Here is a 144,179-nt window from a genome sequence, read left to right as displayed (position 1 = left end):
TAATTTACATCCTGACTACAGGCTAAAGTTTTAGATAATCAACATTTAATTGGACATATTAGTAGCAGTAATATGTGCATATATGTGTTGTGCTAGGGCTTGGATTTCCTGCACTGTTACTGTTAAAAGATGATACAGTGATATAGGTGAATGTCAATGCTATACTTTATAGAATAAAATAAAGGGCTATTAGTAGCATTTATTTTGCTATTAATCCCATTTATCATGGAGAGAGGAAGCAGGGAAAGAAAGAAAATTTCCCAGTGTCGAACAATGAGTCAGATGTCAGTTTAAGTTTGTTCACTGGAGTCTCTGTGCTCTCCAATGAATTGCAATACCTTACTGAGCTCATGCTGTGTAACAGTGTAAGCACTATGTAGTGGGACTTGACTGTATATGCCTGAAGCAGGTACAGTATATGCTAACTACTAGAAGGGATCTGACACATCCAGTATGCATCATGGAATATTTAATACATATGCAGCATTTTAGATTGGTATGCTTATTAAATCTCAAAAAACCACTTGCTTGAAGTTCAGTTAATTTACAATATACATCTTCCCAGGCTGCAAGCACAATTCAGTGTATTACTGAAGATACTATTTGAACAAAGAAGGCTAAATGGATTCCTGTATGTATTTTCATTTGTTTGTTTTCACAGGTACTAGGGAGGAACTCATGCTGTGTTTGTGTTACTCTAACAGCTCCCCTTGTTCACCTTCTGTTAATTAGACAATTTCATTTTAGTACAGTTTTAGCATTTAAAATGTACTTACTAATTTGTACTTGATTCACTCATTTAAAGTGCTCACTAAGATTTTTGTAAAGTTGAAGTGATTAATATATTTGTTTACTCAGAGAAAGGCAAGGTCTATAGAAAGAGGTAATATCTATTATTACACAAAAGGATGCAGCTGGAAGAAGAGCCCTTCTTCCAATCTGAAACAAAAGCATACAAGGCAGTATGAGTTCAAAAGCGGAAACGTGCTTTCAGAGTGTCTGAGACTATGATAAATCAATTATTCATACTTCCAGGTAGCAGACTAGTTGGACTATCTGGGAATCTTACAAATTTTAAGAAACAGTTCAATACTTAAATAGACTGAAGAAATTATCTAACATATTTCATACCACCTCTAGTACAGACAGTGGAATAGGCTGCCCAGGGAGGTGGTGGAGTCACCATCCCTGGATGTGTTTAAGGGTCACTTATATGATATGTTGGGGGATATGGTGTAGGGGAGAACTTTGTAGAGTAGGGCTGATGGTTGGACTCGATGATCCCAAGGGTCTTTTCCAACCTGAATGATTCTGTGATTCTGTGATTTTATCAAAAAAAGGAGTAGATGCAGGTAAGGGGCCTAGGACAGGAAGAAAAAAAAAAAAAAAAAAAAAGAACAAAAAAATGAACAACTCCAACTGGGAGATAGAGACTGTAATATTAGTCTTTTGCAGGACACAGAGTAGGTCACAGGAGCAGCTGCCTCAGGTACCACTAAAGAGCAAACTGCTAGCATTGTGGTGCACTCTGATTATACTTTCTATGATGATGAAAATTAAGTAGATAGATGTAGCTTCTTTGTATGAAGCACTACAGTTTTCCGATAAAAATAGGTCCCAAACATTGAGTAAAGCATGTGAATCTTCATGGTTTTTAAAGTTTGGAAGAGACTAATGGATCATGTAGTCTGACCTACCCTGGGCTTTCCAGTTCTCAACTCCTTGCCTTAAACTTAAAAGCTGTAGCACCTGTGAAATTAAACTATAAGTTAAAATCTTTAGGCCTTTTTAATGTCAGAAGTAATAATGGAGTGAAATATATCTAGACAACTCTGGTAGTGACTTTGATGAAGATGGTTTCCCTACCTTCTTCTCTAACCCTGGTGGGATACACATTGTCTGGGGGCAAAAGCTCTTCCATAAACAGAACTTTGAAAACTTTACAACCCTGTAACCAGTGAGTTAGAACCATGTGAACAAGGCAAACTGGACAGAATTCTTGAGAAAACCTGTGACTTCCTTCTCAGTAACACATCAGAGTGACCATTTGTTAGTATGTTAGTGTGTCATTCCAGTTTGGACAGCTTCCTTTTGGAAGAAACTAGACATGAGAAGAACAAACATTCTTAGACTGCACCTACTTTATCTGTGCAAGGGCAACCATGAAGGGATTTGCCCTAATTCCTATAAGTGACCTGAAGCATGACATTTACTCATAACTGTGGTCCTAATGCTGTGCTGGATATACTAGGATCCTGTTGAGGACAATGTAGGTAGGTAGTGTGGTCCTTTCCTAGTAATTTTCTGCAGTTGGAGACTACAGATTTCAAAGGGTTGGAGGCTACAGTGGCCACTGTGACTTCTCTGCCTAGAGAGCTGTGTACGTGCGTTAAAGAATCCCTTCCTAATGCAGGATTAAAAATCTTTTGAGAAGAGACTTTCACTGTAAATGTTCAAAGTGATGCATGCGCATGACTCCTCTGTTGAGTGTCTTAATCTTATTCACTGTTGTGATTTAACCTGACCTGCCAATTAAGCACACTTGCTCACTTCCCCATGCTGGCATAGTGGAGGGAATTGGAAGGGTAGAGATGAGAAAAGTCATGGGTCAAGATAAAGACAGTTTAATAAGTAAAGCAAAAGCCACATGCGCAAGCAAAGCAAAACAAGGAATTCATTCACTACTTCCCATCCGCAGGCAGGTGTTCAGCCATCACCAGAAAAGCAGGGCTCCATCACATGTAGCGGTTACTGGAAGACAAATGCCATCACTCTGAATAAGCCCCCATTCCTCCTTCTTTCCATTGCTTTTATTGATGAGCATGCTGTCATATGGTATGGAATATCCCTTTGGTCGGTTGGCGTCAGCTGTCCTGTGTGTGTACCCTCCCAACTTGTGCATCCTCAGCCTGCTAGCTGAATTTCTGTCTATGGTGTGCCTTGTGGAAATACTTGTTTAAACATTTTGCTAAGCTCAACAAGATTCTCCTGAATCAGGTTGGAGTAGAGACTTTGGAGTGACACCAAATTTTTATCTGGCATAGAGTTTTATGAATGAAAGCAGTCTAGCTAGTCAGCAGTATATAGCCTGTTATTTGTGCCTCTCCAGGTATTTTCAGAACATGTTAGGTATTGTCAAATGTAACAAAATAATGACTGATACTTCTTTTTCTGTGTGTTTCTTGATATTTCCTGAGGGGAAAATAGAGTGCTCTGGTAGCAGTTACTAACCTAAAACCCAAAAATTATACAAATACAATTTCAAGCATCAGCACCGACAAATCATGTGGGTTCCATTCTGCTGATGAGCTTACTTTTTGTGTATCACTTCCACATTGAAAGAGAAACTAAAGTTTCATAAAATATGAACTTGGTGCTGCTTTGGTTTTTTTTGTTGTTGTTAAATGAAGGTTTGCGGCTTGTCAGTTGACCAACATTCTTATTTTACATCGGCTTTTCTGTTTTCATAGCTATTCTAAATCTCCATTAGTGTTTTCTGCAGGATTTTTCAGACAGCCTAAATGAAGTCAAGCATGACCAATACACCTTGCAACTGACCTTTTCTTTTTTTGCCATGGAAACAGGATTGAGTTGCTAGATGACAAAGTGGTACCAAACTTGAAAGAGCACAGGAAGATTCTTAGCATCCGGACAGTCATGAATGATTGCAACAATTCACATCCTTAATATCTTCCTATTGGAACAAAGAAATTATTTCAATCAAATGTAAAGATTAATTTCATGTGCTTGGTATGTAAACTCTGTTTATTCTTTCAAACACTGGAGTATAGGAAACATCATGGCAAAAAGGGTCTAATGGACAGAATCCTACCAGAATTTTTCTTGAAGACTGTAATACCCCTACTCATATAGAATATATATTAGAATCTTTATGAGAATGTCAGTGAAAAGTACAATCCTTTTGATGACTGTACTGCTGGCAGTGGCATCTTTCCATATGCCAGTAGTGTCAGTAATGCTACCTTCTTCTTTATATGATGTTGTTTCTTCAAGAATCTTGGTGACCTTAAGGAACCTTAAACATAACATCTTTGAAAGAAGAGGCAAGATGTTTCATCTCCAATTTATGGGTCTTAGGAGCTCAATTTAGGGCTAGTCATGACAAAACTATAAAAGTGTGTTGTTTTTGTTCAGGAATATGGGTTTAGGATTCTTCAGGTTTTGGATGGTACATCAATGAAAAGCAGTTCTCTTTTGGGTGCATCAAATTGTGCTTTCAAAGTCTTAAGTCTGTTTAGATCCAGTATGTCTGTCTACATAATAGGCTGTGCCCTGCAGGGCTTAAGGTAGCTATAAAGAGTTGTATAACCATGTTTAAGTTAGGTGAAAGTTCATGCTATGTGTACGTCCATAAAAAAATAAACATGCATATATATAAATACACCTCCTCACATTTTCCTGCTTTGAATCACAACCTCAGCTATGAAATGTTTTCTGCTCCAGCACTATTTTAATCTCATTCAAGACTCTCTAGACTCAGAGCTGTCAATTCCTGTCTTTTGAAGCTGTTAAATTTCCTTTTTCCCTGTCTTGTCCCATATCCTGGCTAGGTTCTGTTACCATCTCCTCTTTCAAGGCAGTAATCAAAACTGTATTACTGTCCCAGCTGAAATGCAAAGAAACAAAGCTTTAGAAATTTTAAAAAAAATTCTCCTTTCTTTCTCTTAGATATTGTTGTTGCATAGTAATTGTGAAACATTTGTCAGGTTACTGTAGATAAACCTAGTAGTGACTTTTTATAAATATAATAGAATGACAAATAATCTTAGTGCTATCCCTTATTTATTCTCTTCCAGATCTTCCAATAGGAAAATGCCACATTTTTATTGTTACAATTTCAAAAGAGAGATGGAGGGCTCTCATCTCCTTGTTATCCTGTTGATAGCTCCAAACCATAACATTGTCCCCTTCAAGCTGTCAGTCCTAAATCCTGAGTATGCAGAGGGTTCAGTTAGTTCATCATTATCTTTACTTAGTGGTTTAAATTATAATAATTTATTAGATTACTCCTATGTCATTCATTATGAATTCAGTATGACTTATTACAGTACTATATGTTCATTTTAATTAAGTTTTTAAATATATGTTGACAGAAGAAGTAGGCTTGAGAACACTTCATTAATATCTTATCTCTGGAGAAGTTATTTCAGAACCCAGTGTGACAGTGCAAATAATTATTAGTGTTTTTTCAACATATCAAAACTCTAGCTATTTGGTCAAAAAAGTCCTAGAACACAAGCTTTGGCTGCATGTGTTGAGGAAGAGGAACATTTTCCTTTTAAATGTGACGCATTTGGTGATTGTCGGTGCATATGGTTTGATAACCTTTCTCCATAGCTTCAGTGCTAATGTTCTTCAAACTTTGGAATGAACCCTAAACAGAAGCAATAAGTATTTATAGGTAATGGTATCATCTTCCATTGTATTTTGTGAAAACAATGTACAGATTCACACTGGCTAACGTTATTGCCCTCATGTAAGAAGGCAACATATTTATAGTCTGTGCCATCTGGACAGGTGAACTTGGGCAGGGTAGATTTACCAGAAATACAAATAAACAGCTGTAGGTTAAGTGAGCAGGTGCTGTGGTGTGTGTTTGAGCAGCAGTACTGGGTCACAGCAGTCCCCATGGACAAGCCCATGCTTTGGTACTCCTGCCCTTAGCCACTGCCAGGCTTTCCAGGCCGCACATGCAGCAGCAGCCAGCTCTGGACTCTCACAGGGGACTGGATTTTCATCAGTGTAAGATCTTGTAGTACCAGCTGTTACCCTGCCCATAATAAATTAACTATCTGTATATATAAGTACCCATACTTTCTAAAGCTTAACTGCATTTGCAGAGAGACACAGTTCAGTCCTTTGTGTGGTACTATTCTAAAACAAATCTGTGGTGCAGTTCCTTAGAGTCATACTTCTGCAACTGGCACTGTGGAGTAAGTCACAGGTACTGGCCATCTTTGGCAGTGTTTTTTTCTGTATCTTTTTAGAAACTTCTGAGAAGTAGAGGTCATTGCAGGAACAATCTGTACTGTTTACTTAGAAAACTATGCAGCCCCCTAAATGACTAAAATCCCAGGCTGCTCTGGCTAATTTACCCTGCTTCAACAGCTAAAGAGATGTCTCAGTTTGTATTGATACAGAGGTTATCCGACTTAGATTTAAATGAGCTAATTCAGCTGTAGGAAGAAGTGTAATTTAATGGATGGTGAACTGTGAACTCCATACTTCTGTAATTAGACTGCTACCAGTAACTGAGTTAGCTCAAGAAATTGTACGAAACATGGAACTCTACATTATAACATACATAATGAGTGTCTCAAAGATCATAGAGCTCTGGGTTTTCAGTAAATCCTATTTTTCTCTAGTATACTATGCTGACCAACTAGGTAGAAGTTTTGAATTGTTTCATTCTTTGCTGCTTTTTTAGTTTGTTTTTTTTTTTTTTTCCAGGGATATGTGACTTTAAGTGATCAAACTGTGTATGTGAATATGGATAGGCAAATCTGTTTCTCTTGAGTTACAAGTTTAACATTTTCAAAAGTTATTGAACCCACTGAATAATTTCAGCAGAAGTTGACAGAAGTAGGTGTCTCAAAAAAAATTTATGTGTGCATACAAGGCTTGCTTGTGAAAATAGCCAGTGGAGAAGTAGGTATTATGAGATGCCAAAAAATTTACCCATGCAGATCCCTTGTATGTCCTTTGTTGAGAACATCTTCGGTTGAAAATTCTGTTTCTTTAAACATCAAAATCTATCAACCACAAGACTTCAGGAAAACATACATTTTGTTCTTTACACAAAAATGCGAGGGGGGTGGGGTGGGTGGTGGTGTTTGTAACTCCTTTGAAGTCTGTGGGATTTTACATCTTCTTACTGGTATATTTAGATTTCTACAGTATTTGTTATTTCAGGATTTAGGGGCAAAATTTCACCAAACACTAAATGTATTAGTTCAAAGTCTTAAAATTATACAACTATATTTATATAAAAAAGGTTAGAACATCTTCCTCCTCATCAAAAGCTGGATAATGACCTGCTCAAAATGAGAAACTGGTGGTAGAAGAGGCTATGTTTAAGTTTATTGCTGTATAATCAGATCTTCAGGAATATCTAAGAGAATTGTCTAAGGATCTAGATATTTCAGATTTGCCTACAAGTCTTCTTTTTAAGGATGACTGATGGAGTAATGGTGCTTTTGGGAAGTAGTGTTATGTCATTAGTTTTTACATCCAAATATTGGAAGCATTTGAATTTTTTTTTTTTTTTTTAATTTTAACTCACTGCATACAATTTGCATACTTGAATGAGGTCAAACACAAGTGACTATAAGTATTTGAAAAGACACAACTGTCAATGAAGGAGAAATATAAGTCTAAAAATATAAATTTGTGGCTGAAATTTCACAAGGGAAAATGCAGATGTGTTATTAGTAGTAAGCAAAGGAAGTATAATAAGTCTTGTTACCAGCTCCTTTTCTATCTGTGTTGCCTGAAGTGCTGATTAGCAAAATGCAGGCAACAAACTGGAACTATTCTGTCTTAAGAGTAAATATAATTCTCTCTGGGAATAGCTTCAAATAAATAAAGTCTATGATAAGATTTTAAATTAATATTTACCTAATTATACATATGTTAATATAGATCTTGAGACATGCTAAGGAAAAAAAAAAAACAACCCAACCCCAAAACCCACAGAAAACTAGGCAAGCTCTTGTCTGTCTCTTTGTGATAGGCAGTTTTGAAGTGGGAAAGGATTAGTACTCTCCATTTCTGAAATAAATGATTCCTTGAGGTGTTCTACTAAAGAAAGAAAAGAATGTTCTCTTCCTTTTAGAGACAAACAAATATAAAATATAACTCTAGCCAGAACTGAAGGTAATTTCATAAGGTATGGCTTTCTGTAGCTAAGCTTAGATATAAACTGTCATTTTGCTTCACTTAATGTTCCATAGGAAGATGAAATATCTTAGTTGCTTCTGTCCTTCCCCTGTGCTACACTCTCCAGATACTCTCCTGAGAGAGTGGCATGGAAATTGGTGCAGCTTCTGGAATGATATCTGAAAGGATGTCTTTAAATAGTAAAGCCTTGTTTTAGGTTTGAAGTTGTCTGATGTTTTGCTAGGTCTGCAGTTAAAAGGTTAGTAAAATACACTTAAGGTCTTCCAATCATATCCCTCACCTTGCTATAATCAGTAATATTTTTAGTCATCTACTCCTTCTTAATATTGATCAAAATCACCCATAATTTAAGAGTAATTGATATCTGCACTCTTGCTTGAATAATAGTTTTTGAGTTTTCCTGGCACTTTAAATATTTTAAAACTTTTTGAAACCTTTGAGTGTTTTTTAAAAAGGAAAACCAAAATATTTTAATCCTCTGACTGATGACAGTATTGCAGATAGGCAGGAAGTTTGATTGTTAGGAAGCATCAGCTGAAGTTCTTGATTGGTGTGATTCAGTGCAGAAGTGTGTTTAAATCAGGCAGTGAGGTCTTTTACATGTTAAACTCATTCTGGACAACATCCCTACTGAAATAAAAACAGTCAAACCAAATCAACCTAGCAACTTTACTGTCAAAATGACAAATATAAATAAATTTACTAAAAAAGAGTATTAGCAGAACTTATCAGGAGGTGTGCCTGTGAGTGTGTGTGCACATACATACATATAGTTTGAAATAATAGGAAGTAATATTCTTCCTCTGACATCACTATTCTGTGCATCTGGGGAGTTTCATACCGTTTCCATAGGATTATATCTTTATGGTGTAATCAGTATTTTAAAACAAACCCTTTACTTATAATCTCCCTTTGGTGTTGTAAGTTTTATTGTGTTTCAGGTCTAATATTACAGTAGAACATCTTCCATCACGGCCTATGCCACATTTAATGAGAGATTCCCCAATGAAGTAAAACATGGTATTTTTTCTTGCCAACTTTTTGGTGTATCAAGATGAAGAGAAGGTTTATTATGTTTGACTGCAAACCCAACTTTCATAGTGTCTTTTGATGAAATAAATTCATCATTCTAGAAGAGGTTTTGCTCATTGGGCTTCTCTCTTCTGCCCTGTATTATACATATATACGTCCCACTGCTGCCAGGTTCAAAAAATCAACATGGAAAAAATCCCAATGCTCCTATTTGTACTTTTCTGATCTCAGGAAGTTTATTTTATTCAGATTGTTGCATTTTGAGATTTTTAGATGGTCAGAATTTTCCTTTATTTTCTGAACATGACACAAATACCCTGTGATATAGGTAGGTGAAAGAAGTGATGACTGTGGTAAAAGCTGGATTTAGGGTAGCAGTGGAGAGAAGCAAATATCCTGGGGGAAGTGTATGAAAGGAGACTATTAAATAAGGAAAAAGATGTGGCTAAGTTATATCTACAGTGTCTGTCAGAGGTAGTTGTGTCTCAGGACTTGGTCATAACTGGGATCTATTAGACCAATAATCCTGCAAGACTCAGCAAGGCAATGTTATTAAAACACTGGTCCAGAGGACAGCGGTGTAGTGTTCCTATGAGAAGCTACAGGAGGCAACTCAGTAAAGCTACCCCCCTGTGGGTACATAAAACTTTGGTTTCTGTAAATGGCCATGTCTAATTGGATTTAAAATTAAAATGCTGCTGCTTCACTGGACTTGAAACTATGCCGAGGGATCAGGAAAAATGAGGACAGAAAGAAAATCATGGTTGCTTGCTTATTTTCTGTAGTTTGCTTTTCTCTTCGGTATGTCCCAAGGTACTGTGTGATGTCTCACCTGAATTATGGTGATTGACTTCCACCTGAATCAATTCAGATGGACCATCCTGCCAACCCTGAAATATTTGAATTTATGAAATTTCAGATTATGACTTTCCCAAATCAGTGTTGCATCTTGACAACAAAATAAAGCTAGCTGTTTCTTAGCTCAAAGCATTGTGCAAAGTTTGAGGCTTTCCTTTTGATGTATCATAGAATTGATCAGTCTTAAAACTGTTCAGTAACTTTGGTGCAAACGAACCTAATTTAATTTTAGTTGGATACAAAAGGACTGGATACCAAATGCCTGTGTCTTTGTGCCCTGAAAGGGTCAGCTGCCACTAAACAGGAAACTATTATGACTGAAAATGAGGATGGCAATTGGTAAATGTTTACTTCACTATATGCCCCAAAAGCCACAGCAGAGTGTGACTCACACTGATTAGAAAGTGACTCTGAAGGGACGCAAATGCTATTATGAATAATAAATACATATAACAAAAGGATGAAAGAGAAATTTAATAACATAAATCAAAAACTGGAAATTTCAGAGAACTGATAAAGGAAGGACAGAAGGTGAAACGTAGTCAGTAGAATTAATAAAAATAAGAGGATTAAATATAAGAAGAACAAGATAAATCCTGACAATTTTATCAGTATGTTGCTGGATGGCAATAGTGGAATTGATCACACAAATGCAGAAAAGACAGACATGTTCAATAAATATTTGTATTTGGGGAAGAGGGGGAAAAGAACTAGATGATGTAATGTGCTTTTTCTTTCCAACAGCAATTAAAGACATTAAATAACAGCTACTAAACCAGACATTCTTAAATCAGCAGGTCCCAATAACTTCCTTATTACAACCTGGCAGAACTGCATTCTGGCATTTTGACAATCAAGCCCTTTTTTCCAGTCACTTGATACTTTTTCATCTTTTTATGCGCTATTGCAGATATTGAGTAACCACTCAGCAGTTCTCTAGACATTGTACACAACCCATTTAAATGTCCCATTAGTAATACAACATCATTCCTTTATATGTTGTTTAGCACATCTCATACTGAACTGTAAAATTCACCTTTCTCCTCATACATCACACTTTCTCTGAGCTATAAAATTGTATGATAGTAGTCTTTGCATCTGAGGCAGAAAACTGTGCAACTATAATTTTTCATTCACTGTGTTTAATTGTAGTACTTTTTTTTTTTTGCTGAGAACTCTACTAAGACTAATGTCTGAGAATCAAATGAAGGTAAAGTAGTTATCTTGTTGTCCACCTGGATTTTATTTTCTGCTGATGTTTCTGGTCTATATTTATCATAGCAGTAAGTTGCGAGTTTATAGAAATTTTGCTCAACCTATTCATGTTCCAAGATAAAAGGCAAGATTTATTGCTAAGAGAATAGAGTTTTGACTATCAGTATCAGCTGCTATGATTGTTATCCATACTCCCTACAACTTTGAGCACTGTTATTTCTTTCTCCCTAGCAAGTTACTGGTAGTATCATTGTTATGATATTAAGACGTAAAGTATACAATATTTTTACCTGTGACCTCAGTGTAGTCAGGGCTCAGGTGTATTTCACACTACCATAACACCTGTTTAGGACACTTCCTGGCAAGTATCAGTCATTGGAAACCACTCTTAAGATAAGATTTCTTCATTTCTTCAAAATAGCCTGTTAAGCCAAACATAACATATTATATTAGCCTTATAAAATCAGAAGGAAGAACACTTGATTGCTAGACCCTGGAAAATATAGAAATACCTTAAAGAAAAGGTGTTTGCCATTTACCAACACCCTGAAAGTGTTCCTAACATATCTGTAGGTCTGGCTTTGGATATTGTAAATAACTGGCAACAAAATTTTTACAAAGTTTACAGAAACAGGTTAGTAGAATTGAAAAGAAATTTAAAATAATTCCTCATACTCCTTATGGTCAACATGAGAAGCTATTAGGTGACTGTAGCATGATGGTTTGCGTAGTTCTTGTTCAACTGTATTTCTTCGTGCTGGGTTCACTCAGCATGAGTTAGTAGCTTATGTTTCCTTCTCTTATCTCAAATATGAATATATTTTTAGAAATATTTCAGATGGACATTATTTTTCTTCCTATTTTTTTTCCTTTTTTTTCTGACACTCCCTCCCTTGTCCTCTCCTGCCTTATTTTCTTAATTGTTAATTCCTCTAGAAAGCAGTTTTGAGCTTATTTCCACCAGACCTCTGGCTGTTCTCTACTCCTTAAATATCCATGTACCTTGTATATGATCTCTGTCCTGCTGGAGTGATAAAACAGAATCAGATGATGACTTCTGTAACACACGTCTAAACTCTAGACTAGCTTGTGGTCACTGAGAGGCATAGCACTTTTCTGAACCAGGCTGGGAAATATGAAAACATGGTCACAATTTTGAGATTAATTTCTGCTGCACATTACTGACTGCTGCTGAGTTTAGATATTATGGTAGTCAGTTTAGAAGAGTAGAAAAGGTAAATTATCCACAACCCCTATCTTACAGCTCTTATTTACTGTGCTTTTCTAGTTATCCATGTGGTGGAAGGTATGTAATTATTTAATAGGGTTTAGTGACTTGCTGTTCTCTGATCTGATAATTTACTCTAGTTTAGGGCTGTCATCAAGAGTAAGATGATACTGTGACAGTATTAATTAAGTTACATAACAAAGAGAAAATCAATAACAAAGTATAAGAGTGTAAGGCAGAAGTATTAGAGCTAGAACTTGGAAAAATTAAGTTTGAAAACAATGTAAACTGTGGGTAAGTTAGCTACCTACTGAAGAAATATATTTCCATAATTGTTAAAAATTCTTTTTTAAAAATCATATTTTAGTTCAAAGAAGAATTAACTCTGGCCTGTGTTTAAGTGGAGGTGATATTCATGTTCAGCCTTATCTGTGAAGATACTTCAAGATGTCTATTTCCTTTAGAGTATGAATGATGCTGCTTCCTAGGTTGTTTTCATGAACAGATTCCTCCTGCTTCCTAGAAAGACAAGTGCCTTTCACGTTCTCTGTATCTTTTACATTTTTAAATTACTTTAATCTGCTTCAGCTAAATATTGGTATGTATGAAGTATTGCCTCTAAACAATGTATATATTTTCATTTATGCTGGCTACTTGTGGATAAGAGGACTTCAGTCAGATATACTCAAATAAAAGCAGCATCTTGTTCTGTGTCTAATGAAGTATCTGTTGCCTTCATCTCTGTCTGGATGCTTTTTTCCCTCTTCCTATCCTGTTTTTTCCTTCTGTCACATGAGAAAGTTTCTCAGAAACCTGTCTTTCTGGAAGCTAGACTTGCATCCTTGGTGGGGTGCAGATGAACAGATTCACACTGGTCCTTTTTAAATAGTATCACCACAATGAGACCGTGAATTCTGAAAGTGTTCAGCAGTAGAATGAGAAAACACAGGGATAAATATATCCACTTTTTGTTAATGTAAATACCTCTCCAGTATTTATTCACCCAGTGAATCCTTCCTCCTGTATAGAATGAATAGAGAAGAACTCTGCTTTTGTTTGCACTGCAGATCTGTTGTGCAAATGAGATCTGTCATGCACTCTGTATTAGTTCTGTGTACATGATACCCACTGTTGCAGAAAGCTTATTAGCAGGAAGGGCAAATCAAACATGTTCAGTAGAATACCAATCATGATTTCAATCATAAGTGTGGAGTGAGGAGCACCAGAAATAATAGTTTCCATCCATGATGTAAACTTTATTTTAAATATCCAGTGTCTTCTAAGGCTAGTACAGGATGTGCCACAGAAACGATTTTTGTCACATTAGATTCTAGAGATGATGTTAAAGAGATATAATACATCATAATCCACTTGGTATTACATCTGCTTGAAAGATTAATTCAGTACCATAATTTAGATTTGGACAACTCTAGGTGAGAATATTTTATATCTCTGCATTGGTGGTATCTTGAATGGAATTTATTTTGTTATATTAATATCAGTCATATTATCTGGTAATATTTAAAATGTTAAGTGTGTTTCAACAGTGTGTTAAAAAGTGTGTTAAAAAGTGTACCTGACATTTACTGCATGTTTGTTCTTTTATTTTGCTGTTTTAGAGTGAATCAGTGGGACTGAGTGGTACTGAGGAGATGGGTTTCAGATTTCTGTCGTGGTTGGGATTTCCACATACCCCATTTTGTAGACATAGATATTTCAACATGATCTCTAATATGATGTGATAATCTACCAGAAGGTGATGAAGTTACAAATAACCATTGACCTGTCTTTTTCTACCAGTATGGGATTGAAACGGTGAAAGGTATTGCTAAGAGACACAGGAGCAGGAGAGCTTACTGCCAGCAAGGATTCATAGTGACTAATTATAGACATATGGTTTTAACCAAAGGAGACTGTACTGTGAGTGCCCTTCCAAATGCTTTCCTCTGCTCACGAAGGTTGTCTATGTCTTGCTTGATTTCGGCTATTCATTTATGAATTAATTCCCTCAAGGTGCTGGTAGCTGTGTGGGTTGTTGAACCTGTGGTGATGAATACATGGAGCTGTGCATCATCACTTGCACTTAAACCTTCAATGTGTAACAGATTCACTCAGTTTAACTTAAATTGCCTGGTCAGAGAGTGGGATCAAGGTTAGTGTGCTCTCTCATCCATCTTTTCATGTCCATATTGCTCTTAACAGTTTGCCTACAATTTAGCTGCAGGCATCCAGAGCAACCTTGTAACACCCACACATCCTTCCTGTTCTTGCGGTGGACTATGTTAAGACATATCTAGTAAAGGGCCATGCATAAGGGATGATGCTATAAGGCAGACAAACTACAGAAAAACAACCATGCACTTGGGCACATACCGAAATTTCTTCTAAGGTCACCTCAAGAATGTGCTTAAATGCAGGATTGTACCTGTACACTTTACATACAAGACAAGTTTAACCTTTGATTGTAAAGGCTAAAGCTGATATTATTCCTTTGTGAGAGGCACTGTAATGAAAAAAAAAAATCTGTCAGAGGGCCGTTAAAGAGGCGGTCAGGGCATGAAGACATTCTCTTGGGACACAGTGGGACTGACTGAAAGATTAGATGTGCTTCATGGACTTTTTGTCAGGCTGTGTCACTGTGTCATCAGACCCACGTGTATATGCAGGACTGTAGTGCAATCTGGCCAATTCTATGAGCTGGATCTAGGCTTTGGAGGATAGAAACAAGGATGTTGCATCCATCCCCCCTCCCCCCTTTATCTTTGCTTTACTCTCACTCCTGTGTTTCTTGCAGTATATCTTGCTTCTCAACAAAAAATCTGACTGTGACACCGCTTGATTCAAGTTATTAGCGGGTTACAATATTGAAGAAGACTAGTGCCTGGAACAGCATTTCAAAGTGCTGTCTGAATGTACATTTTAAATTTTTCACCATTTTTATAGCTTTGCCCACTTGTGCACACAACAAAATTAAAAGATTAATACTACTGGAGTAACCTGGTATTCTTAGTTATTCCTTAAAGAATAGTTTTAATTTTAGAAATAATTGTATGAGAAGAAAAAAAATGTATGGAAAATTGCATAAAAAAGAAAATATAAATAAGTCCTCCTTTTGAATAATCTGGAGAAGAGACGTTACACTATTATTGTAGTTCAGCATTTGTATTCTCCATGACACAAAAGAAAAAAACATCTCTTATGGACAAAGAACTCTCTGCACTCAGTATACTTAGCAAGTATTTTTCTAAAGTGGATAATCTGAGTTTTGTGCAAGTAAGGCTAGTAGAAACCCTATGTAACTACAGCCTAATACGTATATTTTAATTTTTGTCACTAGAGAATTTAAATGAGGTGGACACCATTTTATAATATTAACACTTCAAGTTCTGATTTTTTAAAAAGCTTTTCTTCCTGACAAGTTTTAAATTTTGTTAAACTTTAACTGGAATGAAAGTTGGTGTGCTGAATTTTTGCCTCAGCCTTTTTTATTTAAAAAAACCCCAAACTAAAACCAAACGCATATGAAGTGCTAAGGTTTGGACAACAAGCCCAAGCCAGAGTTGACCTATAGGTGAATCCTGTATATTTTATAACTAATAATTGTTGTGCTAATAGGTATTGTACTAAGTTATAACAAACTACCTATTCTGATGTAAAAGGTGGAGGTATTGAAGCCTGAGCAACAGGCCCCGAGCCGTAGCTGCTGACTCAGTAACGCAGTCACTAAGGAAATATGTATGCTCATTAATAAAAGATGTAGCTTAGAGATCATATACTCATTACTGGTAATGGATGTAATGAAAACATATCTATCCTGAATGTATCTTTCTTCTTCTCTGTGTAGGGGTAAGTTAACAAAACCATGAAGCCAGCTGTCCGGCCTTGGGACAGACATATGGCCTTGTTTTAAAAAGAACATAAAGAAATGAGATAAGGAAGGAAACTCCCTTAGCTTCTCCCTCGAGTCCTGGCCAGGCTCTGGGGGAATCTAATGAGAGAGTGAAACCAGATGTTCCACTCAAAACAAAGGTGCCAGTTATTCTGGCTTGTCAATCTCTGGTATATAAGGCTGGACCCGCTCACAGTGACTTTGGAAGCCTCACCTACGGGTGGACACCACGGAGGATTTCCCCCTTGACGGGGGGAATCCTGGTAACGTATGCAAGTGGTGATGTATCTTTCTTAATCGCTATTCTCTCTCTCAAGTAGTAATGTTTTGATGAATTACCCTGTATTTCCCTACTTGTTTGCTTTATTTTGTCTTTTCCTTGCTGCATGTTTTCTGTATTACTCTGTTACATTATTTAGTTATTACCAGTAAAATATGCCTACTTTTTCACTCTGGTGTCCCAGTTTAATTGGTATCCTTAATCACACCACAAGAAACCAAAACCCAAAAAACTTTAATCAAACTAATTGTGATGTTTCAGATAATGAAATTAAAGGATATTTGCCTATATTAGAGGATTTCTCACCTATAGAAAGCTCCTGTACCTCCTCACTTGAGCTCAGTATTACCACAGTTATACTATAGTGGGAGTTTGTGCCCCCCCCCTCCTCATGGCACTCGTGTATATTTCCCATGGTTGTGCTAAGTAGACAGATTTGTCCTGGAGGCTCTTTACATTAGTTCACTCTGCTATGTAGATGGTCTTGCTGGTCAGGGCATGCAAGTTGGGTTACACTGTCTCCCATGATCATTAACTATCTTTGTATGTCATTTTTCAGTAGCTGAAGCCACTCAAGCTGACTTGGTATTTACAGTGCAAGGACAGGTTTTTTTCACTGGAACGTGCTTGTCCATGGAAATAGAAATGACACGTGAGAATGGGGTTTCAGCAGAATCCTGACAGAACCCAAGAATTTTTTTTTGACAGAATAGCATTTATCTGGTCTCCTGAATGATGCACTTGTGGAAAAGCCAAGAGCCTAGGAAGGTCAGTGTGCAGGCTTGGTGAGCTCACTTGTGGCAGCCTACCAGGTGAACCACTGAGGAGGTCCTGGGACAATACTGGTTCCAAGCCTCAGTCCTCTGGCAGTTTGCTTGTTTCCTAAGTCACTTTGTGAGCCAGTTTCTGTGTTAGGCTATGTCCACTTGTTAATGTGGAATGATAGAGGGGATCTGGAGACCCAAGGACCTGCTATTTCCTTTATGTGTTTCAGTGATTTTGTGTTGGGTTATTCCTGTCTGGGTGCTTTGTACTGGAAGCCCTTTAGCAGTTAGAGTGCTTAGGTATGCTGTTGGAAATTTTCGGGGGTGGGTGTATTTTAATCTCAAACAAGTGCAGTGTGAATGTTGGGACCTCTTCATGGTGCAAATAAAAGTACTAACTATAGGGAATTAATTTCAAAAGGATAACTGTGGATCTGAACCAAAAAGCTAATGTTTGTGTACCATAGGACTGCCTAATCTACATTGCAGAAGGAAATCTCCAATGCAATACTCTAACAACATTCTCTAGCAGCTGAACCATGTTGGATTAAATTATCAAATTAAAGACAAATAGACTAAGGTAAAGAGAAAACATGGGAAATACTAAGTCCAAACAATTTTGAAAAGTTATAAGCACATGCAAAGAAGGTCTTAAAATAGAGACAATTAGACAGACCTCTCTGTTTTGCTAACACTATGTATCATGATGTCTGGTTTAATGTTAAAAATACTTGTAGGTGTCTGGTACAGTAGTTGGGTTGTTTTATCTTTTAAGCTCCTATTAAATGTGAGGAATTGTCTAAAGTCCTGTTTTAGATCATATAGCCAATCATTGCCTCTTTCTCCTAATCTGCCACGATGTTCACTGCCATTCAAGAGTAGGCTTTCTGGCAGATATTTTTTTGCTGTGCTACTATATGTGGAACCCTTCTTTGTTTTGAACACTTTCAGCTCTGCTCACAAAGTGACACACTAAGAATGGCTAATTCCTGATAATTACAATTCCAGTGCCTTTTCTACTGCCACAAAGAAATCTTTCAGAAAACCATTGTTCGGATGCCCAGTTCTCTATCTGAAGCACTGCAATTGTGTTTCCTCTTCCTTGATTTTGTAAGGAAAAGAGATTTCATTTTTGTATTGTCTTTGAACTAGGCCAACTACAGTGTTCAGAAACTAGGCAACAAGAGAGCCATTTGTAGTGGTATTTTTAAAAAAGAGGTCATCCACAGCCTGGCATCACTCTGTGCCTCTTACATATGGACGTGATAGTTCTAGTTTGCTTTAAGGACGATGATGAATCCCCCTGCCCAAATGCAGCAGCACTAGTGCCTTGCTGGAGGTCTTGGATTCTGCCTCTAGCCCTAGAAAATATATGCAATCTTCTTTTGTTTGATTTATTTTATGATTTATGTTCCAAAGCAGTCTGTGATGCCAAAGCCACAGATATCCAGAACTACTGGGCTGTATTTGTATGATCATATTTCTGTGCTACTTCTAATAATATCTATAGGTCTTAAGAAAATATCTCATCATATTACAGAAAGTATAGTCCAGACCCCAGTCTGGGCAGTTTCCCATTTGGGACATATGAAACAAGACATGTTTCAGAAACAGAAAATATCTTATAGGGACTAGGTGGACTAGAACATGAGCTGGATCATCTTTTTTTATTCATTTTCAAGATTGAGTTATTAGTTCTTGTTATAGTGGTTTTTGACTGCTTCCCTTGTGGGGTGTCATTTTCTTTTCCCCTTTAGGATTAAAACTACAGATATTGACACTTATGAAGTGAAAGCAGGTACATATGAGTCATCTTAAAATATAACCTGAATCTAGTAAATTATGTTTTGGAAAAGATTTCTGGTTTGTGGTGCAAGAAAAGAATGTTACAGTTACTCTAAGGCTTGACTGAGAAATTGGCTATTTACATTCATGTTAAGTTTTAAAACTGCCCTTTAGAAACACCTACTCAGTTGATGTTGGGGACAGCCAAATATTCCCGCGTCAACATAAAATTTTCCTAGGTGCTTAATGCTGTGCTGCTGGGCACACTCAAGAGTTGTCAGTTCCTATATCCTACTAACGCCTGACTGGGATTCAGAGATCAGATATTCTGATTATATTTTCTGGAGTATTTGATGTGGTAGAGTGCTCCATGTACTCTATGGCCAGATTCAGGTCTTCATAGATATCTGCTGAAATTATAGGGAGGGGAGATAGAATAGGCTCTGTAGAAAGAAGAGGTCTAAATACAGCTAGGTATGAATCGGGGCAGTTGCAGATTTTCCTTGTCATTTGTACCAGCTGCATTACTGTGAAACACAGAAGTATGCCAAGTCTATCTTATGACTTTGACACATTTTCTAATTTAACCTGTTACAGGGATGATAGTTTTGCTGTATGTGAGCCCAAAACTTCTGTAATGAAGAAATTATCAACTGTCTGACCGAAGCAGTTTTAAATATTCATGCTGCTGCTGTCTGGTGTATCTTATGATTAAGGTTCCTGTTCCTTCCCGTCTTATACAACTACAATGCATCAAGCCAATTGACTAATATTCTCCCTTCTTGATAGGAATCAATTCATATGCAACTACATTTTGCTTATTGTCATTTTAGCCTAACTACAAATGTTGCTATTAGTCTTAAAATTCTCACTTCTTTATGCTAGTACATCGATACTTAAATATTTTTATTTCCTTGCTCATTTATTATAGGACAGAACATACTAAAATGCTCCATCAAAAAAGGAATGACTATTAGCCTGCATTTATGCTTTTAAATTCTCAAGAGAAAAAATCCCAAACAAAATAATTATTTGTTAATAAGTTATTAAAAAGCTGACTTAATTAGTCTGCTTTTCAGAATTTCCTGCTGTGTGTTGTCTTGTATGTTTCAACAGCTTTTCATAAGTTAAAACTGTCTCTCACTACATGCAAGTATTAAAGAAGTTTTAATGGTCTGGATAATTTTTAGAAGAAAATTAATTAAAAAACCATTTTCCTGGTGGCTATCAATCTCATGGCTCTCTAAGCCCAAGCTATACTTTCCTTCTCCTTTCCAGCATACTAATGTGCTATCAATTTACAGGAGAGTAATTGCATTTTCATGCCCATGGCTTTTCATGCATTCCATTTTAGAAAGCTGAATGGCTATTTTTATTGATAAGGTAAGAAGTTAGAAGCAACTCAAAAAATTCTCCTGTTGACCTTTTATTTTCCCTCCTTCTCCTAAACTGTCTAACTAAGGAGCTGCTAGAAGTGTGTTTTCTAACAAATTAAGTACTGTGACATCATTAAGCCTTTGAGTTTAGTGGCCCTGTGTTTTAATTAAATGTCAAACAAATACCATTCAATTCTGCCAACAAAAACAGAGTGTTATTTGCAGAAAACCTTGGCATGTCACCACATTACCTTGCTTGCTTTCTCTCTGCCTAGCAATACACAGTGACATGCCACAGAATAATTCCACTGAGTATATTAAAAACAATACGGTTACTGTGTTGTGCACTTTAATACCTCCTGGGTATCATAAGGTGACTTAGAAACTTTTAATCCTGGTATTATTTAGATAGAACTGTTTGGTGTTTTTTTGGTTTTGTTTTTTGTTTCAGTTTTGGGGTTTTGTGGTTTTTTTGTTGGGGTTGGTTTTTTTTTGGTTTTTTTTTTTTTTGGTATCTACCATCATAACTCTTTGCTGCTGTATAATCTATTTCCTTTCAGGCAGATTTTTAAGAGACTTTCCAAGCCACGTGACATACAGAGTCTCCCAAATAGATGGATGGAAATTATTCCTGTCTTACCATGCTTTGAACACTGTGTTAGATAGCTGTAAAACTTGTTCTGTCCTGATGTAGCTGCTTTTGCCCATTGCTGGAGATTACTTCTTGGACTGGAAGAACTTCTGATATGAGAGGCTGACAACTCCTGTGTTTATTATGTGCATAGCAGTCAGTGCAGTCACTCTCTAGGAGGAGATCTGAAACAGGTTTGTCCTGGCAATTGGAGGAGAGAAAATTGTGTTCAGGAAAACTTGATTTCCTGTCAAGTAATGAGCTCTCATGGAATCCATGCCATTCATTAACATGCAGTACAGAATCAGGCACTGACCCAACCTGACTGTTTAGGTCTCCACTTTTCTTTCTTCCCTTTGTGTTAACTTTGGCGCTTTTTTTTTTTTTTTTTTTTTCTCTCCTCATATGGAATAATACTGTTTTGCTTTTAGACGTGGCCTGAGGACACTGTCTTTTATCTGTTTTGCTCAACAGTGTTGCATTAGAATCATGACCTAATGGAAACCATATTAAGCTTAGCAGAGCTTAAAAATTACTTAGGGTCAGTTATGTCTCACTTGATCAATTGTGCTAATTTCTGAAGGCCAGTGAATGGATATATTTGATTTCTGTATTTCATTGCTTGGCTAATCTGTACAAAATGAGATGCAGAGAAGACATTTTTTTCCCATAATTACTGAAAATATGCTTCAGCTCTTAGTTGCTCTGGTATACTCACATTAATTTTAGTGCATTTACTCCCAAATCATTCCAGCCTAATTAGGATTTATATAATATTCTAATAGTACCTATATTTCAAGTACCCCTTCTCCTCTGTACATCTCTAACCACATTAAAACACATGAGCTTCTTTATTCCCTAAATTTTGATTTAAAATTTCAGTTTACCAGGGCCTTTGCTTTCAAAGAGATAGCTGGGATCAGGATCCTCCTCTCATGGATATAAAGTACCATATCCATGTATGTCAGCTCTAAGAATCTTCCCTGTACATAGTCCTCTGAGAAGACAATGACAATGTTGAAGTCTGCATCACGTAAATAAGTACACTAAGTCCCAAATAAGAAATAGTTGAAAGGGGGAAAATGGAAATTTATGGGCAGTGGGGGAAAGGACAGAGCTGCACCTACTGTGACTGGCAAAGACACTAAACACTTTGGCCTTTTGGGCTGAATTTCTGCTTCCTTAGGAACCTGTTACATTACTGTGAGAAGGCTCTATGGACTTCTTGCGTACATTGGTCTAGTTCAACTACATTTCTCAGAGGGCAGGGATCTTACCACCATGAATTTTCAAGACTTGTTGTAGCAGCAGGTGGCTTGGCAGAGGAGGAAGACCATACTCATATATTCATATTACAGGCTCTCCTATTTTCTCACTTTTACTTGGTGGTGGTGTTCCTTTCACCGTTGTCATTAAGAAGCTGTGAAAGCTGGCTGGCTGGTCCACTTATCTGCTCACTCAAAGTACTTCATGCAGTAGTTGCCTTGTTTTTTGGGTTTGTTTGTTTGTTTTGGGGTTGTGGGTTTTTTTTTTTCCATATCCATTTCTTTGACTGAAAACATTCGAGAAGAGGGTTGGAGGTTTTGTTTTTGTTTTTGTGATTGTCTGTAGAGACTGTAGTTTGGGGAATCTGCAAACAAAGATCATCACCTTGTTTCTACAGAGGGGGAAGACGAGTCCCAGTGAAAGGAAACCAAAGATACAGATGTATTCTGCAGAGACATTTCCCCAAGGCCACTTCTCCTAAAGCAGTGCTATACAGGACTAGAAGGTTGTAGGTCTAGGCTTCATGTCCTGGCATGTATGTGCAACCAGGTGGCCCTGCAGTGCAAGATATGTGCTACAGGATAAGAAGGGAAGTATCTTCCCCTCTTGTTTTAATTTCTGTGAACATAATGGATTTCATGACTGAAGAGCTGTATCTGAGCTAGCTTTAAACAAGCACAACCTAATTAACTCTGCAAAGAGCTAATAAACTAAATAAATGTGAGCATTGCATGCTTTGCTCTGGGGCACAAAACAAGCACCCTTAGTATTAAATTATTAAAAAATCCAACACCCTACCAAAACATTATTCTGTCAGGTCTGAAGTACTGTTTCATTATTTTAGGTACTTTGAAGTGGGTAACAACCAAAAAAGTAATTGTCTTGGAGGTCAAGAGGAGAATTGGCTCAAACATTGTGTGGTTGTTCTGTTTCAGAGCGCATGAGTCCTGGGTAGCCGGACACTAATCAGCTTACAATACACTAGCTGGCCTACAGCCAGCCTACTCCTTCTGCCTTTTAAACAGTGCAAATAGACATGGACTGCCGCTCCCCTACACGGATTAATCCCAAAGGGACACAGAGTACTGATTAGGTACAAATTTAGGTACAAATTTACTAACTTTGTTTTGGAAAACATTGACTACCATACTTCTAAAAACGTGTATGTATCGACATATACAGGATTTAGAGAGATGCATATGTGGCTGTGCAGTTCCCCTTCCCCAGTGGCTACTCCGTTATATAATAGGTGGGTCAAGCTCAAAAGGTAAATCACATTTTCAGCAAGCTTCTCAAAGACTTGGCATCATCTTGATTCTCATTATAATTCACTTACCACAGAAGGGCTGAATTGGAAAACTCATAGCAAAACATACTGACATTTCAAGCCTTTTTTACCCATGTTATTTACAGTTTCTTGCCTTGCTAAGCTTTATTGAAACTCTTATTTTGATCTTTTGCTGAGCATCTGAAAACTACTGGGCTGAAAAATATGCTATCTTTGCTGTCTGTAATTAGCTCTTAAATGATTTCAATTCCCAATGAAATATTTCATACATATGGAAAGAAATTTATGAAAAATTTAGTAGAAGCTTTGTAACTGCATTCCCCTTTAAAAAATCAGGAAGAGAATTATGGCATAAAAGCTTTGAAATATAATTTTACCCTTAAAAATGAAGCCTAAACCTTATATAAAAGAGAAACTGCAACCTGCTCATTGGACACAGTTTTCTATGGCTAATACAATTACAAGTCACAAATGTTAGATAATAAATGTTTAATGAAGGGCTGGAAAAAATGGTTCATTCAGTGGAATGGAAATATATGTGCTACTGTTTTTTCATATGTTCCACTTTAGCTCAATCTGATTCAATTCAATGATAAATATTACTCCCATTTTAGTGCCAGGCTTACAGGCTAGTCTCAGTTGCAATCTAGCAGACAGCTTTATGTTTACAAAACCTCCACTACATTTTGTACTCTTTAGTAATGTTGGTAGAAAAGCAGAAGGATAAAATGACTAAATAAATAGTCCTTTAAACCTGGAAATTCTTCCAGTTTAGGCCTGACACTGGCTCTGAAAAAGACTATATGTTGGCACTGACAATGTTAAACATGGGGAAAGAATAGAAACTTTTTCTCTTGGAAACCCAACATTAGTTAACTCTGAGAGTTATGTAAATGTGATGATAAAATTTGTGACTAAATAGAAGGAGCCAAAGAATTCAATGTAATGTTCCTGAGATTAACCTTGAGACTAGTCAAAATAATACATGACATTAAAAAAACCCCCCAACAAACCTGTGATGTAGCTGCAGTTTAAATAGGACACTTGCTATAGAAACAGAGTTTCAATCAAACCATGTGGCTGAAATTTTAAGCAGTTTTTATGTAGCACCATATTTTTCTTACATGTTTGTGTTTACTCTTTGCTGTACCAAGCTGTTATCTGCAGAACATCATAGTGGATAGAGATAAATGATAAACAACTTTGTTTTCTGAGAGATTTATAGCATTTTTATAGTGTCAGTAATCATAAATTGCACCGAAGTAGACAGCTAACAGTTGTTCAGACTGATGTTAACACAAATGTGGAGACTGTGCTACTTTATAAAAAAAGTCTAATTTGAGAATGGTATTGAAAAGCCATTAGATCTAAGAAAGAATCTGTTTGACTAATGGTAGCTTGGGCTGTGATTCACTGTTGACTGAATTTGACTAGGAAGGGGTCCTCAGTGGTGTGACTGTTGGGCTAGATGCAAGATTAGTGCCTTCCTAGGAGCTTGGTCCTTAAGCAGGGTCCTGGGTCTGAGTGCTGAGCAGAGCTTGGATCCTGTTTTAGAATTACAGGGCTCAGGGTCCTCTCTAGGAATAATTTGTTATTGATGTCAGAGCAATGCCTGGAGCATTGCAATATTAGTACTGGGCCCACTACTGCTTGTTGGCATATGAACGTATAATAAAGCAAATTGATGCATGCTCATGAAAGGTTTAAAAAAAGTCCATTTCACCTGCAATTGCAAATGGAAGGTAATATATCCACAGGAATATTGAGTCTGTATTTGACTGGTAGTTCACTGAAGTCCTAAGTGAAAGCCTGCCATCAAACAAGACCTTTTAAGTCTACTGTTGACTTTACAGGGCCTGTGACTTCACTGTGGATTTTTTTCAGTGGTATGATGCTAAATAGAGATTTTTCACAGATGAAACCTTGAAAGGGTTTTTGGGGTTCTTCTTTTCTCTTTTTTTGGGGGGGAAGAGTTGGTTTAACTGATGAAAAGTGTTGGTACTAAAACTGAAGATTTTACCTGGGGAAATATTTCATGACCTATCAGCAGCTGATAGTCCACAATGCTTTCTGCAAGCTAGTCTCAAATAAATTATAGATGTCCAAGTAATAGCTGTCTTTAAGGGTGTTTTTTCCTTCAGTTGAATATGAATTCTCTGTTCTGTAATTCTCACAAAGCATTTAATATTTTGTGGGTTTGTTTTTTTGAACAAGTGAAGAACTTTCAATATTATTTTTTTTATGTCTCTTGCTGTATTTCCTAATCCCTTTCGTTAACAAAAGAAAGATAAAGTCCCCAAATGACCAGTAAGTAGTAAGTCACTTGCAGAACAGTGTGAATTACAAATTACTGTGATAGTTAACCACTGAGAAGGGTTTTTAAGCAGCATCTAGGTATTTTGTCACTAGCAGCCATTTTCACTTCAATACATGGACTGTATAATTACTTATCTGAGATAACCTGCCAGAGTTTTACTTCTTACATTATTTGATAGAAGATAGTGTTCTTCTTAAGCTACTAGTTTGGCATGAAGATGGTTCAAGTTTAATCCTAAATTTGCTGTATACACTATGACCTGGGCAGAGCACTTAATTTTGATTCCCATTAGTTGATTTGCTCCTGAGTGTTCTCAAAACACAGGTTTTACGTTGCTGTGTGCATGAACTTCCACAGTAGAAAGGAATTCTCACCAAAAATAATTTTAGAGTACAAGTGTGTAAGTTCAGTATCCTGATCCGATATTGGGGAGGGTTCTTAAATGATCCCAAGAGTGAGATTAAGACACAAACAAGGTCAGATGCTGTACAACCTTGTGAACTTTATTTAGCATACAATTGGTAATAGCGATAGGACAGAGAGGAAAAGGAAGGAAAAGTCAGAATCCCTAAGCAAGAAAAACAGCAGAGATGCAGCAAGGCTAGTTACCACCACCACGAATCCAGCAATGTACTGTTGGCCTGATCCCAGTGCAGATGATGGTGCTCTGAACTTCAGAAGTGCAGAGATGTGAAGAGATGTGAAGATATGAGATGTGAAGAGATGTCAGGAGATGTGTAGAGATGTCCATCCAGAGAGAGAAGTACACAGTCCCTTTATTGTCCCAGATTTCTCCAAACAGTCCGCCCATTTCCACGGGACTATTATCTCATGGTCCTTCAAGCACGCATGCCCCGGTGATCATGGTGGTCATGCTGGCCTGCACGTCTTCATCGTCCCGATTTAACTTTGGGCAGATGTCGTGGTTTCGTCTGGGACAGTTCCTCTTCTGAGCATACTTCTCCTGTTCACAGGACACTGAGGCCAGGAAATGGTGGTAGTGTGACAGCAATGTTTGAGACATACAGTCCGGCACAGTCCCTTACAGTCAGTAACAAAATACTTTGAATTATCATTTTGGTAGGCACAGAATAAAAGGGGAGATGTGCATGTAAACTGGTTAGGCTAATTAGGCTAAATATATCCCTCCACTGTATAATAATTTTTTTTGCATTATTCTAAGAGGTGATTGTGGTGGTGCAATTCCCCTTCCCCTTGCTGGGCTGCTTGGTGCTTGGTGTGACTCCACCCCCCTCTTGGGCCACATACCTAGGGTACTATGGTTTGAAAATGACGGAAGACCAGAGTGTTAAGGCACTCCCTTCTTTCCCTATCTCTTGGGAGCAGTAATAACAATCCAACACCTTCTGACAACCTAGTATATCTGTATGTGGGACATGGTTGAGGGAAGGTGAAAAGAGAACTGCACATCCAGCAAGTTTTGGGCCGTACAACTGATGGAAAACACCAGAATATTTCATCCCTTGAGTTGGGTTGGAGTGAAAAAGTACCTGATGGGTACTTTTCAGTTATCTTAGCCAATTATCTTGGACCCTATAAATAGTGACCCTGAGACCCTTTGAGCTCTCCTGGATTGCAATGGGCTGTGACCAGCATCTCCTCTGAGTTGGGATGCCTCTCAGGTATCAACTCCTTGAGGAACTGTCTGATGTCAAAGCTGGTGAAGGACCAGGGTGAAGTTGACCTCCCTGAGTCTCAATTATTGCCCATTGAGGAATGCCAATGCATTGTGAGTATTTACTTGAAACACAAGAAGTGGGAAATTTTAACTGTAGGCTAACTTCTCTTTCACCCATCTCTCTACTTATCTATGTGTCTGGATATACGCAGTTGTTTTCACGAGTGTTGGTACGTACATATTTCATGAGACCCAAATATTTTTGTCTGTGTGTTTGTACATCTGCTGTTTATGAATGTACATACATATATCTTGATTTAGGATACCTTATAGTAAATTAATGTGAATCTCATGATTTTTTAATCTGTAAAGTTGTTATTTTAATCATAATGTATTTTACTGAATTATTTTGTAAATCCCTAATTTGGTTAATGATTAAATGTTGCTAGTCATTATTAAATCTTGGATTACTTGCTTCTAAATCATTATAGTGTTAATACTTCCATCTGCAACAGTGATTTTTTTCCTGTAATAATGCTACATTTGTAGCATTAGGGTGAAGTCTTGACCTAATGCTAGTCAACTTATTGTTTATTTGTTTATTTTATGATTATTTTTCTGCAGGTAAGATTTTATCACCCTCTCCTGACTTTGCTTTAGATTATAACAGATGGATTTTCAAACTCCCATTTTAACAGCTAAAATTCCAGATGAGGTATCTTTCTTGTAACATGTTAGGAGCTGGCAGCCCAGTCACTGTATCCACTTTGTACTGAACTGTTAAGTGCCTTACTCAATTTCCATGGCTATCTGCACATCTGGTCACTTTGTTCAACACTAAAGTAAACAATAAAATTATGTGCTGCTGACTTGTGATGTTTTTAGCTCCTTCATAACAGTAGGAAAATGTTTCCATTCTGATTTTACAGGCTATGCATTTTCCCCCATAAGTAGTTTATTGACCTGTAAAGGTGTTTTGCTGTGTATTTTAAACATGTGATTTTATGCAAGGGTTTGTTGGTTGTCCATTACTGTTGCAGAGAATTTGAATGCAGATCATTTACTTATATGTTTCAGTGGTAATAAGCAATGTTAATCCAGACAGCTCAACTGTGCAGATGAATTGTAGCTTGATGCTGGTACCCTGGCAGCCTTTTAAAAAAACCTTCACTGCTGCCTTTGTGCTGGGGAGAGTGATTTGTGAATGATGATTAAATATCTAAAGTCATGTCGTATAGTGTCTGCAGCTTCGCTAGTCTATCAAACACAGATTTCACTGCTGGTTCTTTCTAGAAAGCTGAAAAGTAAACAGTAACTTAAAAATATCCCTCTGCCTCCCAGTGAGATAAATCTGAGACAAACTGCTTCTGCCACCAGCTGCTTTAGTAGGCTGCAGTGATCACTTCCGATACTATTTCTTCTCATTCTGTGACTCTTCAGTGTAACAGGGAGTGATCCTTTCCTTTCTGATACTACCTTGTGTTATATATAGTTCAGGTCTGAGTGGACACTAGTGTGCACCTAAGCATGAGCACACGTGGTGCGTAGTGATAGATTTTTGCAAAGTTCTGGGCCATGATTGTTTCCAAAAGAATTCTTTCCCTCTCTCACTGGATCATGAGGCTGAGGTGAGACCATCTTGAATGTGGCATGGTTAGAAATACTTGCATTTTCATTTGAGGAAATGGTTGCACTTTTGCTATGGGCATAGCTCACAACATCCATAGCATTGTTCTTATAATTTATTTTAGTGTTTCTTGAGAGTGGTTCAGATGTGCTCAGCTGCTTATTTTACTAGAAAAGAGGGGTAAAGTTAACAGCTTTGTTTAAATCACATCAGATTAAAATTAGTTCTGCAGTATGTGAACTTAAGAGTATCAAAAGATTTTTATGTTTAACTTACACTGTCCAATACTTGTTGCATCTGTTTAATCTTAACATCTCTCCATTAAATTCTATGAGTCTTAAGTAAATGAAATGTGGAAGAATTCATCTCAGTAATAAAGCATATGTAAAAATACTTGTAATTACACGCTAGTGGAAGAAAGAATATTGCCTGAAATGATCAAGATATAATGATCAATAAATAATGACCTATTGCATTGGTTCAGTAAGTATGGTATATCGTTCAGGCTCTATTAGAACTGATAAAAAAAAAAAAAAAGAAAAGTCTCTTGGATGCTCTGGACAAGATTTAAAGGTAGTGAGTTAAACTGACTAAATCCTGTGTAAACTTCTGCCTCCACTAGCTTCAACTTTGTCACAAGTTCTTATGTACCCTATACTACTGTCTAAGAGACAGATATTGTTTGATTTATACACATTGGCACTGAAAGAAGAAAAATGATTTTAGTCTAAAAATGTTAAGTCAAACATTATGAGTTATTGGCAAAGGAATAAAAAGAAAAGTATTAGTCTATAGTCATCCTATGTTTTCAGAACTGTCTATAGTATTCGTTTCCCCATTTGAAGAAAAAAGAAATAAGAAAGTTATGGAGAAGGGAAAGGATAAAAGATGTTAAATGATTTCTGTCTGAGGATTAATTAAATAAACTAGTTTGCCTCAGGCTCCGAAAAAAAAAAAAAGATTGAGGGGATATGAAGGCTAATAAAATCCGGAGCAATTGGGAATGATTGTTCTCTGTCTCTTCCAATACAAAACCCTATTATTATCAGTTGAAACTTGAAACTAGTATGTTTAAAAAAAAAAAAAAAAAAGAAAAAACAAAAGAAAAAAAGAAGATAATATACAGTTCCTGCTACATGGAGAGATAATTCTTTGCCAGCAAGGACTGTGAATGGTAAAATATGATGTACATCTAAAAGTGACTGGGCAGATTTGTGGAAGAAAAAGATACTAAGGTCTATTTAGGAAAAGGACGTCGCTCTACCTCGACAAATCTTTGTGCTACAGATCTCTAGAATTTAAAAGTATTCTGAGGAAGAATCACATAATGCCTGGTATGTTTTCTATGTGTCTAATACTGGTCCACTTTTTATTTTAGGGACATTTATTCACCTTTTCAGTTTGTTACATCACGCTTTTTTTTTTCCATATGGAAGTAAGGAACACAAAATACATATGTGTATGTAGGAGAAAAAAAAAACTCTAAAAGTACTTTTTTCTACACTGTATTTCATTACTGGCAAAATGTGAATCTCTTTTCCATAATAATCTCAACAGCTGATCACAACTATCTGTAACATCCTTTTCTAAAAAGTATTAGATCACTTTCTCTGTGTAAATTTATAGATTCTTAGTCTTTGTGTACAACTTTTTTTCATAGCAGATGTTAAAACAGCAATATTGTTGTTCAGTATATCAACATATATTGTGTCCATGCTTACTCAACAAAAGATACTTTCACATTGGACTGGATATTTGCTTTATGGCACATCAAATTTAGAGGGATATTCTACTCAGGATCAGCCAGTCACTGTGGAAACGTTAACCAGTATATTAACACAGTAAGATGGCAGTTTTTCAAAAGGAAAAAATGTCCTGATACAGAAAAATGTACATAACATTAGAGATATAGGTGATCACAGCTTTACTTATCTACTTGTATTTAAGCGTGTGCTTTGTGGTTGGCTGACTAACAAATGAATTCAGCTGAAACCGCAGGAAAGCTCCAGGTAGGCATAATGTAATTTAGCCCCTTGTCTATCCACAAAGCTGCTCCGGATCCACAAGTGCTCTGGGTTTTGATTTTACATCTCATATGGATATTTAGTTTATCATTAATCACATGATCTGTGTAACATTCAAACATAATTAATTATTATGATAAATAGACTGGTGATTTTTAATTTCTTTGGCTTGGTGCATGTGTGACTTGTTCAAATGCACTAAGGAAAAAAATATCTCATGGTACCTAATAGAGACATAATTAAGCATATTGAAGCGAAAGAGACTTGCTTATATTCTCTATAGAGTGGCTCTCATCCTATGATAAGTATTTTTTTTTGTCTACTTGTGAAAAAGTAGCAATAAGAACTATATTCTGGTGCTGTTTCACCAAACTTGTTTTTTAAATAAGTGCTCATGTGTTCTCATTGATTTGTTCAGCTGGACTGATTGCACTGAAATATTGTAGCTTTTTTGATGGTGAAAAAGAATAAACAAAACTTTTTCCCGGTAAAATAAACTGCAATTAAAAAAATATCTGCTGTCACAATATTTCACTTATTATCAAATTTATTATCATATATCTTCTAGTAGAAAACTTTCTGAAGCTTAGAGAAGCAAAAACATTCAGTGGCCTTTCACAACACCTGTTATCCTAATGATAGGTGCTGTGAACTTTTACCAAACTGAAATAAACAATTTTCATTTTTTTTAACATAAGGAGAGAGTGCAAGCTACCAAAGCTCTGATAGATTTTATAAATATCTTCTGATCCGTGTTGACATCTCATCAGCAGGGTGAATTGGGAAAAAAATAATCACTGAGCAATGGGTAAAGGCAACCCAAATGACAGGCAATTACAAGAAGGCAAATGCTAGCTGAGATCAATCAGGCTGCAGGTGATCCTCAGTGCAGCTGACACAAGCCTGTGTTTGATGGGCAAAGTGATTATTGTGGAGTGGCCTTTCTGGCTATAAGGGTTTAACTTCCTTCATCATGTGCTCCTTCAAAAAGGGAAGGACCTTCTGTGCAAGGAAATGCAATTTTTCAGCATCATGATAATGGTGGCCTTTGTACCTGCACGATGATATCAGGCAGGAAATATAGGAATCTGTGCTGATTTTTTTCCTTCTGTGTTTTTTTTTTTTTTGTTTTTGTTTTAAAAAGAAGCATTTTTTTACTAATATAATCTACCTAGTCATTTCAGTCGGCTTAAGACATGGTTTTGAACGCTGACTCCCTCTCACTGTGCTATAGAATTACTTTCAGTTATTTTTAGACCTGTTTTCATACCAAGTCAGAATCAGTATTTGATTAATGAGAGACTTAATCAAGAACTAGGTTCAGGGTTCCTTTCTCTTCTCATATAGAAACTTGATGGAGACTCATGCTGTTAATAAACTTCATGTATTAGAATCTCTCCTCTCCCTCAAGATGGGAGAGGATTTTAGAGAAGAAACACCATATTCCTTATGTGTGTTTCTTCTCTAAAATGTCTCATAACAGTAGACGCCTGCTCTATAGACCCTATTGCATCTCATTTTGTGAATTTAGGAGTATGTAAAACCATAATTCCTGTCTCTTTTCAGGCATTACTCTTTGCAAGGACCTTTTGGAATTATCCCTCTTATCTTTCCCTATGACTATTCTCAGGGAAAGGAGTGAACTGTTATTTCTTCTTAGATCTCAAAAGGAAAGACATAATGAGCTTTAGACTGCGGAAAATGCAGCTACACATAAAGAAACTGAAGTACAGTCAGGATAGGTTTTTCCTACCGGTATAAACTCTCTGTCTTTTGTATACCTGCTATGAATGCCAATTGTTTTGAATAATATAATAAATCACAGCCATTATGAGGCTTGACCCATTCAATTTTAGATATTCATAAATACAAGCTGAGTATTTGTTTCAACATGTGTAACAACACAGCTTAGAAGAAATTGAACTTGTCTTTTACCATGCTTTTATCTTTGACCATTGCAAAGAGAACACAAAAAAAGATAACATTTAGAAATGTAAATCTGATAATAAAGCAATAAAAATATACTGAATTATACACAAATCAGTGGATATATCTTAAATATATATGAATGACTTCAGAAGATTATTTTTAATCTTTCTATTTATGGGAATTCTTGTTCCCATTTCTAATTTTTCTTTTTCTTTCACATATTTCCTCCTTATTTAATTATTCTTTTCTGGCAGAACAGACCCTGAGACCATGTCTAACCGATATTTTCTTAAACCTTAGCACTCAAAAGTGACCCCTCAGTTTTCAGTCACTTACAGTGAGCAACACAGAATGAAAAAAGAAACTGTGAAAACAGAAACCCTGAATTTGTTTCTGAGAGCTCCTTGGATATCATGTATCAGAACCTGATGCAGTCTGAAATGTCCCAGGGACCATGGAAAGTTGAGATTTCTGACAGAAACACCAATTCAACTGAACTTGATTATTGGTAATGACTCCCTTCTAATAAAGCTATTACTGTAATAGAATGATATTTCAAGGTTGCAATAATAGAAAAAATACTTTCAATGTTGAATACATTTGAGTCTGGTAGAAAAAAAATAATCTAGTGATTCAAAGTCTGGTTATGTTTTCATCTAATGTTAGTGTAATCAGTAACTATAGCAGTATGAAGAAAGATGCAAATCCAAAGATGTGTGTATTTGTTCTCTGCAGACTTCAGGAAAATTTAATTTCCCCAAGGGATCTCCAGTTTTCCTGTGTGTCTTGGGTTTCTTCATTGCATATTTTGCACTGTCTTTCCTGAGTTTAGCCATTCTGATGGTCTAAACTTTTAAGGGTTGAAAACTCTCTTGTGCAAATGGGTTATTATGTCTTGGTAGTATTAGAGGTGTGAAACAGGCAAGGGAGAGACTTATGCAACTTCTATTGGTCTCCTTACCCAAGAAAATACAATTTCTCTCCTTTCCCACACTATCAAGTGTCTTTTTTATGTAGAAGTTCCCATATATACCTCTCAACCTCCATTCATAGAATTAGAATCATTCAGGTTGGAAAAGACCCTTAGAATCATCGAGTCCAACCATCAGCCCTACTCTACAAAGTTCTCCCCTACACCACAGCCCCCAAGATCTCATATAAACAACCCTTAAACACATCCAGGGATGGTGACTCCACCACCTCCCTAGGCAGCCTATTCCACTGTCTGGCCACTATTTCTGTGAAAATTTTTTTGCTAATGTCCAGTCTTATTTTATTTTATTTTGTTAATGAACTGTTCTTATATTAACCTGCTTTTTCTTGATTCTGCTCCCCATCCCACTGGGAGGGGGGAGGACTGAGTGAGCAGCTGTGTGGTTCTTAGTTGCTGGCTGGGGTTAAACCACAACACCTACTTAAATTGTAGAATACTTTTCATTTTTATGGATCCAGAAGAAAGGTTCAGCAGTTTTCTTAAATTACTTAGGGCACATCAGTTTTATTGGGCCCTAGATACAAGACTGAAATAGGCTTGAAAGTATGATAATGTAGTGTTAGATACAATATGCTGTATTTCTGGATCATCAAGCAAATAGAATATAAACAAATTGGTAACAGCTATATCAAAACCACAGAAACCCCAAATGTTGCATTTAAAAAAAGGTAGTTCTCTTCTGCTGGAACTTTGTATGACTGTTTCCCAAAGAGTGATCAGCTGAATTTTGTTACAGGCTGTCTCTCCCATACTAGCAGAGAGACATGGAGCTGGGACCGGTGTATCTGGAACTTTCTTTTCCATGTCTTGAGGGGGATTGTTAAAATTTGAAACAGCCAGGCTTGTCAGAAGACGATCTGAAATATCTGTGTACAAACTAATAACTTCTAGTCTTTTTATGTTCAGAAAATTTTCTTTCTCAGAGAGGGCAGAAAAGATGTGTGGCTGTCCATACTCCCTGACCTGGTGTCTCCTCTTTGACTCCTCCCTTTTTTGTATAGACTCAACTTTCAGACAATGTTCAATAACACCTGTCTTCCATTTCCTTACTCTAATGACATACCCACTTGTTTCAAACTTCTTCCAGTTTCCTTTGTAGCTTAGAGAGTTAATAGTAGAAATGTTTGATTCTAGAAATGATGTTTATATTGCATTTTGAAGATGATGAAGCATTGTGCTTCAAGCTTCATCCTGTTTCTCAAAGCAACCTTGTTTCTCTGCATCTAATAGCATAACTCTCCCTACAGCATTAGAATTTGTTAGTTTTCCATGTAGAAAGAATACTCCTAGTTTAGAATGAACACGAAGACTTTGAGTTTAGCCGCGGAAAATGGTAAAAATCAACATGGTGAACAGAATGTTGTGAGGAGCTGGTCTAACCAGCAGATAGCAATAAAAGAGCAGGCATTATGAATTTAACAAAAGCTGTAAAAGTGTTTGTACCAAGGTAAACTGAGATGTAATAGTCTCCTAACATCCAGGTGTAATATTTCATCTTTGTACTCAGGGACATAATCTCACAAACTTGTTCCTTTCAAGTTAAGAGTTCTTACCTGGGCTTGCATCCTATCCATTCTACTAGTGCTATTTGGCATCCATTTGCTGTCATGTTGCACTATATTTATGCTTTATCACATAATGTCCCATACACACTGATTATCTGGATTTACAAGCAACTGTTGAACTAGAATGGTCTTTTTTGTGTCTTTTGATGTGGCATCAGTAGTTTGCACAAGGAACAGAACTGCACTGTATCATGATATAGGATCAGCCCTTTTTAAAAAGCAACTTACCTTTCCCTGTTAATGCCTTTGACTCTCAAAATTAGGGTCTTATCAGTCCTTCATAGAAAACTGTGGGGGGTTTTTTGGTTGTTTTTTGGGTTTGCTTGTTTGTTTGTTTGTTTTTCCGAGACTTGCCTATTTATCTTGAAATTTCTTTGTGGTAATGTATTTTTCTCCTGCTTACTACTTATTTGCACATCCAAAAATTTCAAAGTGCTCTAAAGAGTTATATAAATGCAGTCATTGTGTTTTATACAGAGGCAATAAGAAAAGACTGGTACAAGGGGTGCAAAACCCATGGGGTCCATGCTAAACTTTCTAAATAGTTGATATATATCTACCAAAGATTTCACTAGGAATTTACCTGAGGTGAGTGCTATGCATAGGCCTTGGCACCTGACCCAGTATAGTCACATAATGATGTTTTTCAGCCTTGTGCATCCTGTGCTGTCTGCTGCCTGTTTTTAATTTAGGTTACAATTGCATGATTTATGTTATGCAATACAAAGCTATCTCAGCATTCTGGTTGCCTTGCAGTATATGGTAGCATTTCAATGCTAACATAAAAAGAGACAAATAAAACAAAACAAAAATTTTCTCATAAGCTTTGCTGATCTACAACATTATACCTGTCCTTTCCAAGTAATGAAACTTGAATTTTTGATGGGCAGGGAAATGCACTAACTTACTATTTGTCCATGATTATCAAAATGAGATAACACTCAGAAAATCTAAATGCTTTTATTATTTCTTACATAATAAATCATTCCTGTCCTACAGTACTGCAGTGTGATGCACAGCATTTCCTTCATCTTTGTGGTGATAAGCTGCTTGATAGAGCAGAAATCCAGAAAGTGGTGAGAAAAACACTGAGAACATCCTTTCTGCTTCACTGTTTATTCTTACTTAGCATAAAAATTGTTTGCTGTCTGTGGCTTTGGCACCCAGATGTGTTACAGCTGCTAATCCTAAGCAAGTTCACAGAAAAAATGCCAAGCCACTAATGTTCCTGTAGTGGCTTTAGTTCACAGGCTTGTGTTGGGGGTCATCTGCTACAAAGCTGCAGGGTAAGCATGGAGAGTTTGGGAGGGGACTTCTTAAAAGTTTCAAGAGCTTGTAGACAGAGGTGTCACGAATATAGGTCAAATAGTCCAATTTCTCATAAGCTCAGTTATTAAAACCAGTGGAGGCCATCGGGAATGGGATGGCTATGGGATCTATTACTCATAATATTAATATTAATCATTATCACAGAGACAAGCTGGAGAAGAGAAAGACCTTCTAGTGCTCTACTTGTATTTCTGCCTGAGGTGGTTCTTCACCCCATGAGACAAGAAAGTTATCATTTTGAGGCTTTTGCTGAACAGCCAGTCAAAAGAACTCAGATGCCAAAACTTCCATTTACCCCCTGCTCCCCCAGCTCATACAAAATCTGGATTACATGAACCTATGTAGCTAAGAAATCCTTCTCTGTCATAAATCTTGAACAGGATTTTGATTCTTTGCTGAGAATGACCTGAGTTCTGCCCAGAAAAGTCCTGACTCTGCAATGCATGTCAAGAATATGCCACAAACAAATGAACTCAGGGCACACAGGAAGAGACATCTGCAGCCAGAGTATATTTTTAAAGCCGAAGGAGTAACACAGTCTAAAAAAATCTTTATCCTTTCCAAAAAACATATTCCTTGTTCAAAGTGAAATAACTGGCATTAATGAGCTGGAATGTACCTAGTCAGGAAAAAACAGGAAAGAAGTCAGAAGTCAATATTACTGTCCTATGCAGTGGCAGAAAAAGAAGCTTCTGTGAGCTACACAGAGCAAGCTAAGCCACAAGGCTATTATGGTACACAACACTGAAGATAAATTATCTAATTGCCTCTTGGACTTTTTTATTTATAGGGACATAATATCCCTTATCAATGTGTCTTATCGTTCATGCATGGAAATAAACACTTTTGTCCTATTTAGATGTTTACTTCAAGAAAGAAACCAAAACATAAATCAATAATGGGCTAAAGGAGAAGATGACTGCATCAGTTTCTGCTTGATTTGCATTATATTTTTTTGTTGTATGGCATTTCTGGGTAAGGATTTTTATAGGATCAGGAGTCCACTACAATCTGGAATTGCTCAGTGTCTGTGGCAAAATCGATCCTTCTTGCTTATGAGGTTTTGTTTTACGAAATAGACATAGAATTCTTTTTCAGCAAAACTTAACATCTGAAGCAGAAACATTAATAGCATTACTTAATAATGGAAAAACTTATACAGGTTTCTAAATTTTAAATGTGTGATATTGTCTCAATTACCTTAAAGTGAGTAATCCTAATGACTTAGCTAAGACTGCTCACATATTCCTATATATAAGAATTGGCATAAATCTCTACAGAATTAGGGCCCATTTATGTTCCTGTGTCCAGTATGTGTAGTATTTAATTGTATTATGAATGTTTTATGGATGAATTAGTTTGTTGTTCCTGTGTAGAGATAATTGTTCCAAGCAAAAAAAAAAAAAAAAAAAAAAAAAAATCTGTTTTAAAGAAAAGAAAGATTTTGCAATATTTTTTTAATATTAGAGAGGGGTGAAAATCTCTCCCAAACAAATTGGTTATGTAGGCAGATATTTACTTTAGCCTGTACTTTTCCGTGTTGTGGGTTTTTTTAACCCCCAACCGTGTATCTCAATTCCCTCTTTTCAGCCTGCTGACATTCTAACCTGATGCTGTATAAACTTTGAAGAGCTTTGCTGCTAAATTTATTTTTAAAACCAGCGTTGGCAATACAGACTATAGCTAGTGACGATGGCATTTGAGTTATGTGGGGTTTTTAACCACATGATTAGTGCTCTTGCTATTTTTTCCTCTATTTTATTCTTTTCTGTGGGAATTAAGAACTGGTGGTTAGCAAAATGTAAATTGACCTTGAGGTTAGAAGAATGATTGTGGGAAACTGAGGCAACATTCAGAACACTGCGTTGCGAGCATCAGAAAAAGAAGGCCAGAACACCACCTGCAGAATGCATAGTGAGCGTGTCAGCAGTAAATGGATAAAACCTGAAGGTCAGTAGGATGTAGAAGTAAAAACAAACCTATGTAAACAAGTGGGAATAAATTGGGAGCTGGCACACAATGCAGTGGCATTTGCTCTTGGCAATGCTCCCCCTTCAACAAACTGGTGTGAATTTGTCTTTCTTCTGCACATTGCCCCGATCCTGGATGGACCGAGACCAACACTTTTCTTCTTTTTAGCCATTTTTCTTATGGGTTTGTCATAATTAGATATTGTACTGTAACAAAATACTGGATTTACACACCTTGCATTTTTGAAAGATGTTTGGGATAACCATACACACTGAGATTCTATCATGACTTCTCTGTAGACGGAACCACATATCCAAAAATGGGGAATTTCAAAATCTTACGTTAGAACTGAATGTTTTCCCAGGATCTGTAGCCAGTAGTAGACTGTATTAGCCATGTGATGTATAGGCTGTGAATAGGGGATGCAGGCATTAAAAAATATGCCAGATTCAGGTGTAAAGTGAAGCAGTTATTCCCGAAAAAGATCACATGTATTGAGAGACAAAATATTATATGCAAGAAGCAGAAGCAATTTAATGCAATGGCTCAGTAGTCATGGGCAAGAGATTTAAAAAAGTAAAAAAGAAATTCAGAATGCAAAATGTAAGAAACAGTCTTGTAGAGAGAGAAATAATAGGTGTTGCACGTTTGCATAATAAGCAACATGACTTCTCAAAAAAATAGAATAAAATGAAAGGAACCATACCCCCACCACCCCCCAGATTAGAAGGTTAAGATGATATTACTAATATGATTTACTGGAAAGGCAGACATTGCAAACAGGAAGATCTACCTTTCAACCTAATTGATGAGGAAATTATATTCTCATTGTATAATTTTGGAGATGTATAATTTTGGAAGATGTCATAGCTACTGAATAAATTGTTAATAGCATAAACTGGGTAAAGCTGAACACACATCCCCTCTTCTTGAGAAGGAAGTAAAAGAAAAAGATAAATGGAAATATAATAAAGGAGTAATTGTATGTAACGTTAACTCAGAGCTTATATTTATTTAAGAGGAATTTCTCATATGGTCTTATGCTGTAAAATTTTAATGCAGATTTTCTTTCTTAAAATAATAATAATAATAAAAAAGCTGTATGATTCATAGTTCGTTTTGTGAATGGAAGGTTTCCATAAATTGTTTTGTTGATTGACATGTCAGCATGAGATGTACAGGTGTATACTTTAAAGTTGCTGCTGAATTAGTGTTGAGTGGCTGTCTGTTTTAGGGTGTCTGGGTTGGAAATATCTAAGCAACCTACTCTTTCTGCAGGTTTCAGGGATTCCTGTAAGCTGCCTGGCATCACAGGTTTTTCATCTGCCACAGAACATGTCAGAAGTTCAAATATGGTCTCATATTCTGCATTTTAGGAAAAGAGAAAGAGTAGGCCTTTTTAAAATGTGCGTACAGATACTGAGTAACATAACTGTTAATTAAGTTTTTCCCCCAAACTGGCTCTAGTTAAGGATGATGTCTCAGATTTTAGCAAGTCATGCCTGAGGGTTCAAAAGCAGTTCTTTCACTTAGTTTTTTGTCTGAAGATTTTCGAGATAGTTGACTGACTTGCAAACACAAAATATGAAGGATAAGGTTAAGATGTCTTTTTGTCACAACAAAATATATATTTGAGTTTATGAGATTAATATGGGCAAGTCATTCTGCTAGCCTGTAAATACTATTTTTCTTTAAACAGTGTCTTTCTACTTTAAAAGGGCTTTCCAATATTGTACTGGAAGAAAACTGATTACCTGGCAGTTCCTCATCCAACTCAGGAAACATCAAAAGGTCCAAGTTCAATTTGATACTTTGGATTAGTCATGATTTCTGGATCAATTCTGAAGTGAGCTACTGGAATGAAGCACTGAATTGGTGTTTGAAGTGGGGTTTGTAGTTTGTGTGTAGATGCTGTGGGCAGCATGGAAGTATGAAACTTGTGTCAGGTTGATTATGATCAAGCTGAGTACTCCAGAGATATTCACAGAAGCTTGGCTACCTCAACCATACTCCAAATACTTACACAGTGACCTCATACAGTTTCTTCTTGCAGGCTTCTGCACCCTCCCAGGAAAGTGAAGTCCTTTAATTTCTAGCAGGTGACTTCTGACAAGATGTTGAATCAGAGGATAGCCACTTAAGATATGCATGGCACAAATTTGCTCATTTTACTTGGAAATTATATGCCTTGCAGTAATTTTTGGTGAGTCATCCCAGCCATAACTGGGGGTCAGAGGGTAGGAAACAATGTAAGTGTAAAATAAATACACATAAAATGTCAAGCAGAATTCAGCAGTCAGAGCTCTAAAATCATGAGACAGATCTTCCCCTTCAATAAAGACTTTCCACAGGTTCTTTTTTAAGAAGGCATAACAGCAGATCCCTTCCCTTGCCAGAACACTGTTTTCAGGTCTAGCTGTCATCACAGAATCACAGAATGGGCTGGGTTGGAAAGGACCTTAAAGATCATCTAATTCCAAAGTCCCTGCCATGGGTGGGGACACCTTCCACTACATCACATTGCTCAAAGCTGTGTCCAACCCGGCCTTGAACACTTCCAGGGAGGGGGCAGCCACAACTCTGGGCAACCTGTTCCAGTGTCTCACCATCCTCACAGTAAAGTAGTTCTCCCTTATACCTAATCTAAATCTATCCTCTTTCAGTTTAAAACCGTCGTCCCTCATCCTATCACTACACTCCCTGTTAAAGAGTCCCTCCCCATCTCTCCTGTAGGCCCCCTTTAAGCTGGAAGGCTGCTATAAGGTCTACCCAGAGCTTTCTCTTCTCCAGGCTGAACAACCCTTGACTCTCTCAGCCTGTCTTCATAGGGAAGGTGCTCCAGCTCCTGATCATCTTTGTGGCTTCCTGGACCTGCTTGAGAAGGTCTATGTCCTTCTTATACTGGGGGACCAATTGCTGGACACTCTACTCAAGGTTGGGTCTCATGAGAGTGTTTCAAACCACTGTCATCCCATTGTGCCAAACATTTCATATTTTTAAAAAAGAATTAATGGAACTGACCAGATTTTAGTTTGAATTTGGACTTCTAAATAACTTATATTCTCAAAGGTTCTTGGTCTATGTTCCCTCCCAAATAATTAGGACTTTTGATATTGTGGGTGTCAAGGTCTGTGTGTGCCTAGGAGCAAAATCACATGGAATAACTGGTGTGCTGAAATCATCTGTGCCAGACTGTAGTGCAGATGCAACTCGAGTGAGCTATTGACGTACACTGCTTTGGAGTATAGCTCCAAAGATTTAGATGCTACACATTATATTGCTCTGAGATAAAGAAAATATTATCTGTCTCAAGTCTTGGATTTCATTGTTTGGTGCATCTTCATTAGTGTTTATGGCCAACCAGATGGCCATCTTTTTGGAGCTGTTTATGAAATCCAAGTAGTATTTATTCTTCATATTAATAATTTAACTAATTTAAAGATGAAATTTTATTTCAGTTATTGAAATTTCATCTCATTTTCACAGCTGTGTTGCTCCTTCTCAATCAAATGTTTAAATGTAATTCAAATTTGATAATGTTTTCTCTATATCTTCTTTTTGTCTGTTAGAATAATGTTTATAAAACTGATAAATGTGATGCATTATTTCAGTAAATCGGAGGAATGGAGTGAATATATGCCACATGCAAAATGCCAAACCAGCTTTCTGTAATTATCTTTAGTTCCCAAAACATAAGATATTTGATATCATAAAATTTAGCTTTTGTGAATACTAATCAGTGGTGCATGAGCTTGTTTAACTTCACTGTGTGCCTCGAGTTTGTATTTATATTTGAGGTTGAATATGTGAATCTTTCTGAATGTATTGTAAGGTTCCCCTGCATTTAGGAATAAATCTATGAATTTCTATGCTGCCAAGTTTTCCTGTATTATTTGCTTTTGTACTGCTCAAATACAGTGGTAACATTTTATTTAGGCTAAGTATCTAGCAGGGAGTAAATTTCTGTCACAGAAAATTATTGCTCCCATGATAACATTCTCTTTGATTTATCTTACATTGATATGTTCCTGATTAATGAAGTTCCTGTTCTAAATTATAAAGCAATTTAAGAAAGCCTTTTGACTTCACTGAATTGTATCAAGACTTTATTAGTATTATGTTTTGATATCTGTCCTTTAACAGTCTTTAAGCAGAATTTTAACATGTAGTCCTTGCAAGAATCTATACAGGTGGATATTAAAATGTCCAGAAATAAATCATGTAGATCTAGGAGTAAGTGCAGTATGTTCTTAAAACCTGACTGTGTCTTGCATATTAATGCTTATATCTTGGTGGTCTACCAAAAAAAGGAAAAGACACTGTGATTAACAGCAGTGATATGGAATATAGTAAGCACCAGTGACACATTCTCCATGACACAACTCCTTAGAAGATGTTTGTCATTTCCCAACAATGGAAAATCATCATTGGATGAGATAATCTAAACATTTTGAATTTCTCTATGAAGGCAAGGAGAAGGTAATGCTTTGTCCTAAGCACCTTCAGAGTTATTTTGCTAAATTCTCCCAATTTGATTTTCTAAAAAGATTTATTGGTTTGCACTCTTTTTTCTGGACAAGTCAGAACTGTGGTGTCGGAAAATGTTCTTCCTTTCTTTGTCCTATTTCATTATTCTGTGTGAATCATTAGATGCAGATTTTCCACTCCCAATATTCTTTCACATAGTCTTCTGGAGGTTCATTGCATAGACTTTTCAAGGAGAAAAACCCAGTTCTGATGGACAAGACTGTAGTCTTAAACAGTTGTGATTTACTGCTCTTTACTGAAAAAAATATTTTATTATAATTTAAATTAGTGGAATCTAATTAAGAAGAAAATATTTTAAAATCTTAAAATAGCAATATGAAGTTTTGGAGCACTACATTTGGCTATTTTACTTTTTGTATTAAACAACCCAATAGATATCTCTGTTCAATGAACTTCAGGATAACATTTCAGCCTCTGCAGCTGAAAGTACTGTCTGAACTGCCTGGGTAAATCTGGTAAACTGTAAAGTTTGTTTTACTTCCAGACTGTTTCCAACTGAAGATGGATACTGCCTCGACTGTACAAAGTTAACTCTATCAGCTATGGGGATCTGTTGTAGATACTGGGCTGCTTTGTTAGCTGCATTGCTCCAAGGCTTTCTTTTTCTCTAGTTCTCCATATAGCAAGAACTACTGAAAATGTACGCAGGTTCCTTAATGCATAGTTGACCAGTAAGTACTGATGCAGTCTCCAACTATGATGATTTTCCAGTGAACTTCATACAACTATAGCCAAAGTATGATGTCCTACAGCTTTCACTCAGTCTTCTCATGTTGACTTCTTCGGGTTTTTTTTGCCTTTGGGCAGTCCATTATCCACATACATTATCTGTGTGGCTCTTAGAGTCCTAATATCTAGGCACAGGGATGTACAAAGCAACAGCATTAATTTGTGCTTGGCAGGTCTCTTCCGTGTTCTTATCTAGAGGACACAAGCTTTCACAGTACTAATTCCAGATTAATTTTTATAATGAAATTTCATTCTCATGACTTAACATAGTTATTCTAGACTGACAAAAAGCTGAGGTTAATAAACTTCACTGCTTCGAAGTTTTCAGATTGTTATATTGGAATTGATATATTTTAGCAGACCCTGCGAGTCAGTTACCACAAGTACTACTCCAGCAAAACGCTATAGCTGGGAAGTGTGTGTATGAAGCCTGTTCTCAGTGAACATGATGGTAGTAGTTATTGTGGGCTGTAATATGTAAGCATCTCTTTAAACACACTGCAATGAAATGTGGATCTTGGGAGCTGCCAGTGCTTTATGAGGATGATCTCAGCATATACCTATGAGATCATTAGTTGCACCAAAATTTTCATGAGAGGAAGCTCTATGGTTGTATAAAATTCTTATTCAAGATGAATGCAGGATTTGAGAAAGCTGATGATTTGTTCTGATACCAAGGAGACAGGCAAAAGGGACATCAATCTTTGCTTTTTGCAATATTTTCTATGGCAAGAAGTTGGCCAAAAAGACAACTTTACGTCACAGTGAGAAGTAAGAGATTTAGTCAATACTTGATAATCACGGGTTTTGGCAGTGTATTACACTAGCCTCATACTTTTGGACTTTTGCTGATCACCCAGAGAAGTATGAAAATAATTACTTTTTTGTCCTGAAGCTTTACTAGAAAAATGTTATCAAACTTTTTCAAAACTTCCAGAAGTTTTGGGAGAGAAAGCTAGTACATTTTGAAGACTGCCTGAAAATTAAATAATAGCACAAATTCATGGTACACAAAAAAGGGACACAAACCACACAAAGATTCATTTAGAGTGCTGCAGCTTTTCTGAATGCGCTTGCCCGTCCTTACTAAGTTTTTCACTATTTTACGTGGAACTGAATTAAAAACACACACCTTATATTTCCAAATATTTCTTAGATGAGATTTTAAGCTGGTTCTTTGCCACTGCAATGAAAGGAAGGAAAATACAGATAAAATCAAACAGACATTTGGGATTTTGCAAATTGAAACCCACATGTTGTGACTTTGCTCTAGGAGTCACTAAGGAGTCTTATCTCTTTTTCCAGCAAATGGCTGAGATGACATTCAACAAAGTAATCTTCATATTTATGGTGTGTGGAAAACAATCTGTACTTTTTTTTTTTTTTTTTTTAAAAAAAGGAGCAACTCCAGGTGAACAAGAGAAAATATTTTTCAGTTTTCTTGAAGGTTGTGTAAAGGACTGTATAAATCTGGCTGTGCCCTCCAGTAACCACTCCTGGAACTCTCCACTTCCCAGTGGTCTCCCAGGGTGGGGAAGTCTCTGCCTGAAGGGATACTCTGTACAAGCAGAAGCAGTGCCTCTGTCACTCCAAGGTAACTGTGGTTTAGAAAATTTCCACCTGTAATTTCTCTTTCAAAAACAGAGTCCTCTCTCTGTAATCGAGAGATTCAATGAACTCCTAAGCACTATCTGAGATTCGACATGGTGTATTATAGCTGGATGTCATTATTGATGCTTTTTTGACACAGTAATTAGTTCCCACAGAGCTGTATAGTTAACTTGGGCTCTGAGTAAGACAGAGTACTGTGCTTAGGGTAATTCTGAGTTCATTTAAACACCTGAAAGTAAGTAAAGCTTTGTTTCTTGTTTTTCTTCAAATAATAGCCTAAGGGAAAACAACCTTTCAACCACACTTCATATGTCAACACCAGAGACTTCGCTATGCATTTTTAATATAGCTAAAATAATAATTTTTTTGCAAAATTCCACAAACATTTTTTGTGAACGTGATGACATTGAAGCTCATTTTCCTCTTTGCTGATGCAGTCTTGTGTACTTATATTCTTCCTTGCATGATTACATTAGTGCTGTATTGATCATCAGAATAGCTTTCCATATTTTATGATGTGCTTTTTATGTAATGAAATTTGTTTACAAACAACAAACTAAGTTTACACTGAGGGAGAAAAAACCAGACTGACATGCAGTGAGGTAGATAGACACTAAGATCAAATACAAGCATGCAAATACATGATGCTTCCAAAGAGATTCATAGAGTGAGGCTGAAAGATGCTTGTAGTGTCCTTAACAGAAGTTGAAACACAACAGGCTGGGGTATTGGTTTGTGAATAAGGAGTAAAGAGGAAAATCAAAGAAGGAAAAATAAAGCATAAAATTAGCAATCCAAATTGTTTCAGGAAGTTTGATTTTTAGGCAGTCGATTACAGCAGTAACTTCAATTTAAAGCCTGAAAGGGGGGGAAAAACCCCGACTTTAGCAATCTGTTGGATTTTTAACCAAATGAAACAGTGCTGCTCCATTCACCTCCAGCCTTTTTCTACTAGGTTATACTTTTTTTTTTTTTGTCTTTTCTCAACTGAGCCTGCTCAGTGAAGCTGTTTTGTTGTCACGAATTAAGAAGCTGGGACTTGGTGTTCCACCTACACCCACAGTTTAGTGAGTTTAGAACTGCTTGTAGTTTGTGACATGGGTAATTTGAAACCTGATTGTTGTTTTACATCCCTAGAGCATTTAGCGTTAGCCCAGGCGATGTTTCACATCCCTAAATGTTTTTTTTTAACTGGAAAAAAAGCAAACAATTTTTGAGGACTGGCAAACACTCGTTAGCCAAGTTCCCCTGTGATTACAAGCTTTCTTCAGTGGTGATTAAAGTCTCCTGAAATAGCGTCCCACTTTCAGAAATGTTAACTAAGGGTCTAAATATGCCTATTTTCTCCTTGTGTTGCTTTCCCTCTTCCATAGTCTAATGACTGTGGAGGCTGGTCTTTGTCTTTTGCTTTTGTGTTTTGCTTTGCACAGCAGCATGTTCAGCTGCTTGCTGTCCATTTGGTTATACCATCCAGCTGTACCCTATGTGGTGTGCCTCTTGATGCACTGCTCACTTTCAGACCAAAGAGCACAGTCTTTAGAACATGGACATTCTCCATTTGGCAGGTGCACCCAAACAGATGGAGTTCCCTTCGATTTCGTCTGACAGTGCAAGCCTCTTTTGTATCAATTCTGTCGCTGTATCATTTTGGTTTTGATGGGGTCTTGTCAGTTAACTTCAAGCAATTGCTGGTAGTGACTGAATAAGTGTGTTTCTGCCTTTTTGAAAGTCCAGGACTGAGAACCGTGAAGGATTACTTCTCTGACAAAATATTCAGTGGGTCAAACTGTGCAAACACATATGAAGTTAAGAATTCCTGTGGGCTTAGTAATTTAGTGCAATATGCATAATCCATTTGTGCCTTGATGCTCATTTGAGACTAGGACTCAGCTGTACTAGGATATTACCACAACATAAGCAGAAGCTTTTGTACCAGAGATTAAGTAGACAAGGCAAGAAAGGGAAACAGTGTCTTGCCCAAAGTACATAGCAACAGAGAAGCAAATTCTACCTTAACTGGTACTGAAGGAAGTTTTTCTATTGCTTCACTGGGGTTAGGTATTCACTCCAGGTACTCACCTGTGACTCTCAGTTCAGTGGCCCTCAATGTAATACAATGTGATCAATCGTAACCTGCCTGGAATGAAAAGCAGCAGCTGCTTAATGCTGCCCAGTTTAACTCTGCATGCAGTTCATATTAGAAAGAAGGAAGGAAAAATGAAGCCAACTAAAAATGGAGTGAGAATTTTAGCTAGAAAGAATGTAATTATCTAAATTAGAACTCTGGCCATGATTACAAGACAAAGACTGTCATGGGCAGTGTGGCAACCAGAACTGGTCACAGCCTTGGTTTCATATTTTCACTGTACCACTGCTCCTGATCTCACCCAAATCCTCTCTATTTTTATATTATTTAAACCTTGTAAAAAGTTCTAATTTTACAAAGACTGAGGTAGTTGAAAGCTTCCATTGCTTTCTCAGACAAACAGGGCAGTCATTCTCCTGGTCATAACGTCCTGTAAAGCAGGGCAAGTAGTGGAGACTGATTTTCTAGGGGAAAAATGTCATACAGCTGTGTCTAGAAAAGTGCTAGTGCTGCCTTCTCAATAAGACATTATACAGGGGTGATGGATTCTTTGCTCCAAGCTATCTTTTGTGTATATTTATGTTCCTGTTCTGAGGGTTATTTTTTCCCATAAGACACATGTTTAAAAATCACCATCTTGCTTGCAGTTTTAAAATTGATGGGTATAAAACTAACAATTCTTTTAAGGCAGTAGTGCTGTTTAGTGAAGAGAGCGCAGGTCTAGGGAGCTTTTATTATTCTGTGACCACTGGGCAACAAAGGCTATGGAAGTTCATCTTTCTGTGTCTTGTTCCCCTACCTTTAGAATGGCCATAAAGATAATGAACTTTGTAACATACTTTGAGAAAACATTGATATTAAAGCACTGTACAGGAACAAGTTATTATAATTCAAGTCTAAATCTTTTAGTAGCAGAAGTAATGCAATATTTCATTAAGAGCAACCTATCAAAATTTATCATTTCTTTTGTAAGCATCAGACCTCAGTACAAAGAGAAAAAATTATTTATTTCCTCCACTGCTTACCTTAAGGGTAGACTGGTGATTACAATGATAGTACACTAATTTTTGGTGTTAACAATTTGGCCACATCTGTTGACTGAATACTGTTCTGCTTTTCTGTTACATAAGTCAGTATATACTGAGTACATGATATCTACTTATGATATCTTACCCTATTCATAATTATAGAATGCACTTTCAGCATCATGTATCTACCATTCTAACCACATGCCTCAATATCAGATGCATTTTCTTATCTGATGTTAAACATCTCATTTTAACATAGATGAATAAATAGGTTTTTGCACCAGAAAATGAGGGAAAAAAATCTGTCTCTGTGCAACTGCAAAACACAAGTTTCCTAAAGATATTTGTGCATTACTGTTGATTCTGAGGGCCTGTTCATCTAATGAGAGCCATTGCACATTTGTCCCAGATTTTTATATATGTATGTTCACTTTAATAGATGCATGTGTGTTTATCGTTAGATGAACAGACTCTCAGTCAACTCATCTATACATATATATATATATACACTTTAATCCAGTAGAGCTATTTCTCATTGTGAATTTATCAAATAATGAAAGAGTCAGGTAAGGGAGTTTTAAATTTTGTATTGCCATTTTCTATGATCTCAGCTTTCACCTTCAACTTTGTATTCATAATCTGTTCTTTAATTTTTAATGACAAAAAATACAGAATACTCCAAAAATTACTTTTATCATCTTAAGTCTGAAAATGGGATCTGCATAAGTGAGAGAACTGGGAAAAATAATGTTAATATTGTAAAACAAGTACTTTGTTTAGCTGTTGTCCAGGAAACTGCTCTCTTCCCAAAACACTGTTGTGTGAATAATTTTGTATATTTTTGAAGAACACATCCAGATTCTTTTTTTGCCAACAGAAATCCACAAACATATTGTTACTCATGAAGATTACTCCATCTCAGAAAATTCATACAGTCATCTCAGTTTTTTGTGTGGTGAAGATGACAATTTTGTCACTGATTCTGTGTTTTTAAACAAAAGTGTGTTCAAGGCTGCTTCTACTCTGTTTTCAAACAGCAAAGAAGAGTAAGACTGTACTGTTGCTGTGTGTGCGGAAAACAAAGATGCTTAATGTAATATAAGGGTTACAGAACAAATATATTTGAATTTCACTGTTATAGTTTTTGGCAGGGAGAGTATCTAGCTGAAAATTCAGGAGCAAAGCTGAGCTTCTGAAATATTATCATGGAAATAGATGTGTATGTAAAAGCAGATTTGGGAGCAGGTTTTCTGGATTATGCCTTTGTCCAAGCTCGATATGTGTTCTTCTGCAGAGCGCTCCCCTCTCGTGATCCTGCCTCACAGCATCTGTCTACCTGTAATTACCTGCCCAACTTTACCTGATATTCTTTCTATAGAGTTGTTCTATGTCTAGAAAGGACTTTGACATTCATTGATGTCATGGTGTTGCATAATACTGCTGTCAGAACTGTTTATGCTTTCATAAAAATTAGTACAAAAAGGTTAGGTCAAAGATTCCAGACTTTCAGCTGCTGTAAATACAATTCTTTATAGCAACCCCCCCCCCTAAGAAAACCCCAAACATGAATGATAACAGTTTAACCACTCACATAACTGTCTGAGTATCCCTCATTCTGTTTCGCAAAGTTGTTTAATATCATTTTCCATTTAGCAAGAGACTTCCCTCCGGACAAAACAATTAGATCCATCTGTGTGGCAAGGTTTCATTCAGCTGGTCTTGGTATGATCAGAAATTCAGTTCAAACTTTCAGCAACAGGTCTGACTGAGCAGAACACTTTTAGTCTGCACTGAAGTCTGTGAAATCTGAGTTGGTGACATAATAATAGAAGTTATTCTTCCATCATCTCTTTGTGAACATCTGAAATAGCTGACTTGTTATGCAGAGGCCAGCTTTCAGTCACTTGTGACCTATAATGGACATGACCTAGCAATCAAGCAGGGAAAGTTTTATCCAATTAAAAATCCCCTGAGTCATCCAGTCTCTTTAAAATGAGGAATCTAAATAATAGATTGCATGAAGATAGATGGCATTCTCAGTATCCACTTTATTTCAGTCTTCAACACAAAGAGAGAAGAGAAAGAAGATGGGAGTTAGCTAAGTGAGATAAATGTGTATGAGGGTCTGGGAATATGAGGAAACAGTCTTAATAAGAAGCAAGTAAAAGAATGCTTCAATAATTTAAAGTATCTATAAATCAGTGAGGGCCCAGTGACATTTAGCCAACAGTTCATAAGAAACAGCAACAAGAGTTGTGATGATCCATCAGCTGTATTGGGGGATGGATAGAGTGCAAATCAGCCATCAGGAAGTGAAACATATGGCAAGTATGCTGTAAGAAATTTTTTTTAAGTGTAAGATTTTTTTTTTTTTTAAGGAGGCAAAAGCCTCCCCAAACTATAAGATAATACCTCACACTAAGCAATACTGTATTTTGTATATGTGTGAAATTTCAATTGCTACATCAATTACAGAAACAATCTCTAAGCATATCTTAGTAGAGCCTAAAAGTTTTCTTAGGTATACCCTTAAGCTTTTGTCATAATTGTTGGGATGTTTTTTCTGGAGGAGCCACGCATATGCTCATGTTATTTTTTAATGTCACTTTATGTGCAGCAAGTTGCATCTGGTTGGTTTTAATCTGCCTCTACTTTCCTGCTAGAATTTATCTATCTGCATGAAGATACATTATCTCCCCCTTCTTCTCACTAGAAAATCTTTAGCTGAGTTCTTATTTGGTTTGTTGAATTATTAGGAAGAATTACTTCCTTTTCCAGGCAAAATATCCATTGCTCAGTCAATTTGTTTGTGTTTGAACAAGCAGCCTTTGAAAGAGATGAAATTACAAACTGGGGAGAGTATTTCAGAAAGAATAATATATTGGCTTGTATATAAGTTATCGGCTGGATGATAGATGGCGCACAGTTCAGCTGTAAAGGTTCACAGTTCAGGTGCACAGTTCAGCCATGTTTTTGCACAGTTCAGCTGTAAAGGACTTCATATCACAGAATTAGCTGCCCTGTCTACAAGAGAGCAAAGTATTTCTGCTATAGTAGAAAGTGACGTATGAGTCAAAGAAAAAAAATATTTGAAGTGCTGGAGCCGCTGAGATTTTTGGTCAATAATTTTAGTGGATAAAGTCTTGAATGTGGTAGTGATTTTCTTTTCATAATCGCAGCATATCGTGGCACAGATGAAAAGAACAGAGCAGTTTGATTTGCATTGCTCTCTGAGTAAGAGAAAAGATAGCAGAGCCATCTCCATATGGGTCTGTTGTCTCTGGAAGTCATTCCTATCTTAACTGAAAAGAGCCTCAATGTGATGACCTTAATGACATATTGCAGGAGACCACTATACGATGGGGTTTCTGGGAAGAGTTCAGGACCTACATTAAAATGATTTGATGCAGTTCTAGTTCTATTAGTTTAAATCTACTTCTATTAGATGAAATTAAATAATAATTGCAATTATTTTTCTTGAAATGTCATTGAAGTTAGGATCTCTAGAATAGTGTCCTAAGATTGAGAATATGTTCTACAAATGAGAAACTGAAATAAGTTTGAGATGTTAGGTAAACATGAAGAGACATATTTCATAAGGATATAAAAGAATGTTCTGGGAATTAGATGGAAATCTACAGTGCCATTTTAGGGACTTCTCAGAGAAGCACTAAACATGAAAAATTTCAGAAGATTAGAGCTATATGTCTCTGGGTCCTACTAATTGTAATCATGATAATTATCATGTGTATTAACTATATTGCTGTTCTGAGTTATGTGGTTATAGCAGGACTATAAGAGAAAGAAAAGTGAATATACCTAATTTCTAAATTATCTGATATGCTTTAGTGCAAATGGCTTGAGCTCTTAAATAGCTAAGTCTATTTTAAAAAATGTAAATATGTATCTTTGAACCTGAAAGGAATAATTTCTTTTAGATCTTTATATAGGTCATAAACATCCACATAACCTCTCTGTGAAGGCATAGAAGACAAAATGGATTTTGGCTGGAATAAAACAAGGAAATGGAATGAGACAAAGTGGAATTAGGCTTATGGTCTGCTCAATTGGGTGATATTGGTGTGCATATTCAAAATTAAACTGGGTTCCAGTGCTTTGCTGAATTTGATGTTGATATACAGTCTAAGGTGCTGAACTGTGTGTAAAGTCGTGTCTGTACAAAATGCTGTCCAGTGTTTTGGACAGTGGTCTACTAATCCCTGACTGAGCCCATTATACTTTTAGTTTCATGATGGTAATGAGCAACAGGTGGAGATAGACTCCTTGTTGTCGCTTTTAGGAAAAGCTTTTAAAGGTTCTTATTTGTTTCATAGAAAAACAATCCATCTCAAATAAATGTATTTATTTCTAATGCATAAATCTTAGATACATTCCAGTAATGAAACAAAGTTTCAGTAAATTTCTTTCTTTTCTTAAAGTCCATTACAGTTTTCATTTAAACATTGTGGCAAATGATTCATAATTACTTCAATTTCAGGAACATTCATTCTTTACCTCACCTAGAATTACAATGAAACCTTTGGGGTTTTTCTATTAAGGATAAATTAATTTCCCCCTGGAACAGGTGCATTAAATTTTAAATCATTTATTATAGTTGCTTTTGCAAATTTAGGCACAGATTCCATGATTCAGTTTCTTAGACAAGGCCAATGATTGTAGTATTAATTCATTCTACACATAGTATTTGCCATAATAAATTTCTCCTATTTGGTCTTCTGATCACGTATGACAAATTAAAGAGGGATAGATTTTTATTTATTTCTTTATTCATATTTGATATAGGACAAAAAAAGTGTAAAACCTTTATATTTGTGGCTCACTACCAGTATAACGGACAGTGAACTATTTAACAGGGTTAGAATTCTTCCTTAAGCGGTCAATATGTAATAATGGGCACTAAATTATAAATGGAAATATGAAGACCTGAAAACCTCTACCTGGCAGGTAAGTCCCTTTTTGCTTCAGAAGAAAAAATAAAAGAAAGTAAAAAAAGTCATTTTTGCAGACTCTTAGGATCCCAAATTGTATTGCTCATCTAATTTTGCATAGGCTTTTCAACACAGCTGCAGGTTCTGCCTGAATTTTCTTGCTGCCTGAGCAGTAACAGCTTAAGTTACCCAGAAAAGTGTCTTTGATGTGGTTCTTGTATTTCCCAGTCCTTGATTGCTCCTATTAACATTTCCATGACCCGGGTGGTATTCCCTGCAGCACTGGAATGTAAGGACCAAATAGAGCATATTCATGGGCTTGTATTAATCATTACTTCAAATTTCAACCAAGATAGGAAAACAGAGAAATGTTGTTCCATGCTGAAAGACATGTGACATGGAACTGACAGCAACAGTATTTTGCCCAAGTGTGGGCTGGAGCTATCCAGGTGATCTTAAAAACATCTCAGTGACAGAAGTCTCATTGGGCAGGATTGGATCTCACCAGCGCTGTCACATTAAGTTTGTCAGATTTCCCTCTACTTCTTACTTCACCACTTGCCATAGGAACATTTTCTGTCCAGGGAGAATACACTTAGAAATCAAACTTACAGCTGCATCTGCAATACTTGTCTTGATAAAACCATTCTCTGCTTAACACCAAATATGTTTTAGGACCCTTTTAAACTGCAATTTAAAATCTGCAAATCTGAGTATATAAAACCTCATTACTGGTCATTCTCCTTCTATTTCCCTATTCCTCACCAGGATTAGAGTCTGCTTTAGTTCCTCTCTTTTCTTCTCTTCCTTGCTGTGATTTAGGCTCACTGGAATAGGAATCCCCTTGCTGTAGACCTAATCAGACGGTACTAAGGTGTCCTGTATGCACAGACTGGAGTGCTCCCACTCTACCTAACAATCCATCACAGTCACTGTGGGCCTCGTGCTCTGGCTGTGATCTCAGAGCTGACTGTCCCTTCAATCTGGGAAACTGCAGAAGGATGTGCTGTAGCTTAAACACAAGATTCCCCCGTAAGGCAATAGGAATGCATCAGGGTTGGTTCTTGGAGCTGAAGCCTCAAGTCAAGCCTAGCTAAGAGGGAGGTGGGTTAAATATAGCCTGATAAACTTTTTTGTGACTTAGACACAGATAGCCAAATGCAGAGGGACTAGAGAATGTACATGCAATCTCTTCAGCAGTGCATATACACAGAAAAGAGTGTTAAGTTAATGTAGCTGGTAGAATAGTATTTGTAGGCAAAGTGTACTTGCTTCCAGTCTGGCCATGATCTCACCATCCAAGATGTCCTATTCATTTCATTAGGGCTGATGGAATAAGGACAGTCAGATAAAGACTGGTTATTTGGATCTTTAGAGTCAGCTTGAATTTGACTTTGAATCTCCACTGGCAAACACACTTCAGCAACTCCAGTATATTTCTGTTCTCCCAAATCTTTAATTTTTATTCTTCTAGGTGGGTATACTTCACCTATCATGTTAATTATTTATTGCTCTTTAAGAATCAGGAGTGTGCTTGAAGCTGATCAAGTCACTCCCTCTGCAGTTCTCTGTAGAGACCAGTCTTCTGCATCTCACAGTGTGAGACCAGCTTGGTGAATACATGATTTGCTGAGGGAAATAGAAGTGCTCTCTTAGATGTTTTAATTAGAGTCACTACAGGCAGACATGTCTGCATTTAAGGTTCCCCAGCAGATAAAACTACATTTATAGAAACTTTGAATATTTTTAACAGCAATGGCAGATGTAGTGATTGTTGCTCTTTCTGAATTTGGGAGAAATTAGTTTCCAAGAGGGATAGGATATAATGCCCTTTTCATATGTTTTAAGGGGTATTTTTCTTTCAGATGCTCTTGGTCAGATTATCACAGGTGATCACTGACCCTGAGCTAGACACTCACAAGACCTTGCATTCCCTAGTGACAGTAGTGACTTCTCAGCTAGTGAAGTGATAGGGCTAAACCAAAAGGTATTTCTGTGTCAACTGTAACTTCTGTTTGCCAGATCTGAAAGTACAGTTGAAACTCATATATAAAACTGAAAAGAACATTCAAGGCTTTGAACCCCTGCTAAATGTTTTGTTTGGGTAGAATGTAGGTAGAATACTGAATATCTTACTCATATAAAACAATTCAGACATCCAAACATCTCAGAATGAGGTGTTGTACGTGACACTTGAGTGTACTGGAAATCCCTGAAATGGCATTTGCTGTGGGATTTAGGTCACTGTAGTGATTAGAAGCCCAATGCACCCTGGTACATTGTAATAACGATTAGTATGTAGTATCTGACCAATAGAATGATTGAGACCAGAAGGGCCTCTGAAGGTCATCTGGTCCAACCCTCTTGCTCAGGCAGGACCACCTAGAGTTGATGGCCAGAACTGTGTCCAGATGTCTTTTGAGTATCTACGAGGAGGAAGATTTCACAACCTCCCTGGGCAACCTGTGCCAGTGCTCAGTCACCCACAGTAAAAAACCATTTACCTCACAGTAAAAAAAGTGTTTGCTGATGTTCAGACAGGACCTCCTGTGTTTCAGGTTGTGGTCATTGCCTCTGGTCCTGTCTCCTGAAGAGATTCTGATCAGATCCACTGATGAGATCCCCCTTAAGTCTTCTCTCTCCCAGCTGAACAATCCTAGCTCTCTCAGCCTTTCCTTACAGGACATATCTTTCAGACCCTTCATAATATTTGCATTCCTTCACTGAACCCTCTCCAGTATCATAGAGTCATAGAATATCTCAAGTTGGAAGTGACTCATACGGATCATCAGGTCCAACTCCCAGTAGCTCTATCTCTCTCTTGTACTGTGGAGCCCAGAACTGGACCCAGTACTCCAGGTGTGGCCTCACCAGTGCTGAGTAGATGGGAATGATCACCCCCCTCAGCCTGCTGGCAACACTCCTTCTATTGCAAACTAGAATACTGTTAGCCTTCTTGGCCACAAGGGCACATTACTGGCTCCTGTTTGACTTGGTGTCCACTGGGAACCTCAGGTAATTTTATGCAAAGCCGCTTTGCAGGTGAGTGTACTGGTGCATGGGGTTTTTCCTCCCCAGGTGCAGGGCTTTGCACTTCTCCCTGATGAATTCCATGAGGCAGCCATCAGCCCATTTCTCCAGCCTGCTGAGGTCTTTCTGGATGGTGGCACAACCCTCTGGGGTATCAGTCGCTCCTCCCAGTTTTGTATCATCAGCAACTTTCTGAGGGTGCAATTTACCTCATCATCCAGATCATTAATGAAGATGTTCAACAGGATCAGACCTAGTATTGACCCCTGAGGGACACTTATTTACTGGCCTCCCACTAGAATTCATGCTGCTGATCACCACTCCGTGGGCCCAGCCATACTCCATCAGTTTCTGTGTGAGAATACAATGGGAGACAGTGTCAGAAGCCTTACTGAAGCTGAGGTAGGCAGTATCTACTGCTCTCCCTTTATCTACCAAGACAGTAGAAGGTTGTCAGGTTGGTCAAGCATGAATGGGTGTTATTGCCTAGACAATTGCATTTCCAGCAGGCAGAATTATCAGCAACATTTATGAGAATAGATTTAGGGAACTGTGACAAAAGGCTGAGACAAAATGTGACCTGAGGCTTCCTGTGTTTGAATAAACTTAGGTAAAATGAGTGCCACTCTCCCCATATTAATGGTCTTTTTTTTTTTTTTCCTTTTATTTTTTTTCTTGATGTCGATAACAGACCAAGACAGTAATTTCTTGAAAAAAGAAATGGAAGGAGAAAATACCTTTTTTATATCTAATTAGAACATTTGCTTATGTTGTCGGATACCACAATTAACGTTTTTGGCTAGTTTGTAACAGAGGGATTAAGCATCTGGTTTCTTCAACTGCCGTAGCTTTTGGGCCATGAGAGCTTTAGGAGCAGGGTCATTCAGCTTCTTGTTGGGGATATTCTGCTTTGGGTAAACAATCAGCTGCTTACTGACCTGAAGCGATAATAGTACTGCAGTTGGTGATAAGGGCACTCAAGATACTTGGATACTCATCCCAGATCAAATGAATATTTAAAGATTTTATACAAAGTAGGTGAACTTCATCAAGAGAGAGAAGATCCTTAAATATTCATCAGAATAGGGATTAGGGCTTGGGTCTCTGATGAATGTCCTAACAACCAGTCTGCAGAATTCTCCTTTTGCTTTCTCTATTACTCCCTGAGTAGCTAAGTGTTTCTTTCAGAACAGAATGGCTTCATAGGTAGACCATGAGAGAGATTTTTCACAGTGCACCATGTAGACTCATAATTAAGCATAGATTTAAGTTCAGTCTTCTGCAATGAATCAAGCATAAAAAGTAGTTGGTACATCGGCCTCCTACATGCCAAGTGAAGACTCAAATATTTATATTTTTGAATGTGAAAGGAGGCATGTCTTTCCCAGGTGCTTTGTGTGGGATCACATGTGATTTGAACCATGGTACTCTACTGTCAAATTGTGTCAAAAGTCTAGACTGTGCAGTCCATAGGGCCTGAGGAATTACCAAGGACTATGGCTGAAGCATGGTAATACTGGAACTTTAAAAAGGGGAGAGACAGTAGATTTTCAAAAGTCAGGTTTCCTGAATGATGGCTTTTAGCATCCAAAGTGGTTTTTGAGCCTTTATGCCCTTCTTGGAAATCTGTCCCTAATGTGTCATGTTTCTTTAACAGAAAGCATTCTTAAAATATAACTACTGATCACTGTCATCTTTTGAAAAAACAAAAACAAAAAACAAACAACTAAAAAACCCCAAAGGAAATGAAGACTTTTCTTCCTGTTAGTGACATGTTTATCATATTTCTAATAGAACTTCTGTGACATGATTGCTCATTAAAAATAGTGTCTAGGACACAGAGCTCTTCCTGAAGTTCTAAGGTTTCTCTTTTTTTCAGGTTTGTAGTCATTATGATCATCTGAAGCAGGGTGATAAGCAGAAACTGTGTGTGTAGTGATGTTTTAAAAAAAGACCCGGTAACACTGAATAGATGAAATGTCAACTTGACCCAGCTATTTTTTTCATGAAATGGAGCTTCTTACAGTCACATTAGTCAAGATATCATTGATTACAAGAGTCCTGATTAAAATTTGTTAAAAGCTCACTCTTAGCAGACAATTTTGTTGAAGATTGCTGGCACAAAAGCACAAATCCTTCTCGCTATTGGCAAGCAAATTTCTAGGAGAAGACAGACAGCTTAACACCATTCCTCTTTATATAGTTGTTGGTTTTTTTTTTTTGTTTTTTTTTTTTTTTTAAGAGATTATACCCTATATGAATGATAAAGCAGTATTTAGTTTATACTAAAAAAACCCCAAACTTTTTGTACAGGTGCAACATGTGAAACTTGAAAATGTGATTGTAGTGAACTAAGATGGTAAACCAAGGACAAAGAAAAAACATGTTTCTGCATAGACATTACAGTGCTTTCACATCCTCTGAAAAATTTGGTCCCTTGGCATACCTGTTTTTGCATGTTGCTTAGGAACAAAGCTATGCTTTTGCTGCAGGTCTCCTGAATTGCATCTGCTTACTGTGCTTTGGTAATCATTGTGTGGTGGCCTCAGACTCTTGCTCTCTGTCCCCCTTCACCCATGCTATCTCTCAGTGCAGGGGCAAGACAACGTAGCCAGGACATCCTTGTGTCTTGCAACCTCCAGCTGATCTGAAACCTCTGAATACGGGAGAGTACGGTACTGTATGCCACCTACTGACCTGGGAGCCCAGAGGATTTAGAGATACTTTAGGATCTGTGCATCACTAGCTGCTACCCAGCATCTGGGTAAAATCTGGTTTAAGCAGTAAAATACCAAAGAGACATTCTACAGTCTCTGGATTACTGCTCACTATGTTTTGACTATTTTTAATATCATGTGTTACTCATCCATTGGTTCCATTGTCACCAAAAAACCCCAAAGGTTTTACTTATGACAATTTGTTTACATATATTATAAAGAAATGGAATTGACCCTTCTTTACTGGGACATCTTGTTATTCTAAATATTTCTTTACCTTTGCCAAAATATCAGCAAAACAATTTTAAGTAATCTGTTGAAATAATAATAAAAAACATTTAACTGCTAAAATATAAACAAATCAAACACATTACAGACTCTCTTGTTGTGGTTCTAAAATCATTTGGGCTTGAAATTAAGATTGGCAAGCCATGACTGCATTTAGTAAAGAGAAAATGAAGTATTAATTGTTCTATTTTTCAGTATCCAGTCTGCAATTTGAATATCTAATCAGTTTCTTCTGTAACCTCTAACTGATATAAGACTTTGCTGCCTTGAAATTGTTCACACAGAGTTCCAAACATGACCTGTTTTGGTGTTTGGTTTTTGTTTTTTTTTTTCATTGACATTGAATATTGCAGCTTGCTTTTCAGCTTTGCTGCTCCTGTCATTGCCAGTGAAATGATATCAGTAATCTGAAACTTTCAGTATTTCACTTCCTTTGAAGTTGTGAATAACTGTTGTTTTGAGAGAAGCTGCTGCTCAGAGACTTTGTAAAATGAAACGTACTAAGACACAAATAAGATTTTGAATTGACTGGCCTACTTCTGAAATCTAGGACCTAATTCTGCTCATTGTGTAAGCAGTAGGAGAGGTAAAATTGATGGTGTTCTGTGGTAGATACTTACAGTGTTCCTTCTGACAAAGTATCTTCCGTCTTGCTTAAAACTTTATTTACTACTTGTGAAATTATGAAGTTAAAGGTAAAAAGTATATTGTGGCCCTTGTAACTGCACCATTGTTCCATATGCCTGCTGTCTAGCCAGATGCTTCATACTTCTTCAGAGTGAATGGAAATAAATTAAAAGCAATAAAATCAATACTGATCTATTTTGTGCACACTCAGTGAAAGAAAAATCTTTCCTAGTGAGTAGATTCAGGCATCTGCACCACTGAGTACTTAAATGTAAACCTCTTATCCGTAGTCATTTGTTAATTAATGGTCTGCTCAAGTAGACATAGAAAACTTAAATATAACAGATGTAGAATACTCAAATACTAATGACATAGTTTTCAAGAGGGCAGTCAAGTGAATTGAATAATGAAGTGTGTCTTAAAATTGCATAGGAACTGATGGAACTATGGATAAATGCATCAGGTCAGTACGGAAATGAAAAGATGTCTTTATGGGAGGGAAGGGAAAGAGAATATTCATCTTTGTGTATTCGCTATGTGTTATTACGCCTTTTCTCTATTTTGATATCTTTACATGTGCCTTACAGTTATTTGTAAGACACGTGATACCACCTAACTTAGTGAAGACATGTTTTGAGACATACCTTGCTCAAAATGTTGGCAACTTGAGTAGAAGAAATGACAGCCTGGAGCAGTAGTAGAGAGAAATGATGTTTTTGTTTGGAGAGAGGCACCAAAGTTTAGAATTAATGTAAACACCCTTATGGCTCTAGACATTTTGAGTGCACTTCAATTATGTGGAGCAATGGCTGCAGGAGAGATTATCTGGTTGACAGTGGTCAAAAGAAGGTGTTTCTTTTATATACCTGTTAAAGTGCAGGACTCTGCACCTACGTGAGGGTGCATCTTACAACTTGCAGAAGTGGACTGGAGTACTGAAAATCTAGAAATGTCTAGCATCCTGCTTTTAAGGGTTTCCACAGATTTAGGGATTGTATATTCCCTTATTAGTTATCCTGAAATATTCCTTGCCACAAAGAAGGCTAGAAGTTTATTTATGAAAGTCAGAAGAGGCAACACTATTATAAACACATGTGCCAGAAAGGAAATACCACCCTGTTTCAGAAGTAAAAGCCTTTTATGTTCTGTTGCTCTTCGATAAGCATGTTTTTTAGTACTTAGGATGCATTTACACAAGATGCACTTTTATTTGGGGAGATACATTGGCTTGAATCATACCATAAACATAATTGGGGCTTATTCAGACTTAAGTCTTAGTTCTGAATTCCAGAAAAAGGTAATTTTTGTTGATCCTTCTGCTTTGGTTTTTGACAAACCCTCATGTCTCAGTCTCTTAGGTTTAAGTGTACTTTCAGCAAATTGTTATACCAGCTTGGAAGACATACCACTCTTTCCTTCCCCAGGAATTCATTCACAAATTGTGATATCTTAATGTTTATTGGTTTATATAGGGATATTTATGCTTATGGAAGTGCTTGTAAATATTGACATAAAGGCTTTTGCCTGATATCATGTATGCTGTATGTTACAGTGCACTGTGTAGAAAGGGCCAATAGGGTACTTAATCTTAACACAAATTGTTTTGAGAATTATGGCAGTAAAAATAAATCTGTGCAGAAAATCAGTTAGTTACGATAATGTGGTACCACACTGGTGGAAAAGGGAAGAGCAACAGATGTAATCTACCTGCGCTTGTGCAAAAGCATTTAGTACTGTCCCACACAGCATCCTTTTATCTAAATTAATGGGTGGACCACTCAGTCAATAAGGAATTGACTGAATTGTTGCACTGAAAGAGTTGCAGTCAATGTCTTGATGTTGGATGGAGACCAGTGATGAGTGGGGCTTCTCAGAGGTCCATATTGAGACCAGTATTATTTAACATCTTTGTCAGGGACATGGACAGTGGGACTGAGTGCACCCTCAGCAAGTTTGCCAGTGACACCCAGCTGTGTGGTGCGGTTGACACGCTGGAGGGAAGGGATGTGCCATCCAGAGGGACCTGGACAGGCTGGAGAGGTGGGCCTGTGCAAACCTCATGAAGTTCAACAAGGCCAAGTGCAAGGTCCTGTACATGAGTTGGGACAAGCCCAAGCACAAATACAGGCTGGGAAATGAGTGGATTGAAAACAGCCCTAAGGAGGACGGACTTGGGTATATTAGTGGATAAAAAACTGAATGTGAGTCAGGAGTATGCATTCACAGCCCAGAAAACCAATTACATTCTGGATTTCATAAAAGAAGGAATGGGGCTTAGGGCAACCTGGTCTAGTGGAAGGTGTCCCTGCCCATGGTAGGGAGGTTGGAACAGGATCACCTTTAGCATCCCTTCCAGTCCAAACTATTCAATGATTCTATGATTCTATAACAGTCTTGCCACTCTCTGGACCTTTTCTTATTAAATCTGCTTGTAGGAGATTCCTGTGTTTGTATAGAAGTATGAAATGATTGTCACTGAAATGTGGGATTAATTATTTGAACTTTGCTCTGTGAAGCTGGTTTCATGTCATGCGATGATTCTGGCTAGAGGGTTTCATTTCTCATGACTACTGCTCGCTTCTGCCTGACACCAGCTTTTAGTCTGTGACTTGGTTTGACAAAACCCTTCATAGAGCCAGGCTTTCCACTGGGAACTAATCTGGTTAATAATAAACCACCCTTAAAGACAGAGGTCTTCAGAAGGCATAGCTGTTGGATTTTAAATAGGTATATAATAAACCAGTACTACTTCTAGACATACTGTAGTATGCAGGCTGACTTTAGATGATTTAAGGCTTTTTAGAGAAATGAGCATGTTTTTTGAGGATCTGCTTGTAGGAATTGGATGTCTGCATTTCTGAAAGACTGGTTTACAGGTCTTTCATGCTACTTACTGAACTTCATCCCACCCTGTCCTGATCCAATGTCGGGAGAGATTTCAATATGATCCCAAGAGCAAGATTAAGACACAAACGAGGTCAAATGCTGTATACCCCAAACAGGTTTTTATTACTAAAAAAGTGAAGAGGAGTAGTGATAGGATGGAATGGAAGGCAAAGACAGAAATAAAGCAAGGATGCGGGATAGGGCTGCAAGAATAGTCACCACCATGGATCCAGCGGCGTCCCGTTGGTCCTCAGCCTTCGGTTCTTTGATGGTGGGTGCACACAGATCTGGCTTCGATTGTGGATGCACACTGAGCAAAGATTTCTGTTGCCTTTTTAAGTTCATCGTATCCACTGATTAGCATATCTGCCCACCTTTAGTTTTTTTTTCTCTGGTCCCACAGGTTTTGTTGTATCTGGCTTCAGGGCAGGAACGCTTGCCTCCTGTCAGCTCACTAGCAATGCCTGCATGGGGTCTGCCCTACACAATAGAGGCACCAATGCTACACGGTGGGGCCAGCTCAGCACACCTCTGCCACTTTGAGGCTTGTCTAAAGAGTCGGGACAATGCAACCGCAAAGAGGTTGGGGGGTGCGTCCTTCACACACTCCTGCTTCCCTGGGTGACGCTCCCCAGACCAATCCTCAGGCTGCAGCAGCTTCTCTTGGAGGTTTGCACAGACACAAGCAAGCTTTGAGACAGTCATATGACATTTCAGTCTCTCACACACCGTCTTGGTAAATAAGCATAAATTTTTGTATATATGGAATGCTAAGAACAATTCATAAAGGCTGTCTCTATGACCTCATGTTATGTAATTCAATATAATTCTATATAATCCTGTATAATTCAAATAGACAAATTTGTTATCAGAATCATAAATCCGTGTTTCTTACACCACCATCAAGCAGCAGAGGAATGATTTTGTTGTCAAAATATTCACATTCTATTTCCCATGATCAAATATTGAGAGTAAAGGCTGGATTATGAGAGAAAAAAGTCAATTTTTTTAAACATACACTTTTATAATTGGACAGTAACTGCATAACAGGACTATAAACAACAAAAAAAAAAGCATCAAATCTTTACTGTCAGAAACCAAGACGTAAAATGAAAATAGAATTTCAGATTTGATTGGTTTGGTTTTGTTGGACTGGTTTAGTATCTAGGCTTACTTGATCATTCTTGTGGAATTGTCTTTATTTTCTCAATAGAGTAAGATATGTTCTCCCTCTTTTCATCCACAGAAGAAAAAAGTAAGAAACACAAATAAATTAGTGTTGCTATATCTTGCTGCCTATTATTCTGAAATTTTATGAATAAATGAAAAGTCAGTGATAATCATTCTTTTCATATTCTCTTGACTCTTCTCCCAGTAGGATAAAATAAAAAAAATCATGTCTTCAAAGTCTAATACTCCCATGAAAAAGTTAAATTCACTAAACTTAAATCTATTTTTGCTCTGTGGGGAAAAAAGCTGAGATGGCTTCTTGGCAAATTATAGCTTTCTAGAGCTTGCTCTCTATCCCATTTTTGTCAGTTTTGTAAGAAAAAAAAAAAAAAGGAGGAGAGAAAGACCCCAGTAAATACCCTATGCAAATATAGTGTAACAAAAGGGTTATGATTACTCATAATAACAGAATAGTTTCAGGTGCTGACTTCGGAACATCAGTACAGTTACCCATCTTTGCTCTGCCATCTGTATGTGAGTACTGGATTTTTTGAATGTGTAATAACTCAAGGATGGCTAGGGATGATGGGCATACAGTGTAGTATCCTTTGTAGCAACAGTGGCTTTAATAGCCGTAGAGAGAACCTTCCTTCTGACTTGGGTAGTCTGCTGTTGGGGTTCCTGAGCAGGTGGAGACTGGAGCCCTATTTAATCTATTCACAAATGATGGATATTTCAAAGTTCCCCAACAACTGTGATTATATAGAAATACCTTAAACCAGTTCACCAGACAGTGAAGGATATTGGATTTTTTTTCCCCTGTATTTTTGTGGGTATCTGGGAACTGGGAACATCAAAGGGTCTGTGCACTGCTTTAAACAACTTTATTTTGGTAAGATGCTTTAATTAATGGATACGGATGTGTAGGTGTATCACAAAAGTCTCAGGGAAACTGTGATGCAACAATTTGAATCAGAATTCTTCTACTTTATATTCTTATATCTCCCATGATTTCTGAGCCCTTACATCAAGAATCAAAAATATTTTTTTATTCTATAATTTTGATGCTTTATTTTACAGTGCAGTTTCTAGAAGCTGACCTGAGGCCAGATATCTGCAATGTCTTCCCATAGGCAACATATGGGATTTTTTTTCCACAGCAACTTTTTTGAGTTAGTAATGTAGGTGTATCCCTTGCACAGCTATTTTTCAGGGTGCCTAGTGTCACTGAATCTGTATGGGTACCTTTCTTACTATCCTGGTTCAGCTAGGATAGTGTTAAGTTTCCCCAGCAGAGAAGGGGAAAGGGATCTTTTGGAGGGTTATTCATACCATGCTGAGGCGGGGGAGCGCGGGAACTTTTCCTTTGTGGCTTTGGTGGCAGGGAGCATCACGAGCGAGCTGTCTGTAACCATTGCGGTATTTCTCTGTATATCTTTTGTCTTGTTCACTGTTATTGCTGTTTATTATTGTTATCATTGCTCCTGTTGTTGTTCAGATTGTTTATCACACTGTTGTATTAAATTTCTTCTTATTTTAACCCAGGGTTTATGCCTCACTTCCAGCCTGACCGGCTGAGGGTGGGGGAGGGACAATGGCAGTGTGGTCTCCGGTCCCGGCAGGGCCTAAACCACCACACTTACTCACCCAAGGTATTCTCGAAGCTCACATTGTTTTCTGGCCTGCTTTAGCATAGAGAACCATGCTGTAGAAGCCAGAGCTTTTGCCTGGTTGTTCACCTTTAGTGAAAGGTAAGTAAACATCCATCTTTTCTGGAGTCAAAGACAAACATCATCCTAGTTGTCCTGCTCTTCAATGATAACTTTTAAAGACTTAATTAAACAGCTCTGAATGGGAAAGGAGAGAAGAAATTTTTCAAAAATCAGTATATTTGTAAAATCCAAGGCATTTTAACATGAGTGAGCACTGAGTGAAGATAATGAAAGTCATAAAACCCCATTGACTCATACTGTGACTACTTGCAACTTTTAGGAGAAGCCATATTACAAATCCTTGACATTCCACTGTGGCCTGTAGTATTAATAAAAAAACCCTTGCCTGATTCCATTTCTAATTTACAAAGATTAGTCTCTAGCACATGCAAATAATGTTTAAAGCTGTGCAGTATAATTTGCATTTGAAGTAAACAGAAATGTGTTTAAGAAGATGTATCAGAGACTGTTTTTTCTGCAACTTGCTAATCAGTTCAGATCCTTTAAGGGAAGGAGAGAGGATACTAGAAAAAACATTTGTCTAAACCTGCTGTTAAGAAATACAGTAATCAGTTATCAGGGCAATGTAAGCAAGATTGACTTTTCTTTTTCCCCAAGAGAACTATGCTGTGATCCATGATTTTTGTATAATCTCTGTTTATGTTTCACTGCCTCCAGGTATTAAATGCAGGCTTAATAGGGCTTGTGGCAGGCAGAATGACTAATTACTAGAGCTTCTGACCCTGTTCTATTCTGTAAAGACTGAGTATCTATTGACATGGTTGCACCCACCCCTGTGTTTTGACTATTGATCATACTTTGGCAGCCACCAGCTGATACAAGCACTACTGTAATTGTAAATATTATGTAATTGTGTGTGCTGAAATTATGTATCAATGAAGAACTGTACTAAAAGCTTGCTTTCAAAGAATCTTGGGATGCAAGTTTGCCCTTCATTTGGACTACATGTGCTGTACACTAGTATTTCCCAAATCAATCTTCTCCATTTGTCATACCATCAGGACAGGCTCTGCTGCACTCACCCCCCAACTTAGATTCTTCTTATTTATTAATGGTGGGTTTTGTGTTTTGTCATGAGCCTCGCTATCCATCTCAGATGACAGCAAATGAAATTAAATTAACAACATCTGTGGATTTTTCATCATATTTAGAAAAAAAAAAACCCTCTCTGTTTTCTCTCACTATTGAGAGAGGTTTTTAGGAAAAACAGACCCATCAAGCTTAAAAATGAAATATTTATCTATGTTTAAAAAAAAAAAAAAAAGTGGCATGTCTTAATTTCTTTTTAATGCTTCATTATTGTCAACATCATAGAACTGGCCATGCCAGTTCTAGAGTTGTCCATGACTAGCAGATTGTGTGGACCAGTATTTTTGAAAGTTCTGATTAGTTTGTAAAGAAACATTTCATTGTTTCAATGCAAAAACTATTCAAGTCTCCTTAGCTCCCGCCTTTTTTTTAGAAAATGACTATTTGAAAAGAAAAAAACTCCCCATGTAAGACATATCTGTTCTGGATTAAAATCTGCTGTCTCTTTTACAGTATATGAAGGGTTGTCTTTGACATTATATTCAATAAGGGATTGCTACAATTCCCCAAGTAGTTAATGAACATGCCGTGTACGCTTTCAGAACGTTACCAGACTTCAACTAGAAAGGCAGGAGGCAAAATTTTTGGAAATGCTCTTCTAATGAAGTCAGAGACAAATACAGCAATATTTGTCCCTTTGTGAGTCATGAAGAGTGTTCCACAGAATAAACAGGTCATCAGCATCATGCGGCATCCATTTTTTTTGTCTGTTGAAGGACTTTCACATGTTTTGGATAACACTTGCATGATAAATATTTGGTATACTCCTTCTGTAGTTGCTGCCAGTGATTGTATTCTATATTCCAGAGGGCAGGTCTGCCATCTGGAGAGAGTCAGACAGGCTGGAATAATGGGCTATCAGGAACCTTGTGAAATTCATCAAGGACAAAGGTAAAGCCCTGTATCTGGGAAGAAATAATCCCTTGCACCAATACAGACCAGAGACTGACTTGCTGAGGAGCAGCTGAAAAGGACCTGGGAGTCTTAGCAGACAACAAGCTGAACAGCTGGTGGGGAAAGAGGGACAGCAGATTATCGAAAGACAATATTTCTATGCTACATTGAAACAAGGGAGATTCTACTGCATATAAAGATATTTTTTCCTATATGAAGAGAACAAAAAGTTGGAAGAAGTTTCCCAGAGAAAACATATTGTCTCCATCCTTGGAGGTTTCCAAGACCAAACTGGATGAAGCCTTGAACAACCTGGCCTAATCTCATAGCTGACCCTCCAGAGGTCTTTTCCAAGATGAGCTGTCCTATGATCCTATTTTAAATATCAGTAAATTCCTTGATGCTAATGCACTGAGTTTGTTTTCACTTTTATTATTACTTCCCTGTTCTGTTAGATAAAACATATAGCAGTAAGCAATACTATCACTAGTATGTTGGGTGTCTAGCAATTACACAAAGTAGGCAGTGACCAGTGCTCAGGGACCTTATGATCTTTGAGTAAGGTTTGATTTTGCAAAGGTTTGTATATTCTTACCTGCAAGGACAATAAAAGAAGTTAAAACTCTCTACCTTTCTTTGCTACTTTAAGAATTTAGATACGTTTCAATATGTTGCCTGTTTTATAGAAGTCTTTTTAAGACTTTATGGATGCATTTCACACTGTGAAAAACAGAAGCAAGAAAGCATGACTTGCAAGAAGTATTTTTAAATGAATAAACCAGAAAACTGCTCTTTTCACTAATCCAACATTTATGCACAGATTTCAAATGAGAATTGTTCTCCACTCTTTGCTCACTTATGCTGGCTTTTCTCTTTTCAGCACTGCTCCTTTGCTCTTGTTTGCTTTTATTTAGTATTTTGATACAGAATTCAGAGGAAGGGAATGGCCTCAGGCTCCGATGTAAATACAGACCGAAAAATATTTTTCAATAATCTGAAGTCAGTGTCTTCTCATAGACAGAACAGATAAGAGTTCTTTTAAGAGAAAATTTTTTGTTTTAGTAGTTTTAGTTCAAAGAAATTTGAGAAGTATGAAATGACAAATTTATTTTAAAATTATGTAGAAAGTTATAAGCAAATTTCTTAATAGAAATCACATTTCAAAATCAGTTCTAGGACTGTCTACAAATCTAGTCCAAAAATTAATATTAATCTACTGAAGTTATCAGAGTTCTGTTCCATCACTTTAGTCTCGGAATGTATGTGACAATTGTGAAAATTCAGAAATGGCTACCAAGTGTCCTTTTGACATGATTTCTGCCAGTGAAACAAATGGTCAGTGGAACAACAATCTGTTTAAAGATTGTCTGGTCTCATTTAGGCTATTTTGTGGAATTATTCATTTAAAACAAACAAACAAACAAACCAAAAAACCCAACAGTGGGTTTTTTTTAATTTGTTTTTTTGTTTTGTGTTTTTTTTTGTTTTGTTTTGTTTTGTTTTTGTTTGTGGTACTGTGTGAATTATCTTTAATAGATTGACATCTGTCGACTTCCTGATTTAACAGATTCTACTTTCTGTTCTTTTCAGCTCATGTATATATGTAAGTACACTAAGAGTTTTGCCTAACTGTGTCAGCAAGAATTTTTTTATTGACTTTTCTGGTTTTTGGAGAAGGCTTTTAGGTTTAAGAGCCTTTGCTTACAAGCCAGACCTTCAAGCTCTGAAAATTAAGTTTCTCTGTAACATACTAAATATTCTTAGTGGCAGGGAATATTATGATGAAGCAGTTTCAAGGGATTTATTTTAGGGATGGCAACGGAAGGACTGAGAATTGACAGCTTAAATGAAATATTATGTTATTTAAAAATTAACTCACTTATTTTTCATTATTTCCATGGTACAAGAAAAAATACTGTAAATAATTTCAATTTAATTAAAGAACTCTGTATTAACCTCCTGTAACTACTGGATAGATATGTGTTGGTTGAGATACTTTGTTTCTTTTAATTCCTAATAAAACATTTCTCTTTGAATGAAATCCTTGTATTGGTTCCTCTTGAACTGTGATCCCTGTTTTAATGATCTAAGAAGGCTGGAGGCCTGGAATGCTCTGTGCCACTGAGTCTATTCCTCTGCTAGAGCAGGAGACACAGTAAATGTCTAGCTAGGATGGATTTATGGAACTTCTGTTCCATATGGATCAAGACCTTCAAATAAACTTCTGACATAGTATCACCCTGCCCCAAGTCACAACTATCATATGTGTCAGGAGGACACCAGGGAGTCATTAAGTAAGTATTTTAGATCCCTGGAAGGCATTTCTTTATAAAAAAACCCTGGAGGGCTCAAGGAAGCAGACCATGAGTTATTTTACAATATTTAATAATTTCTCCCAGATACTGAGTGATGTTACTTTAAAGTCACATATTACTTTAAAGTCACACATGAGTAAAAAAATATCTCAGCTTCATTTCCAAGAATTTAAAGTTGCTGAGCACATTGGTAAGCATTATGTACTGTGGCACCCATTCATGCCTTGGTGGAAAACGAAAAACTGTGTAAAACAACCACAACCCAGAGATAAAATATGAATTAAAAAAAGTAAAAATACATTTTTATTCCTCCTGGGATCCTCCCTCCAGAGGAATCTTGAGGTATGAGATTAATTTAATATATTATTTATAGTGCTAACAATTATTGATTGAATAGTTTCAGTTTTCCTTGTTTATACAGTATCACAGGCACAAAAATTTCTACCACAGACTTGACTTGCATCTCTTGAACAAGGTCTTTGCTCTCACAGTTCAATGCTGGAAACAGCTTCAGAACCTCACTTGTCCTTGGAACAGAGTAGTTTGGTGTTTATAATCTCTTGTTAATAGCAAATGACTAGTATTCATGTTACAGGGATGTTTGTATAGGAAGGTCTTAGTGTGGTAGCGGAATTGATGAAACTACTTCTTGTGTGTTAGTAATTTCAACCCACACTTTCCCACAATCTGAGGATTTTTTGTAATGCTTCTGATTAGTCTTAGTTCCAGCCTGCATCCCACATTTATCCTGTCCATTTCTTTTCACTTTCCCAAGCTTCATGTCCCTGTTCTTACCCCTCTTTTATTTTAATTGGGCCTCATCTTTTCCTTCATGCTGTCAGTTCTGAAATGTTCACCTATCTTTCTTTGATGCTGCTCTTTACAGATGTTTTCAGCCTTACCACTTGAGCCTGACTGAAAAATAACTAATTCATCTTCCTATGTAAGATCTTTGTAGGTATTATTTCTGCGATCTTCCGTCACATTACTGAAGGGAAAATTGGCTCTCTCTTTCATATTTAATAATACATTCTTAGATTATATTCTCAGAGGGAAGGTAACATTTCAATTGCATTAGACTTTAAATGAAATAACTTATTAAACAATAGTACTCCTAATGAACCATAACCTAAGGTCCTCCATATTTAGTCAGTCTTTACCAAGTAAATCTTCCATTGACTTCAAAATAAAAGCTGTTTTTAAGACATGAATTGAAGGGTGTTGCATATTCTCATTCTTGTTTTTATTAACATAGGATAGTATTCTTTGCAAGTTACAAATTTATTTAAGATCTACACTGATTAATACACTGATTAATAATCCACATTAATCATAACTGAAGATATTGCGGTTTGTATGAACTTGCAGCATTTAATTTAATAGAGGTAGTCCTTTTTTTGTCTTTACTTCAGAAGCAGTAATAATCTGTATAACTCTGCTCTTTAGCTAAATATTTTTGGAACTCAATATTTCAGCATTTGGCTTTATTCCTGTAAAGAATCCTCAGAACAAAAAAGGGGAAAAAAAAACCCAACAAAACAAACATATGTGGTATCTTTGGTCATAAATCTCATTGAAAAAATCAGGCTATGAATAACCGAAGAGAGGGCTTTCCTTGAACAGCTAGTCCTGTAGGTCAAACCGGAATATGCTAATGGTGCAGTTTTGGAAGGCTGCACTACCACCATCTCTTTCCCTACCCTTGCTGTGTTGAGGGTCCAGGGATTGTCAGAGCCAGTTTCATAGGCAGTAAACCTGATACATGCAATTAAAATATCACTGTAAATATAATACAAAGAATAGCAATAGTCTTCTCTCAGACAGTGTGTATGGTGAGCTACTAAAAGATTTAAATACAAGTGCTGTAATAAATACAAAAGGACAGTTTAATAAATTTATGTGAAGGAAATGTTTTCTATAGTGTTGTCTATAGAAAGCAAAACCATACCAAAATTCTAACTAAAATCTTATGACAAAGCACTTAAAAGTATCAGAAGAAAAATAGCTTTACGTGCTTAAAACCATGGCTGCCAGAACTCAACAGTGTTGAGTTTGAAATGCCTTGATTTCAGTGGAGGGTGTTTAGCTTTGGTCCTGTAACTCCACAGAAGGATCTCTGAGTCTTCATTAAGAGTATTTGGGAAAATGGGGTGCCAGAAGGCGTGGTTGCATGGCATGTTACCTTTGAGAGAGGCCAGCCCAGGAGGTTCCTTCCCCAGTGACTGATACCGGCAGACCGCTACACAGGGCTGCATGGCTGCTGCCCTGGAGTATGGCATTGTTGGGGCACCAAACACTCCTTCGAGGTTGGAGCTTCTTTGGTTAAGCTTCCTTGGCTAACAGTACCACCAAAAAACCCCACTGTGTAGAATTACTGCCTCCACGTGTGAGTTGTAAAAAAAAAAAAAAAAGGAGTCTAAGTGAGCTGCTTCAGATAATTTGTCTGGAAATACTATTAATAGTAGTATTAAATCCCACTATGTTCCAAGGCTGAAGTGTTTGTGTTGACCCCAGGGGGAGAGAGAACATTCACTCAGCTTGGGTGTCTTGGGTGATGAGTGTATAGGCCAGGTCTGAGACAAGCATATGGTCAGTGGTACCTTAGATATCAAGGAAAGCTCTTCAATCAGATGCTGAAAATTTAGGAGCCTCTGGTGATCTCATTAGAAGGTTGAATCGGTCTCTGATTCAGAGCAGAAAATGTTCACAGATTATTTACTGTGGTAGCCTGGCTATGTGGTAAAGTGCTGATGGTGGGCTGGTCCTTTCTTGCAAATAGATGTTAAATTCAGCATTTTTGTCTAGATATTTTTTTTTTTTTTTTCCCCCCACTAGGTGTTTTCATGTGATTCATGTCTTTCTGCTACTGTTTTTGTGAGAGAGAGGGTATCCTGCAGTTCTCAGGGGCATGGTCCCTTTTATACACATCTCATGTGCCTCCCATCTGGACTTTTAGCCAAGACTCAGCTGTGAGGGTAAATATTAGTCAAGATATTTCAGTTACTTCTGGAGAAGGAAAGAGTGAGATCTAGCACAGAAAGAGCATGATTTTTTTTTTTTTTTTTTCCCCCCAGGGGAGATCTGTATTAGAGCACAGGTGATGTATAAAATGCAGAAAACCAAAGAAAACTCAAAAATATTTGTCAAGAACATCCATTTTGTAGGATCATTCTTTGTTTTAAATTCAAGTTTGATCTAGTATGACAGTATTCCTATTAAAGCAACCAAGTCTATGCACAAAAAACTTGTCTACACCCAGGAGACAATGATTTGATCTATGTTTTATTTCTGTAAAGAAACACACCATTACTCAAAAGCTGGTCTTTCTTCAAGTGACTTACTCATTCTCCTCTGTAACATCTCTATTGATATCTTCTCTGAATGCTTTTGTGTTTTTCAGAGAGAATGCTTTGTGAGCTTAAATGTCAGTGATTTCTCCAAAAGATCACATCATCGAAATCCATATATTCCCCAAGAATTTAGATCATGGTTACTGACAGAAAAGAGTCTGCAAAAATAACACCTGTTTAATAAATCACCTGTAATGAACATGTATGTCTTGGATTTATCTCATTTTTCCTCAATTACAAAAAGAACATGAGTCTTTTTAAAACTGAAAACATAGTAATTGCTTTAATAGCAAATTTAAAGGTTAAAATTTTCAGAATATTTTTGTGTGAAATCCAAACTTATTTTTGTCAAAATTATTTATTTAAAAAGAAATTGATCATATTGAGTATTCTTACTGACATGCTCTGATTTTTCCATTTTGCCAACACTCTGTACTCAGAATTATTTTTTAAAGGGGTAGTGCCTTGTCCCACCCTGAATTGCTTTGATCAAGCCAGCAAGCTAAAAATCCTTTGAACTGATCCAAGACAGCTTTTCAGTGCCTTTGCTGCGTGTATGTCTTTGGGGATAGTCTGGCAACTGTGCAATAAATTTGATGGTTGTGAATATTTGTTTTACTCATCTGCACTATAATGCCTAATTAATCTGTGATGGAATTTCTTTGCAAATGCACCAAATGATATAAAAGTGTTTTCTCTCTTCTGAATGAAATTAGCTGGTAAGAAAATAGAAGTCATTCAGCCATATGTAATATTGGCTTATCTCTGGACGTCAAAAAGTGAGCTTCTGGCAAAATTCTGAATGTCAGCTGTTTGCTTGTTAGAATGATAAAGCTGTGCTCCTTTGAATCATGAGTTAATGAACTGTATTTTTTTCATAATATTATGTCAAGATACCTCATGTTGTTTAGATAAGTAATTAGATAAGTACTTTAAGCTCCAAAATAATGAAGTTACTGCTCACGACCATGAAGACATGCATGCCGTATTTTAAATATATATTATGTTCTCCTTAAGTCATTTGAATTTAGGTATGTGCCTGATTTTATTATGATTTATTGAAGGCAGTCTACTTTACCGTAGATGTTGCAGGTAAAATTCTAATGTCTGCATGAGGTGGAGTGAGTGCAAGTGGAACAGCATACAACAGAGGTTTTGTGGGTGACTGTGGAGATGTCAATCTAGATTTCACTGAGAGAATGAGGTCAATAAATTTCGATCACGTGCCATATTTTTTCTGCCTGTCTTTATCAATTCTGCAATTAGAAGTAAGTACAGGTGAGCAAATCTTAAATACTTCCACTGTGACCAATAATAAACCTTATTGAACTCGTTCTGACCGATCTGAACACAAACCAAGTGAGTTTACCTGGTGTGGGGTTTTTTTTGTTTGTTTGTTTTGTTTTGTTTTTAATTTACTGCTACACTGCTGATGCATTATCTCCTTTGTTTTGGATTTTTTTTTTTTTTTTTTTTTTTGTCAACTAACTTCTGTAGAGCTTTCAGGAAGCTTTCAAAGATATGTAGGTTGTTTTTTTTTTTAATTCTTTTAAAGACTATTTTCCTTCATCAGGTTTTGTTTGGGTTTTTGTTTATTTGTTGTTTCTTTTGGTTTTCTTTATAGCTTTTAGAGCTCTTCATGTAACACTAAGTAATTGCCCTGCTCTATTCAGTTGGAATGACAAATAATAGAGTTAATTAACAAAAAAAAAGTCCACTGCAGGGCAAGTTAGTAGAATGGTAAAGAAGTCATGATTTACAGTATTTGCACAACTTTCTTTATAAAGCAATTGTTCTTCATTATAATAATGCCAGAAGAGCAAATAGAAAAAAAATGTGTTGCATTAACAAACAATTAATGAGCATTTGTAGCTGAATGGAACTCACTTTTATGTATTATTTCATTAAAAGTTTACAGGATCCATGAGACCAGAGAATAAATAAAGGTAATGATTTCAAGGTAATGGTCTCCTAGGGGGCATGAATATTGAAAAAATGTGTTAGTCTTGCCTACTTACCTAAGCCTTAAAACCAGGGGATTTTTATACCTTAATTTTTCTATACACTCTTTCATTAAAAGATCAAAGTGTGCTGTTAGATAAAAGAGAAACTGGCACAGGTATTTAAAAATTATCATTAGAGCTACATTCTCCATTGTAGCTTAACAAGAGCTCCCCTTTTATGTTAAATCCTCCACAATTTATATCCTTTTTTCCATTGTGAAGGGTAGCTTTTTATGTCCTTGCAGAAAGTAGCAAGTCTTTTCTAGAGGTTGATATCTTTTGAAAGAGTGATCAGCATTTCCTTGGCTGTATACCAAACTACACATTTTTATGTGGCAGTCTTCCATCAAAGCTGCACCACCAATCCTAGTGCTTGCATGCATGCTTGGGTGACAGGGAGGCTTTTTGCCATCTTCATAATTGTTTCACATACTTGGCAGATGTAGGATGACCTAGTTAGCACCTTCTTCATTTCAGCTTCCAGACCATTTGATAATGATTTCAATACAATACGGTTGTCTTGGTTCCTTATGTCATGAAAATGTCATGTAACAAATAGTCACACAGTCTGCAAGGACAACTGGAGTTTATGTAAAGAAATATACATATGAAGATATTTGGAATTTCAATGGTGTTCCTGGAATTCAACAGTTTAGATACATACAGAAACAGCTGCTGATGCTCATTTTCTTGTTGTGACATTTTACTCCTGCTTGCTTGTCTGTATGTATCTGTTGGTTCTTGTCACATATTTAGATTGTAGAAGTTTTTGTAACAAAACTGCCTCAGTTGTTGCTATGGGGCCCAGCACAAAGGAGTGCTGGTCCTTGGCTGAGCTTCTTAGAAACCAGAAGTACATGTAAATAGTTGTCAGGTTTCTAGTAAAGCTCTGCAAATCCCATTATTGCTGCTGCTTTACCATTCCCATTTCTAAGTATGTCCCATGTGGTCTAAGAATTCTTTTTTAACTAGACTATAAACTGCTTCTTATTTTATCAAATAGCTCTAGAATTTGATAAACATTGTTTTAATGAATGTGAGTGTGGTTACAGCAAGGATACAGGAACTTGGTACATATGAGTGTTATTTGTGACCTTACCACCCAGGTTAGATATCTTTCATGTCTATGAAATAGGCACAGACACATCTACTGGATTATTGAATAGGGAAAATACTGAATACACAAGGAAACTTCTGGGCTGACCAGTCATCTGAGAAGTGTATTTTAAAGGTAAAGCACTGTTATGCTATAGTTTTGGGTTCTTCGTAATGCTATAATTTTAGTTCAGAACAAAATTTATCTATTTTTTTCTACGTGCAGGCTGTCCATATCCATCCTTTTCAGTTATATGGTACACCCCACCTGTCTTTAATAAATTTTTAGTGGTGAATTAGGCTAAGAATGGTGCAGATACCTGCTCTAGTGCTGCTGCTCTTATTTGTCATTCTCTTGGGGTGGAAGGGCATACATGCTCCTTGTAATGGATGAGAGGAAGCAGCACTCAATCAGTAAAAGTAAGAGAATCACAGAGTCCACAGCATCAGTGAGTACCAGCATGCAGAATGTATTCATGTCTGTCATAACCACATGGCTGAATAAGTGGTTGAGATGACCTGTTCATTTAATTGAATGCATTATCCATATATGTTCTCTCTGGTACACAGGTGTTCCCTGATAACAAATACTGACCTCCAGGGTTTAGGATAACAGGCTGTGGAGCCTGTAATTTGTGAGCGGATGTGGCTGAGGGATGGTGTTGTGGTGGGTGGCTGAAACACACTGCATGATCCTAACAGTAACGTGCACATTGCCTGACCAGAGATCACAGAGGAAGGTCAGAAATACAAGAAGCTCTAAGGTTTTCTTGTCACTTTTGTTGGAAGCAGAATCAAGCACAGTAGCCTGGAAGATTGAGACAGATCACGGTGCCACTTTGAGGCAGTTCATCAAAGCCAGATTCACTAAACATGAAGTCTTCTGCCTTTCCCTTTCATTGTTTGTAAGGGGTGAATGCCTTTGCAGAGCAATTTGCAAAGACTTATTTTTCTTTGGCCAAATTGTGGATTGACAAAATGAATGTCAATACACAGAATTTTGTACAGCCTTCATGTTAGAAGTCATTTACTCCCAACTTTGCCCATGTGTAAATGGTTACACAAGGCAAAGCAATAATACAAGGAATACCTAGGGATGAAGAAAAGGTGGAGGCATTCAGTGGTTTTTTTTGCCTCAGTCTTTAATAATACTGATAGATATTGGGCTGCTCCATCCCCTGAGTTGAAGGACCGTGAGCGTAGGAACAGTGACCTTCCTTTGTGACCACTGAAATTTTAAGAAAGCAGGTGTGTCAGCCAAATATTCACAAGTCCATGGGACCTGATGGGATTCATCCTAGAGTTCTGAAGGAACTAGTGAATGTTATGGCAGGACCCCTCTCTAACATCTATGAAAGGTATGGAGAGTCTGGCAAGGTCCCTGCTGACTGGAAGCTAGCCAATGTTATTGTAATCTAGAAAAAGGGTGTGAGGGAAGACCCAGAGAACTACAGACCTGTTAGTCTAACCCCAGTTCCGGGATCAAATTTCAAGGGCCATCTGTTCAGTGAATGACCTTTTCTTCATTATCCCCTCTCCTCTCCTCTCCTCTCCTCTCCTCTCCTCTCCTCTCCTCTCCTCTCCTCTCCTCTCCTCTCCTCTCCTCTCCTCTCCTCTCCTCTCCTCTCCTCTCCTCTCCTCTCCTCTTCTTTTTTTTTTTTTTTAATTAGAAAATGACTGAGAAAAGTCAAATACTCTTATTTTTTAAAGGAACTGTTTGGTTTCTTCAAGACATCTCTGCTGAGGTGGCAACTTAATATATATGTGGGATATGGTAGCACTGAGACTTCAGTCCTGGTGAAACACTTGATCATTTATGTAATCTTTGATGTGTAACAAAAATCTGCGGCACATTCATGAGCATTTTGAATATATTAATTTTATAGTTAGGTATAGTTATTCTTAATTACTCAAATAAAACAAACAGACAATTATAATGAAGAGTTTAAAATATTGAGTATTAGAAAGAAATTTTGTCATCAAGAGAAGTAAAGCTATTATCTCTTCTTAGCTTTGCATATTTTTGTTCTGTGCAAGGTACTTGACACCATCTAAACTGCAAAACCAAATGCAGATACATTTATCAGTACACTGTGGCCTAGTAATTGATACTTCTTTTATGAATTTGTATTGGGTCTGACTGAGACGGACTTAGTCTTCACGATAACTACCTTCATAGTGTTGTTCTTTGTATTAGTAACTAGAAAGCTGTTGATAACACACCAGTGTATTGGCTGCTGCTGAGCAGTGCTCACACATCATCACGGCTGTGTCTCCAACATTCCCCCCTCACCAGTAGGCTGGGTAAGATCTTGGAAGGGTACATAGCCAGCACAGCTGACTCAGTCCGACCAAAGAGATATTCCATACTATATGATGTCTGCTCAGCGATAAACGCTAAGAGAAAGGAAGAGGAGGGGTGTGATAGAGCAGCTTCAGTGGGCGCCTGACATCTAGTCAAGGTCAACCCAACACAGAGTTAGGGAAACGTGCCTGTAAGTCTCATTCAAAGAGTAAGCCTGGGTCTCCCCCTTTAGTCCCATGCTGACCATGATGATGTGGCCAAAACAGTCAAGAGAGGTAAGATGTCATCCCTGCTTACAACATGCCGATTCCCTAGTTTGTAGGTACATGTTAAATTTAATTACCAAAAATATGTTTAATGAGCAGCCTCTACTAGCTACCTATAGTGCTAGTATTTTGTGTTGGTATTCTGTATGAATATGTATTACGGATCTTATTTTGAAAAGGGATGTGTAGCAGAACAGGTTTTTTTCTGGCAGTCAGTTAATTCTGAGACTCCTCAATAACGCTCACTTTCACTTTATTTCCCGTTAAAGGGTTGTCACTTAAATCATGGGATTCATGAAGGATGAATTTTAAATATTGGGGAACATTGAACAAGGGATGTGAAAAGTCTGAACAATCCTTTGAATACTCAGGAAGGAAAATGCCAGTGAAGACTGAAGGTTTATTCAAATCTAAGCCACACTTCTCCTGGATGGACTAAATTGAGCTGGAAGCTTTGTGCAAGTCTGGACTGCTACATTTTAATCAAGACAGATCCCTCAGAAGAAGATTTAATAAATTATAAGCATAAAAGGAAAATAACAGGGAGGTGATGAACTTCTTAGAACTACTTAACAAAAGCTGGTTTTAATATTATTTTGAATTGGGGAATCACTGGTTCATTTTTTATAAACAGGTTTGCATTTTTTTGTTAGTTTAATAGTTGGATAAATTTAAAAGAATAGCTCTTTCCCCAGTCTCTGGAACACATAGATTTTCATATAAAGAAGTTAGATGCAAATTTTTTTTTTTTTTTTTTTTTGAGGAAAAAACATTGATAGGAGCTGTAGGCCAATGCTGTTCATCTGAAGTGTTAGAATTTTGCCAAAATATAGCCTTAATCCTAAAGAGTTTAAGATAGTTTTATTTGTGTTCAGGCAGAGAAACTGAGCTCCTTGTCGGGGAGGGAGGCAGTATTTCTTTGCAATTTTTCCCAACTAACAGTATGACTAGCTTGTTACCTGGGAGAAAGAGTAATGGGATTCAAAAGGCATGGATGTGGTTAAGCATCTTTGTAGAACTGAAGTCCCCTGACATTTCCTAATAAAACATGTGATATTATAAAGTAAATTAAAACATAGGCCAACTTGGACAAATGTCTGACAGGCATCGTTTGGCTGTTCTTCTTAACAAGGAGCGACACTTCTTTCTTTTATACAATTCTCCGGGCAAATGAGCTGACAGATCTTTGGAATAACATGCAAAAAAATTTCTAACCCCAAAGACTGTGTCAATTCAAACAGCACTTGTACAAGCAAAGTGATAATCTATTTTACTTCTTTAGAGAGTTCATTTTTTGTGTCAGTTTTAGCATCATAATGTGCATTGTATTATTGTTCTACTTAGTGAATTGCTGATGTGTATAATGATGCACCTGTTAGTCAAGAAATCCCTCAGAAGCCAAACGGTGCTATAAAATTGGCATACTTGTGTGCAGCCAGAACTGTCAAGATGTTTCCTCTACATTATGTAATATTTTCTGCTTTATGGCCATTAAAGGCAATAATAAAACAGCTGTTGCTGAGTGGTGTGTTGTCAAATATCAGTGAAAAGCATTGAGATGATAGCATTGTGATGTGCAGTGCTATAACTAAGGACGGGTCAGCAGGTTTTTTTCTGTATGTGTATGATTTTGACTAGACAGGAACTTGCCAGACAGCAGGTAAGCCCTGGAGCAATGACCAACATTTGTGCTTGCAAAATTTTGAATAAATCTAATCATATGACTACATTTAGTTTCTGGAAATAAAGTTTTGTGACATACTGCCAATGAATTTTGCAACTTTGTGGGTCTACCATGGTACTGACAAGTCTTCTGACTTCTTTGTCTCTCTGATTGTTCAACTGGACTGTCTTTATTACCACAGAGAAAAGGTGAAGGGAGAGGGTAGAAAGACATTTAGTATATCTTTAGTTACAAAATCATAAAGAATTTATTTAATATGTATTTTTTGCATTTTGATCACACCTTTCTTGGGCATCCCAGGAATGCTCTGAATATTAGGGAGCCTTGCAGCCTTTGCCCACTTCCCTGCAGCAATCTCTCCTGAGAGCCTGACTTTGGGATGAGGCTGCCTGCAGTTCTAAGGAAGACCTCAGGACCTCTGCCATCTTTCTGTCTCTGTTTGGAAGCTTTTTCATTGAAAGGGCAGAGGGCATAGATGATCATCTGAGACCTATTCACTGCACAAGTCCCTGTAGCATGGAGAGTGTGCTTCAAGCGCTGGGGTTGTGAAAGACTGGTCTCCACAGATGGCCCAGGAACACTTCTATGGAGAATAAATGTCAGTAGAAATTATCATGACCTTGAATGCCATTCGATGGAGCCATGTAGTGTTTATCACCATCATAATTTGAGGATCACAGATATTATCTTAACATAACCAAAGGAAATAAGAAAGCATTATTTCTTTACATGCCTACTGGTAGTAACATTTTTTCTTGTAGCAAACAGATACAAAAGCTAGTGCCCTTCAGAAATGTCTTAGTACTTTCTTCTACTATAACAGATATGTCCTATAGACACATAGTTCATCACAAAAGATTGATGAGTGTCAATAATTGCACCCAATTATACTAAGTTCCACTTCAGTGCTTTAGATCATGAGTCAGGATCCTGCTTGGTTTAATGATCACTTCTTAAGATAAGGAGCAGACTATAACTGGACTAAGACCAGAGAGCAGACATGTACAAGTGATTAAATACTTTTTGATATAAATTTGGCTTTCACTTATTAGAAAAGAATAAACCAGAGAGAAAAGAAGTGAAATAAGTCTTAGACATGAAAACCCATTGTAATGATTATTTCCTAGCTAAACAAAACCTGCTACCAGAAGATTTAGATGGTTTCAGATTAGAAAAATAAGGTCTCTGACTATGAGAGGTACCAGAATAGCATGATCTTTGAACACAGTTCAACAACAAAAATTGTCAGTTAAATTGTTGAAAAAGGGTAACAGAATCCCTTATTCAGAGATTGAATTTAGTTCTTCCAACCCCCCAAACTTTTCCCTATTTCTTATGGAATAAACTTCATCTATTTTCCATAAATTATGCATACAGCACTCCCCTAACCTCAATGATTTAGCATTTGTGTTCTTGGAAGGTAGATAGGTAATAATCTGGGAGCTAGTGAAGCTGGAGACTCTTTGTTTTCCAAAGTGGCTTGAAGTTGTAGAACAAAAAAGAGTTACAAAGTGTTAGCTCAGGTAAGAGTTCTCAGAAATGTATGGCTTACGATAACTCAGAATCCCAAATCTCTCAAAACTGTAAGTTAGACTAAGATATTTTTCTTCTATTTCTAACCTTCTGTAGCCCCTATTTTCCTTCTCTCTATTCTTGCATGGGAATTTGTTAGACTCAATAGTATTCGTGAGAAAATTGCATTAGCTAATTTTGTATGAAAGCCACACTGCACTCTGTAAATTGGTTTTACAGTCTTTATAGCACCACTGACTACACAGCATGAGAGTATTTGCATTTCTGATAAAATAAAATAATACATCTAGAATGATATTTGCTGGAAGGAACAGCATGGTTCCTGTGTGTGGTAGGTAATAGAAACCTTGAATTTCATTTTGGCTTTCTTGGTGTGTCTAAAGTGGATATATCCTAAATTCTCTATTCAGTTATTCAGTTATTATTATGTGCATTTTAAATATATTCATTACTATGAGAACTAAATAAATAGATGTCAGAGAACAAATTCTACAAAGAGAAAAAGGTTTTCCTTCATTTGTTTCCAAATAACTTCATTTGATTTAAACTACTATTTAAGAGGACTCTCAAATAGATCTTAAGTTCCAGCTATGATTATTTTTGTTTAATTAATTTTAATTAATTTAATTAATTTAGATGTATTAATATTATTTGAAATGCAGGCAGTTATCACGGACTCAGCAGCCATGACTCCCATCTTGAAATCAAAGAGACTAAACATTCTGTAAACAGAATTAAACACAAACTGCAGTGAAATATTTTTTATGCTTTTTTTTGAAAGATTTGAACATCTTGAATATTTTGAAACATTTGAACATTTGAAACATTTGAAAGAGGATCACCATGCATCCTTGCATTGCTGTCATCATTGGGATTGTCAGTTTGAACAAAGAAGACGTAATTTTAGATCATCTTACACTGCAGAGTACAGTAACCTCAGCTCCCCCACTGCCTGGCTATGAGCTCAGACTGCTGTTGTATGGTCACTGTTCCTGTTATTTTAAAGGAAACAGAGAACCCTACCCAGTAAAAAGGAGTCCAAGCCCTGGACCCTGAAGGGGAGGAGGTACATATTTTCTAGAGCTCATCAGAAAGATGTCTTGTGAATAGAGGTTCCCTCAGTTAATCATGTGGCCTACTCTGGATCCTGTTTGAGAGATCAGTGTTTCCCTATTCAAAATGCAAAGTTTGTAGGTATGTAAATCAGCATTCTGGCAGAACCTGTATTTGTATGAGTTTGGTAGAAAGCGAGGGTACAGCAGCAATAAGTGGGAATCCATCTGTTAAGGACAAAATTATCAGAAGGACACTAAATTTACAACATGGCCTGCAATAGGAAAATAGGCTTTAAATTTGGGATTAAAGCTACTTCCCCCCCCCCCCCCCCCCCCCCAATATTTCAAGATTATTTAATTCCTATTAAATAATTTTTTCTATAGGTTTTTGATGCAGACAATTGCTTGTTCTGCTGGAACTTGTTAGAAACTTGTTTTATTCATATTTCAGAACAAAAGAGCAAATCTCTTTTAAGGCATCTGAGCCCACAATGTTTCATGAGTATATGGAGAAGGAAATTGTTTTGGATAACACCCTGAGTAAAAGATAGAAGATTTGACCAGTGATTCCTTCTTAAGAAACACAACACTTTAAAACATATAGGACTTCCTTTTTCAGAAAGTGATGGAGTCATTTGTTTCCTTTATATTTAAGAATCTTCTTTATTCTTAACGATTAAAATGGCATTCTTAAAGCCCTGTATGTTTGAAGACTTCATCTTTTTGGCCTTCATGATGTCTTTCGGCAATGAGTATCATGAGCTAATTAGATGCTGTGAATTAAAGTACTTTAACAATTTTGTATGGTTCTCTGTTTCTATTTCAGTTTCATTGGATGATTCCTTTTTGTATGAAAGTTGACCAGTATATTTCATATGTGTTATTTTCGCTTTACTTCTAATGTTTCTATCTTATAATTTTAAAGGGTTCTTTCTCATGACTTGTTTCAACTGAACTGGTAACAATGTTTTGGAACACTATTAAAGAGGTCAAGGCCTTGGAATAACACACTTTCTGGTAAACCTGTTATAGCTGCTTGTACACTTACAAGGGCATGAATTTTAAATGGATTGTTCATGTTCCTCAGGAGATGAGTTTACTTTGTTACCTTAAAACTTTACCATGGAAATATTTTTTTTTCAGATAAATTAAAATTATAATGAACCGCAAGAATGCTGTTTTGATTACTCTTTTAACATTTCATGACCTTCATAAAAAAAGCAAATGATATTTCCATGTTTACCAAGGAAAACAGGACAAGAGCACAATGGGAGTCCTAGTATACTTCAGAAAACATGGGGATAATGGGACATGGACACTGTGGCGAACTCCTATCCTGAAATACATGCCACAGCAGAGCTGTATATAACGCTGTTTGAAATTAGATTTGATGTTTCAGGTCAAATATTAGATAAATAATGTTTCATTGTTTGCTTTCAACATACTGTAAAGTAAAAAAAAAGGGTGCTTACTTCCAGAGAAAAGAAATTCAGTGTAAATTGTTTGAGTTCAACTATATTTTCCATAATGAAGTGGACAGTTATATATAATAGTGAATCCTCTCCTTTCTTCCATCTCCAAAAAAGGCTAAGCACTCACTAGAAATATGAGTTAAAATTTATTTAAATACTTGGTGTTGGAGACGATACGAGTTGACAGTGGTGACTGAGCTGATTAGAAAGGGTTATTTTTTTTGAAACTTCATGTGAGAACATATATGTTAGACTATCTTTTCTCAATTTTGAAGCTTTATATTTCAGAAAATTTCATGTAATAATCTAGTATTTACTATGTCTAATCTCTACTTGAAGAGGAATGGGTAAAATTTATTAAGGGGAAATTGTTATCAAACAAAAACCCCCTAAGGTCTTCTCATAAAGCTTTATCCAAGGATTTATTAACATAAAAAGATATTATTTGGGAAAACAGTCTTGAACGTCTCAAACTCAAGAAAATCCTAAAGGCAGAAGAAGAATCAAGGAGATATTGTTTGAAGCAGCCAGTGATTCAAGAGATGATGACCTGAGAAGTGACAGCTGGGTATTTGAAGAAATTAAGTGTCGTCATGACAGGTACAAAATTTGATTGGTCGTATCTGACCCAGGTTCTGTATCTCTCTGATAAATTAAAATTTATCCTTCACAAGCATGCTTTGCAGTATTTGGTGCAGAGGGTGATATCCTTCGATGTCAGAGAAATCCTCTTCTGTTTTTGCTTTCACTCCAACCACTTGTAAATGTATCTCACTTGTAAAAGGATAAAGTTGCTGAATGAAACCCCCTTGCTGTCAAGCTTTAATTAGTTGTGTAACCATCATCTTGCAGAGTGACCTTCCTTTGCCCTTAGAGGTTTACTTCCTTTCACACTGAAGTACCTCTGTCAAGACATGTCCCTGTCAATAGCTTCTGTTCTCATCTGACTCTCAAAATGTCTGACAACATCATGCTTTTATCGTCCCAGCTTGATACTGCCTTCATATTCCTTTTCATCCTACTGTAAAATATTTGTTATTGAATAAACTGTGTCTTGAATGTGTGGATACTGTTGAATTCCACATACTGTGTTCACTGAGAATTAATAACTTGCTTGGAAATCTAATGAATATCCTATGATTTCTAGGAATAAAACGGGGGGAAATGAGTAAAATAGTGAGTGATTTCACTGTTTTATATGATTTTTTAAGTTACACTCACCACATACCATCACAACAGGACAGTAACAACTGAGGTGATGCCACCAACAATGTGGGCAGATAGCAAACCTGAACTTTTAATGCTGCAATGTAGACCTAACTTCAGAGGCTGGGACAACATCCAGTCCATCTCTCAGCTTCCTTATAGAGGCTATAAGGACTGCAAGATCAGGAGACTACAAAAAATATTTATCTGCAAAGCTTTATTACTCTCTCCATTTAGGGTATGACACAAGTATGGTGAAATATACAGGCACTGGAAAGGCTTAAATCAGCTAAAAGTACCCCTGTGCCTGGTAAATGGTATCTCATCACAGCCTCTTGAAATAGTATAAATGGACTATTCTTTATGGCAAGAAATATGGTTTCAGCTTAGGGAATAGCTGCTCACTGCACACATTTGGTATCTTCAGCTCTAACAGAATCATACACACCTTGGCAGGTCTAGGTGAGCTACTGCTAAAAGGAAACTTTACAAGATGAAACTATCCCACTGGTTACTGAAGAATCAGGATGCTTCTTATCACCTGTGTAACAAAAAGTGGTGGAGTCTAAAAGGAAAGTAGAAAAATGGATCCCAAAACGTATTTTGCTGCTCCATCTGTAGTAATTTTGCACTCTGAAATAAATTTTCTGAACATGCAAGATACACACATTCTAACAAAATCAGATAGGAGAAATGGAGAAATGAAGTGAGTAGCAGGTCTTTATTAGAGGAATGACATGCCTTTGCAGAATAAATATAAACTACAGAAGTACTGAGGTTATTAGTCCATGCCAAAACAAGTTGGCTTTTTTTTTTTTTTTAATACTAAAAATAATCATAACACATTTTTTAAATGCCTGTACCATTTCCCACAGTATCAGGATTTTCACTCCTTCTGGCCTTGCATGTTTTATACTTGTCCTTGACTTAGAAACAGTGTGTGGGTACACCTTCAGAGGGGCAGGGCAGTGATAGAGTTATGACTCTTGACTGCAAAGTTTGATTTATATGCTGGTGATTTGCAAATGTTAGTTAAGCTTTATGATATACAGTCTTGGAACCTAGGTATTAATAAGAGAAAACATTTTGATGAACTGTTCTTAGTAATATAATCATGGTGTGAGAATTATAATATGAAGTCCAAAGTGTTATCTCAGATTATACAGTGAGTCACTAGGGTGAGAGATCTCCAAAGGTATCAGAATAGATGAAATTTTTACATGCTGGAGCTGGGTGAATCATGTAGTATTTAATTTAAAATCTGAATGGTCACTTTATTTTTATGTAAACTTTATTGTGATTTCACTAGGTCTTGTGGAGAGCTTTTGCAACCATGATAAGCAAATACTATTAATTTTACATTAGCTTTATAAAGGCATAAAGCAAGGACTAGGTGAATAATAGTTTTCTAGAGAATTACCTGTTTACCAGTTTACTTGTTGCTAGATGAACTAGATCATGGTTCTCTATATAGTCATATTCTTGTTGATTCCCAAACTTTTCTAAGAAGTGAGTGGTTCAGCTGGTTGATGTTTTTTGATATTATTATTATAAGTACCCAGAGATACCAACAAAAAATAGACCTGTTGCTTGTATCAAGGCAGGTATAATGCCCCATAGGAGAAGGCTGAAAGGCAGGTATCAAGTAAAAAATGTACTGCTTATTCTCAGGAAAAGGTTGATAAATGATTCAGCTGTTATATGCCAGGGGAAGATTACTTCTGTGCATTGCCTCATCTTTGTGGCAAGGCCATGTGGCTTATATCAGGCAGATGAGATAATCTAGAGTCCTTTCTGGAAAAGCTGTGATGTTACTTGCTGCAAGAGCAACCTGAGCCAGGCTTATGGTTGCTCTGAGAACTGACAATCTCTGGCCATTGCCAGCTGAGTATCATTTCCCTGTAGGTCTCTCAACCTGAATAAATAAGAAAACCAAAGGCTAGAAGGTAAGCTGTATTCAAGAGAGCTGAAATGACAGATTCAGTGAAAAAGCAGAATGAGGAACTGAATGCACAGATTACTCTATCCAGTTTCCATATTGATTGTATGCTTGATCTGCCTTTTCCAATTTTGAACTTCCAAAGCAGTTTATTTTATTTTTCCTAGTTGCAGATCAAAAACCTGAAATGGTGATTGGAAGATTACAGACTTATTACAAGTTCCCATCAACCACCAGAAGCTTTATCTTGATAACACTTGTTTAAGCAAAGATTATGTTCAAGTTTTATTTCTTACATAGAAACCCTCTTCATTGTCACTTAAGAACAATATTAGGCAGGTAAAGTCTTATAAAATCAGCGTATTGACCTTCTGTAAGTCATGGTGTTAGGAAATACATTATAGACCTTTGTGAACAGGTCTTCTACTTGGAGTTGTGTAGCTTTTGAAAGCTAGTGTTAGCAAGACCTGAGAGATTAATTTCCTAAATGCTTCCATGAGTTAAGTGACTCCCTTGTATTGCTGATAGCAAAATACAGACGCCAAAGAGGAATGTTTTCTTTTGAAGAAATCATTCAGTGCAAAGAATGCCTACTATAATAAAAAAATTTACTCTGTACATCTCTAGAGTTAGTATGTTAAGATTAAGACCTGAATTTGCTTTATAGTGATCCCAGCAAAAAAACCAGTGTGAAATGTATACAGCAGTATATTTGGCTTCCACAAAAGAGTTGATGAAAAGAAGACATGCCCAGCATGTCTGTTATATACAAAGGTAAACAAGCAGAAGTGTGTGCAGTGTCCTTATGCTCTCAATACTGAACTACAGAAGGTCTAATGTAACTTTTTTTTTCTTCTGTAGGATGATGTTGTTCTGTTGATTTCTGAAATACTTCTGAACAGAATTCATATGGGACTTTTTAAAAGGTGTTTGATGAAACAGAGCCCAGCCTCCAATTCTGGTTGTACCTTAGGGGTTTTTTTGTGTAGCCCACTGTTCTATGCACGCAAGTCTGACCCTTAAACAGGGAGAGGATAAATAAAAAGAGAGGGGCTCAAATGTCTCTGTGTGTCATTGCTATGTAGTATGTTCAACACACGTTCAGTTCCAGGAACTACAAATTTCTGAGTGTGAGGCTAGATGTTGTTAGGATGTAGCCTGAAAATAATGAAAAAATACAATTAGGAAAAGATAAGAGAGAGAAGCATGGAAGTATGAGACTCTTTTCACGTTCCCTCTTATTTTTCAGTGGTTACTTAAATCACAAGCCTAAGATAGTTGTGAACTCTCATAAGCACTGAATCCAGGAGAAATCCTGTATGTGTCTGCTCAGTGCCCATGTTGGAGTGTTGACTAAATATGAAGCTCCAGATCTGGGTTTTTAAAAACAAAGATTAAATATCCAGATATTTAAAGCCAGTAAATTACTTTCTGGTTATTAAAACTAGTGATAAGTCAAAAGTTTCAGAGCTTGAATTCCACTTAGATGGTACTTAACATCACACCCAATAAATATAGTAAAAATGAGCTTAGCATTTTCGTGAGAAAAATGGGAGATAATATTGAGCAGAACACACAGGGCTGAGCCTCACAAGTTAAAATACTGATGAAACACATCTATAACTACTTTCATAATTGTTTATTATGCCATAAAGAGTGTGACTAGTTGAGGTCTCAGCTCTTGTTTTTTCTGGCCACAGGGTTTGCTACCAAAATTATTTAGCCCCTTAGTACAAGGCTTTGTCAGGCAATTTGCCAAATGTGAAACCAAAATCTTAATCTCCATGTGGGTAATTTATAACCTTTCCTGCTTTACAATGAAAGATGTGCTTTTTAAGAAGAAGAAAATTTCTTAGGGAAAATCAGAAGATGAGAAATGCCCTAGATTTAACCCTTTCATCATCTAGAATTATCCAATCTCAGCATGTAAATTCATAGACCTCCATATTATGTGAAAGTTTGATCCATATATATGTTTTATATATATTTATTTATTTTTTTTTTTTTTCTTTTTTTCAGTGAGAACCCTTTACAAAAGTTGGTAGTACCGACTGGAAAAAATTTTCTGCCAGAATGGATTTAGCAGTGGTGTGCCAAAGCCTGTTCTTGTGGTATTGCTCTGAAGAGCTTCTAATGCCTTCAATACAGGTAAAGAACTCTTGTGAGTCTAAGGTCTTCAGGTTTAGGAGTGTAAGACTCCACCTCCACTCTGAGTGGGGTCATGTAATGGGGAACACTTGCCCCTATTCTGACACACGTCATGGGCATATCCCAGTCGAAGGTCATGTAACAGACACAAGTAGAGACAATAAATTTACCAGGCATTCAGTAGCCTGGAAGCTGTGCTGTGGCTGGTTGACTCTGCCCCACAGAGGAAGGGATTGGAAAAGAGCCTGATATGTGGAAAATATGGCTTCCGGCACTATTGCAGGAGCATGGAAAGGCTGAGAGATAAGGGAAAGCAGAAAGAAATTATAGGCAAGTATCCTTTCCCTTCCTGCATAACCTGGTAATCCATGCAGGATGTACCTGCATATATCTATCTGTATATATAGTTATAAATACATAGTTATAGATAGATAGATAGATAGATAGATAGATAGATAGATAGATAGATAGAGTTTTTTAATATATATACACCTTCAATATAAAATTATTAACAGCTGTCTTTAAAATTAAAATGTATATACAGAGTACTTACTGCATTTTATTCCATTCCTGAAACCATTTTCTGCTTGCTGACTGCTGGCATCAGCAGTTGCACACCACTTTTACTATACTGACAAAAACAAAGTTTTCATAATTTCCCCTTATTGGGTTCATGTTCTGGTATGCCTGTATGCAAAGTTAGAGGTATGCCTGTATTAAGTTGGAAATTTTACCCTTCCTTGAACTAATAACTGATAAGTTAGTCTGTTACAAATGGAACACTCTTCCCTATCGTTAACCTCAAATATTTACAACCCATAAGTCAGTAGAACTGTTAGACTGACATAAATGAGAATACAGATGCTAACTCTGGTACTTTTTTTAAGGAGAGGAGAGAATGTCAAGAGCTCTTTCTGAGCTCTTAAAATACATATGAACCACATTTAACATGTTACTGAATGCTCTAAGTTAAATTTAATTTCTTAAAAATGATGTCTCAAGGCTTCAGCTATAACAGCACTATAGAGAATGTTGGAAATTTCTGTATTTTGCAGCGAAATATACATGACTATTAATTTCCCTTCTCTTGTGCTCTTTTCTGCACAGTTCTTTTTTCTAAGGTTACAGGATAGGCTGAAGAATGGGTAACTGACAGGTCTCTTTATCAACAGTATTTTGTTTGGAATGGGTGAGAGATAAAATATTTGGTCAAATCACTCGGGACAGTATAATGGTAACACTAGAGAGGGTGTCTACACAGAGGACTTGCTAGATCTATATATATCTTCAGACGACTGGAGTTTGGAGCAATGGAAAATTTTCAAGGGCTTAGTGAAGACAAGAAGTGTTGGAATGAAAAAGGCCAAATGGGGAAGAGAACGACAAGTTATTGTAGTGCTAAGGTGTACACAGACTCACGTGCACTGTAGATCACAAATGCAAACAGATTTATCTGTACATTGATTTTTTTTATAAAAACTTGGTAAGGGTAAGAAAAGATGAGATAGAATGTGTAGTGTCAAATGCAGGATTTTTTAAATTATTTGTTTGCTTTATGCTCAATTTTTATTTTAAAAGTATATTCAGAAACATTGCATAGTCTGCTTCTAGCCTATCAATTGTGAGAACTGTAAAATCGATCATGCACATAAGAAGATTTGTGGATGAAGTATGTGTGCAGTCTGAGACCTAGTTTCCACTCATGCTACCCATTCTACAGCGCAGAGAGTTCAGCAACTGAGTTTCCTGAAAGCAGCCTACTTAGTGGATCAGTTTTGTTTTCCTCTAATAATATATCTCAAGATTAAAGACAAAACTGTAAGGGATGACAACCATATAGTTTTATCTTTCTGCTGTTTCATGCTATTTGATAAAGAAACATGGCATGTTGCTTCTAATTCTTCTTAGCTTGGCTTACTGTCCCTTATCTGTGTCAGGCAACAACACTTGTGTGGTTTTTGCTGTGAAAAACATGGATACATGTTTTAATAGTTGTTTGCTTGTTTTGTTTTTATGCAAATCTTTTATTCTCACAGAATCACAGAACTGTCTAGGTTGGAAAAGACCCTGAAGATCATCCATCCAACCATTTGCCTAACACTGACAGTTCCCAACTACACCATATCCCTCAGCGCTATGTCAACCCGGCTCTTAAACCCCTCCAGGGGTGGGGACTCCACCACCTCCCTGGGCAGCCCATTCCAACGCCTAACAGCCCATTCTGTAAAGAAATGTTTCCTAATATCCAGTCTAAATCTTCCCGGGTGCAGCTTGAGGCCATTCCCTCTTCTCCTATCGCTTGTTACTTGGTTAAAGTGGCTCATCCCCAGCTTTCTTTCAGGGAGCTGTAGAGGGCGATGAGGTCTCCCCTCAGCCTCCTCTTCTCCAGACTAAACACCCCCAGTTCCCTCAGCCGCTCCCCGTACGACCTGTGCTCCAGACCCTGCACCAGCTCCGTTGCCCTTCTCTGGACACGCTCGAGTCATTCAATGTCCTTTTTGTAGTGAGGGGCCCAAAACTGAACACAGGAATCGAGGTGCGGCCTCACCAGTGCTGAGTACAGTGGTCAGATCCCTTCCCTGTCCCTGCTGGCCACGCTATTGCTGACACAAGCCAGGATGCCATTGGCTTTCTTGGCCCCCTGGGCACACTGCTGGCTCCTGTTCAGCCAGCTGTCAATCAACCCCCCCAGGTCCCTCTCTGACTGGCAGCTCTCCAGCCACTCCTCCCCAAGCCTGTAGCGCTGCTGGGGGTTGTTGTGGCCCAAGGGCAGCCCCCGGCATTTGCCCTTATGGAAACTCCTCCAGTTGGCCTCAGCCCATGGCTCCAGCCTGTCCAGGTCTCTCTGCAGAGCCTCCCTACCCTCGAGCAGATCGACACTCCCACCCAACTGGGTGTCATCTGCAAACTGACTGAGGGTGCACTCGATCCCCTCGTCTAGATCATCAATAAAGATGTTAAACAGGAGTGGCCCCAAAACAGAGCCTTGGAGGACACCACTCATGACCGGCTGCCAACTGGATTTAACTCCGTTCACCGCAACTCTTTGGGCCTGGCCATCCAGCCAGTTTTTTACCCAGCAAAGCGTGTGCCCATCCAAGCCACAAGCATCCAGCTTCCCCAGGATAATGCTGTGGGAAACGGTGTCAAAAGTCTTACTAGGGCCTGATCCCCTGGTTGTCCATTATATGACTTTTAATGGCACTTGAGATGACCTGCTCCATGACCTTTCCTGGCACTGAGGTCAGACTGACAGGTCTATAGTTTCCCAGATCTCCCTTTCTGCCTCTCTTGTAGATGGGTGTCACATTTGCCACCCTCCAGTCCAATGGGACCTCCCCAGTTAGCCATGACTTCACGTAAATCATGGACAGCGGCTTGGTGAGCACATCTGCCAACTCTTTCATCACCTTTGGGTGTAACCCATCAGGACTCACAGACTCGTGTGCATGCAAGTGGTGCAGGAGGTCTCTGACCACCTCCTCTTCAACTGTGCTGACCTCATTCTGCTTCCCCTCTCCATCTCCCAGCTCATGAGGCTGGGTGTCCAGGGAACAGCCAGTTCCACTGCTAAAGACTGAGGCAAAGTAGGCATTGAGCACCTCAGCCTTTTCTTCATCCTTAGTTATCATGTTTCCCTCTGCATCCAGTAAAGGAGGGATATTTTCCCTAATCCTTTTGCTGTTAATGAATTTATAGAAACATTTTTTTGTTATCCTTAACAGCTGTAGCCAGGTTGAGCTCTAGCTGTGCTTTTACTCTCCTAATGTTCTCCCTGCATAGCTTCACTACATCTTTTTATTCTTCATGAGAGACCTGGCCCCCTATTCTAAAGGCAATAGATTCTCCTTTGGTTCTTGAGATCTAGCCAAAGGTCCCTGTTTATCCAGGCCGGTCTCCTTCCCTGCCTGCTTTCTCACTGGCATCTAGAAAACCTATAGATATGATTTATTCCCACCTCACTGTTCCCAGGTAATATCTGATTACATTTGCACAAAGTATGTGTGACAACTTTAAAAATTTTTAAAATGTGTTTCAGTGAAGTACATCAGTAATATTTGTACCTTGTTTTGGCTTTGCTGATAACAACAGGTTAGATCAGAGTTACTAGTACCAAGGAGCCAGCTAGTGGGTGAAATTTTCATTTCAACATATCCTTATTCATGGTTTGTCTGCTCAAGTAAACATGGCTCATTTTGCTCTCAGGCAACTGAAAACATTCATATAAGGACAAATCTAGTGTAAACAGAAACTTGTATCCTAAAGCAAAGCGAAAACAATATTTTTTCAACATATTTTGACTTTTTGTTTTTCCTCATAGCTTTATATGCTCTATATAGTAAAACCTTGCATTACTGTTGCTATTCCTGCTGGCAAGTGCAGTTGTTTCAAGCTCCTTTTCCTCACAGGACTTGCTGTTTAGTAGAAAAGCCTGATGCAACGTGTTCAATAGCTGCCCTTTCCTTCAGACAATTCAGCTTTCTGTGCTGACAAGTATGCTGGAAACTCTTTGACCTCCTCTTTCACATTCCCTGTTGCACAAATAACACTGAGTTGTGGCTTCCACACATAACACAGTGACTGACTTCACCAGTTGCTGAAGCTTCCATTATCCCTCTCAAGCAAAACCAAAAAACACTGTGACTTGGAAACATGGAAATTACAAATCTGATCTTCAGCTGTAAAAGCTGGCACAACTTTTCTAAGGCTTATGCCAGTTTACAGCAACTCAGGTTCTCAACTTGCAGGGGAGGGAAGGAATTCTGAGCTTTACAATCCATCTTAAATATAAAGATATATTTAAGGATGAAAGTGATGATTTTGTAATCTAGTTTGTCTTAGAGTAGGACTCTGACAGTAGAAATTAAATTCTATGTTGATGGGAATACAGTAAAATGCTCTGTTTTTCCTTCTTTTTCTTCAGTTGGGTAGGAGCACAGCTATAAGCTATAGTGTTTGTGGTGTTGGACAGCTAGAAAGACTTGAAACAGATCTAGTTTCAGTTTGAGCCGTTCTTTGGGGAAGGATTGTTTTTTAGTGAATCACACCAGTGACACCTTCATCTTGAAAGCAAATGTATTTTGAGATAGAAAATACTATAATGTTGTAGTTACAATACTGTAGTATTGTAGCTTTCAAGCTATTCCTGAGCTGGAAAATGTTGAGCTTATAATAATCTAGTATGGTTTTGCATTCTAGTGAAAATGAGAGACTGAGTGCAGTGGATGGAGGAAGCAAGCAGTCGATTCAATGTGAATGATAAAGCAAGCTTCAACTTTATTGAAAGAAATCACACCATATATAAGCACTAACTATAATTATGCACACTAATCATAAATCTATTGGATATATCTAGAAGGTTACATTATAATATCCCAGCCCCTTGTGGTATTTCGAGTATGTCACAACATCCTCCTTCCTCTGGCTTGTTGTTTTTCCCAAAGGTTGTTTACCATTATAATCAAGGCCGCTCTGTACCTCAGTTTCTCCCTTTGTTAGCATAACAGTCCTTTGTTAGCATAACTGTGCCCTGAATCTCCTTCTTTGTTAGCATAACTGTACCCTGGGTTTTTTCCTTTGTTTACATCAGATGGCTGTAATCAGCTCCTGCTCAGACCCATGACCTTGTTCTGCAAGCCATTCTCCAACAACTGGGATGTCTTTTTTTCCCGAGAATACCAAAGAGGAACCTTGATATAGCAAGTAGCCTGATGAAATGGGGAATGAGTCTTAAGTGTAAGAAACTGCTCTCCTACTTCTTAGGTGTGCATCCTAATGGCCTCCTTTTAATAGTGCAAAGAATCTAAAATGGCTTTGACGACAGAAGGCAAGGGCTTTGTTCTGTTTATTGCCCAAGTTCTACCACAGGGGCCCAGCGGTATCTAATCAAATGTCTAATTCTGCAGCTTTATTGTGGAATTACAATGCCATAGGGAATATATGAGTTCAAATCCAATTGTCTTGATCCCAAACCTAACATCATCTTGCATCCACTGCAAAATGTTTCTTCCCAGGGATGCATATGTAAGCGTGTATGTGTCTTGGTATCAGCATCATTGCAATAGCTGTCTCATTTCCTCATTAGGTTCAGGCATCAGAAAATAACGCTTCTGAAACAAGACTAATAGGTCAGCTATCCCTAAGCTGCTTCTTCATGAAGTGAAAGGAAGTTGGCATATATACTTAGGATGGTACATTGAACCTGAAAAAAATGCTGTGCTACACCTGGTTTTGTGTGATGGATGATACCACAAGTAGAGATGAAAACTTGGATTACCATGGAGTCAAGTTGCTGTCTCTGGCAGCATCATCTGGAGTTATGAATTTGATGACTGTGCTCTTCTAATTAAATGTAACAGGAAAAAAAAGTCAACAGTTGAAGAATATCGCAACCATAGCTGTTATTAAAAAACTCCCTGCTACATTCAGAAACTGCCATTGCGTAAATGCATCACTAGACGATGAGGATTCACAATTTTGGGTTGCTTCCTGCTGCAAGCAAGACTAAAATGAACAGGCAGAAGGAAAGAGAGACTAGATAAGAGAGAATGGCATAGACAACAGCTAGAGCTCTTTGTTCAGTTACTTGTCTGCTGTGACAGTTGCCTCTGAATCTTAGCAAACTTCTAGTTTCCAGTCTGCTTTTCCTAGTGGCTGGATACACCTTCAGAATTAACCTGCAATAAGTTGCCAGGGAGTATAAAAGGGAGAAAAAAAAAGTGCCTGAAAAAAACCTCTTAGCCTAGATATGAATGTTGTGCAGTTAATAATGACCATTCTGACCACAGAGAGTGGAAATTATTCTAATAGAAAGAAGAAATAAAACTATTCATGTCTTTTTGAAAGACACTGATATAAAATAAAAATAAAAACAAAGAGGCTGAACATACTAATGGCTGAAAAAGAGAGGGAAAACCTCCAATATGCTGAATTCCTTCTGATGTTTCTGATGTTCTGCTCCAGTTCCCAATAATCACTAGGATTATTGGTTTATGATTCCTGCAAGCCCTAAGACAATGTGTTTGTTAAGGGTTTACTCTTTTTTCATGGCTTTTATTTAGTCATGAAACTGCTAGGAAAAGCAGATAGTTGCCCACAATGTATGAGGAAATAAAGAATGCAAAACAACCCTTCAGACAAAAAAGAACGAAAACAGCAGAGAGCCTATGATGAAAGTTCAGCCTGCATCTCAATGGAGAGGTTCATCTGGGTTGTTTCCAAAGGCTCTCTCTCCAAAGACCCCAGTTGTGGTAATTTGCTTGAGATCTGCTACTGGCTTTGATGTCATTCAACTACTGCAGTTGCAGTTTGCAAATGTTTCCTCTGAACTCAAACAGGACAATCCAGTACAGTGGGGAAGAGTAGCTTTGTTAAAAGGCAAATTGTGATACTCGGTCTATCATTGTCATTAACTTTATTAGTTCCAGTGACACACAGCTCTTCCAACCAAGGGTATATGAGCTGCTGTTCAGCTAGATACTTGTACTGGGTCTGGCTGAGGTGGAATTGGTTTTCCCCTGTAGCAGCCCTCACAGTGCTGTGGTTTATGCTGGGAGCTGGCAGGGTGTTGGTAGCAGCCTGGTGCTGTGGCTACTGCTGAGCAGGGCTTACGCAGCACCAAGGCTCCTTCCGACATTCCCCCCAGTGGGACGGGGTGGGCGAGATCTTGGGAGGGGACACAGCCAGGACAGCTGACCCGAACTGACCCAAGGGCTGTCCCAGACCATATGACTCTGCTCAGTATAAAGCTGGGAGAAAGGGGGAAGGGGAGGGGTCACCCTTGGTCCTCCGAGGCAACCACTCCGCGTATGGGAGCCCCGCTTCCTGAGAAGGCCCCACATTGCCTCTTCATGGGAAGGAGCAAATAAATCTGTTTGCTTTTTTTGCTTCTGCACACGGACCTTCACTTCACTTTGCTTACATTAAAACTGCTTTTGTTTTACCCACAAGGGTTACTTTTTTCCTATCTTGTTTTCTTTCCCCTTTTTGCCCTGTTGAGAAAAAAAGGGGGTAGAGGGAGAAGTGATAGAGCGACTTGGTGGGTACCTGGCATTTAGCCAAGGTCAAACCACCACAATACTATATGAACAACTCTATTCTGAAAAGAAGTGTGATATACAATTATGCAATATATTAGGACTGATTTAAGAGGGAGTTAAGCATTTAGATGTTTTGAAAAGTGCTGAAAGTTCCAGTCTGTATGTTCATTCAGAACCAGATATAACTCAAAGGTCTTCAAAGTTGTCCACTGATTTTCAGTGTCAAAAGGAGTGGACATTAGGAGGCTGAATGTCTCTGTCACTTGATGGGTTAGATCAGTTGTTCTGCTGCTTCAAATTACTTTTATCTCTCTGATTATGACCACTATCTCACAACTGTCACTCATTTCTTGGGGCATCATCCATATTTGCATGCAGATATCTTACATCTGAGATTTGGGCTCTTTTTATCTCAGGAATAAAATAAATTTTTAACTTAGAGAATAAGAAATGACCCTTCCAGATTATGATTGACATTTCTCCACATTTATGACCTTAGACAGTAGGTGAAATGCAGTTCCTACTGAAATATATGTGGTTTTTCTGTTTCTCATTGTTTCAAGTGTTGCATCATTCCGTGTTGTTTATTAGTTTTTTTTTAATAGAAAGTATTATCATGCACTTTTCAATTATTTCCAGCACAAGTAACGGTGCTTCTAAGGCTTGAGCCACCAAATCTTATCTAAACCGTTATTTTCACTTTGTAATTTCTTGGGTTTTATTTATTTGAGTCGAAGTTCTCAATCTTTACTTTCAGTTTTATGTGTGGATAAAGACTTTTACACACAAGAGAACTGAAAGGTCTTAGGTTTGCAGTAAAAAGAAGCAGGTAAACTTATAAGAATATGGGTCTATGGTTTATGAGAAGAGCCTTTTCCTATGTGAGTATACTTTTATTTAAAACTAACTAGAAATAAATCATATTACTCTGGTATTTGAATATATAATCACAGAAACCCTGGGATTTGGACAACTGTTTTCTGTCCAGAATCTTGGCTTTGCTGTGAATTACTGACTTTTATATTAAACCCTATTTCATCAGTATTTCACTTTTTTGGCAAAACAGCAGGTGGAATATTTGAACATCTGCCCATCAGCCATGGGCTCACACCTCATTTATCGAGGGGACTTACCCCATTAACTTTCAACTAGTTTTGACAGGAGTGTTTCTCCTTTTATACACTGTCCTGGGACTTGGTTTAACTCTCCTATACTTTAAAATTTGCACCACTGAAGGTTTTTAGAGTGCAGCTTTCACTAAGCTGGTTTTATAAAGGACACTATGCTAAAAAATTAATTCATTGCCTTGACCTGGAAAATTCATTTTAAACACCAGGTGTGTATAACATGTATCAAACTGAGTCCTGTTATGCAATTTTGTTGATTAACTGCTTTTGTTAATGAGCAGCTACAAGTATAAAACTGGTGCTGTGTGCTGAGGTATGATGCTTCATACATTATATGAAACCAGCAAACATGAACTGTAAAAACTATGATGTGTAGACAGAGTTGAAGAACTGTTTTTCCAACAAGGAACAACTATGTATACTCTCCTGGATAGCCCTGACCCTTCCCCTCTGGTAATGGGATTGACTCCTGACTTCAAGTCTGTTCGAGATACCAGATTTCTTGATCAAGTATGTGTCTTCTGATATGTCATGATCTTCCATCTTTGGGGAAGAGTGTTTGCTGAAGGTTAAGTTACTATGGTGTATCGAAGGAGAAGAATCTCTGGAGAAGAACGAGGGTACAAGGTGAGCACAACAAACTGCTGACGCTGCTGTGATGATGTATTTGTTTTGAAATGCTCAAATAACCTGTTGAAATAGTTCTACTTGTCACCATAAGTGTTTTGGGGTTTTCATGTTTTGCTCAAGGTTTTTAGGGAACCTGAAACTTTTTGTGTAAAAACTTTAGGTCCTTTCTACAGCTATGGGAAAAGTCAGATACATGGGAACACTGAGATGTGGTTGCTGTAGTGTGATAAAATGCAGAGGCCACAATACTGTAACACACCAACTGTTGCAGTTGTGGACTAAGCAACCAGGGTAGCTTCAAAATTCATCTGACATTATTGAAAAGCTGTATATAAAAATGAGTTTCTTATGGACTTTTTGACTTCTGTAGCTTAAAAAGATCTTGAATATATCCAAAGATCTAAGTTGCCAGATTCTTGAGTGTTGGAGGTAATAAAAACAGGCTATGATGACATGCACAGTGAAGGTATCCCATTCCAGCTCTCCAAAGCTGGGCAAGGTGATGCTCTGGGCCCCAACACAGCTTCGTGTTGCATGCATTTCATAGCTGAATTTGCCAACCATTGTCTGCAAGTTCATGAGCTCTGATTACCCAGTTCTTGGCTGCACTTCTTAACTAGGGCACAGCTCCTGGTAAGTATGACTAGATTGCTCCCCAGACTGTGATGGCTTGTGTCCATCTGTCTCAGGTGTCTCTGCTTCTTACTTTCCCACACTTCTTGGTCTGGGGTTAGAGCTGATGGAGCCAGATTAGGTCTGACACATGTTTGGCAGCAGTAAAAATACCTTGCCCTTTGTCTCCCCTGCATTCTTCACCATGTGGTGCCTCAGGACTGGTGCCCAAAGGGCCTGCTGCATTACTTTCCTTACTTAATACCTGGTGCAGGGTTTGAGGATAAAAGAAGACAGTGAAGAAACTTACACAGAAGTTTACTAGCTTTGCCATATAGAAAGAAAACCCTTCCAGGTCCTTAGCCAAGTCCCTGATTATGCAGCAAATTAAATACCCCACAATAGAGGCAGCTAAATGATGGTGAGTTAACCATGCTTTCAGAAATGTGAATGTCTAGAAAAAAGTACTACTTCTGACAACTTTAACAAAGTTTAGAGAAATATTATAATATTGGCAAAAGTTGCTTTCTCATAAGAGCTGAACTTTACTTGATTTTATACATTTATGTGTTCTTCTAGGTAGTGGTGAGTGTATTTATGATATAACTGTAAATTCTTCATTTTTGAATAGTGCTGCATATACTTGTCATTAGATATGAAGTGCTGTATGCTGAGTGTTTTTCTTTGCTTAGTGACATGTCTAAAATAGGGAAAGCAAAAATGTTGAGTATAGAAAGCATCAATGCTGCTTACTTGTAGGCATAAAATAAGGTTATATTACAGCCTTCAAAAATAGAATTTTAATAGAAATGTAGAAACTCAGGTAATAAACCTTTTAAATTCTAGGTAAGTATAGAAAGCAAGCAGGCTCTTCCTATGTATAAAAATGGATATATAAAACTCCATAAAAATAGAAAAGAATTAAGGATTAATAATAAATTTAATGTATTGTGTGCAGATCTGTAGTATTTATAAGTTTCTTTAGTAATAAAATAATGCTCTGAAGTGCAGTAAATCCATTTAACTCTCAGAAGTGAAGTAAATCCATTTAAAAATAAGTATAGGAAAAATTATAAAGAAAAGAAATCTTGTAACAGTATCTTTTCAAATCTTGTTCAAAGTTAGGAAAACATCTTACTAGCTCTCCCCCCAAATTTTTCACTGTTGAGGTATCCTGCTTGCCCCATTCCTTCTTTCAAAAGCAGTGAATTGCTTTTTCATTTTCTGTTTCATTTAGGCCCTCACATCTCTGGCTCAGATTACAAGACAATTCACGTATTCAACCTCAGTTTATACAGTAGAGTGCAGGAAAGGAGAAAGAGGCATCTTCTACACATAGACCGTGAAGATGATTCAAATACAAAAAGGAAAATATAGTGTCTTGTCTCTGCTGAGTCTAGTTAAGATCTTATTTTTTTCCAGTCTCAGCTAGTGCCATTGGTTAACATTGAGGGATCACTCCTGCTGAAAACAGCTGGATAGAAACAATTGCAACCAATGCAAAACAGAAGTTGCATTCTGGATTTGATGATGTCTTCTCTATCTGAGTGGTGAAGCATCATCTCTAACCCTGTGTTTCATAGACAATAATAGCACAGTTGATGCAAAGACATAGGCATAGTGCCACACTACATTTACAGTCAGAGTGTGTAGGAAGGTGCAGGTGCACAGAGGAGTATATGCTGCCTTCTCCTAAGTGAGAGTGGATGTGATTTTCTGGCTCCCCCACGTGTGCCTGTTTGAAATGCAGCAGCTGGAAGCCCAGTGCTTAACTGAAAGGCTCAAGTCATATGGAGGGATCATTGTTCCTCCTCCTTTGTGAACACTGCATGAATTTGCATGATTGTAAGTACCCTCACTGCAGGGATGACGTTATGAGATTTTAATGCTTCACTAAAAGTAGAACATTAACTCTGATATTGTCCTGATGCTTTGGAAATTATTATCTTCTAAACCAGTAACAAGGAATTCTATCAATCTATAATTTAAATCTATTTTTAAGCAAATAGTTTCAAATTTGCTTTAAATTTTAAAGTAAAATTTGGCTTTCAGAGCTTCCTAATTTCCTGTATTTTAGGGCCAAGAATCTTCATTAGAATACAGAGTTAGTGTTCTCTGTGCTGTGGAATACTGATTTGATCCCAGTTACCTTTTCAGTAGAGTTCAGCAGCTCATGCTTCAAGTATCTCTTCCAAAAGAGTATCTGATCTTGATTACAAGAAAAAAGATGGGGAATCCATTCTTGTTCTGTGAAGGCTGTTACCACTCATCTTTGCTGTTACAAATAGAAGCCCAGTTTAAAATGAGAACTTACCTGGCTTCAGGTTCTACCTCTTGGATTTTATCTTGTATTTCTCCAGTAAATTAATAAATTCACTTTATATGTTTGCGATGGAAATCAATGTATTTCCATATTATAACCAAAGTACTCTTTTAAATGAAGACACTTATAACCTGTTGCCTGTAGTGTGACAGAGTTGTAATAGCTGTGACTTACCTGGTAAACAAACCTCTGTGCTACTGGTGAAACAGTGGAAAAACCCAAACATCATCTTGCCAGATTCAGTATCAGTGACTCAGACACCTCCTTTATCATCTCTTAAAAGATTATTAGCTCAAGTTACTTGGGCCTGCTGGATGTATAGAGATGTTTAACATTCTCTTTTGTTGTTTTTATGCTGAAATTTTTTCACCCAAACCTGTGAGAACAGGGCAACTCAAACATCTTTCCAAAGACAGAGCAGTTGTGACAATCTCTGCCACCATATTAGCAGTTAGACTCTCCATCCTCTAATGAGGTTTCATGACTGGCTTTAGTTCTTTGTTTTTCATATTCTTTTTAAAAATATTTTTATTATTAATTATACCAGCCATGAGTCTTTTACTTCCCTCAAGCTCCCCTGCCAACTGCATGTACATAGAAATGTCTAGCTTATTTATTACTACCCTATTCTCCCCAATGTGCACTTTTTATTACACATTACAGAATCACAGAATCATCTAGGTTGGAAAGGACCTTGAAGATCATCCAGTCCAACCACTAACCTGGCACTGACAGTTCCCAACTACACCATATCCCTCAGCACTATGTCAACTCGACTCCTAAACCCCTCCAGGGATGGGGACTGGGCAGCCCATTCCAACACCCAACAACCCGTTCTGTAAAGAAATGCTTCCTAATATCCAGTCTAAACCTTCCCTGGCACAACTTGAGGCCATTCCCTCTTGTCCTATCGCTTGTTACTTGGTTAAAGAGGCTCATCCCCAGCTCTCTGCATCCTCCTTTCAGGGAGCTGTAGAGGGCGATGAGGTCTCCCCTCAGCCTCCTCTTCTCCAGACTAAACACCCCCAGTTCCCTCAGCCGCTCCCCGTACGACCTGTGCTCCAGACCCTGCACCAGCTTCGTTGCCCTTCTCTGGACACGCTCGAGTCATTCAATGTCCTTTTTGTAGTGAGGGGCCCAAAACTGAACACAGGAATCAAGGGGCGGCCTCACCAGTGCCGAGTACAGGGGTCAGATCCCTTCCCTGTCCCTGCTGGCCACGCTATTGCTGACACAAGCCAGGATGCCATTGGCCTTCTTGGACACCTGGGCACACTGCTGGCTCCTGTTCAGCCAGCTGTCAATCAACCCCCCCAGGTCCCTCTCTGACTGGCAGCTCTCCAGCCACTCCTCCCCAAGCCTGTAGTGCTGCTGGGGGTTGTTGTGGCCCAAGGGCAGCCCCCGGCATTTGGCCTTATGGAAACTCCTCCAGTTGGCATTGTCCCTTCCCTCCCCACACCCTTTTTTCTGTTGTGCTATTCCTTTGCCACAAAGGCAGGATAGGGTTTTTATCCACAAATTTTTCTCACTCAATCTTGGAATGGCTTTCTGACTTTCTAACGAATTCTTCTGATAGAGCTTCCCATATAAAAGTCACGTTTTCCTGCCAAATTTTCCTGACAGAATTTTTGCTGAAGTTTTTCTTCAGCTTTGGGGAACTAAAAGAAATTAAGTAATGACCTTTTCTTCCTCTTTCTGTCCCCTCAAAATACTCTTGAATATGCAAGATTTTTAAAAGTGCTTTTCATAAGCACTTCCATCAGTTCCCACTCATACTGGAACCTAACCTATGTTTTCTGGGATATGATCTCATTTTTCTCTTGCCTTTGGCTTAACTTGAAAGGGCCCTGAACCAAAGAAGCAGTACAAACAATAACATGCATTTTAAAGTTACATCTATATATGCGTATATATATATTTATACATCAGTCAATCATATATATATATATATCTGTAATGCAATAGAAAATTTGAAAATGGAAGTAATTCTCTGATTTGTAACATGAGATGCTCTGGGGTTGCAGAATTGATTATCAGCTGCAAAGGTATCAAAATGGAGATGCACTGGCATTATGGAATCTGAACAAAAAGCACTAATAATAGATGAATTTCTAAATTTTATTCAAAGAAGCCAAGGAAAATGTTGTAATAAATTATATAAACGTTCTTTGGGCTCATGCCTTCTATGGATTGTTAAACTGGAAAAGACCAATTATACTGTAACACCTAAGATAACTCTCTACACAGGGTTGCCCCCTGCAGTCTATTTACAAAGGTTTTGTCTAATACATTTTGAAGTAAATCTTTTCTGGGACTTCTGTAACTCCTCCTGGAAACCTAACAGCTGCCATCATTAGCATATTTCCTGTCTTTGCTTAAATCTTTCTTCCTTCCCCATTTCTCATATTTCCACCTTTCTTACAAAAATTTATTCCCCTCCCCTTAAGTATTCTTACTTAAAGTTCTTTCATGCAGTGTCGTCTTCATCTAGATTCACTGATAACAAATTTCCCAGAAGAACTGTGTTTATTTTAATCTGAAATTTCTGGCTCTGTAGATAGACATTGGCCAATGTTGATACAATTTACAGTCAACCTTTTTTATTTTTTACTCCATTTTAAAGAACTACATGCATATTTATTTTTTTACTTGTGTTTCTCATATTTGTGTCAAGTTATAATCTCCAACAAGCAGCACTGGACACTTCATTATTTATTGTTTTGATGCAGAGAGCAATTAAATATAATTAAGTGGATGATTATCATTTGCTGCTAGAATTTGTTAAGAATGCACATGCTCCTGCAGGGAGTTGCTTGCTATTTCCTGCACCACTGATCTGATGCTGTTTGGAGAGAGCCTTTTTTTCCCTCTCTATTTACTGCTTCACTGATCTGGGGAAGGAAGAAAGTAAGTGTATGAAAATAAGTATGCCCTAGCTTGTGAATAACTATCCCACAGAGAGCTAAGGGATAGAGTTTCACATTGGCTTTGTTGCAGTGCTGAGATGCAGAAGCACTAAAATATTCATAATTGGACCATGAAAGAAAGGTAACGATGCAAGCTTTTTTTACTGCCCATGTGATACTGGGGAACTCATTCAAGCCAAAAGGTTTTGGTTCATTTTTGATTTATTTTCCAAGATATCTTTGCAGATGTGAGATTCTATGTCAGTAAGATGCTCTTTAAGTGTGTAGAACTGATAAATTTCCTGCATTAGGAAGGAAAGTCATCCTTTTTCATAAACCCAGTCTGATCTGCATACCACTAAGCCCTTACTTAAGCCTTAAGACATTCTACACACGAATTTAAGTAATGCTTGGCCGAAGAATCAGTCTGTGCTGTGGTATTGTAATTGCCACTATTAAGCTGATTCCTCAAACTGATGTTAATATACTGTTATTTGCCATCACACAAGGTGGTAATTTGAGCTTCTGAGATATTTAGCAGCTCATCTCATCTGAAGGTAAAATTTTTGTCATTAACTTGTCACTTGGTCCTCCTGGTTGGCATTCAGACCTGGATCCCGTTTAATATTTCATGCCTTGCCTTTCTAATAAAGTGTGGTAAAGCATTTTCTGTCAGCTAAGTGGTAGCCTGATACAAAAAGGAGCATTTTTTAGCCAAAATTTGTTTTGATAGTAATTATTCAAGGGTGCATTTTACTGTCATCCAGAAACACATTCAGTCAATTTTTGTTTACATTAGGACATTTGAGAACTGCTATACTACCAAGCTTTTGCCTGTTAGATTGGTGTTTCCAGTAAGCAATAAACTTTTTTCTCTACCTGTGTTAGAAACCCATCTAACTTTCTTAGTGCACTGCTTCAGTGAGATTTCTCTGATTGATTCTCACATTCACGTAATGCAATCTTATCTGTAAAATGTTTTTCCCATCTTTGCTTTTGAGAATGTCTGACCCCTTTCTTGCGGACTTTCAGGACTTTGTAAACTTCTATATGTTTCTGTTCCTTTATATTCCACAATACTCACTAAAAATCTCTTTGGACATGCTGGCAAGCACCACACTCAGACAGAAAGGGCCTTCCTATGACTCTGCAAATGTTAGCTAATTATGCCTTCTGTCATTCTGTGAGATAGGATAGTTTTATCATCCTCATTTGCACAGATGGGAAATTCAAACAGAGAGATTTTAAAGTGATTTGCCCTCTGCCAAGCCACATGAAACAGTCTCAGAGCTGAAAATGGAGCCTGGGAATTGTTCCCTCCCACAACCCAGAGCAATGCACCTATGTTTTAGACACTAACTGACTCTTGTATAAATATATCTGATGAAAATGCAATGAGTTTCATACCAAATATTCTGTGTTTCTGGCAACAATAGCTGTTCTGGAAAGGACTGAAGATGCATGCATATTACTGCTGTAAGGGACAGCTATGATAATGCAAATTGTTACATAACATAGCTTATGCATTACACCCAATACTTCTTGTACCTGGCCCCAAATTTGAAAGCTGAGCCACAGTTTAAACTGGACATTTTTTGATGTAGAGCTTTTATGGGGTTACTTACAGTCTCTCTTATTGCATGTCAATATATAAATCCACATACATTTAGTAGTTTTTTGAGGAAAAGGTACAGAAGAGAATATTCTTACTATTTTTATGTGGTTTTAGTAAATATAAGTACATAAAATTGTATCTATATATTATATATATAAAATGTATGTATGTAAAGAATGCTAATAGTGTCTAAGTCATGTAGCAGTTCTGATAGAGCAAGAAAGCAGCACATGAACATGAGAGAAAGCGGCTCAGCAGGGACCTCGTCACAGTATACCAGTACTTAAAGGGCAGCTACAAAGAGGATGGAGGCTCTCCCTTCACAAGGAGTCACACGGAGAAGACAAGGAACAGCGAGTATCTGTTGCACTGGGAGACATTTCATCTTGATACACGAAAAACATTTTTTACAGTGAGAACAATTCACTGGAACAATCTCCCCAGAGACATAGTAGAGTCCCCATCACCGTAGGTTTTCAAGATGTGATTGGACAGAGTGCTAGATAATCTCGTCTAGGATCCCGCAAAAGGCTGGACCAGATAATGTTTTGAGATCCCTTCAAACCTGAGCTGTTCTATGATTCTGTGAGAAAGCTGAATCTTCAGACTTTCATGGGGAAATGTACTAGTTCATAAAGGCTGGGTTTTACCTCATTTCCTGTGCAGACATAACATTTAAATAGCCCAGATGTACTCAGCTCTTGTTGAGTTCCGTCAGAGCTATTTTCATCAACATTTTGCAGAAGGTTTCTTAAGGTGTTTTGTTCATCAAAAAGGCACACTTTGAACCAACTTTCACAATGTGCTAAAACCTTTATACCAACAGACTAGTTAATATTTTCCTATAACTTCTAGTGGGTTCATTATATTTCTTAAGGGTAACTTGAATCTGACAATGGTGTTTCAAAAACTAGTCTAGGATTTTTAAAGTTTTGAATTAACATGCAGGGAGTACAACTGCATTATACAAGTAGCGAGAGCAGACATCATGCACATAGAGTCCACCACTTGGAAGGTGATCATTTCAGCTGTGTTTGTTTTATTTTACAGGGTTTTCTAGACCTAATTCCCAGGTCATTCTGACAGGCTGTGAGACGTCAAACCTGATCTGGGTGCTCTCACTATAGACCTTCAGGGCTGCTTGTTTGCCAGTTTCAAAATATTGTTCAATCATTGTCTTCATGGCCAAAACACACAAAGTATCTGCCAGTGCAACTGCTGATTTAGACATGTAGCCAGCTAAAACTAAAGATTTTCAGCATTTATGTTTCAAGATGGCATATCTATATTATTCTCTCACCACCTTTTGCTACTTCCATGTTATGTTGTCCTTCTTTCTGACCACGTCAAATTCTCAGTAATTCCCCCACTTTAATTGTGTTGTAAAAGAGGTAGGCAGAAGTAGGAGATTTATTATCTGTAAGATGATAAGCCAACTGTCCACTTGCTGAACTCAAAATTCTTTCATTTGCCATTTTTTCCTGATATTATCTTGATATTTACCTTGGGAGGTATATTCATACTTTGTAATGAAAAATGCACTTTCAATCCAAACAACCAAGAGAAGCAGTTCGTTCTCATTACTTGGGGGAATTAATTAAATTCAGATTTGAGACGTTCCTGTCAATGCCTTCATGAGGGATCTGCTATTTTAAGAGGAAATATTCTGTGAGGTTTATAAACCTTTAATTTAGTCCTCTCTTTTCTTAGAGTTACACTTTTAAAATACACACAACAGCTATGTTCTATACATTAAACAAACCCTAATCTGTTTAGAAATGTGATGGTAGACATTGCCAGATGGACTAGGTTCATAAGTAACAGTTTAATAAAGTTTCATTAATTTGAATCTTATTTTGATTGTGATAATTATTCCTTCTTTCTCTCTTTAATTTGCTGTATCTTTCCTACCCTTTTCTGCTTTGACAGATAAGTTGTGAAATCTTAAAGGCAGTCTGTGAAAGTGAGAAGCCTGTCTCCTGTAAGAGGTACTCAGAACAGGCATATAAAATAACCTGAGAAAAATTGCTCTTTAAAAGATTTCCCATTGAAATAAGAATGGTGCACGTTCTCAGCCCATCAAAACATAAAATTCTTGAAAAACATTCTTGTACTGAATTAGGATGAAATGTTGACATTTATTAATTAAAATCACTCCTGTACAGAATAATCTTCTATTCAGATGAGTTTACAGGTTTTGTTAAAAATTAAAATTGGAGATTTTGTGTTTGAAAGTGTCAGGTAAAGCCTTGACAAGAACTTTGAGACTGTAGTCCAAAAGATAATTGATTACATTTGAATTTCAAAGAACTGGAAAATGTTAATGAGTGCTTTCCAATGAAAAACACATTTTTGTGAAATTTTCCCTGACCAGTTATATCACATACAGTGCTCTTTCTGTATACAGCATAGAGGGATGCAGTACTCCAATTTTATAACACTGTCTCTTAGAAGAACAGTAAGAAAGAAACTTTGGGGGAAAAGTGCAAAGGAAAGTGAGGGAATAGTATTATAGCCCTATTAATCATGTTTATCCTGGGAGGAGCTCCCAGGTAGCACTTTAGTTACTATTAACAAGAAAAAAATATTTTACTTCTACATTAATTGTCATTAATTTGTAAGGCCTCCATTATGTAAAGTAGCTGTCATCTCTGGTGAAATCTATTACAATTATCTTTATAGCTTACATTTCACTTATATGTGCATGGCCTTTTATCTAGAAGAACTACATTATTGCAAGGGAATAGTCTAACTATGTATTTCAATTTTTTGCATTTATAAACCAAATATAAACACAGCATGTGTAATCCACATCTTTCCAGAAAGTATTGGACCTGGAAAAGTTACTGCCTGTCATATCTCAGGTACATTTCATTAGTGTTTTTCATGTCTGTCAGACTGCTCAAGTCCTGCAACAATCTCCCTATATATCTTGTTCCACCTTCTGCTCTGTCATTTCTGATAAGGGGTTTGAATTTGCAGGACATAATCAATCGGAGAATTATTTCAATCCACTACATTTTCTTCTTTGGTGAAAGCTGTCAGATGTGAATCTTAATTCCATTCACTGGTTAAAAGAGGGATGTTTTGAATTTGCATCCTTCACTGACCATAGATGCAGTGTTGTCTGAGAATTTTCAGTACTACCTTATAAGTAAAACTGAATCCTAATGAACTGCAGGAGGCAAAATACCTTATGTGGGATAGCTATTGGCATATGTTGATGTTTCACTAGCAACCATTGCATATCTATTATGTTGGGTTTTTTGCATTCTCAGATGTTATAAAATCTTTGAATGTTTTTTTAGTCATGTGTAGATGGCAAAATTGTTTCGGCAAAATTAAATTCCCCAATTGACAATGGCACTGCAGCCATTATCCATTCTATGCAGCAAGATGCTACATGATTATTGAATGTACTTTTACTTCTGTGTTACTAATAAATGTATGTTCCCCATAAATATAGAATCAAATCCCTTTCTATCCCGTTTGGGTTTTTTTTTTTTTTTTTTTTTTTTTTTTTTTTTTTGTAATTTCATGTACAAATGCTGACATTTGTAATATCGGCACTTCCTTATTTCCTAGGAAAAGGTGATATTTTTCTGAAAAAATAACATCTTTCTTCACTGCCATCTGTGAACATTTGTTAAAATGCACAATGAGTTATTTACTGTTGTTTTAAAGGTTACAACTTATTTGACTCCACTGTTCATTTTCCATCCCTCTGTTCACTGTATGTTTCTCAAGGTAGTTTTAGGAGCTAGAAGCTAGAATCAGAAATGTGAGAATGATCACAGTTAAACACTGAAAAATAATAAAACTTTCCTGGTTTCTGGTCAGATCTGTCATTTCAGGAGAAATATTACCTTGTTTTCTTCAATGTTTATCAAATCTTAAGCATGCACCATGAACAAGATGAAGTAAAATAATCTAGAAAAGTCACAGTCCAGAAGCAGGGAAGGTCATAATTACAAATGTGCTTTATAAAATTAGTGGGAGGTATTGCCATTCCAACATTATTCATGACACCTAGAACCGATTTACCAAAAGGATTGAAAGTAAAGGAGTCTGACCTTTTAGCAAAGAATGTGCTTCCTGATTCTTTAATGATAACATAAACTTGATTGAGAGTTTTCAAAGTCAAAATAAGCAGAAGGTAATTACTGAGTTGAGGGTCACCTATATGTAGTGGATTTGATAAAGCTTCTGATTGCACATGATAAAATAGTCCTGCATAGAACCAAAGAGTTCAGAAAGACTGGCTGGAAAAGGAGGGAGGAAACAGGGAAAAACAAGGTCTGTATCAAACATCAAAGAGCAACATACATCAGTATGTATTCCATACATGGAAGATAGTCAAAACTCGCCTAACTAACTTTGCTGAATTCTAGCAGACATGATGTGCTGTATCCTGTAGTGGTTGACAAAGAAGTTAAACCTTAGTTGATGCATTGTGTCGCTGTGCTCTGAAAGTGTATATTAAGATGGCAAAGTTATTTTAAGTCCCAGCTAGTCACTAGTGCTTTTAGTTGCCTAAAGGCATTCTCTCAGTTGGAGAGCAGCAACTGTGCCAGGTTTTTGCAAGTAGCCATCCACTCACTGGTCCTGCCAGGATCCCCGCCTGCCCAGAAGACTGATGGCAGGCACCTCTGGGACAAGTGGCAGACAGGTTCAATGCCCAATCCACATTCATGAATAATGGGGACAGCAGTAACCTCCCTTTGCATATAGTTGGTTTCTTAGCCAGGAAACAAAAAGCTGTGGAGGGAATAAACCATTCCTGTGTGGTGCCTCATTATTCTGGTCTCTCTTTCCTTCTTGCATAGGGATATCCCACTGATGCTTCAAGTCCCTTTATGTCTGTAGCATTCAGAGCAGGAGTCACATCTCTCTAAACACAACAAGCTCCCAACTAGGAAAATATACGCCCACTCCTCAAACCATCTGTACTCATACGTGAATAGAGATAGATTCAAGAGATTTGTAACACATTCATGTGTAAAAGTGAAGAACAGCTAATTCTGATGTGCTAGAGGAAACTGCTGCAGGATTATTACATTCTTAGAAAAATTATCACATTTTGCAGCCTGTATTTAATATTTACAAACAGAATGGAGATGGAACATTTGATCATCTGGCAGTGGACCAAGGATGCTCCCACAGAACTGTGAGCAGGGCTATCTTGAGGCCAACAAAATAGATCAGAAACTTGTAGGAGGGATTACAGTTAATTAAATGATGTAGGCATATAAAGTGGGCTCTGCCTACAAAAATATGTAATTAAATAAGGCCATAGGAGAATATAGCAATCACAGAAAACTGACTGGCATTTTTTCATGCAGTACAATTGAAAAAAAAAAAAATTCTTTTGAGTAAATAAGCAAAATCCAGATGCAAAAGATGTTTTACTAAATAGGCAAGGTTTGCAAGTAACTCTGAACCTGTTTGGAGAAGATTAACAAAATGAAAGAGATCACAGTATTAAAAGTCAGGAACATACAAAACCTGTCAGCTAACAGTGTAAAAGATGTGTAGAATGAGAGACGTGCAGAAAGCAGTATATTGATAGATAATAAGAGAATGAATGAAATAAAGATATTGAGATTCAATTGATTCAGCCTGATTTATAGGGAAAGATGTATTTGTGACAGCAAGAATAAAATTTTGTGTATAGTTGATCACAGAGAAACGTTTATGCCGTTTTTGTTAAGATAGATATTTGACAATTAATTTTGCATAACATTTTCCATTTTAATTATTGTTTTTCCTTATATTCTGACAGTAATAAATGACTTGTAGGCTAATGAAAACTGCCAGAAAGAGCAAAACCAAAGCCTGCAAAGGAGCTTGCTGCATATCTTTATCTCCAGCAGCTCTGACAACAATATTTGCTTATAATTGGACTTCTGGGAAAAACAGAGATTCTTTGGTGGCAGCTTGAGGAACTGCCTGAAACCTGGTTAATTGCTGGTTGTTTTACAATGATGAGATTAATAGAAAAGGGTTTCAGTGATAGCAAAGTGTACCTTTCATTAACTTCCTTCAGCACATCCGCAGTCTTTCCCTTTTTCACTTTATGATAGCATTCAGGGTCTTTGATCAGTTGGGTCAGAGTGAACACAGTGGAGTGAAGGCAGTATGGAAAGTGAGTTGTGAGGCAAAACCCCCAAGAAAATAGCAGTGCATTCAGAACAACACATCTACTGCTGACATTGAGGACTGAGACATAGCAATTTCAGCTGTTCAGGGTTAAATTTGCAGATATTTTTTCTTTTTCTGAGTCAGACTTCCCTCTATTTGTGATGTTAAAGTCTAAGAAAAAAAAGGATTCAGCAAATGTCTTGTCCTGCTGCAGTTAAGGTAGGATTTTTTAAATTGACACATAAAAGTATCAATAGGCACAGTAATGTCCTATTTGAGAAACAGTATATGCCAATACAGTTAAAGGCATTAAAAGCTTTAAAGATATTCTCAAAATTGGTCGTTGACATGCACATGCTCACTTCAATTGCACTCAAGGTCAACTGGTCCTGTGATGACAGCACTCAGAGCTTCAGTTTCTTCGGTGCCCTGCAGCACTTGTGCTGTGTTTAAGCTACTTTTCAGGAATTAATACACATAGGAGAAAAAAGGCATTTTTCTCCCATGCCTCTCTATTTACATGCCTCACTGTGCTTGACTTGTCCTTTAATGTTTTCTTAATGGCATCTGTAGTTTTGCCTTTGCAGGAACTGGATTGTGAGACTAAACAGACCAGCTCTGTTGGTTATAAATTCAGGGTATGTCACAAGAATTAATGTCTGGAGATTGATGTCAGTGGCATATTTTTCTAATAAGAATATTGATTTCACTCTGCTGTAATGACTACCAAAATTTTAAAGGCCAAGAAAATTGCAACCTATAAATCTGTGTGTTATAAATATGTGTATCATACGCAAGTGCTTTGTGCTTCAGATTCCAAGATTCAAATTAGAAATGCCATCCTTTATAGCATTTATCTTGTTGAAAACCACAGATTTATTATATATAAATATAATAACAATAAGTATAATAATAAATAATAAATATAAAACCCAATAATAAATATAAAAACAGATATAGGTCTTTACAATGCTTTATACAGGATGAGATAACAGCAGCATTTAATATATGGCATGAAAATTTATGACTGAAAATTCTGGTGCATAAATATTTCCAGTCAAGAAGTGAAAACTTCTAGCATAGTACATGATGTCCGGTCAAAAATGCAGACATGCGCAAGTAAAGTTGCAAATTAAACAGTGTCCTGGTTTCGACCAGGATGGAGTTAACTTTCATTGGGGTATTACATCCCATGTGATGCCATGCCCAGGGATACAGGGCACAGGCTCTCTCGAGTGGGAACGGGATTTTCGGGTCTGGTTCAGCTGTGTGTTGCTGTGAGGGTGGTTGCCGCGCTCGGTAAGCCACTGCTGCATTTCACCTGTTTCTTTTTTTGGACTCACTATTGTTACTATTGTTCTCTTGTTATATTTAGTAAATTCTTTTTATTCAGCTTAGGAATTCTTTTTGTCCGTCCCCTATTTCACCGGGGGCGAGTTGAACGGACGGCCACGTGGCCTCTGGCTGCTGGTGGAGTTCAAACCCCCACAAACAGTGATGATGGACTAGTTTTATGCGGTCTTGTGAATGACAGTTTGGGCTGAAAGCTGCACATTAGCCAAAACTGAGGAATTTAACAGACAGAACAAAAAGATAAGTTCAGTGTTTGATATGTGTAAGTCAATGCATGATCCAGCTGAACAAAGAATGAATTTATAATTTCACCGAAAATCCTTCTACATAACTCTGAAAGAAGAGAAAAAGTTTGTTTTCTGGAATAGTTCTTCAAAGAGACAATTTTCTGTAATGTCTATAACAGGAGATGTTATAAATTTGGTCTGGGATTTAGTCTCTGTGCTTCAGGTTCTGCCTGTCTACTCCAGTCATACATGAGGAGGCCTAGGTGATGGTAATGCCCCACCACCTGTGAAACCAAGTCCCAGCCTACTGCATGTGGATCATGTTCCAGGACATCCAGATGTTTTTTCCTTAGCAGTGGGAAAGATACAGTTGAATGACTTTATTTGATTTGAGACATGCTTGTGGTATCTTCTGGGTGAAAAATGTCTTTTTTGATTTCACCATTTCCTTTCTCCTGTGAATTTCCTTTTGTAGGTAATCACTTGTGGCCTCTTCAAAGGGCCTTTCAATACTGAAGCCAGTGTTATCCTGACAGTTACAGTAAAACTGTAGAGTGAGGGAGAATTTAAAGCCATGTGCCTAATATTACTTTATCTCACTACTTTTCTCTTTATGCAGCTAAATTTCCACATATGTCAAGCTTTGATCCATTATAATCATATCAGCTGAAATTAAATGGTAGTTAATATTTATAGGGAGATTTACAACTTCATGATTTATCATCACTGAAAAGTATTATGGCAATCCCATAATTTCATGTAATAAAGCAACATCTATCTTCTATCCCAGAAGTCTGTTCTGTCTCTTCTGTTGGCCAGCCAACATGAAGTTGACTCTTCACCAACAGAACACACTTGTCACCAACAAGACACACTTGGATTAAACACCAAAGTTTATTCCTGTATCTTGTGCCTCAGATATCTGTTAGATCCAAAGAAAAAACAGAATGTGCAAGACTCACTTAATGAGCACAATCAAATACCTCATTTCAAAGACCACAACGTGGTTGTCAAAAGCTGGAAGCATAAAACTTGAGGAAAGTCAGATAGCACTGTAAGGCCTGTTTTGAGCTCCTTGTTACTTCTAGGACCTGGCCTACATTATAGTACCTTGTGTCTGTACCATCCCAAATATAATAGACTCATCCTTGATTAATCAAAAATGTTATGAAATGTGTAAATTGCTTAAAAAGCATACTTGTGTTGCTAAAGGTATTTTACATTAAATCAAGATTGACAAATTTGCCCAGATGCATCAGTATCTTTCCTTCAATTTCCAATGGTAATAGGTAGAGTCATAAATAACATATAATTATTAAAATATGTTGTCAAGAGTTTTTAAGAGAGCACCACAGATTTATATATGCACATCTGCCAGTATACTTCAGTTCAGGGTACATAAATAAAGGTGCCTAAATGTGCAGAGGGATACAACATGAATAAGTGGAATGATAAAGCCTCCTCCTGTGATTCTGCAGTGTACTGCGCATCTCCAATGGGCTGTACATACCACTCTTACATAGGCATCTCCTGTGGAATCATACCAAATGAGGCCTTCAGAGGGGAAAGTTTTTTCCAGAGAGACTTGTTGTTCCACAATGAATTATATTAGGATCTGTCTAAACCAACACTCAAATAAACCCTGAAAATTCTCTTTATGCTTATCTCATCTTTTTAATGTAAATGAATAATGAGATGTTCATCATGCTGGTAATTTAAACTCGTTGGGGTGCTAGCAGTAGCTCACTTTTGGGTAGGCAAATGTCAAATGTATTGAGAGCAGCAGCCTTGGTTACTTGTTTCTTGTGTGATTTGTTAGTGAGACTATAAGATAGTGTCTCCATATGCAGAGGCAACTGTGCATAGCAAAACAGTGCTAATCTTATTACAAATTAGAGAAAAACATTTTCACTTGTGTACGTTTAAGGATGGACATGTAATTACTGCTGAAATATAATTCATACCATCCTAATTTTATTGCAGGTACAATGAGTAATGAATAAATCTCATATGCAACGATTTGGTTTGGTTTGGTTTGGTTTGCTGTGGTTTGCTTTGCTTTGTATTGCTTTTCTTTGCTTTCTTTTAATAACCAGAAATATTAATTCTGCTATTTGGCTTCTTCAGTGTTCAGGTTTTCCCTTGAGAAGGGAGATGAAGCACTACACAGTTCAAATGCGGAGCTGTTGTTCTGATGTTGTGCATTTCTACCTTCCTCCTTAGGCTGTAGCTTCTTCCACAGCTATCAGGAGTTAAGACAAGCTTGGGTGAATACTTACAGTTGAGTAGAGATGATTCAAGGGCAGTTTAACTTAAGTGGACCAGGGAGATATGCAGCAACTGAATAAACAGCTTCTGTTAAATATTTCAGGCTTTTGGCTTTTAGGAGTTGGGTTTTCAATGCAAAGTAAAAGTTGATCCAACTAAATTAGTAAATGGGCTTGGTGGAAAACAACGTCTACTTCTATGAGTTATATCTGTGCTGTTGACTAGAGCTTTATGAGAAAAGTTATTTCTATGCTGGGTGCTGTAGTGCAGTGGGAGATGCTTAGCCTTGCTTAGGTCTTGTTAGACTGTTGACAGAAGTTTGCTGGCCACAGCAACTCACAGCACAGTGAAAATGCATTCAAATTGCATAAAGTCAGCTGTATAAATGTTTCCCAAGCCTTGACTAAAATACATCTTTACATTGTAAGAAAAGAACATGAAATTACTGCAGATATTACAAAGGTAGGTGGAGACTATCTTAATCAGAAACAGTCTGGTCTCTGCTAGCTAGTGCAGGTTTTGAGGACACCAGAGCAACTGGTGTAAAATACCTCAAATAAAGCAAATGTCTCAGACAGTCAAAAATGTATAGCACAGTTTTGTCACTGCTCAACATGAAAGAGTTAGGGAGGGTTTGAACACAAAGGTCTGTAAGGTCAATGGTAACTAACATAATTGAAATATTTTAACTGTTTATTGGAGATACAGGATATAGAAGGCAAAACAGTTGCAGTAATAAGGAAAACCTTAAGGCTTTTATTTTAACAATATCACTCATCTGTCCTCTGTAGCTGTCAACATTTTTACAGGGAATCCTCTCATTTATAATTAACCATTTCAAACATTTTAAATGATGGGAATAACCATCCTTTTCAGAGGAAAACAAAGAAGATCCATTGTAGAGGACTAGAGGAACCTCTTGTTTTTACATTTGCCTGACTTTAACAGGACTCTTTTCCTGAAGAGCAAAGGCAAGTATAAAAAGACAATTAAAAAGAAGGCTAAATAGAGAAAAGTATCTTCTCTCTTTCACAGTGGCTTTTTCTTAATCTTACTGCTAAGGCGTCACAGGTACAAAGCATGGCTTTTTCATTCAGTCTGAAATGTGGCAAAGCTATGCTCAGCAAAGTTATTTAAGCTGTTGTCTTCATCTGACACATTTTCTCACAGGCTTAAAGAAAAGCTGCAGAAGACATAGTAGTGGTTAGTTCAAGCAAACCATTATTAAAGTGCAGGAGAAACTGAAGACAGAGACGGGAAGGCAAGGCAAAACAGTCAGAAAGCCAGGGGCAGAGAGAAAAGGCTCCAGCTTTACTTGCTTAGTGGTACTGAGAGCTTAGTCAAAACCTGAACTGGTGGTTAGGTCATGACTCCTTTGTCTCATCTGCTCAGACTATCACTATGAGCATGACAAAAGTCCACTGATACTACAGTGAATTGTGAGGTCTCAGAATAAATTTGACCACAGCAGTCATAGAGAAAATAGTTCCTTTCAGGTCATTCCTGGCAATGGTGTGATAGTATTATGTCTCCTACTGGTTGGCTGGTTAAACTAAGAAGCCTATAAAGTATTTCTGTGTGGATTCACACACCTTCTCTTGTCTTTTCTATAGTGGTAGAATAAAGTGACGTCCCTTTTCACACTTGTTTCTTATGTCTTTAACTGGAAAATATCTTGCAAAGTGCCTTCTCATTGTCGGTCATGAGATTTTGGAGCATATTTTCCCATCTTCCAAACTTTGAAGGAATATAAAGCCAATCTGGTAAGCTACAGAAATGTGATTGCACCATGGCACATACTTGGATGCCATGAAGCATTCTATTAGTATTCTCTGAAGCTAGAGTGACATATTTTATAATTTTCATTCCAAATGAAAATTAACTTAGTAAAACTCAAATAAACAGAAAATTACATACTAAAGAGATTACAAGCAGAGGGCTAGATCAGAACCTTAATTTAACTAAAAATAACTCAGTAAGGTGAATGAAGAGGACTATCAATATCAAATCAATGTAAAAAGAAATTGGTTTTATAATGCCTTTTATGGTATACTTTTTAATATGTGATATCCATATTGGAAATTCATTAGTATGCAGAAAACCATGGGAACCATATGGAAATGCATCTTACAAAGGACTAGCGCACAATAAATTTTACAAAAGACATAAAATATCTTTAGGATGAATGATCACTCTGAAAGTAATGTGCACTAAAATTGTAGGAGTGGTATTCACTCATTAGTTGTATGAAGCCATTAACTGCACAAAATCATTCTTTTTTGCATAACCATTTGTCATATAAAATCATTAGCTCCCTCATAAAATTGTTAGAAATGTGAAATGATTTTTCAAAAAAATCATTAGTTACAGTGTATTACATTATAAAAATCAGTGGCATATTATTCATCATTTTCTGCATAAAAATGTGTCAGTTATGCAAAATCATTTATGTTGATAAATAACTTTTTAAGTAGCTTTATTGTCCAATAGTCAGGCTGTTAGCTGTTCAGTTTCAATAGTAATTTTTATGGCCAAGACATTTATTAGTTATGAAAAACTCTGAAATGAACTAGAACAAACATTACTTTCCACCCTGCTAAAATTGACAGTTTTAAAAAGAGATCTTGTTCTCTGTAAATGTGCTTTTAGAGTTTTGAATAGTGGCAGCTGTTCCCATTTATTTACCATCATTTTGTCGCTGTTTGAATTCTATTCACTACAGCTTTCAGTTCTCATTCTCGCATCCTAAGCTAAATTCAGGTAAAAGCTTTCATATCAGTAGTTTTGGTCATATCATGGATGGTTTTATTTAGATCCCAGTTGTACTAGGATGAGTGATTTACACATCAAAATGGAACACATTGTCTGGCTCTCTTGTACAGTAGTTAGAAAACTTTTAAGCAGATCAATTAATTTCTAGAGGTGAGAAATTTGAAATTTGGAAGGTGTGCTTTGGCAGGAACTGATACCTGTGAAAGCCACATGAAGATATCCAGTGCCGTGGAGGAAAACCCACAGATTTCTGTCTCATAAGACCACTGCTGGAGAAAGAAGCCTTCTTGAGCATAGTTCATTCAAGCCAAATCTTTGTACTACTGAATTGTCCAGAAACTGTTTTTCTCACGAGGAGTCTATAAGCTAAGACTCTACCTACTGTTGCCAACTATGGACAAGGGATGAGAGAAACAGAGAACATATCATATACTGACATATACTGTTACAGAAGCAACTCATGTCATCTCAAATCCAATGAGGCTCTTTGAATCTCACTTGTGGCAGGCTGACCCTGACCAGCAACTAGGCACCCACCCAGCTGCTTACTTTTTCCCTTCCACAGTGGGGTGGGGGAAGAAAATCAGAAGGGTGAAAGTAAGAAACAACTTGTAGGTCAAGATAAAGACAGTTTACTAAGAGGAAGGAAGGAAGGAAGGAAGGAAGGAAGGAAGGAAGGAAGGAAGGAAGGAAGGAAGGAAGGAAGGAAGGAAGGAAGGAAGGAAGGAAGGAAGGAAGGAAGGAAGGAAGGAAGGAAGGAAGGAAGGAAGGAAGGAAGGTGATTGAAAAGGAATCATTTATCATACCCAACAAACTGGATAAATGTCCAGAGAGTCTCTGACCAATAACTACTTTGGAAAAACGTTATCCTCAGTTTTTATTGCTGAGTATGATGTTACATGGCAGGGAATATCCCTTTGGTCAGTTCAGGTCAAGTGTTCTTTCCGTATCCCTCTCAACCTCTTGCCTGCCTTCAGCCTACTCATTGCAGGGGCAGAGTAAGAAACCTGGTCAGAGAAAGACTTCATCCAGTGCAAGAACTGTTCAGCAATATCTAAAACATTGGTATGTTTACAATACTGTTTTAGTCAAAAATCCAAAACATGGCATCATATGGACTGCCATGAGAAAGTTAACTCCATCTCAGCCAGACTCACATCACTACATCAGCTGTCCAGCAAAACTGTATCTAAAGAGATAGCAAACAAACTAACAAAGAAAAAAACACTTAAATCCAGAGAAATCTGACCCAAATCCCCAGCCCCAAAACTATGTATTTTGAGGATGTGTGCCACTGACTCAGTAATATGTTCTTTTTATGGCAAAAATGAGGATCCTAAGATAGTGTCTACCTCCATATTATTTGGTGTAGCCTTTAAAGTAGAAAACAGTAGTATCAGGTGAAATTCAGTCTTACAAAAATGTTTTAAGTGCACACAGAAGTACTAGTAGTTTGCTCTAGGCAGGTAACTTCTAGTTAAGGGCTAGGATCTGGACCAGCTTTAGTTTCTAAGGTTAAGAATGAAGGAATTTAAAAGGTGTGATGAACAAGTGATCACTGAACTGAACAAAATAAATTTTTATTTCAAAACCTATCATACATTTGTTCTCTTCCATCCCTATCTCACCCTGTTTCTCTCAATAAATTTGTTATACTCCTCAGGTCTTGATGCTGCAACCATCCCTCTGGCATTTTGGGTTAGTGATATTAGGCTCAAGAGCTTAAAATGGTGACAGAATATTACTTCATTGAGATCCATCTATCTACCTACACAGAAGCGGAGCACAGATGGCTTCTAGCCCTTCAGGACTCTCTGTTAAGCTGCCTTTTCACTTCTGCATGTGCTTTCATGAGATATTCTGTCTTAAGTCCTCCAGCCCTGAATTGCTGGTTCTGTGGCACAATCCACCTGTGTATTGTGAAGGGACTGATTTACTTGTCACAGTGTGACTCCGGTCTTTCCACCTTGTGCAAATTCTTGGTAACAGAAAAAGTCAGATCCTGGAAAGCAACTGTGAGGCAATGCTTTCCTCTTATGATAGCAACTAATTGGAATGTAAGTTTTCTTATTGTTATGATTATTGCTGATATAAGAAGGATTTAGGTCACATATAGGTATGTGCAACCCTGATTATGCAATTGTTTCAGCAAGTGAAAGGCATAAAACATGACAGAGAGCAAAAAAGTGAGAGAGGAGACAGAGAGCATGAGAAAGGAGGCACGCAATTCCTCACAGGGTCCCAGCAATTCATCCTGAACAGTTAAATGACTCCAATGTGCAGAGTAGCTGAGCAACTCCGCTTAAAGTAGAAAGCATAAAAATCAGTATGCCTTCTCTAAGCTATTAAAAAGTACTGCAGTTGTCCATGTAATTATGTAGCAAACAGGTACTGCATTTTTCAATAAGAAACATGTATTACAGAACAAACAGGTTCCCTTATTTCAGTGCTTGGAAAAAATCTCTTGCTGTTCTAAATTGTGTGGTGGGTATCCAGCCACACACCTGGTTGTTAGAATGAATAGATACACCACCGTGTTCTTCAGCTGATCTTGCCTCTTTCACCTTAAGGCATTGGTCATGGCTGATATATTTGACAATCCTTATTGTCTCTTTCATCCTCAATCCAGAGGGCCACTTCTTCAGAGAGTCTTTCAAATGACCCTTATAATTGCAGTTTTTCTCCTCCAACTGTCATCTACACCACTTACAATCTCTTCCCAATTAAATGATTTTCCTCACTTAAAACCTGAAACTAATACTATAAATGTGATTTAGGTCTTCAGTCTTCCCGAATTTTTTCAATCTGTAACTTGACCAAGCTATAATTTATTTAGTTTCTGAAAGCCCCTACTGATGTCCATGAGGACAAAAAACATTTTGAAGAAAAACCTGAAAGATGGTACTCAGTACTGTCAAATTATAAATAGTACAGAACAGTCTTAATTGTGATTTTGTAAAGAAAGTAAGGTTGGAAAAGACCTTGAAAGGACATTGCAATACATTCACCACTATTGCTGATAGAAACTTGTCTAACTTCTTCCTAAGTTAGGAAGCCTCTCCTAAAGCCCTTCCTAAGCCTCTTCTGCTTTTCAAGGGTTATTCTAGAACATTCTCCAGGCAGGCTTTTCCAGTGTTTGAATCTTTAATGTTAGTTAATTCCCCTTTTTTGTGCAATTTAAGATAATTGCTTCTTGCCTTGTCATAAATGATCCATAGTCTATCTATGTTCTCCCCCATTTGTCATACAAAGTAACTGTCCCACACGGCTCTCCAGAGCAGTGGAACAACAGTTACAAACTTGGAAACCTTCCATTTCGATTCCTTCTTTCATTTGTTTTTTTCCCCACGTTTTCTGATGCTTATCACAAAATAAATGTCAATCAACTGGATAAGACTATGAAAGGCTCCTCTAAGTTGGCCCTGCTTTGAAGAAGAGATTGAAGTGCATGTCTTTCAGAGGCCCTATGCAGCCTTAATTGGGGGGTGTGGGGTGTGTGTGGGGGTGTGTTTATATAGGAACAGCATGTCCCTGGCATGTATGGCAGTCACAAGCCAAATTCAAACAGTATGATACAAAAAACCAAGGGTACTGAAGTCTTTCAGAGTTGATCCTTTGACTATATGTGCTTTTGTGCCATGGATAAACTATGGTCTTGTTTGTTTTTCCTTAAAAGGCTGTTTCAAAACAGTTCAGTGTACTCTCTTTAAAATTACAAACCAGGAAAAAAAAAACCAACCTAAAAAAACCGCCATTCAATCTTAGGCAGGTACTGAGCATGAAAACTTCAGCCCAAATACTCACAGGCTGGAAAAATTACAATCAGCTAAAATCTAGTGGTTATAAAAAGGAAGTGATAGGCAACTTCAACAATAAATAATATTAAGCCTCACCACTATTAGGAACATATTATTTTAATGAAAATAAAGTTTTCCAATATAAAAATAAAACTCAAGATCTGTCCTCGACCCTCATTCATTAAAAACAATCAGAACATGCAACATCTTATTTTAAATGCAATCTTTCATATCTATGTGGCAGTTATCAGCAGAGTCCTTCATTGTTCCCAGTATCTTAGGTTGAAAGAAATGGTTGTCTAATGTTGCTATAGTTGACTGCCCCAGCATCATATCTATGCATGCTGTGAAAGTAGTGATAAATAAGATAAATTTTTATTGCCCTGAATGTTCTATGTGTCAATAAGGTATTAAGCTAGAAGAGGGCTCTGCAATGAGCCTATATACCCTGGAGTGCAAAACCTAGCCAGGCCAGGTTTCCCATCCAGCCCAGAGAAGCAGCACATCAATCACATCTGATGGAATTAAGTGCAGACAGCTCATGGCTTGTATAATGCTATAATGTTAATATCCTAAGAGTTACCTTTAAAATAAAATGCCAAGAATATTTCAGTCACTTTTATTTTGGGAATTGGACTGTGATTATAATCAGCCTAGCAAGCAACATGACCTTCATTTGAAATGCTTTGTCATCCTGTAGTAGTGCACTGATTGATGATTCTTTTAGATGAAATGCAGATCCTCTCCCCAAAATCCAGATTTTGGTAAATTAAGTGTGCTTTCATGGGAAAACCAAATATAGCCATGTGGGCCAAATCAGCACACCATTCTGTAATACCCTCAGATGTTCTCTAACTGATAGACTACAGATATGATCCCATGAATTACATGGGTTTTAAGGACTTGCAGAACATGACCAAATGTTCTGCAACACTTTCTGTAGCCCTTTCCTAGTTAACTTCACTTTTTCCTTCTATCAGCCCTGGATCTATAGTGCACAAAACCAGGAAACTGAAACTATTATTTTAGATGTCTTAGGGCCATTGAACCAGAAAATATAGAGCCGTGAACGGCATCTTTATAATGAAGAAATTTTATTCTCATGGGCTTTAAAGGGCTTTAATCCCTTGCTGTGGTAAACTAATATTTCTTAGTGTTAGGCTAGGTCAATACTGCTTATCTAGGGATCTGATTATTAGTATTCATGTGTAGAATAAAGTTTTATGCCATACTTTGGGCATCTGCGTTAAAGAATTAGTCCAATGACTGTTCTTGTAATCTGTTATACTTGTAATTCTTCCTCTTGCTGAAGAAGATCATGGTGAAACCACTGTGAAAATGATGTGAGAAACTCCCTGCCTGTAAAATCAAGCTCCCATGGAAAATACTGTAAGGTGCTGAATTGCAACTCTCACATGGGTTTCTTGTATTAAATAAAGATTTGATGTACATTTATTTTCTAAGGCTCAGTGCCCCAGCTTCTTGAGATATTGAGTACTTTTACTGGCATCAGATGCAAAGCACTAAAATGGATTTCCACTCATTTAAAGTTCATTCTTGTCCCAAGTTAACTTAACACCTTTTAGAGTAATGTGGTTTGAAGGTAGTGAAGGTCAGTCCTGTTAGATACCAAAGTGGCATGCTTGAGAAAGATAAGAAGTACTATTCATGAGAGGGTGGATTATTATATTAAGAAAGAGAAGGTAAATGAAGGTTTCAGTGAGACTCAAAGTTTTGCTTCTTGTTCAACATGTGAGAGGTGCACGTATTTATATTTTTAGTCTCAGTAGCACAGGGATGGTGATTTAGATGTGGATTTCAGAATGTATATTCTCTCTGCAGTAAACAACCTGAACTTATACAGTTGGCATTGAAAGACTTAGAGTTCTTATAAAACAATGACATGTTTAAAGAAATAATGTTTTAGAACTCCATGTTATTGTGAGAGACGAGAAACCAGGCCCATGAGAAACTAAGACAAACAGCCTGGGCAAGCAGAAGTTGAGGCTGATTGAAGAAATGCCTCAAACACTCGCAAGACAAAGCTGTGAGTCCCAGGGTGCATTCTGTGGAGGCCGAAGCTGATAAGGCTGCCCGATGTAGCTGGGGGAGAGAGCCCTGTGGAGACAGGACAGCTCTCCTCTGGGGCACCTGGGCAAATTTCAAGGGCCATGTGTCCGGTGAATGAACTTTGCTTCATTATCCACGAAATGCATATTAAAGTTAACACCCCTCAATGTGCTAACGTGATCATGCTAATTACATCATCCCATGGAACACCTTACCCCTCCCTGTACATGGGATACGTAGCTATGTGGGTCGACCTAGGGGACGGACTCAAGGAAAGTGGGTATAAATCAAAGGGGGGAAGAAAGGGCTCTCTCTGCCCCTCTCCCTGCCCCCCCTCTGCCCCCTGGCTGTCTGGAGAGAGCACTGAAGCTAAGAAGACTGATGCCAGTGAAAAAGACGGCCGCCTCCTGGAACCCTCGCTGGTGGGATCAGTGAGGGAGCCCAAACCAGTGATCTCTATTCCCCCATTCCCTCTATCTCTCTTTTTCCTTTTTCCATTAAGAAATGCAAGGCATATTATATTGCTCGCCACAACTTGCTATATACTTAGCCAATTATTGTGTGTTAGTACATTGTATGTAGTCAATAAATGCTTGAACTTGGAGACTTGTTGTCCGCTCCAACTGGGGATTTGCTAATCTGAGTCACTTGTCCTCCTCGTCTGAGCGGGACATGACAGTTATATGCTCAGGGTCTAATCCAGCCTGTGGTCTGACAGGAGGCTGTGATGTGAGTTACATCAACGGAATCCCAGGATCTGCTTGGTTACTTTTAAGTCTAGGTGGGTTATGGACAGTCAGCAAAAGGCAAAGGCCATGAATGCCTCTTCTACATGTTTCAGTATACTTGTCTCTGCTTGTCTTCTGTATGAGATCTGTAGTTCACTAACATCTAATTAAGCTTCTGGTTAAATTGCTAGACATGTCATTGTCCTGCAAGAGCTGGATATTTAGCTATAGACGTTTCCAGTGTGGTCAAATGCAGGTGATGGTATTTGGCTTGGAGTCTTGACCGCATTTGACAGCTAGAAATGTCAACATGTAGTCATGCAATATAGCTCATTTGTCATTCAAAACAATGATTGCCAAATGCCCTTTTTTTCCTTATCTGAGCTGGCTGCCAGGAAGATGTGGCAATTATATTAGCACAGGTTCTTTAGTCTTAATCAGGAGTTATTTTAGACATTTAATAGAAATGCCTAGATCCAGGGTCCCTGCTCCACTATCAGTATTACTTTTTTGCTAGCGTAAAGCAGGAAGCCTGTAGCTCATGTCTTTAAATCATTTTTTTTTTTAAAATAAAGCTGCTGGCAGAGATGAAGCAGCAGGGGTACATTACCTCTTTTCAACCCAGCTCAGAGTTTGGCAAAGAAATACACTTGCCTCAGGATGGTAAGGATTAACAGTATGAACAATATGTTCTACATTTGGAAGCACATACTTGCTACATACATGTATAAAGTAAATATATGTAAGGTCATTATACATAATTGCAAACAGAACCTGCCAAGCTTGTCAGTACAAGCCATAAGGATTTTAAGCAGGAGTATTACTTGCTGTGTTTAATTTACAAATGCACAGAGTCAGCAATAAGTGTTTTATGCTCCTGATGTTTAGCCTTCCTCTGTCATGTGATTCTTGACTCATACAGTAAAAACCTGCCACTTCAAGATCTATGAGCTCCATTTGGGCCAGAATGCTCGATAATGATACATGTTCCTCATGTTTGTCACTGTTTGTGAGCCTGCTTCAGCAATTTCTCTGGTACCACAAGTTTGTATTATATTGTTTGTGCAATTTGCCAGAGCATCCTGTATATAGTAATGAGATGCAAAACCAGTTAGTACAAGCACAAAACAAAGATTTACATGGCCAGCGTTGTATGGCTCCTGTTTGGAAAACACATTCTCTGTATCAGGACACCGGCAGTCCTGTGTGTGCCAATCACAAATTATATTTTCTAGCATTCTCTGTGTAACATAAACCACAGGATTTTATTCACACAAAATAATCTTTGTATAAACCAGTGTTTTCTTTCAGTGAAACTTTACAGAAATTAGGTACAAATACATAATTAAGTAGAAGGCAATATATTAATAAATTATCAAATGGCTGGTAGGAGAATAATGTTTTGCATGGTGATATTAGCAAAGAGGAGAGCCAGTACCTAAATCAAAAGCATTTGAAAAATTTAAATGCTACTGGTTTGCCAGCTTCAATAGTGCTAAATTTTGGTAATGGGATATTTATTCTAATAATGGGTATATGCAGTGACAAGCCAAGGGCACCATAGATAGGTGGTGATTTCAGTTTATTCCATCTCTTTCTTACCTTGTCGTACTATGCCACCCTTCTCAGAAGGCTGAGGTAGAGATATACTTTGTGAGTTGAATACTTGCTGCTGAATGAATTGTCTCAAGAGGGTTACGAAAGGATAGCAAGCTTCCTAAAACATAGGTATAGACAACAGTCAATACCATGACAGTATATTTAAACTGTAGTAAATAATGATTTTCTTCCATTAAAAAAATTCATTGAATCCTGTTACCCCCATTCACAAGAACATATGCTGACTGTTAAGCTCGGCATCGCTTTCAAGTCCATCTTAATGGTATTTTATATAGTTGGCTTAGACAATTGGCAGAGGTTAACTCTAATGTTATGTGATATAATCACTGCAGTTAACAATGAAATTGTTCATCCCCAGCTTTGACTATGAGGTTCATTTGCAGACAAATATGTATATTTTGCTAGTTTACTTAGATGTTACAGCTATTAACAAGCAGGTGCGTATGGTTTATGCCTGCACTCCATTAATAGCTTTCTCCTGGCACTGTGTGCTGTACCCATGTTTTATTCCACCTGGCAAAGGAAACTTCAGGAATTGAGGGACAGATGATGAAAATTATTAGTGACTGGAAATACTTCTGCATGAGGACATTGAAAAATTTGGCACTGCTTCTTACAAAGAAAGTAAATGAGAGAGTATAGAAAGTAATAAATGAAAATGTAGATTTCTATTTCTCATGGAGAATTGCCTTTCTCTCATCAAAATATCCCAACACATGGTTTAGTCAGACTCTACGGCTGTGATTATAACCAACGTTTCTATGAATAAGAGTATTGAATTCTATAGATTTCCAGGATAATTTCCATAGAAACTGCTTGTTTTCATCCCCATTCACTTCCATACTGTTTTGCTGTAAGGCATATGTATAGCTAACAAGCATAATAAAAATGGTTTGCATGTATTATACAACTTTATCCTTGTGTACCTCCTGCACTGAATCAGAACTGCCATCAACTGAGCCTTCCATAAAAATTTGAAACTCTGTAAGATAATCAGGCAGAGGGAATGTTTGCCTATAAATTTCGCAACCTTTGCTTAACTTGTACAAAGGAAAGATAACTGAAGAGGTACAAGATTCTGTTAATTGAATGGAAAACCAACAGAGTCTTTTCTTTGCTTTCTGAACCTTGTTTTCCATGTTGTTCTTACTATTCTTTCCTTCCATTAATCAAACCAAGAATTGTCTTGGAGGACACTGACCATGCTCCCCTGCCTGGCCAGTCTTTTTTCCCAGTGGAAGCTATAGTGCCTTGGCCACTGATGGTTGATGAAAAGAAGGGTTAGTCATGGTCATACACAGGAGCTGTACAACATTTCTGCAGGTTAGATGACTCTGGGTTGCAAATCTCCATCTAAGAATAAATTTCATTTTATGTTTTGGAGCAGCACAAAACATGGGGGGGGGGGGGGGGGGAGGAATGGGACAAGGCAGCTTATGACATGGAATGGAATATGTTTGAGGATAATAGTTAAATTCAGTTAATAGGGGATATTCCAGGTCTTTTTCTATCTTGAATTTTTTACTGAAATTTTCAGTAGGAATTAATCTAAGTGTGTTATTAAATATGTTAAGTACTTAGTGAATAGAATGTGAACAGATCTTCCTGTAACACATTTCTGCTCTCCTTATAAATCCAATTTATCTGTCTCCAGAGAGCTGAAAGTTCTTGCTACATTACTGCCTTCTCTACTTATGATAAGGTAAATAAGCTTAGCCTAAAATTTTCCTGGTGCCTGAATGGGTCAATGCTGATACCTATAGAACTTCTGGAAGTGCCCACCTAAAGGGAATGTCAGGGAAACACAAGAGGCTGGGTGTGGGCTGTCAAGAGATCAAGGAGCCCTGGCCAGTGTTCAGCTGTTCCTGTTGGCTCTTCAGAATCAACCAGTATAGTATGTAAGCCAGTGCCTGAGCAGTGTGGATGACTGGAATTAACCCTCCAAATTAACAAGATTATAATGACATATACCCTTTAGTACTAATTTTTCATTGTTTTCAGCCTGAAAGTGAAATATTTATTTTTCATATTGGAGAAAAAAAGAGAAGAAGGCTACGTGTCTATTTTAAGATATGAAATATTTAAAAACTAGTTTGAAAAGAAAAACATAGAACTTAATGTAAAGTTGAATTTCTGTTATTCTTTTCAGTGAGATGCTAGTGACTATTTCTTTCTTTCGTTCCCTCCTCTCTTGGAATCTCCTGCTTTTGCCTCATTTCCTTCTTCTGCTCTTTTTTTTACTGCCTCATTCTCTCTTATGAATCATGGGTTTTTTCCTGATTAGTGTCAGTCTTTTCTGTCTCCAAGACATTGTTTTTATAGTTATATTACAGGTATGAAGTTTGCAGCTGTTCTAGAGTCCTTCTTTTTAACATGACTTTGGCCTGTTATGCTAGGCACAGACATGCTCATCTTCAGCCTCAGATTTGAAACATACCTAGGGAAAGTAAAAACTTCTAAAAGAAACAAACTTCTAAATGACAAAACCAAACAAATTTGCATCAGGAGCAAACAACCTGTGCCCCAGAATAAGAAAACAACAAACTAAGAAAGGAAATACTAATAACACAAAAGTTAAGCAAACAGAACAAGAAAGGGAAAAATACCTGGAAATAATGATCCATTTTTGAACAGCTTTGATCCCTCTGTCTGCATCTGCAGCTTGCAACATAAACAGTCTTCATGCTTAAAAACATGATGTATCAAAGGCAAAACTCTCACCTAGATGTATAGACTTGCTTTGTCAATGGCCCAAAATGCCAAGATGTTCTCTCCTCCACATATGTCACAACATCTGTGGACCTCATATGGCTTTTTAGTTTCTTTTAAATTTTGTGATGTCTGGATGGTGTCTTTAAAAAAAATTACACCTTGGGAGTAAGGCAGATGCTTGAGACTTTTTAATGTTTGTTTTGAAATTTACTAGACTATATTTAAAAAAAAAAAAGTAAAAAGTTTCTAACTTGTTTTTAATCATAGATATTTCAAGAAAATTCATCAATGGAATGGTTTTGAAACCTTTGATACATTATTGGATACTGTATTATTAACAACAAACTCATGCCTTACAACAGAAATATATATGAGAAAAAAAAGTCCATTAAATCATTTTATGAAAATAAACTGAAACCAAAGAGCCTGACACTAGGAATTTCAAATCTATTATAATAACAGGACTGATATTTATGAATTTATAACGTATATTTAAACATAAATATTATGTAAGTAACCATTTATTTTAGACATTTACCAGTCTGGAACATTAATAATAATACAGGAATCTGCATATTAAATTTTAAAGTTATCTGTGTTATATTGCCTCATTAGCCTAAAAATTATCTCTGGCTGCCTTGCTATACAGGGGAGCATTTTTTAACACCCCAAAGCCTGATCCTTTGGTGGAAACATAGACTTAATGAACAGGGTTATAAGGATTGGGTTGAGTCTGAAAGTTTTTGGATCTGGAGGTTTAGTTCTGCTTGTAATGGAGACTGTAGGTAAATCAGCCCTAATCAGGTGAGTTCTCTACAGAAACTGCAGAGAAGCAGGATAGCCACACCTCGACTTCTGTTTGGAAGAACAATTTTACGTTAGTTTAATGTCTAAAAGAGGAATTAAATTTATTAATAGCATGATGCTTTTTAAAAAATTAATTTACTCATATAATCAATGTGAAAGCAGTGTCTAGTTTAAAACAAAGACCAGTATGCCGTGTCTTAGCCATTTAGTTTAAGATATAGTGACTGCTATCAAAAATTTGCAATCTAAACAGAACAAGAGATGCTGAAAGGACTCAAGTATCTTGAGTTTTATTGCTGAGAAGTGTACAGAGATTAAAGTGTTTGCCTAAGAACATATGAGGAGAGGATGATTATTAATTTAGTGAATGATTTTACTGTTAGATAAGATCCCATATACCTCAGCCTCTTTATGTCTCTGACATTTGAAAACAACTCATATAGGAGATTGTCTGACAACATCAGGTAGGCCGGAGGGATATGAAAGTCCTAGCATGGAATGTGTCATGGTTTGAAGGTGACAGTGATAAGAATAACTTCTTCAGTGCTCCTTTAACCTTGAAGTATGGCAGTCATTAGTGTGAAGCCTAGAAGCAGCCTGTTTTTTTCTCTTATGTATTTTGTCTCCTAGTCCATATAAATTCTTAACAGATATTTCATACACAATTTTGTGTTCAGGGAAGAACTGAGAAACATTCCTCATGTATTTCTTTTGCATTGTTTGATAGGCATAAGAGCATACAGCAGGGAATATAAGCCAAACCTGCAGCAGCCAGTGGTAAGGCAGAGGTGGTTTCTTTGGGGTGCAACTGCTATTGCTTCATGTGATGTGGTCACACTGTGAGGGATGCTCCCTTTCCCAGCAGGGAGCTCATGCTCTTATGTTCTTTCTGGGAATCTGTACCTGCCTTTGACTGTCTTCATAGCTGTCCCATGCTGCCTGTGAAGTGTGATGTCTCTTTCTCTTAGAGATTATACTAAAGCTGCTCTTCTTTTCTTCCTATCACTTCTTCTCCATTATCCCAGCACCCAAAGAGCTGCTGTGGTGTATAGTGCTATAATAAGCCTTAAAAGAGATGATTTGTGAAGGGAAGAAATGAATGGGCCTCATTTTCAAGTAACCAATTGCTCACACGTGGCAAGTGTTCAGGGATTGAGATGCTGAGCACGCACAGCTGGGATATGTTGCAGAGTGAGAACTGCACAAATTTCATTTGCAGATGTATGGCACCTTACAAAACAATCTGTTGGCTGTCAGCTGCAGATGACTTCTCCTTGCTTTAACTTTCCATCTATAATTTTGTAATCTCATGATTTGACAGGATTACAATGGCCAGATATTTCACGTGCTCAGAGATAGTAAGTAGTGATTTGAAGATTATTAGACTTGTGGAAGAGGCAGATGCAGACAGTGTCATCATATCCAGGAGTCTAGTTGACTCATGAGCTGGCAGTATAGTACTCACCTTCACAAAGAGAACTTTTCCTTGAAATATGGTATTTCCCAACAGAAAAGGAGAAAAAGCAAACCAGAGTGTTCATCAGTGACCACAATAATTTTGTTGTAGCTGATGCAGAATGTGTTGCCAGGTACTCCTAATAAGGAAAATAAGGAAAATTCAGAATTCCTGAAATGTTCCTCTTCCACCTGTATCAGTAGAAAAGAGTAGAGGTTGAATAAGCTTCTTAAAAGTTCTGCACCTTTGTTTCACAAGGAGATATATCTGCTGGAAGAAATTATTGCAGGTATCTGCTTTGTCTTAGTTTGTGGGAGGTGAGATTTCAGCGAAGGGACATCATGTTTCTAGTGGATCTCAAGACACCAAGAACTCAGCGAATCTGGGGTCACAAATAAATTGATTTAGTTTAAACTGAGCTATTTTGGGGCTAGAATCAGCTATTTCCACATGGATAGTAGTTCTACAAACCTGAAATTGGTTTTCCAGCCCACTGTAGAGAGTATCTGAAGAGGTTACATCTGTCACCTGGTAATATTCAGCTGTTAGTAGATCATGTCAATACTCCCTTGTTTTGCACTAGAAATAGCTACTTCTGAAAATGACTCACTAACCTGTCTTGTGAATGGTGATAGAAGGAAATGATCACCTGCTTTTGCAACTTATTTACTTACAGCAATTGATAGCAACTTACAACGATTTCTGAATATTGCTTAATACTCCTGCTTGCCCTGACTGTTCTGTGGAAACTTACCAAGGGCTACTGCCGCTGTGTTCATCAAAACAAAGAATTTTTCTGTGGAATCTTAACAAGAATTACTATGTTCAGTGAAAATAAGAGACACGTCCTTGGAAAGCAGCTGTGCTCTAACTAGTTTAGCTTTTGTAGTGGATAGATAGCCATATATGGGCTATAGAAACTAATACACTGGTGCTTTTAGATAAGATAAAATGGGTAAACTGGCTGGAACCACTCTTGTTGTTCAAGAAACTGGCTAAGAGAATCCGAGGTAAAGTACAAGGTGAGAAAGACTTCCTCCAAATGACCCCCGAAGACCCCCACCAGGAGGCAACGCGCAGGTACAAAGATAACAAACTGCTGACACCAGCCTTTGAACTAACCCAGACTTACTTATGCATATGTATGTTTGTATTATGCAATCCAGTGAATATGGATATCCACACTCTATAAGTTTCTGGTAAAATGTGCTGTTGATGTGCAAGCTTTGTGGAGAAATCCCCTTGCACCTTGGTGCCGGAGTAAACATACCTGCTTTATAACTCTATTCGAGTTGTAGAGTCTGTTTCTGCAAATCAGTGGTTTGGCTCTATTGATACTGATTTCTGGTTTCAAGCACAGGGATAAAGGATTTTCAAGGAGTAGTCCAAACCTTAAAAATTCAGTTCTGTGTTAGGAGCAAAAGCATAACAGAGAGCTGTGTAAGTAGAGACATCTCAAAAAGGCTTACCAGACCTGTAACAGCCCCAGGCAGTTCAACTCCCATCTGCTTGTGAAGTTGTCTTATTAGTCAGTGCAAATGATGACATTCTTGCTCTAGGTCTACTGTCAAACTGTCAGCAGGCTGACATCTTAAATTCATGATGAAAATAAATATAAAGGTAAAAAAATCATTCTCACTTATTCTTGCAGGTTTTATGGACTCTGAGGTTACAGAACTGGTGGAAGATAAAATGAAACAAATGACTAAAGAAGCCCCCAGTGTTCAATCAAACTGATATAGGCCTGTAAGAAAACAAGTGGAAAGCATTATTTTAAATGAGAGGTTTGTGCAAGGCTATTGGAGACTTCACCTGTGTAGGAAAAATCTGCAACAAATAGGACCGATGTAAGCACTTCTGTGCAATTCAGTTTGTTATGCAAAAGTTTTTTGTTGAGACCGCAGAGCAGAGGATGAGTTACATTTGGAGATAGCTGACAGACATAAGTACCAGAAACTGAGAGGAGTTGTCTAGACTGGCAAAAGTGATATGGCTCAGCACAATACGTTGAATTTGATAGATAAAATGAAAACTGGGTTAAAAAGTCTATCAGTCAATGAGTGAAAGATAATGGATTCTTTAAGGAATTGGAAGTATAATTTAGGACATCAGAAATCCATTTCTGACCCTTAAGCGAATTTCCTTGGTGAAAGGCCATATTTCCTCAGGATATGGTCTCCTCTCTATCCTGAGTTTTTGTACTGATCTCTTCACTACAGAAACAATCTCTCACAATGCATGTACCTAAAGAGCCCATAAACCTTTACCTACTGTTTTTGTTTATCTTGAAGCATGAGTAATAATAATAATGAGCATTGCATCATACTTTGGTTTTGAGGGGAGTCCTGGGAAGTGTCATTATGTGGTCTGTGAAAATCAGCTTTTAACAGACAAGGCAGAGTAAGAAATAATTACCTCCTGTTGTCTTTTATGTCTTTTCCTGTTGTTTTAGACTAATGAATTTCAGACTTTCTCTTTTGAATTGTAGCAGGTGGGTCAGTTTCTTGTCTGTCATACTGAAAAACCTGTTACTTAAATAATTTTACTGTTTGGAACAGGGAAGACTGAAATAGAGCAAAAAGGTGTTTTAAAAAGTCTAAATATTCTTTATATTTAATCAAAAGAGCTTAAAAACTGAAAGCAAATCTTTCAGTTCTAAAATGAATGAATTTTTCCTATTATCACTTTTTTAAACTCTTCTGCCAACATATTTTGAAAATAAGTATTCATATAAAGAACTACCCAATAATTGAACAAAATGTTTGCTGAAAGTATTTCAACATTCCCTGGAGGAAAAGCAGAAGCAGAAACTGAGAATTTTAGTCAAAACTAACAGGTGGATGATCTATTGCAGTATTTCAGGGACTCTTTCTAAAACTTTGCACATTCCCTCCAGTTATTCATTGGGATCTTACCAGTATTCCTTTGGGACAGTAACTGATGCTTATTAGATCCATAAAATATTTCTATGCACAGGATATTCTCATCTTACTAAAATGTTTGGTTATTTCAAGTTTCCCATTCTGTATTGAGCTGAAGCGGAAACCTCCTAAAGACCAAACTCATAGACAGAGTGCTTACTGAGCTGAGGAAAAAGTCAGTATCTTGGCAGCTTCAGAGTAGGAAGTCTGACTGTTTTCCCCACACAAATGCCCTCAATATCCCTTGACTAACAGGCTACATGGGAGAGGGGCCTTTTTTCTCTGTTGCTGGACAATAATTCCATCCTGGATTTGTGTCATCATCATGATGAAAGACTTATCAAAACGGATACAAGTCTGTGAAAAATTTTCTTTCCATGATAGAAAGACTATTTTGTTAGAAACTTCCCCCTTTCCCTAGATACAGCTTTCTACAGTGTGCTGATGGTTGTGCACACCCTATTTAAGATAGAGGAAAGAATTGTTTGCCCATTTGTTAATATTATTTTTTTTTTCCTTTATTCTATTACCTTTCTCTTATCAGCACAATCAAAGTTTACTATTTGAATTTCAAGAGCACCTGGGATCAACAGGAACATTGTCTTAGTGTCAGGAGGATAGAAGGACAGAAATATGAAGCATTTTTGGAGTGTTTTTATTTTTTCCTTTTTCTTCTTTTACCAACAATAAATATCTTTGCATCCTGTTCTTGGATTCAGTTATTCACTGAATGTACCTTGCAATATGAACTGATACACACACACAGATACACACAGACACATATAGAGATAAAGATGAATCCTGATGCTGTGTAGGAGTTGGTATTCTTACACTTTCAAAAGATGAAAGGCATTCTTCCTAGTGCTTGTTTTTTTTGTTTGTTTTTTGTTTTTTGTTTTTTTTTTTTTATTCTCCTATGTGTCTATCTATTACAGTATCCTAGTGCATAGTAACAGACCAGGTCAGTATTTCCTTCTTCAGAAGAGACTTTTTGGACAGAGAGTCTGGTGATACTCTTCCTACACACTTGAAATGTCCTGAAATGGATGCAGAGCTTTAAGAATCAGAATAAATTCAAACCCCTCCACTGTGCTGGCGTTCACACACCAGTGTCAACAAATCACTTCCTGGAAATCCATTCATTCAAAGGTGAAGGTTACCTTCCTCTTTGGATGTCTGCTAACCATAAGCAACACACCTTGGATATGCTGCTCATACAGGTATGCACTATCAGCTTGTAGATCCTTTGCCTTCACAATCACCACACTCACTAAGCATTCTCAACCCTCAGGATGGCACTTGACGCAAAAAAATCTTCTCAGCTTTTTGATTTTAAAATGACAAAGAAAACATTCACATGATAAGGGACAAAATGATCATAGCTTTTTTCTTTTGTGGAACAATTACTTGTTGATCCTACCCACCTAAGTAGTTGTTTATTTAGTTAAAAAATAGATTCACAGTGGCTTTTAAAATGCCTTTTAAACTGATCAAGAAATGATGATACTCAATTGGGTTTACTTGTTTATAAAACTTAAACACTGACTGAAGAACATCTGTACTCATTCTAAATTAACTGAAACTGTACAAAGTTTTTACTTTCTTCAAACTGAGAACACAGCATAGAGAACACAATGATCTAATAGATGTACATATTAAAATAGTACATAGTAGGTATTCGCTGAGTCTGTCAAGCCTGAATCTTTACACAATCAAAATATCCTGTTTCGGAATGTAATTGGAAAAATGGCTGATACCAGTGGTACTGATTCCAATCTTACTTGCCATTGTTAAATCTCTTTAAAATTTATCAGATTTCTGCTAATAAAAAATTAGCAGAAGTGAGATGAGAACTAGCCCTAGCTGGTACTCAATACCTCTTAGCATTAGGATTTTGTTTCATAAGTTCACTTGTGACTTCCATATTATCCTTTCTTTACAATAGGGAGATTTAAAATCACCTGATTGTGTTTCTTTATGAATAAATTATTCCCCTTCCCTACCTTACAGAAACCTTGGGGGAAAAACAAAACCAAAATCCACCACACTTAACATAATCACAGAATAGACCATGTCCAGACCTCTCTTGCATATCTCCAAGGAAGGAGACTCCATGATCTCTCTAGGCAACCTCTGCCAGTGCTCCTTATGGTCAGAAGGACCTTCTTGTATTTCAGGTGGTGCCCATTACCTTTTGTCCTGTCACTGGGCACCACTGAAAAGAGTGTGGCTCCCTCTTTTTTGCATCCTTCCTTCAGCTAGACATAGATGTCATCCCTCTGAGCCTTGTCTTCTTGAGGCTGAGAAGTCCCAACTCTTTCAGCCTCTCCTGATATAAGAGATGCTCTAGTTCCTTAATCATCTTATTGGCCCTTAACACCTTCAAGTCTTTTATGAACTAACAAAATAACAATACTTGAATTCTTTAAGCATTGAGTTCAACTACCCTCTAAGAAAGAATAATGGTTTATTTTGATACAGAAATTGGGGAGAAAAAATAGGCATCATTTAAGATATATTTTACAGTGGTGAAGTCTGATATTCTGAAAAATTAACTTTTGCATCCAGAGCATCCAGGACAAAAAAAAAGGAACCTCAGAGGGGTATGGTAAATGTTATTTTTTATTAGTTTTATTACTCCAATTACCTTTTATTATCATTGCATTATATTGACTCTCAATTTACAGATTTTTTGGATGATTCAGTATTATAAATACAGAGATATATATGAGTGTCTACACTGAGATAGTCCTGCAGGAAGGGGGAGGACTGTGCAAAGGCAGATTCCTCATTAGTGAGAAGTGTTCAGAAGTTCTCTTATACATGTGTATTAAGTGCCCAGATTTCTAAAAGAGAGCCTGTTCTGAAGGCTGCTACTCTTCTCATAGTCCTGACTAGCTTTTTGTCCCCATCCCCTCAACAATGAGACTAAGAAAATCTACTCAGTTTCCATCAGCAGACTCTGCTGTAAGTAGTAGACTCTGCTCTGAGCATGTTACTTCTCAGGAATGAATTGACATCAGATAGCATAAAGGCGTATTGAGGAGATGAGGATCCAACAGGCATTTCTCTTGTACACTTTTTGGTAGTAAACATGTTGCAGCTACCATCCTCTTCCCTTCTGACATCTTCCATCAGCACTATAACTACCTGTTATAAAAATATGGCCAGAGTCTGATCTTAACATAATATTAGCAGAGGTGCTGTTACTATGAATTTTGCAATGAGAAGAACTGAGAATAAAAACAAGCATTTATATAACCTAAATCTTTCTTCCTAAATGCCTCACATCATTGTAAAACAGTGATGGCTTTTAAAAATAAACTTAAATACAAATATTATGTGAAGTTGTGACATTAGCTGTCTCTTTATATAAGATTCAAAATAGACCTCCATTAGCAGACTCTGAAACCCGATCACAGAAGTAGTGAATGATCAGTCTTTTAAATTTATAAATAAAAGAGAGCAATTAATTCTTAAATATAATAGGCATCATTACGGAAGATATGGAAGAAAAAATGTTAAAATTAGCAAAATGTAAACCACCAGTTTTGTATAAATATGTAAATGACACATTAGTATTGTTAAAGGAAGACAGGAATAAATCTAACAAATTCACAAGGGAGATATGAAAGGATGGTATGTTACCATTTCTTGGTGTAATGATCATTAAGAAAGATGATTGTCTTTCACAGTTCAGAGAAAGGATACCAATTCAGATGCCAATTTAAATTATAAATCAATCTCCATCCTACAGTTCCAATGTAAAGTAGTCAAAACACTCATTGATTAAGTACTTAAGAGTTGTGAAGCAGAATTCTGGAATAAAGGAAACTTAATTGTATTAGAAGTATATCGCTAAACAATGGTTTTAATTTACAACCCATTAACAAAAAATAAAATAGAAAGAAATGTTCAACCTGAAGCCACAAAGGAAGAGTACTCTCCACATGAAAGCAAAACAATGCCTAGTACGCAGTACACGACAGGAGATGTTCAGAAATGTTTAGTCTTACCTAATCCTGCCAACCCTGACAGTTATGGGTAGTCCTCAGTTTAGGAGAAGTTCTGGCTCATTTTCTGGAGTCTTGGCTCATTTAGGAAGTCATAAGATAGTTAAATTTAAAAGTGAAGAACATATTTTAAGACAAGATAAATACCAAGTGTTATGTGTAGGAAGACTGAACCAAAAACTAAGTTATCACACATTGAGGTCCAACCAGAAAGGGAGGCAGTTCTCTGGAAGCCCAAGGTTCCTTTTCTTTAGTTTCTGCAGTTACTCTCAAAAACTTGCCTGCACCTTTGCCTCCTTCCTGGGGATTTTTCATGGGACCACATTCATAAAAAAAGATGGAAGAGAGGGAACTCTCAGGTCTAGTGTCCTAGTAAGCTTCCAGTGTCCCATAAAAGCTGGATAGAAGCATACAAATCACAGTCAGTGTCTTTTGTAAACCTTAGAACAAGGGACAGTGCCCTTCATTTTAACAGGACTTTTTGCTGCATTTGTATTGGAGTATTTAAATTAAACTTTGCCTTTCAAAGTACACAAAAACTCCACTTGAGACAATGCATCCTACGACTCTTGAGGTAATATTTCAGGTAAGTGTACTGCATCAGCATCAGAGACAGAAATAAAACTTTGTTGTTTTTTTTTTTTTTTTTTTTTGGGGGGGGGGTTAGTTGGTTTTGGTTGGTTGGTTGGGTTTTTTTGGTTGGTTGGTTGGTTTTGGTTTTGTTTTGGTTTTTTTTTGTCTTTTGCCTGTTATATATCAGTTAGAGGTCCAGGGCCAAAGCAGAGTTTCTCTGAACTTCATTAAATGTTCCCCACTAATATGACCCATTATCACAAATAAGATGAGAACATATTCTCATTTTCTCATTCAGGATATTCTGATTTATTCTGGGGAACTATCAACCTTAGAACATCCTCAGAGTACTGAGAAGACAGACTTTCAATCACAGAGCTAGAGGATTCTCAGCTGGTAACAGTGATTGGTTAAATATCCTTGAGCAAGACAGCACTATTATTCATGTTATTTGACAAAATTAGTGTTTGGTTACTTGTCTCAAGAACAAACCATGGTTGTAAGAGAAAGTACCTTGTGTTTTGAATATTGTTAGTCTGAAATCTTATCAAAGTTTAAGATTAAGGCTAGAATTCTAAGCCAGTATTTCTGTTTTGTATAACATATTGGTATTTTTTTCATAAGTGAATTGCGTGGTTTCTCTGATGTCCTAAGCAACAGATGTCTCATTAGCACCTGAGCTATGCCAGCTCCTGTGGAAGGCTGCAAACTGATTAAACACATGCTCCATTTTTTATCTCTTTATGAGTCATTACTTAAAGGTTTTATCACCAGATTGCCATACTTAATTACATGTAACCATAATTAAATATAAATATCTGCAGACCTGGATTTTTGTTTTTGCTATAACTTCAATAAAATATTTTCCTGTTTGCTAATGATGTGCTATAGGAAAGGAGAGAAATAAAAAGGGAAAGAGGAATAAAAAAAAAATTATCAAATGTATATAAAATATCTATCAAATATCCTTCTGAACTATTTAGAAAAGGCACTTTTTTTTTTTTCTAGAAGAGGATGACATTGTGTGACAAATATATAAGGCAGAAAGCAATATTTTGATATTAAAAGATGTCACTTGTTATCCACCACACAGATATAAGCATGTAGAAGTCATGCCAGTCCTTGAGAAACTCAGGGAGTGAGTCCTCTTGGAACGATTTTGGGCACATGAAGAAGGCTTTGGGAATTGTCAGTGTGCATTTACGAAGGCTAAACAATGTCTAACAAACGTCCTCATCTTCTATCATAAAATAACTAGGTTTGGATGGGTGGAGAGCAATAGGTGTCATTTACCTTGACATCTGCAAGTCTTTTGATGCTGTCTCCCTCTATATTCTTGTATCCAAGTTGGGGTGCTATGGTTTGGCTGAATAGACAACTAGCTGAGTAAAAAAATGTTGGATGGGTGGAGAGCAATAGGTGTCATTTACCTTGACATCTGCAAGTCTTTTGATGCTGTCTCCCTCTATATTCTTGTATCCAAGTTGGGGTGCTATGGTTTGGCTGAATAGACAACTAGCTGAGTAAAAAAATGTTTCCATGATTGGCCTTAAGGAGTTAATTGATTTTACTCTACCTGGATGCACATGACATGTAGAGTACCAGTAGCAGGTAACCCCCTTGAGACCGTCCTCTTCAACATCTTTATCAGTGATGTGGGAGAAGTAATGGAGTGTTTGTTCATAAAGTTTTCAAATGGCACGAAATTGGGATCAGTCAATACATTGAAGGATGGGGCTGCCATCCGGAGAGACTTAGTGGGGTTGGATGAATGGGGTCAACAGGAACCTTATGAGATTCACAAGGACATGCAGATGAGTCATGCACAAAGTCATGTAAATGAGAAGAGGAAATCCTTGCAGACATATAGGCTGGGAAGTAGCTTTCCTGAAAAGGCCCTTGGGGTCGTGGCTTGCAATGAACTGAATGTGAGCCCCCAGTGTGTCCTGGCAGCAAAGAAATATCCTGGGCTCTATTAACAGGATCATATCAGTAGATCAAAAGAAGTGATTATTTCCCTCTGTTCAGCTCTCATCAGACTGCATGTAGATACTGTGTGCAGTTTATGCCCTCCCAAAGAAAGACATAATGATAAACTAGATCATGTTGACCAGAGGCTGACAAACATCTCCTGTGTTTGGCTGAAACATTTTTCCTGTGAGGAGAAGGAACTAGATATCATTCATCCCGGAGAAGAGACAAATTCAAGAAGAGCTAGCAGCGGGCCACCGTAGTACCTGGGAAGAGGTTACTGCAAAGAGGAAGCCACACTGTTCATCATGGTGGGTGGAGGGAAGACAAGAGAAAACAGGTATAAAGTGAAATGAAAGACCTTCACACTGTGTATGAGGAAACAGTTTTTCACCATCAATACAGCCAAGCAGTAATGCAGGTTGCCCAGGGAGTTTGTGTACTCACCATCCTTGAAGATTTTCAAGACCAGACCGCATAAAGACCTGAACAAGATGGTGTGATCTTATAGGTGGCCCCGACTAAGTTTCTTCCAACTGGAATTTTACTATGATTCTAATCTTTACCCATTTAGGAACCTGTCAGTATCTATAGCCATGCAGGATTTTGCTCACACAGTATTAGACTTTTTGTCACCTTGAAAATGCTACTCACAGAGGACTGTGTATTTTTAAAAATATTCAGGTTAGTTGGAGATTCAAGTGACCTTACTTTGGTACATTATGGACACATAATGATTGTTAAGTATATCAATAAAATTGTTTCTTTAAAAGGTTATGAAAAAAGCACATACAGACAGTTTCTAGTTTTCAGAA

Source organism: Athene noctua, chromosome 6, assembly GCF_965140245.1.
Source record: "Athene noctua chromosome 6, bAthNoc1.hap1.1, whole genome shotgun sequence".
Classification (NCBI taxonomy): domain Eukaryota; kingdom Metazoa; phylum Chordata; class Aves; order Strigiformes; family Strigidae; genus Athene; species Athene noctua.
Note: the sequence above shows the minus strand (reverse complement) of the source record.